Here is a 144,179-nt window from a genome sequence, read left to right as displayed (position 1 = left end):
TTTTACCTGTACAACCATTTTCTATACTACTAAGTAGAAGAATCTATAGTATTTCAACAAAGTGCATGCTCCATAAATGTTAGCATATAAATCTATTATATATCAAGGTCTGACGGTGTATTATATTAGGTTTTAGTTACAAATAGCATTTTCATTCTTACTATCATAAACAGATAGTAAACATTGCATCAATATCGCACATGTAAAAATCTTCATGGATAATTGTTTTGAAAAAGTTAAATAAAATAAAATATTGTTGACAGAGCAACCTCTGCTTTATTATTTTTATTATATCTTTCAGTCAATTTAGCCTTGAAATCATGACTAATTTGAACAGTCTCCTATGCATAAACATTCTGAATAGCCAGATTTTACTTGCAATATTGTAAATTGAAGAGATAACAATGCATTTATACTTATTGAAGAGATAATACTGAAGTGATATTAATACATTTGCTTACTTGGAAATATTTCATTAAGGAACTCTACTTCTTCCTGGAAATTCCTATGTGGGTACTCTTGGTGGGAAGGCTTCATGAAATTTTTACGTGAATAGAAGAAGCTCTGAGGGGAACCAAGAGTTAAAATAAAATAAATAGGTTTTCCTTAATTTCATCCTTATATAAAAAGAAATTATCTACTGTGTAAGGTTTTACCACTGTATACGTATACAGACATGCATCTATACTTAAATAAATTAATGCAGTAATCACTTAGAAGTGCATAAACAATATAATTTGCTACATAAAAAATTCCAAGGTGGAGTATAAATATTAAAAAGTGGCATCTTTAGAACATTTATTTTCATCTGGACCAAATTTTTCAACTATATACTGCTTTTATCTTTTAATGAACTTATGCATTAAAATTACCTGAAGTCTCACATACTACTCCCCATCCCCAATATTCCTGTTATGGCAAATGAAGAAGCTAAAGAGACAAAAACACAAGCTCTGCTTGGCACAGCAGTGTGGTTTATATTGACTTAAAACCAGAGAAGGTAGAGGACTGGGATGGATAGACATACTTGAACAGTAAATAACTCTGAAATAGCAAGTCTTTATATTTTCTTTCTTCAAATCAAGATAATCTATTTTATTATAAAACTTCAAAATGATTGCTGCATTATATTTGTACAATGAAGAACCAAACTGATATTTAAGAATATATAGTGTACACACACACACACACACACACACGAAAAAGTCCTGCACACTTTACATTTTTTGGATAGGCCATTGATTTTGGACGGAGTTGTGAATTTTCTTGCATGCTTACAATACATGCTTACAATGACTATGAAAACAGATTATCTGATGCATGCCCAGTGGCATATGTGTGGCAATTCCTAAGGCCGATGCTAGTGTTTTGTTAATATTTTTATTGTTTGTGGCCCTGAAAACATGGTTACTAATATGAAATTGGCCTGCCCTTATTGCTTATCACCAGGAGGCATCACTTCAGCATAGACTGTATAAGCCTTTGCACGTGATCTTTGGTGACAGTGTGGTGCCAGGCTGCAATAATGGATTCAATCATCTCCTGCTTGGTCTTTGGATCCTTCTTGCTTATTTCATAACCAATCTTGGCCCACAAGTTCTCAATTAGGTTCAAAGCCGGGCTCTGAGCTGGCCAATCCAGGAGTCGAACACCATGCTTCTTCATCCACTGCTGGATGGACTTGGCTCGATGACAAGGAGCGTTGTCATCCTGGAAGTAAAAGTCCTTTCCTGCAAGTTGCTGAGCTGAAGGAAGATGGTCTTTTCCAGGACTTCAACATACTGCTTGGAATTCATGATTCCCTGCATGATTTGTATCCGACCAATACCAGAAGCATCAATACAGCCCCAGATCATCACATGCAATGGATGCTTCACAGATAGATTCAGGCAGTACAGCCTAAATTCTTCAGCTGGAAATCTTCTGACATACTTATTGCACTGATTCCCAGTCAAGTAGAAATTGCTCTCGTCACTGAAGATGATCTTGGCCCAGTGTTCGTTGGTCCACTTGGTATACTTCTTGGCCCACGCACATCGACAAGAGCTGTGAGCATCTGTGAGCAAAGGTTTACTTCAAGCCATGCAGCCTTTGAGCCCTCTGGCAAGCAGTCTGCGATGCATTGTGTTTGTGTACACTTTTACATCATATGTTTCACCCCACATTCTTGTAATTTGAGGTGAGGTGAACTTCCTGTCAGCCATCGAAATGTGTTGCAGAGCCCAATTTTGCCGTTTTGTTGACTTTCTTGGTCTTCCAGAGCGGAGCCTCTCATCAACTGAACCAGTTATTTGATATTTTTCAACCACTCTGCTCACTTGGTGTGATAGTATTTCACTCTCTTGGCTATTTCTGTACAGGAGTAACCCTCTTCATGAAGCACAATGATGCGATGCCGCTGCTTAGTACTGGTGAAAACAAAGGCCTTCATCCTTGCCTGCAGCCAGAGTTAAATTAAATTTCTTGATGCTTTTCATGCCTATTTAGAGTCAGAGAGTATGACAACATTGATTGGCTCATAGATTTAGCCTCTGTGCATTTTGATTGGTCAGCCAAAGTTCGCTGCTGATTGGCTACTTTCGATCCTAACATTCTTGAAAATTCAAGTTGTGTTTGTTTTAGCACATAAACTCACTCAAAACCTTTAAAAGACTTTTGTTATATTTAATAAAAATTATGCATCTCAATCCGACCACAGAAATCTTCGTCCAAGTACTTATTTTGAGTGGTTTCTATGAGTGAAATGTTGATTAAACATGTAAATACAGCTTAAAACTGAAAGCATGCTGGACTTTTTCACACAGCTGTACATATACATATACATACATATATATAATTGGCATTTTTTCAAGTGGATTTTTTAGTCAGGAAGTACGTAAGGATACAGTTGGATATGAAAAATGTTCTTAGAAGCATTTGCATGCAGTTTCAGCAGGAATATAGAAAAGGAGAATCAGGAACTTTATTTAAAAATATGCCAATTAGCTTAAGGGAGTGCTCTTAGATCTTTCCTTCTCCTGACCATTTTGCAAACCTCATACTGAAGCCTCCAATAGCATCAGTTGAATATCTCCCACCTTAAGGTGGCATCATTTAAAGCCAGCCTATTTGAGGCAGGATCCTTATTTCATCTTTACTATGAATATGGATTATCTGATTAAGTCTGTGCTGCCATTTAGAAGTTGATATCTTATGTCTTACAGGTATGGCATTTTTATTTAACATTTTCAAGAAAATGTTATTTTCTACTCCTGCTGCCCCCAACTTAAGTCAAACAAAAAAAATCTGAATCTATCTACTCCATTTTTATGAAGATGAGCTATCTCAGAGAACTTTTGATAGCCATATTGGTCAAAAGCCATGCTGTGGAGGGATGCATTTTATAAGTCAGATGTGGGGTAAAGTAAGTTTTACTTTCAAAAAAATATTGGGCAAATTGGTAATTTGTCACCAATAAAATTATTAACAATAATAATCAATGGTTTTGTTCTGTATGTCATCCTAAAAGCAGGAATATTTGCAGGCTTTGTTTTGAGACTCTCGCCAATCCAAGATCCCAGAAGCACTGATACGTCACTGAAAAGTGTTTGTGTAAAAACTCTTTCTGCATAAACTCTTGACTACAGACAGAGGTTGCATCTTCAGCAACCTTAAGATGACCATTCATGAATGGCAGAGCACTACAAGAGTTGAGACAAGATAATATATAGTGCAAGAAAGACCGTCTCATATGAATGAGATATGAAAATCCCAGAAATATTAGGGTAATTAATTTGAAAAACATTACTTGTTCAATATTGTACAATAATAAATTACTATTAGATGCTCAGCATTTACTACTGATATATTTCATAAATATATACCAAGAAATAAGTCATTATACTATTTAATATATAATTGATAGTTAACAACTTCAAAGATCTCTCAGAATTTTCTTTTCTTTTCTTACCTGAATTGAGTCAAACCCACAGTACTCTCTAGCAAGCTCTAATAGGGGAACCAGTGCCTGCAGTAAGAGGGTGGTACCACATGTCTTCAAAATGAAACGTCTCTTGGAGACAAACATGCTACTCTCACTGAAAAATACAAAGATATAATTAATATATTTCATATATGTACGGATTTTTAAAATTCCAAATCTATTTGATAGAAATCCCTTAAAATGTCTAAGTGCTTAGGAATTAGAGACACAAAAAACTTGGCTTAGTTAATACATATCTCTGTTCCTTTAAGAATTCTGTAGGTATGAAAAGGCTCATCTCATATACTGGGCTTTAAATCAAGTAGATTTGATTTAAATCTAATAATAGAACTCTTTGTATAAAGGGTGCAACATGAAACACTCCTTTCCTTTTTTTCTAGAGTAAGAAGTTCTTGCAGGCTTTGATGCTTTCATCAAAATAACAAAAGTAGCACAGTGTTGTTCTGATACAAACTGCCTACTTTTAGATATGCAAAATGCATGCAACACATTAAAAAAGTCCAACTTGCATTATGCTACAGTGATGCTGCTTTCATCATTTGTCCCTTTTGACCCTTCCAAACCAATTGGGCAACTCTGATTAGACAGGATAAGTCTTATTTAATTCTGAGGTAAGGAAATATGTCATAGTGTATTAAAAGAGATTTCAAAATACAGGTATTGGAGTAAATATTAGAATCAGAATTGTGATTAATGGTTACAGTATTAAACCAAGTTTGAATCCTTATTTAACCATGGAACTCTTTGGATAATTTAGGCCAGCGATGACGAACCTTTTTTGGCTCGCGTGCCATAAGTGGGGGGAGCGCAGGGGTCGTGTGCAGGCATGCCACACCCATAATGCAATGCGCGACCCCCCCAGTGCACACGCGTGCACTACAGGCGCGACCCCATTTTTGCATGCTTTTTTCGCCCTCCCCAGGCTCCAGAGGCTTTATAGGAGCACGGGGAGGGTAAAAACAGCCTCCCCCGCCCCCCGGGAAGCCCTCTGGAGGCTTCCCTGAAGCCTCCGAAGCAGTCAAAACAACCCTCTGAGCAAACCAGAAGTCACTTCCGGTTTGCTCGGAGGGTCGTTTTAAGCGCTCCGAAGGCTTCAGGGACTGTCAAGAAGCTCTTTTCGCCCTCCCCAGGCTCCTACAAAGCCTCTGGAGCCTGGGGAGGGTGAAAAATGGCTTTAAAAAAGGTGAACTCAGCTGGCCAATGCGCGCAGGCCAGCTGACAGGGCAGCACCTCGCGTGCCCTGACAAATGGCTCCGCGTGCCACGCGTGCCATAGGTTCGCAATCACTGATTTAGGCTATTAATTAATTCAACTGAACCTATTTTGATAACAGTTACTGAGATAACTTTAAGGAAAACCCCATGTAATCCACCTTGAACTCTTTGGAGGAACAGCAGGTTATAACACAATAAATTCAAGGACATCCTTTCATAGATATAGCTGATTTTGAAAGATACTTCTGTAATAACGGGTATTGTGGACAAAGCACTTTATCATATTAACCAAAATAAAATTTTTAAAAGAGACATAAACATACAGGGAAAATGATTGTGACATATGGAAAAGCAGTACTCCTAATTTGTTCTTCAATTTGAAATTTCCCTAAGGTGGCACTGCCTATAGATCTTAAAACTCCTTGAAGAGAACTGAAAAGGTACTTGGATGAGAAATAAAATGTTTTCAAGGAAAAAAACCCAAAAAAGTCCAGTTGCCTTTTGAAAAGCGCATTTGGGATAACCATGACTTGAATGATTGAGAATCTCCATAGACATTTGCAATAGAAAATGTTCCCTTCCATGTTATATGAAGTAATTCTATCTCGTAGATAGAATCACTAAAAAGTCCTTCCTTAACTAGTCATTATATTGTATGCAGTACGGTAAGTACTTTTCACAATTGGAGGGAAGGGTTCCTAAAAGCACCCCATTTATAACTTGTGGACAAATACTTAATGATCATTTTTTCAAACTGCATCGGCACAGTCAAAAAACACTTTCAACATTATTTTAATAGTTTTCTATGTCAAGGCTTTATTAAAATATTAATATCTCAAATTAATATTTAAAACAGTCAGTATTAAATATTCATTTTAAAATTAAGATTAATGTTTCAAGATTAAGACATTTGTTTCTATTACAGTTTGATATTGAAAATTCATTCCCAATCCCATTTTCAAAAACAAGAACACTGATGAAGACTGAGGATTTTGAAAAATTATGGTTGTACATTGAGGAATATGTTTATACTGTTTGGGAGTCTATAAAAATGAGGTTTTACTATAGTCTGGGAGCTATGCAGAGAATCACCTTTCTTTCTGCCAAATAAGTAAGCCTCCAATAGTAGAATAGTTTCAAAAGGGCATATTCTCTAGCTCTTACTTGTCAGACAAGTTTAATTGCTTTTTTTTAAACAAAAAAGCAATTTCTGAAATAGTCCAGTCTTAAGCCATATAGAATTTGAAAACAGTGCAAATCCCTTAAAATATACTGCTAACTAGCACAGATCTTTCACTGTCACCAAACGTCTTCAGAACAGGTTGAACCTCAGTCCTCAAGGACTGAAGAATTGAATCCAATAATCAATGCTCTTTAAATTTAAGCTAATTGAATTGATCCTCATCTAGATCACTACTGAATTCATTCAGGATTTAACAGTATTGCTCCTTAGAAATGGATAATAAAGTCAAGAGTTCTACTTTAAATCTCCATGAATCCCACCTATCTCAGTTATCAGGTAGATTTTGTGGGACAAAATGAAGCTGTGGGACATTGTACACTGGTTAGTAGTTCCCCAGCACCATATTTTTTGACATTTTCTGAGCGTAAGGGTTGGGGCTCCCCAAGACACATTACAATCAAAAAGTTGAGATAAAGTCAGTGTTAAACATTACTAGAAGTTGCACAAAAATCTAGGTAAAGTACTTAGGCCATATTTCCCCAGTCCAATAACCTATATCCATTTCCACCAGGGATTATCATTTAAGGCAACAATCTTAACCTCTGTATATCCTTGCCAAAAGCTGATTAAAAATGGGTGTGAACAGTATTAACCAGATGTGTCAGAAGTTGCAGTGTTACTTTTCAGCCACTTTCTCCATAAACCAAAAAAATTAGCTTCCTTAAAACTGCACAGCATAATGATCTCTTCAATAATGTTCTTATAAACTACCTGCTTGAGGCAGAGGAACACTTCCCATCAATATGGAAATATTAACACAATGGGATTAATCATATCCTAGCCAGTTAGTCAGAAAGGCTAACTGAGCAACTAGTATTCCTCAGTGTCAGTCTCTAAATGAATGGTTGTTAAATTGAGGACTACTTGTACCTTGCACATCACTTTATATTTTTGTAGCAAGTAAATTAATATTTATGTAAAATTGTAATGCATTAAAAACAAGACCATGCATTGTGTACAGGAATTTTATTTACTTACCTGAGTACATAAGCTTCCTGCTTGTCAGTTTTTGTCACACTTATGATCAAACAATGCACATTCTCCAGAAGTTTGTCCCACTCAAACCTGCCAAAAGGAATACAATAAAGGAATTTAGTGAATTTCATCATTTTAAAAATAAGACAGCACTAAAAGGCCAATCTACATTTCAATATCAAAAAAGGAAACTTAACATAATGTGCAAACTATTGTACAATATCTGTAATTTAGCTGAAATAATATAATTATCAATCTCATTATTTTACTTATTTAAAAACGTATGTTTAAGAATAACATAAAAACAATGACAACATGGTGGAAAGTCAGAAATTACTATTTGAATTTGTAAATTTACTTGAATTTCTTATGGATTCTTGGCAATTTATATTACCAACTTCTTGGAAATCATTTCATTTTCCTGAAATTGGCATGCTGAAATACTACATATTTCCTATAAACCAAATTTAATGCCTAGTTTTGACCCTGTCCAATACCCTCTGATACTAGTACACAAGCTTTAGGCACTCGTAGTAAATCTAAACTATGTTAGAATTTGATTTCACCACCATAGTTCATGACTACAAAGGAGAAAAATGTGTAGTTTATTTAAATTTAAAACTTATATAGATGTTATATAGACTATAAAATATAAAGACATTACAGTATTCAGTTAATCGCATATTACACTCTTGAATTTTGAATATTTGTTCAAGTATATTGTGACATTGCACTAGGTAGATCATATTGCTCAAACTATCTGGACTAGTCACTCTTTCTCTGCCAACCCACCTAATAAGATTGTTGTTGTGGGGGAAATAGGAAGATAAAGGGTATTAGGTACTCCTTGAGTTATTTATAAAAATAACGTGATGCCTTGAGTTATTTATAAAATAAATAAAGGGACATAAATAAAAAATACACTCTGGAATAATTCTTATTTCCTTAGAATTAGGTGAAAAAACCCTTATATAATTCTCGTGAATACTTTCAAATCCCCAGCAACCATTCCATGCACATATGCCAAGCCTGTTCACTTCACAGCAAGCAAAATACTTCTGCCATTATCTTAAGATAGAACTGAGGATAAACTAAGTTGTCAGATAGAATACTAATCCTTTGACTGATTTTATGTGATTAAACCGTACAGAACACTTCTATACTCCCTGGTGGTTGTACACAGGAAAGCAACAGAGTTCTCTTATACCAAAGACCACAAATATATTGTTGCACAGGCCTATATATTTCCTTCCTGTATTAAGCTAGCTCACCTACTCTTCTAGAGGTATGCACAAACTAGAAAATGTATTTTGTTTAATATGCCAAACAAATACATTGTGTTTTAATGTTCATCTGACTCTTCCAGATGGGGCATAGTTTGGCTGAACTAAATTACAGAATACTTTCATTATTTGGATTTGGTCTATGCATGAAATGTTTTGCACACCCTTATAGTCCCTCCTTTAAATAAGGACCAACTCATAGGAAATGGCAGCCCTATCTATATTTTCTTGGCAGGAGCTACAGTACTGTTTAAAGGTCTACATAATTTTGGCTGACTCAATAGCTTCAGTCACTACAATCTTACAGAAGAGCTGTGTATTTTCAAAACTGACTGCTGAAGCACATTCTTGCTTCAGCAGTTGAAGCTTGCAAAACAAGAAGATATCATGCTCCTTAAGTTTCCTCAGGAAACAATAGAGATAGGGATAACATCTAATATCTCAGACTAGGCAATTTATAATCCATACCAGGCTCTTAAAAAGGGGGGGACAATGTATTATGTGGAAACTCCTGGATTAGTATCAAACTGCCCAGAAATATGAAATGATAGCCATTTCACTGCTGCCAAGTCCAACAGTATTCATCACTTGCCATCCTGGAGAGCCAAAGTCTCTAACTCTAAAATATATGGAAAAATGTATATATTATATCTAACCAAGATTGGATATATCTATCATCTATTTCTGAAAGTTAGGACATCTGTTCATAATAGTATGAGAGGGTGCTTGTTATTCTTATGTGGAAACAATAGTGGAAACAATTTTATGGTTGCAGCCTGTCTCAAAAAAGGATTGAGTAATTCAGGACTGGAGTACATAGAACATTTTTATTTTGATGTATTTCTTGTCATGCACACAACAGAAACATTTCAGGATAATTTCAGCATGCCAAGTGCTATGAACCTTGGGGTGGCTACCAATTGATTTCTGGATGTGATTTAAAATGTTGATTTTAACCTGCAAATCTTTTTATGGCTTGGCATTTGGATATCTAGAAGACTGATTACTCCAACCTGAATAGACCTGCTCTTACTCTCCACCCTCCTTAAAGAAGATAACTAAAACCAAAGGTGTTGCTGTTTAGTAATAGTGCCAGTCCTGTGGAACAATCTCCAACGGATATCAAAATGACTCCCTCCTTCATTGATTCGGGAAAATAGTGAAAGCAAAAATGTTATTCTCAATTTTATATTTACCTTAATTTTATTTTGATTTATTGGATGTCATGTTTTCCTTTCCTCAGTTTTATAAGCCCACACAAATTTGGAAGCAAATACAAATACTACAATACTTAATGTTGTAAATCAATTTATGAATATTAGCCATATTTTGTGTGATTTATACATTTTTCTTAGTTCAAGAGAGGAGTGGATGTCTAGGGAAAAGATCAGGCAATGGATGTTTTCAAAGAAAGGGTATTTCATATGGAGTCCTTTGTGATCTCTGAGCTTGCTTATTTGCTTGCAGACATTTTATTACCCAACTATTAACATGATCAGAGCTCAGCTGGGTCAAAGGAAATTTTATTTCAAGCTAGCATTATGTATAGATCAACATGTGTTTCAGGGGGCCTTCACACTAGCTGAGCTTAATATCTTACTGTCAGAAGTGTTGGAGAATAAATACTGCAAAATTCCACATGGCGGAAAGCTTTGTCCTTTTAAAGATGAGAGTACTGAATTACAGGGTCATGCTCTGCTTTACTGTAATTTTTACTAAGACATTTGTAATAAGCTATTAAGGCATCTTCTTCGCCCATTTCCAGATTGGACAAACAAATTCTATGTACAGTATCTTTTGGCATATAATAAATTCCAGGGGAACTCATGCTGTCAAAAATTGGTATACAGAATTCATGTATTGATGACAGTACTCTAAACACAAGTACAGACTTTTACTATATATGCTATAGTGTATTTTAAATTATAGAATTTCTTTTATGTAATTTGGGTCTATCACGCATCATACATTTAAGTAATTCCTATAGTAGTATTTGGGGTATTATTGAAACTATCAGAGTAGCTGTTGACATACTTCATGAATAATTGTTTATAGAGGAACACACAGTTGCCATCCATAGAAAAATAAATGGATAAATTCAGAGTAACTTTTAATAATTAAACATTTACCAGAACAATTGAATGGGCATACTGGCATTTAACATTCCATGCTGTATGGTCAAGATCATAGGTGATATGCATCAGTAATTTCTTAGCCTAATTTACCACATAAAAAAACAATTTCAAGGAAAAATTTAGACAAGGGGAAAGCTTGTTCCATGATATTAATATTGTGAGGAAAGAGAATAAAACATCCAGTCTAGGTACTTACAAACCCAATAATTACTGTTTATATTTTTGCACAGTAGGCAAATTGATTCATAATGCAACTCTTATCCAATGGGATTTGACATGGCCTTCTCAATTGACATTTTTTGTTTTCAGAAAAAAACTGAAGTTAAAGTGCACTAATTATTGAGAGAGCACTTCACAAAGGTAATTTATTGGCAGAGTAACTCCTGCAGTTCACTATTCTTTGCTAACAAAAATTATAAATGCATAAAGTTAGATAAAGCTGAGCAGAGATATCAATTTTTACAATTTTCTTCTTATCCAAACTATCATTTATTTGACGTTTTTAGCACATTAGCAGTACATTATTAGAGAATGAGAATAAACATACACAGAAAGGGTACATTATTCCATTTACCTTTAATTATCCTCTGCTAAATGCAGCTCATTCAAAAACATATAGACTAGGCATTGTAATTTTCAAATGCCTAAATTCTACTGGAGCAGATTCAAACTATTATTTTGTACGTGCAGTGCAAGTAAAATACTAGTACTATTAGCGTGTATTTAAGGCTGTAGAGAATGCAACCCTTCCCCCATGACTATTGAGGAGTTGGCGCCTCCTCCACATTCCTGAAATGCCCACTAGATGACAGTCCCAGACTCAAACCCTTAAAGTAACACTAAAAAGTAATGCTTGATCTCATTAACTGAGGACAGCCTTTTTTTATCTGGAGTTTGAGATTGAAGCCCTTTTTTTTTAAAAAAAAGGTTGGAAATTGAGTTAAACACAGGAGGGGCTTCTATCTATCCCATTGCATTGCCTGAATTCCAGAAGGACAAATAAATGCATACATAAAACCTCCCACTCCCAGCCATTGCCTACGGTCATGCTCTTGCTAACTCTCTAAGGGGGGCAAAACAAACAAACCATAAATTCTACAAAAATATCCTTGCCAGCTTCCTCAACAGCCTGCATTATTATTATTACAATTATTACAATTATTATTATTTTACTGTACTTGGAAGAGACCAGAAAAAGCAGAAGAAACTTCTCTACTTCGACACTTTGGCAAAAGGTTTGCGGTCAAGAATCAGATAACTAAGCTGGAGCCAATTTCAGAGAAAAAGCACTCAGTCTCTTTACGAGTCTGCAAGCCAAGCACCCAAGAACATGCTGGTGCAGGGATGTCCGTGGATGCCCTGCCCGCCCACTTGTGATGACCAAATTGGTTGGATTCGTCGAGTTCTTATACCAACAAGCAGTCTACCCGTTCGGTTCGTATGAAACACTGCGAGAATCCCGATGGCCCCCGGAACTTCCCACGGGATCAAACACCCCTCCTTCTGCCTAAGAACTTATGTTCATGCTGCGTTGTTAAGGAGCGCAAAGCCAAATAAATAAGGTGAAAGCTCGCCGTGCATTGCAAATGAATATATTCCGGACTTGGAGGGGGGGGGGAGGCGACAACCGGCAATCTCCGAGGCCTGCTTTAATTTAAAAGGACAGCCACGAAAAGGTCACGTCCCGCCCTAGCAAGGTCACAACTCCGCCCTTCCCGACGTGAACTACTCTTCTGTTTAAGTTTCCCTCAGAGCGCCGGCCTACGGGGGGAACTTAAAAGGCCTGCCGTCAGCCGCCGCACGCGGAGTCCGGGCCTGCATGCGTCAGGGGAACGTTAGCGGCCGTTACTTGAAGGGGCCGGCTCGCGCTCCCCCCACCCCCCCAGCAAGGCCGTCCCGGTGAAAGTCCCTCCCCTCCCCTCGGAGCAGGCGGGCCCCGACCCTCCCTCGCCTCGCGCAGCATAACACCGTCCTGAATGGAGCAGCCGCCATGCCCGCCCCCCTTCCCCGGCCATTAGCTTCGCTCGCTTCCCGCCCAGCGGCGCGGCGTGACGGCCGCTGTTCACCAGGGCATGCGCGCCACCGGCCGGGCATATTCCCGCACTCGCCCGGCTAACCCCCTATCCATGTTCTTCCATCCTCCCGGTTTCCCACCGGCTCCTGACTCACCTGGGAATGGTGCGGAGGTCGCCGGAGCCATTACTCTGGTGCGGCTCCTGCGGCGAGGGCTGTTGCCAGGCGAACCACACCTCCAGTAGCTTCTCAGTCCCTTCGAAGAAGTGTGCACCGTTCTCCTCCATCATGGTGAGACAACTCCGCAAAACCAACCACAGAAATTAAAACGACAGACACCCCCCCCCCTCGACCAAAATCTGCTGCTGTCGCCGCCGCCCTCACCTACACCAGCTACAGCTGATAGGACTGTTGCTTCTAGGCAGGGCCGCGGCGCCTTCTTGGGGTCTCAGCCCGTCCCAAGCAGGTTTTTCCTTGGAAGGGGCAGTAATCTTATATTTAAGTTATAAGATAAAATACGTGCATGTGTGTGTGCGGGCGCGCGCGCTTATATATAAAATATATATCAGCGAGCGGTTGCAGAAAGGGTGGCGGGTTGTTAAGGATCCTTTGGGGTAGGGGAAGGAGGGAAATGGAAGGCAAGAAGTGCGGAGCAGGCAAGCGTGCAGGCGATGCGGTTCGGTTCCTTGTATTCCGTGTGTTCCCGTTACAGAGAAAAGCATTGAGCGAGCGCTAGCTAATGTCGCCGGCCATACTGGGGAAGCGAAGTGAGGGAAGCCACGCAGAGTTTTTATAACCGCACAGGTACAGGGGGTCTGCTGCTATTGGATTTCCGCTCGTTAGGCCCGCCCATTCCCTTCGCTGATAGGGCATTCGAACTGTCTGACAAGCACTAGGAGCTCGTCCCAGCTTGTTGGCTGTTCCAACTCGTGCGGTCTCCACCGAGGTGCGCTGTAGATGGCCCCGGCTGGCACGTGCGAGAGCTTGAAACAAGCAAGCGAGAAAATAATCGGCAGGGAGTAGTTATGTTATTCTTTTTTTAAAAGCTAGCACAAAAAGAACAGCGAATCCATGCGCAAGGGTAACATAGTGATCAAGAGATCTGTTTCTGAACTAAGCTATGGCCCTGGTTGAGATTTACTTTGAGAATTCCCAAAATCACGATTGTTGCTGGGGGGTGGGTGGGTTTCCTGAAATTCAGTCACAGTGGATGAGTAAAGTAAGACATGTATGTTTGAGAAATAATTATTTCTAATAAAGAGCGCAGGAGAAATGTGCTAACTGATGGAAGAGTGTATTTGTGTATAAAACTTCCTAGAGACTTCTGAGTAAAGAAACATTGAATCAGGCTGAGTATGTCGCTAAAAGGACTGCACAGGGAAGCTTAAGGTTTAATAATTTCTTCTTCCCCTTTTAAACCAAAATATTTATTCCCTGTTAATTTTGCTTTTGAGGGTTTTTATTAAAAAAAAAATTACTGCTGCTTTTAGGATGTTAGTTTATGTTTATGGTGACTATAGTTTTATATTTTGTAAGACACTGAGCTGCTCTTTTACACTGTGGAATATGAAGTAATAATACAAAATAAACTGCTTAATTGAAAAGACTATTTAAGAATTATTCCGTCTTTAACCAGATTAACTAGACAATCACACCAATGGTACTATCAAAACCACTACAATTCCACTAGGCAGTAAATAAATAGTCCTGTAGTTTATAATCTTGCTAAGATTTTAAATAGTCACGTAAAATTCCATTGTGTATCCTTCGGTAATGCAATACATTTTATATTCTTGGAGAACAATCTTATAGCTGGAAATAGTGCTTCTCCCTTAATAAGTGTATTTAAGATGCCAGCCTGTATGCATTATTTGTGTCTTTAGTCATAAATATCCAATCACTGAGTCTGTACGCAATTTGTAAAGTATCATTCTAGGCAGTGGAATTCTTCAGTACCATGAGACAGAATCACACTTATGCAGCACAAGATGGAACATGAAGCTGCCAAATATGTATACACATATGAACAGTAAAGGTCTATAAAAGTAAGCATGCAATATCTTGTTAAGATTTCCATAGTAAAGCTATAAAATGAGAATATGTTGAAAATATTGTGAAATAATTGAGTAAGAAAGATCTCTGGTCAAAATTAACTGAAATTAATCCACTATCAGAGACTTTTGTATCTCCTCCCACAAAGTAGATGCATGAGTCTATGCTGGGAAAATACTCTACAGAGGCACAAATCTAAACAATTAACTTTTGTTTGTATGCTACAAATGTTATTGAACATTTTCATGTTATTAAAAAAGTGGGAAAGATAAAGAAAGAAACTTTTAACCAGAAATAAGAACTGAGGAATCTACCCTAGTTAAGTTACTGAAAATTTATTGGGATAATTCATGAAATTGAGCAGAGGAATATACTTTCATAATGTAATTATTTCAAGAATTATAAAATCAATTACAGCTTAATCCCTTAAAAACATAACGGGATATCTTCACTGGAACAAACAAAACAATATAAAATGTGAAAACGTTCGATCAGTTGCAAAACACACCTTTACTTGAAACATCTTACATCCCGCAATACCTTTAACATCATCAAACATCAACACCTGCCTATCCCAGTGATGGCTAAATTTTTTGTCCTCGCGTGCCAAAAGCACATGCACGCGTATGACAGCGTGTGTGTGCGTGCCCACACCCATAATACTATGTGTGTACAATCCCTCTTGCACGCCTACACTGTCACAGGTGTTGTGTCTGCCTTGTATGCAGCTTTATTCCTCTAGCATTCATCTCCATTGTTCAGTGATGCATTTCCTGCCTCTCTAGGATATACCTCTATCTGGTCCTGTGAGGCACTTTCTGTTCCTGTTGGATGTACAGTATATAGTTATATTCTCGATGACTTGCATAGTGTTTTAACTGCATTTTGATTAAATAACATGGTCTACAGAGACCCAAAAATCAGCTGGCTGGCAGGAGGCGCATGTGCATGCACAGTAGAGCTCAGCTGGGGTGATGGCTCGCGTGCTGGCAGAGAGGCCTTGTGCCACCTGTGGCGTGTGCCATAGGTTCACAATCACGGGCCTATCCCATGTCCTTGGGAAGGATTTCATAGGTAGATAAAAATATCAAACCCAGCCTGAACATCTGGCTGACCATGCAATGAACCATAGTAATAAATTAATAATCATTATCATTAAGGAGGTGAAATCAAATATTGGTTAACATCTGGCAAAACTTACCTGATAATAAAAGATCCAGCTCTAGGCAACTATAGGCCAATTACCTGCTTACCAACAACTTTCAAATTGCTAACTGATGTAGTTGATGCAATTAAATAGTATCTAGTTGAAAACTGTAAGAGAAGGAAGACCAATTTTAACATAGTGAGGTTTGAATACATGAAGGTGTCCGATTCCCTGTCATATAATTGGATAATCAAGTGCCTAGAAATAATGAGTCAGTAGAAACATCAGAACATTTGCGCAAAAATCAATGGCACAATGGAAGACACAGTTGCTGGTCAATGGTGATAGACCAAGAGAGGTTAATATCAAGAGAGGAATGTTTCAAGGAGATGCAGTATCACTGCTACTGTTTGTATTGTTCTTACTATTTATCATTTCCTGGTTCTTTGTCAACAATACTGAACAAATGAGGCACGGCCATGAAACATCAGAAACATTTGCCAGGTTATCTTACTTCCTTTATGGGGAAGATCTGAAGTGGTATGGAAAAATACATCTGAAATAGAATCACTGCTCAACACTGTCTATACATACAGTGAAGATATTGCAGTAGAGTTTGGACTGGATAAATATGCCATCCTCACCCTCAACAGGAGGAAAATAGTGAAAGCTATTTAGATGCCATTCTAGTGAGCCATTTTTTAATTTTCTTTTCACTATTTAGTGTGTAGGAAGTTGAAAAACCCACCCCTCTCCTAGTAAAATGAAATATCCTAGGAAATATTGAAAAGGCAGAATATTACATTTCCCTGGATGTGAAAAGGAAGAAACATGTTTTATAAAGAGAGAATAGCTCCCTGCAGCTTCCTGCCCCCACCTACTTTGTCAATGGGCCATTAAGAAGGCCAAGCCAGTCCCTTTACATAATAAAGAGTTCTCCCCTTCAGCTCCAGGTGATGGGATTAAGGCGTGATAATATTGGCCCTTTACCCAACTCGCCACATGGCATCTGAGAACTCAACCAAACTTTATTCAAAACGCAGCCTAGAGGGTTACCCCTGCATGGCCCCATGGGAGTCTGACAACCAATCAGAAGACAAGCTCAAGATCAAAGGCCAGAGAGGGCATAAAACCAGGGACTCAGCATCTCATTCCTTCCTTCTCTTCTTCCCAACATTGAAGCATGTGATCACCTTTTCTGTTCAGGACTCAGGCCATGTGGTTCTGTCCACCATTAAACCATCTTTCCAAGCAGCCTCCATGTCTCCAGTGTCTTTTTCCCCACTTGGAGCCGAACCCAGAAGGACATTTCTTCCAACACAAGGAACCAGGACGATTGACATTCAACAAAGTTTCTTGGCTAGCTAGAAAGATTGACATTCAAACCTGAGTTTATATACCCTTTCTGAGTTTTGGTCTAAAACTGGTTTTTGGTGAAGTTTAATTCTGTGCTTGGTGCTTTAATCCTGTATTTATTGATGGGATAATTTTCCCTATTCAGTTTTGGACGGAAAAAGGTTTATCTCTGTTCCTGAAAAAAGAAACTGGGTTGAGAAATCTAGCTAGTTCCTGTGTTTATTTGCTCTGATAATTGGTTTAAGAAGCAACAGCTACTGTTTGCTTTTTTGCTACATTCTAGCACTAATTGTTTTCTTTGTAGTTAGGCTTATCTCAAGTGTTTACACTTGAGCTTGCCTGGGGTGTGAGCTCTGACAATGAGGCAGACAAGGCTTGTGTTTTAGTTTTAAAATGATTTAAACTGATTTATTTGTATTGTTTTAATTTTTCCTGACTCATGGTTTCTTTTTCTATCAGGGGAGGTGGTCTTCCTTAACTGCTTTATTGGTTCCTGGCACTGTCCTTTTGGAGTGTACTTCCAAGAGGCAGGCTGCAAGCTTGGCCTGATTTTTTTACTGCCTTTCTGGGGGGCATGTGATCTTTCCTTAAATCTGGATGGTTTCCTTAGGATATCTTGTGATGAGTGAAACCATCTAGTATCTTTTAAGTGGTGCAAATTGATCTAAGGATTGCTTCTCCTAGGTATGCTCTTTCTGGAGAGCTTAAATGATCTCTCTGCTAAAAGGTTTCACTTTATGAGCAAGAGTTGGCTGCTGATAGTTATCATTGCATTATAACTATTTTAATTTCTCAAGGTGATCTGGCACCATGCCTGATTTGCAACTCTGGCTTGCAGGTCTTTTTAATCTAATGATTGGTATTTAGGGCAGCTTTTTGCATGCAAAGAAGCTTTTTGTATTTTTGTACAGGTAATCCTTGACTTAGAATAGTTCATTTAGTGACCAAAGTTAAAATGGCACTGAAAAAAGTGACTTATGACTGGTTTTCACACTTTCAATCATTGCAGCATCCCCACGGTCACGAGAGGCCAGGCAAGCAGAAGCACCCCTTGATGTGAGTGATGTCGAGTTGGCCACCCCCACCCAGTCACATGACCACCCAGCCACACCTATCCAGCTGGTCATTAGGGTAAAGAATAGTTGTTAAATTATTTGAATCCCACCACTGGGTTGCAGCAACTTTGAGACATAATATCTACAGCAATATTTTGTTGAGAGAAACAAAACTTGGTCATCTTGTACAACTTTTGTGCACTATTAAACAAAATAATAAAAACATTCTCATGAGTGATCTCCATTTAGATAATTTGGTGCAAAGTTGGCCAAAAATATTGAGGCTAGAAAAAAGGTTAAAGTTTGGCTTTTTATATCTTTGGAAGGAAAGGTATGATAAACGCGAAACTTTGTGTGTAATAACTTAGCAAGGTTTTTGAATATAAAATTTCATTCTCCTACTGTTTTCCAATAGTTTACAAATTGAGTGTTGATGTCTTTTGTAAAAACATCAAAAATAGGGTATTTTCAGCCCACTTTTACAAAAAAAGACCTTTTGGAAACTCTGTTAAATCATTCTCATTAGAAAGAACATGTTTCACACCCCCTAAAAAAGTAGGGTTAGTTTTTCATCGTTAATGTATAAAGCCCTAAAAATAGGGACAAAGCTGAGGACGTTGCTATGATAACATCACATGTATTCTATTATTATTACATCTTGTTTGTTTTATATAGACATCATTACTACTATTATATTGTGTTGTTCCATGGTGACATTGTCACTACCAGTTCAGGCACTTGAGCCATCAACCCCATCACCATAGGGGGTACCCCTGATAGCTGTGCACTAGCAGCCACAGGTGGGTTTCTTGGTTCAGGATCCCAAGCCTGTAGTTTGGTTTCTTCCTTGGGGTTCCAAAGCCTTGTGTGGGTAACTGTCTGGTTACCACAAGAAATTGTATAGCTACTTATTGGGCATAAAATTGGAAGACAAACGAATAAAGGAGACAAAGATAGCATGGGCAAAATTTTTTGGACACACAGTAGAATTAGACAAATGGGAGAAACTATAGGATAGAAACTGTAGGATGATTAACAATATCAACTGCATATAAAGAAAATCTGTATAAGATGTTTTATAGATGGCACTTTGCACCGGTGAGGTTGGGAAAGATGTTTAAAGATAAGCCAGCTAAATTTTGGAAGTGCCACCAGATACCTGGGTCTTATTATCATATGTGGTGGACCTGTGTAGAAGTAAAAAAATATTGGACAAAAATACATACATGGTTGGAAAAGATGATAAAACAGCACATTGATTTAAAACCAGAAATATTTCTGTTGGGGATTTTACCTGAAACTTATAGTAAAGAGAACACCGATTTAATTAGTCACATATTAACCACAGCTAGAATTGTATTTGCATAACATTGGAAAAGTGAAGAGTTCCTTATTGATGAGAAGGTGATTATGAAAATATTAGAATGTGGAAATGTTGCAAAGATAATTGTGTTAAAAAATGGGAAAAACTGTTTAATATTTTTTAAAAGGAAAATATTAGAATGTGCAGAAATGAACAGATTAACACTGGCAATTAAGGAGAAAGAACAAACTGAATACTGTATATGATATGGGAATTATTTTATCAGAGAAATAATAATAATAGAGAATAAAAATGGAAGCTGGAAATAAAAGAAGATTAAAGAAGAGAAGAAAATATGTTGATAGAGATATAAACAATATGATAATTGTTGGTATGATGATTATGTTTAATGTTATTAATATATTTTTATTAGAAGATACATTAAGAGGAAAACAGCGAACAGGTTCACCATGTTCAACTGTTTAATATACTATCATTCTAAGATTAGAGAATTAATATGAATGTAAATAATGTTGTAAACGTTGATGGTTATTGCACAGAGATGTTTGTACCCAGAAGACACACTGTTTTAAGGAAAGATGGAATGTTTATATTTAAAAATTAAAAATAAAAACTTTAAAAATAAACACAATGTAACACGAAAGTGTCATTTACCGATGGATTCCTACTTTCATATGTACTTACAATCATCTAGATTACACCACTTCATATTGTTTTACAATTTAGTTATTTCATTTGTAATATATGTTTAGTATCCTGAGATTCACTAATTCTACTTAGGCCACCTTTATTAAGCTATAGTACATTCTTTGCCTTCTCTTGCGTTTCCATACACAGAACACACCTTTATTTGGTTCATTTTATTCATTCATATTGCTTAGCATTTATAATATATTCCTACGTCATAATTTTCCACATATATGCTTATCACCAATGTACCCATAAATATTGCCCTCTGTTATCAATCATAATTTTGATTGGTTAATGCTTTAATGGAATGTTTTTTTTTTTAGTAAGGGTGAAAGTATAGACTAAGTTAACAGTTTTAATTCTATTATGCCATTTGCATCGTGTCCTGTAATTGTAAGGATGGTAGTGGTTACTAAACCACATTTTATTACCATGGAATTACATGCATGTAATAGGACACAGTAATTAGAAATATTACATCTTGTGCAGGTATTTGCCATTATCTGGAAACTTTAGCTTGCATAATTGGGTAGTATTTGAAATTGATAACTTTCATTTATAATTATTTTCCATTAAATATAAGAAAAGGAAAAACTCAGAAGTATTCCAGGTTTAAACCTGGAATTGTACTTATTGAAACTACAAGTCTTAGACCCATTTGTAAATTATACTTTGAACTATACTTGAAAATATGGTAAAATAAGACAAAATCCTGCCTAGTAAAGTTTAATCTTCCAATCATTTGGTTACAGTATGTAATTGATCTGAATTTTATTAAACTGAGCGCTAGGTATGAGACTATGAACATTTGAATATATTGAAAATCTGAATTGGGTCCAATATGAAATGCTGTATCTTTGTTGATTAAATTAGTATTGATAAATGCTAAGTAGATAATTCCTTTATAGCAGATAATTCAGATCATGTGAGGTATTAGTACTGCTTTAGCCTTAGTAAAACCACACTTAGAATACTGCTTTCAGTTTTGGTCACCATATTATAAAAAAAGATGCTGAGCCTCTGTAGAGTTCAGAAAACAGCAACGAACATGATTATGGGGCTGTAGGTGAAAACATGACGACCAGTTGCAGGAATTGGGTTTAGTGAAAAGGACTAGTGCTGACATGATAACAATGTTCCAATATTTGAAGGGCTAACATAAGGAACAGGGGATTAATCTATTCTCAAAAGCACCAGAAGGCAAAACAAGAAACAGGGAAATTAATCAAGGAAAGCAGCAACCTAAAATTAAGGAGAAATTTCCTAACACTGAGAACAATTAACTAGTAGTTTTCCTTGTGGGTGCTCCATTACTGGAGAGTTTTTAGAAGAGACTGGACAGCCACTTGTCTGGAATAGTATAGGGTCTCCTGCTTGAGCAGAGGGTTGGACTAGAAGACCTCAAAGGTCCCTTCCAACTTTGGTATTTGTTTTTGCGTTATCCTAACTATAAAATCATTTCTGTAGATTTACTTATAGACCTTTTTATTGTTTTGCATTGCACTTAGTTTTATTTATTTATTTATTAAATTTATATGCTTCCAATCTCACTCTGGAAAATGACTTTTGAGTGGCTTTTATTATTTGTCATGCTGAATATTTATATGTGGTGAGATTCACTTATCTTCGCTACCGATTTGCAAATGTGAGTGCGCTTGCACGTGCCAGCTTCTGCACATGCACAGAAGGTCACATATTAAGTCGGGGCGGGTGGACGGAGCCTCCAGCAGCAGCCACGACCCGTTTAAGCTGCATACCACTTCTGATGTACTGTATATATATACTAAAAAAGGAAAACTGTTCTATAGAAATCGATTAATTTAGAAATGGAAGAATCAGAAATGGTGCTTCCCAACTAAAATTTAATATAAAACTAATAATAATAATAAATAAATTTGAATTTATTAGCCGCTCCCTTTCCAGGCAGGACTCGGGGCGGCGTACAATGGGCATATAGAACATAGAAACATGTGTACAAACACATAAACATACAAAAATACAGAGACACACATGCACGGAGGAGGTAACCAATTACAACATTTAGACAGTTAAAATCCCCATTAAAATACCCCAATTGTAAAAGACCCAATGTACAATTAAAATTTAAAATTTAAAAAGACAGTCAGGAGGAGTGAGAAAAATTACGGTTGAGCCAGGCCAGATAATTGAAAGAGGTGGGTCTTCAGCTGTACACGGAAGGAGCGGAGATCGGAAGTAATCCTGATGTCACGGGGGAGGTCATTCCACAGGGCTGGGCCCATCACAGAGAAGGCTCTGCTCCTGGGTGTCGCCCCCCGACACTGTTTGGCGGACGGCACCCGGAGAAGTCCCTCTCTGTGAGCGAATTGGTCGTAGGGATGTGTGGGGCAGGATGCGATCCTGCATGTAACTAGGCCCTGTGCCATGAAGCGCTTTAAAGATCATAATCAAAACCTTGAAACGCACTCGGTAGACCACAGGAAGCCAGTGCAGCTCGCGCAGGAGAGGTGTTACAGGGGAGTATCTAGTCCTCCCCATAATCACCCGCGCGGCCGCGTTCTGGACCAACTGCAGTCTCCGAGTGCATCTCAAGGGAAGCCCCATGTAGAGAGCATTGCAGTAGTCCAGGCGAGACGTCACTAGCGCATGGGTGACTGTGCGTAGGGCATCCCGGTCCAATAAGGGGCGCAATTGGCGCATCAGGCGGACCTGATGGAACGCCCCCCTTGCCACGGCTGTTACATGGTCATCCATGGACAGCCGGGCATCTAGGAGGACGCCCAAATTGCGCACCTGTTCCATGGGGGCTAGTTGCACGCCCCCAATGGCCAGAGATGGAAGCACCTGGTTGAACCGGGAGGCCGGAAGCCACAGCCACTCCGTCTTGGAAGGGTTGAGTTTTAGTCGGTTGCCATCCATCCAGACCCGTACGGCCTCCAAACACCGGGACATCATTTCGACGGCCTCATTGGGGTGGTTCGGGGTGGAAATGTATAGCTGAGTATCATCAGCATACAGATGATATCCCACCCCAAAACCACGGATGATCTCGCCCAGCGGTTTCATGTATGTGTTGAACAGGAGAGGCGAGAGCACTGATCCCTGTGGCACTCCACATGTGAGTGGCCTCCGGGTCGATCTCTGTTCCCCTGCCAACACACGTTGCGTCCGGTCAGAGAGGTAGGAGCCAAACCACCGTAAAACGGTGCCCCTGACTCCCAACCCCTCTAGCCGGTGCAACAGGATACCATGGTCGATGGTATCGAACGCCGCCGAGAGATCTAATAGGACCAGGATAGAGGAACAACCCCTATCTCTGGCCCTCCAGAGATCATCAACCAATGCGACCAAGGCCGTCTCGGTGCTGTGCCCGGGACGGAAGCCGGACTGGCGCGGGTCTAGATAATCATTTTCCTCCAGGTGACGTGGGAACTGCTGTACCACCACACTCTCTACAACCTTCGCTAAGAAAGGAAGGTTGGAGACTGGACGATAATTGACTAGGTCCGTTGGGTCCAGGGAAGGCTTCTTGAGCAGGGGCCTCACCACCGCCTCTTTCAAGGCGGCCGGTAGAGACCCCTCACCCAACGAGGCGTTCACTAGGCCCAGGAGCCAGTCGCGCGTAACCTCCCAGGATGCCAGTACAAGCCAGGAGGGACACGGGTCCAATAAACATGTGGTGGGTCGCAGACGTCCACGCAACCTGTCCAAATCCTCGATGGCAACCGAGTCAAACTCCTCCCAAAGCGGTCCCTCAAGACTCGCCACGGGCGTCTCTACTGAACTACTGAAAGGGCCCATCCCATCCGGATTTGAGCGACTTTGTCCTGTAGATATTTCCCAAACTCCTCTGCTCTGCCCTGTAAAGGGGCTTCCCGCGGTCTCTCAAACAAGAGGGAGCGAGTCACCCGAAACAGGGCGGCAGGGCGGTTATCTGCGGACGCAATAAGAGCGGCGCAATGTTGACGTTTGGCCGCTCTTAATGCCACGAGGTACGTCCTCAAATAGGCTCGTGCCTGTGCTCGGTCGAATTCGGAACGGGAGGATCTCCAACGACTCTCTAGGCGTCTCTTGTGGCGTTTCATCACCCTTAGCTCCTCGGTAAACCAAGGGGCCAGGGTGGTTCGTCGCCGCGGGAGAGGCCGCAAAGGCGCCACCCGGTCTAGGGCCCCGGTAGTCGCACTATTCCATGCGTCTACCAGGTCCTCCACTCGGGGGCGGGTCAGGTCCACAGGAGGTGGCCCAAGCTCCGTCTGGAACCTATCTGGTTCCATCAGGCGCTTGGGGCGGAACCATCTAATACCTTCCAGTTCCGCCTCCTCGCGGCGGGGGGTAGCACCAGGGAAGTCCAGCCGGAGAAGTGAGTGATCCGACCATGACAGGGGAATAATGGTAGGATCCCCTATTCCCAGATCACTCATCCACTGGCCAGAGACAAAGACAAGGTCCAGCGTGTGGCCTCCCTCGTGAGTAGGGCCCTGAATTAACTGGGTCAGGTCCATGGCTGTCATGGAAGCCATGAACTCCCGAACCCCCTCAGACGCTTCTCCCATCGACGGCAGATTAAAATCCCCCATCACTAAAAGTTTGGGGGTCTCAACCGCCACCGATGAGATCAGCTCGAGGAGTTCAGGCAGGGCCGCTGACGTATAGCGAGGAGCCAGGTATACTATCAGCAGGCCCAACTGCCTCCCTGGGCCCCATCTCACGACAAGGGACTCACACCCGGATGTCTGTGGCACGGTGAACTCTCTCGGCTCTAAGTCTTCCCGGATAATCACTGCTACCCCGCCGCCCCTTCCCTGGGCCCGAGGCTGGTGAAATGCTCGATAACCTGGTGGGCACATTTCCACGAGGGGTAGACCTCCCTCGTGGCCCAACCAGGTCTCGGTTATTCCTGCGAGGTCCGGCTCCCCCTCCAAAATTAGATCGTGGATGAGGGGGGCCTTATTGACAACGGACCTCGCGTTGCATAACAGCAGTCTCAGGCCTTGGGTCTGTAGATCCTGACCACCTAGTATGCAGGGGTTGGTACAAACGACCGGGAATGACCAAAAACCCCGGTCTCCCAACCGACTACGCGCTCTTGATCTGTCCTCGCACCTGCCCCTCCCCACGACCGTTGGTATCAAAGAGCCCTGCACAGGAATGCTATCTTCCCTCTCCTCCCCCACTCCGCTCCCTCCTCCTTCGACCACACCTAGATGCCTGGCTCTCCCATCCCTCCTGACCTGTTCCCCCCCCCATCCCTGGAACCCCTTATAATTTTTAAAAAGCTATTAATTAAAAAACCCCTCAATGTGCGCTTCCGCCACCTCTCTGGGTTAATGAACCCGTCCTCAAGGTGGGCCCTCGAAAGGGCAGGAGGCCATACCTGCGAGAGGGGGGACTCTCGCAGTGGCAGTAGGTCAGACCTTGTGTACGTGAGAATCATACAAAAATCATACAGTTATATCACGGGGCAAGATTATTTCAAGTGCTGAAGATGGAATCATAGTTTGTCGTAAAATTGTCCTTACCCTAGATGGAAAGGGTAAGTTGGTGGGCTAGCCAACTAGCTAGATTTATCTAAGGAGGCGCTCAAGATGGTATTGGAGCCGATTAAAGCAGGATGTTAATGAGAGAGCCATAGTCATGATATAAAGAAAATTGATGGAAATCCAAGTTTTGGCAAGGGAGGCAATTGTCCATAGGGGTAGAAGGGAAAAAGTCAAGCCTTCAGCAGATGACCACCAATCCCCCCGGTGTCTCTCCTCCATGTCCAGGCCCAGGGAGAGATGGCCATCTGCCTCCTCGGGGGTCCTGGAGCTCATCTTCCCGGGGGGTGTTGTTCTCAAATCCGAGACCGCCATAGCTCCCTGAGGCTTTCCCAAGCCTCCTGGAGTTGGCAGCACTCTCTCTAGCCTCCCCGGGCCTCGTTCTTCTTCTGCAACTCCCCTGGAGAACCAGGGGTCATGGCGACCAGAGGGTGTGGCGCTCGGCGTCTCCGACTACCTCCCCCGCCGCCGCCATTGCCAAAACCTCGCCGCCTGAGCTGTGCGCACCACCCGGGCAATCCTCACCTCCGACATTGATCTACAAAGCTTGCCACTCTGGCCTGCTTCCCTCCGGTCTGCTTCGCTCAGCTCCACCCTCCACCAGCCGCTTCCTTTTGATCTACCCGACTCCATTCCACAGAACACGGCTGTTCACCAGCTCCTCGGTCAGCGCGTCTCCAAGCCTCCATGTCTCCACGCGCTTCTCCGCTCGGCGCTCGGCGCCTCTCGCCCGACCAGCCGACCACCCGATCACCCTGCCCAACCAGTCCAAGCCAGGACAGAGCCGGGGGTGGTCGCCGACAAATCCCGACCCTCAGAATAAAACCGAGGGTCGGCAGCACCCCTCCCAGCAGGGAGGCCCCTCCGCAATCATACGGAGCTCACAGATCGGCCGCCATTCCCTCCGGAAGCTCCTCCTCCTTATCATCATGGTGCAACAGAACATATAAAGCAGTTGACTTTTTTTTTTGTATTATTTGAAAAAAATCTATTGAGTGACAGTTACCATTATATGGATAGTTTTACATTAACAATAGAGATATAAAAGGCTATAGTCTTCCAGATGATGAACTCCAACTCCTATCAATTATAAATCAGTCAGTAACATCTAAATAACTGTCATTAAAATTTCTGCATGTTATTTATACATAGTGCTTATATTTATACCAGGGCTGTCAAACCATGGCCCACAGACCGAATGCGTCACGTGCTGGCCACGCCCATGCCCGGTTTAGCGAGGGGAAAAAAAGTCCCGATATGTCACGTGACACCGCGAGTTTGACACTCCTAATCTACATAGTATTAACAAGAAAAATGATTCTTAACAAATTAGTTATGATTATAACCAATATACCCAGGAATGTTGAAAAATCTAACTTGCAAAAGAAATGTGTTAAATTCACATAATTCTTAGTGCAAATTGTCTTATATATAATTTCACTCTCAATAAGATATATACTTATATTTCCTTTTTATGTTACCCTATTCCATATAAGTTGTAGCTTAGAAGCAGACTGGAATGTTTAATGCTGTCATTATTATAAAATGTTCTTTTTAAGAATCAATATATATTACAACTTTGAAGTAAATTTTAATATAGGGGTGGGTAACTTAGGATATCCAGAAACAACATTGTTTTCATTATCACTGGCTATGTTGGATGCAGCTTTTTTTTCTTCCTTAACTGGTTTAGCTGTTTTTTAAAAGTGAAATTTACTAAAGTTCTGCCAAGTTTCCTCTTTTAACACAAGTGACAGGAAGAATGATAAAGCAGTAGCGGTTTTTAAAAACTTTTCCACTGGCCCTCAAAAGACCTGACCACAAAAACAAAAGCAATCGACATTTGCTTTTTTAGAATTAGTGGAAAAGAAGCAAGGGCTGTGTTAACTGCAGTCTGGATATAACACCTGGCTATTCTCATGCACCTGGCTATTCAAAAGCAGAGGAATGGGTTGAATCAGGGAAAGGGATTTCTTAAGCAGGCTTCATTTCTATTTAGTTCACTCATGGGAGACAAGCACCTTAAAATTATAGTGCAAAAAAGCCCTCTAGCACTTTCAATCACAACATGACAGAAAAAAATCTAAAGCATACACAAATAGTAAACCAGTGTTTTATTACACAAATGATAAGATGATAGTTGGAGATTATGCTGTATTCAGTACATTTTACTCTATTCTGCCTAGATTAACATTGTGCTATCTTCCAATGTATAGAGTAAGACATAAATTTAGCTTCTTTCAGGCAGCATTGTAATGTACTGAAGGCGGATATTACCTGTGTTAGGATTTGGAAGAAAGTGATAGTAACATGGCCCAGTTGCAAAAACAGAAGTGGTACTGCCCCCAACAAAGGTTGACTTCATAAATTGTACATTTGAGTTGATGAGCTGTATCTTCTAGGTTACTGTTTCTTTTTCCCAACTAGTTTAATAGTGTCTCACCATTCCAATTGCATCTAATGGCCTCTAAGCATATTTATTTCTTTTCTCCTGTAGCTTTTTTTAAAATTTATTCTTTTCTGCTTTTGCAAATTATAGGATTGCCCTTATTTGCTTGCATATTGTTATACATATACATTCGTTTTATATAAATGGCACTATGCCTAAATATTTGAAAAAGAACAAATGTGTAAGATGTTGACATGTGATAGGTTCTTTTTACGGTTCTAACTAGTCAGTAAATGAGCCAATCACTCATTTCCAGGTTCTGCCATCATCTATACCCCCAAACTTTTTAGTAACTTTCAACTTTTATTTCACACTCCTTGGCAGCTATGAGTATTCTTTTCCTAGTTAGCCTGGAAACCTTGCTCTTCCTTTCTCAGGATTTTTTAACTTCTAAAAACAAAGATATGGATGATGAAGTTTTACTTAAATAAAAACAGCACCAAGAAAATAATTTTAAAGGAACGGCAATAACTAACGGCTCTTACATTCATGACATGATTACCCGTGGTTAACAACCATGTTCTCCATAGTGAGAGGAGGAGTATCCAGGATGGGTTGACCTTGTCCTCTCATTGATTGGGCTGAGTCAGATAAGCACTTTGGGCCATGCCCTGGTCACCAGGTACCACCCAGTTATCAACTCAGTCCCTCAACGGGCAGCTGTGATCATCCCAAGCTCCTGGAAAATTTTAAAGGATTGAACTCACTGTTTACTTGATTGCATTCGCTGCCTCCCTGCCTGAGTGAGCAACTGGCTCTTGGCTAATTCCCTGGCCGGGAAGAGAGAGAGAGCACACACAGCAAGCCCTTCAGGGCAACGCGCAGCCCAGGTCATAGAGACCTAGGGCACTAATCGAGACTGTGGGCGAGGGATGCTCCCCTGGAAGCCCCGGGAAGGCAGTCACGTCGGAGAGGCTCAGCCGGCGCCGGAGCATTCCGCTGCTCCCCCCCGGGGGTCGAGCGGCAAACCACAGCATTTTTAAATGCAGCAGAGAGCCCGCACCTGCCTGCGAGTGCCAGAGAAAGATAGCGGCCCGCAGGAGCTCGCAAAGCTCGGAAGAGAGCAGAGGAAGCGAGAGAGCTCTCCAGTGGAAGTGGAAGCAGCACGGCAGCCCCAAAGGCACAAGCCGCTTCCATGTGTTCCCAGGGAGAGGAACTTTTTGAATTTGGAGCCGGTGGCCATTTTGGAACCACGTGATCCAAGATGGCGGCGCCCAGCAGCACATAGGATGCCGGCAGGGCTCAAGCCTCCAGCCCAGCAGCCAGTAGCCCCACCGGAGGAGCAGAGGAGCAGCTAACCAGGTCAGAGACAGCTACAGAGGCTGCTAAGGGAAGAGGAGGAGGCAAAACAAAGGCAAAGAGAAAGCACGTCTCCTCCAAGGGGGGCATACCCTAGACACCCCAACTCCCGGGGTTCAGGATTCCTTCAGGGGGTCGGAGTTTGGGTACTTGGGCCCCAGGCAGTACCAGGGAGGTTTTTCATCCAGGCAGATACCCAGATAGACAGCAGAGGGATAGGCAGCAGAAGAGGCCCTTTCGAGGGGGCGGCGGGCACTCCTTCCACAAGAACTAGACCTAGACCTAGCTCACCTCCCATTGGGTCGCGCTTGGCGTACTTCACCAACTGCTGGGACTTAACCTCCTCCGACAAGTGGGTTCAGAACACCATTCGATATGGTCTCTCACTTGAGTTCTTTTCCAGCCCCCCGAGTTCCTTTTGGAGCTGCCCTGTCTCAAGCAACCCAACCCGGAGGTTGCTGATGCAGGAGGCCATCCAACACCTGTTGGACATCAGGGCCATCCAGCCAGTGCCTCTAGAGCAGCAAGGCCAGGGGTATTACTCTATTCTCTTTGTAATTCCTAAGGCCTCGGGTGGCTGGAGAACGATTCTTGTCTTGAAACGCCTGAACCATTTCATCTGCTATCGGAGGTTTAAGATACATTCACTACATTCTATCCTGGAAGGGATTAGGAGGGAGATTTTCCCACCTCCATAGACCTCACAGAGGCCTACCTGCACATACCCATAGCCCCGGAACACCGTAAACATCTCAGGTTCTGCTACCTAGGGCACCACTTCCAGTATCGAGCCCTGCCTTTCGGGTTGTCATCCGCCCCTCAAGTTTTCACGAAGGTAATGGCAGCATTGGCAGCTCACCTGAGGCAGGTTCCTGTTCGAATTCAATGTTACTTAGATGACCTGCTGTTGCAGTCGTCCTCCTTCAAGGGTGCGCTACGGGATCTAGACACTACTATAGCAGTCCTGAGAGACCATGGGTTTTCAGTAAACCTGGCCAAAAGCCACTTTCACCCCTCCACTCGTCCGGTCCACCTAGGAGCCCTGATAGATGCAGAGGCAGGCACGGTTTCTTGTCATCAGAAAGACAGCTCTCTCTTAGGCAGCTAGCCACTCAGGTAGCCAGGGGGTGTAGGGTATCCTTAGCCATACTGTCCAAGCTGCTTGGCACCATGCTGTCTGCCATTGGCATTGCCCCTTGAGCTCGGTTCCACACAAGAGATCTCCAATGGTTCCTTTTGCCTTTCCAGCAAAGGCGCATGAGCTGCTCCCAGACCAAGGTTTTTCTGCCCACAGAAGTATCCCGCTCACTGACTTGGTGGACGTCTCCAGCAATCTCCATGGGCGAGATCTTCAGAACTTCAAACAGGGTGACGGTAACAATGGACGCAAGCCTGTTCGGATGGGGCGCCCAACTGCGGGCTCAGATGGCGCAAGGACAATGGAACCAGGCGGAACTTCACAACATAAAACTGGTTGGAGCTCAGGGTGGTCTGCCGGGCCCTCTTTCAATTTCGTCACCTTGTCAGGGGCAGCCACATCTTGGTCCTCACAGACAACATCACCACCAAGGCTCATATAAACAGATGGGGGGGGGGGAGGACCAGATCAAAGGCCCTCATGAAGGAGGCCAAACGACTGGGGCAGTGGGCCGAAAGGAACTTTCTGTCATTGACTTCGGAACATATAGCGGGGGTGGACAACATCAGAGCCGACTGGCTCAGCTGGACCGAGGTGGACAATTCAGAGTGGAGGCTGTAGCTGGTGATATTCGAGGAAGTGGCAAGGCACTTCGGACGCCCGGAGGTCAACCTATTCGCCATCCCTCTCAATGCCCAGCTCCCGAGGTTTTATTCCAAGTATCAGACACGGGGGGTGGAGGGGTGGACACTCTCCAATGCCCATGGCTCCGGGGGCTCCTCTATGCCTATCTATCATTACCCCTGATTTTCAAGGTCATACAAAAAATCCTGCAGGACGGGGCAGAGGTGGTGGTGATTGCCCTACACTGGCCCCGGAGGCCTTGGTTTGCCGATCTCCAATCTCTCTCAGTGGACAGCCCTGGAGGATCTCCTTCAGTCAGGAGCACCAGGACCCTCAGTGGCTTCAGTTGACTGCTTGGCGCTTGAACGGTGCATCCTGAGGAAAGGCCATGTCTCCCCCAGGATAATACAGATTATTCAAGCGGCTCGCAGACCTTCTACGGAACATATTTACGGCGCTACATGGCGTGCCTTTTCAATATGGTGCAGCTCCAGGGGCCACGATCCAGTTCGAGCCACGATCCCGCAAGTTCTGGACTTCCTTCAGGCAGGCCTGGACAAAGGATTAGCTCCCAACACGAATAGGAGACAGATCTTGGCCATCTCATCGGTAGCTTTGTGCGGTAGGTCTCAGACCTTGACTCACCACCCTACGGTCAGGCGATTCCTCAAGGGGGCATCCAATCTTAAGCCACTTACGTTACACAGGTATCCCTCTTGGGACTTGCATAAGGTGTTGGACACTTTGACAGGCCCTCCTTGCGAACCCTTGCGAACTGTGTTTCTTAAGTTTTTGACTCTTAAAGTGGCCTTTCTGGTGGCCATCACCTCAGCCAGGCGGATATCCAAACTACAGGCTCTATCGGCCAGGGAGGATCTCTGCGTGTTCCACCAGGACAGGGTGGTACTAAGGTTGGATCCCTCCTTCATCCCTAAGGTATTCTCCTGCTTCCATCGCTCACAGGAATTGATATTGCCCAATTCCTGCCCGGACCCCTCTCACCCATTAGAGAGGAAGTGGCACACCCTAGACGTAAGGAGTGCTCTGAAGATTTACCTCAGAAGAACCCGGCCAAACAGGAAGTCTGAAGCCCTGTTTGTCTCTTTCCAGCCGGGATCCCTGGGGAACAAGGTGACATCCACCACCATAGGCAGGTGGTTACGAGCCTGTATTGTTACCGCCTACCAAGCACGGGATCTACAAACACCGAGCTCTATTAAAGCGCATTCCACACGAAGCACGGCCACCTCAACAGCCACGCCTCACTGACTGAGATCTGTAGGGCAGCTACGTGGTCTTCCCCCTCACCATTCGTGAGGAACTACAAACTGGACTCCTTTGCCTCTGCAGAGGCTTCATTTGGGCATAGGGTGTTGCAGGCTGTGCACAGGGCGGAGGTGACGCCTCACCAGGCATAAGGTTTGTGCGAGCTTTTAACATGGGTAACCCTCCCTAGGGACGTGTAAGCTTTGGTATCTCCCATCCTGGATACTCCTCCCCTCACTATGGAGAAAGGGCGTTGGTACTTATTTATTTATTTATTTTATTTATTTCGATTTATCAGTCGCCCGAGTGCATCCCGGTCCAATAGGGGGCGCAATTGGCGCACCAGGCGAACCTGGTGGAACGCCCCCCTCGCCACGGCTGCCACATGGTCATCCATAGACAGCCGGGCGTCGAGGAGGACGCCCAAATTGCGCGCCCGCTCCACGGGGGCCAGTTGCTCGCCCCCAATGGCCAGCGATGGAATGCACTGGTTGAACCGGGGGGCCGGTAGCCACAGCCACTCCGTCTTGGAGGGGTTGAGTCTGAGTCTGTTGTCTCCCATCCAGACCCGTACGGCTTCCAAACACCGGGACATCACTTCGACGGCCTCGTTGGGGTGGTAATGTACAGCTGTGTATCATCAGCGTACAGATGGTATCCCACCCCAAAACCACGGATGATCTCGCCCAGCGGCTTCATATATGTGTTGAACAGGAGAGGTGAGAGGACCGACCCCTGCGGCACCCCACAAGTGAGCGGCCTCAGGGTCGACCTCTGCTCCCCTGCCAACACACATTGCGTCCGGTCGGAGAGGTAGGAGCGGAACCACCGCGACACGGTGCCCCCTACCCCCAACCCCCCCAGCCGGCGCAGTAGGATACCATGGTCGATGGTATCAAAAGCCGCTGAGAGATCTAATAGGACCAGGATAGAGGAGCAACCCCTATCTCTGGCCCTCCAGAGATCATCCACCAACGCGACCAAGGCCGTCTCCGTGCTATGCCCGGGCCGGAAGCCGGACTGGCGCGGGTCTAGATACTCAGATTCCTCCAGGTGACGTGGGAACTGCTGAGCCACCACTCTCTCTACAACCTTCGTTAAAAAAGGAAGGTTGGAGACAGGATGATAATTTGCTAGCTCCATCGGGTCCAGGGAAGGCTTCTTGAGCAAGGGCCTCACAACCGCCTCTTTCAAGGCGGCTGGCAGGAACCCCTCACTCAATGAAGCGTTCACAAGTCCCAATAGCCAGCCTCGTGTGACCTCCCAGGATGCCAGCACAAGCCAGGAGGGACACGGGTCCAATAAACATATGGTGGCTCGCAGTCACCCACGCAACCTGTCCAAATCATCGGTGGCAACAGAGTCAAACTCCTCCCAGCATGGTCTCTCAAGACTCGCCTCGGACGTCCCCCCTGGAACACTGAAGGGGGCCCACTCCCTCCGGATTTGAGCGATTTTATCCTGCAGATATTCCCCAAATTCCTCTGCCCTGCCCTGCAAAGGGGGCTCCCGCTGCCTCTGTGACAAGAGGGAGCGGGTCATCCGAAACAGGGCGGCAGGGCGGTTATCTGCGGACGCAATAAGAGTGGCACAATATCGACGTTTGGCCGCTCTTAATGCCACAAGGTAAGTCCTTAAGTAGGTTCTTACCTGTGTTCGGTCAAATTCGGAGCGAGAGGATCTCCATCTGCTCTCTAGGCATCTCTTGTGGCGTTTCATCACCCTTAGCTCCTCGTTGAACCAAGGAGCCAGGGCGGTTCGTTGCCACCGGAGAGGCCGCAAAGGTGCAACACGGTCTAAGGCCCCGGTGGCCGCACTATTCCATGCAGCCACCAAGTCCTCCATCCGGGAGCGGGTCAGGTCCACAGGAAGTGGCCCAAGCTCCGTCTGGAACCTATCTGGTTCCATCAGGCGCCTGGGGCGGAACCATCTAGGACAATCTGGTTCCGCCTCCCCACAGCGGGGGGTAGCGCCAGGGAAATCGAGCCGGAGAAGTGAGTGATCTGACCATGACAGGGGCGTGATGGCTAGATCCCCTACTCCTAGATCACTCGTCCACTGGTTGGAGACAAAAACAAGATCCAGTGTGTGGCCTCCCTCGTGCGTGGGGCCCTGAATTACTTGAGTCAGATCCATGGCTGCCATGGAAGCCATGAACTCCCGAACTGCCTCGGATGCTTCTCCCATCGACGGCAGGTTGAAATCCCCCATAACTAAAAGTTTGGGGGTCTCAACCGCCATCTCAGTGATCCGCTCGAGGAGTTCGGGCAGGGCCGCTGATGTATAGCGAGGAGCCAAGTATACAATCAGCAGGCCCAACTGCCTCCTTGGGCCCCATCTCACGCCCAGAGACTCACACCCGGATATCTGCGGCACAGTGAATTCTCTCGGTTCCAGATTCTCCCGTATAATTACCGCTACCCCACCACCCCTGCCCTGGGCCCGTGGCTGATGGAATACATGGTAACCCGGCGGGCACATTTCCACGAGGGGCAGACCTCCCTCGTGGCCCAACCAGGTCTCCGTTATTCCTGCGAGGTCCGGCTCCCCCTCTGAAATCAGATCGTTAATGAGGGGGGCCTTGTTGACCACGGACCTCGCATTACACAGCATCAGCCTGAGGCCCTGGCTCTGTAGTATCAGGTACTTACCTGATACGCCTCTTCTCATAGTGGGGGAGGAGTATCCAGCCCCTCCCTGATATGGTTATGTAACATGAGCGTTATGTTTGATGATTCAGCTGTTCTGTTGAAGAAATAAAGAAAGGTTGAAACTAAGATAAAGTCTGGAGTGGATGACACAGTGAGTCGGATAAGGTTCTTCGTCGATAACTGGGTGATACCTGGTGACCAGGGCGTGGCCCAAAGAGCTTATCTGACTCAGTCCAATCAATGAGAGGACAAGGTCAACCCATCCTGGATACTCCTCCCCCACTATGAAAAGAGGCATATCAGGTAAATACGAACACCCTATTTATACAATCCATTTTGTTTTATAAGAATAAATTGATCACACACCAAGAAAATAATTTTAAAGGAACGGCAATAACTAACGGCTCTTACATTCATGACATGATTACCCGTGGTTAACAACCATGATTTATACAATCCATTTTGTTTTATAAGAATAAATTGATCACACAGCTTGGTTCACTTTAAAATAGATTAAAATGTAGCTGTTAAATTGAAGGACAGGAGATTATGCAAACAAAAGTGTTAACTTACATTAATCTTCTTTATGACATTAAAAAAATCAAATAATCAAACTGGCCTTTCAATGTAATTCTACATTTAAAGCAGCAGCAAATTTAGTAACTCAGGACCCATGGCAAGTCTTTACCAGGCCAGAATGGAATGGATTTAAAGCAGGAATCCAATCGGGGCCTCTATCAATGGCTCAAATAAAGTAAACAAAAATCCAGAAACAAGGTGTTTGCCAAGGTAGGGAGATCAAAGAGAAAAGAGGGTTGGTAGAACTGTGCAAGAAAGGAGTGTGTGTATGTGTATGTTCCAAAGAGTAGCTAAAGTATTGGGAATGGGAGTTGGGGGGGACAAACAACCAGCAGAAGTAATTGGGGAAAAAGTAGTTTGTTGATTTCTTCTGAATAAAGGGATACTTCATTCTAGGTCGATGTTTGATGGTCAAAGGCTCAAGGTTTTTGGTAAACAATTGATAAGTAAGGTATTCTGTTGAGCAGTGCGTCCAATAGAAAGCAGTAGAAAGGCACCTATAGAATAGCGCAATGGAAGCTGGTATTTTCCAGATATACAGCAGCCAAAATTACGGCTGGTTTGTTCCTTCTGATTTTACTTTCTATGTGACATGTGGAATTTCAATTCCCAAATAAGATATATATAAATCCCAGCTTCCCATTTTTGAGTGTACACGTTTATCTAGTCAATATTTTATCCTGCCTTTTTGCTTTATAAGTAAGCCAAGGAGTGGACATACCTAATATTTCTTCCTAGTTTCTCCACAATGACCCTGTGATTAGATACCTCTTACAGTATTTGTTCATAATGCAAAGAAAACATTTTAAAAATTAAAAAACAAGCACATTTCCAGGTCAAAATGTTGCCACAGCCCTCAATATTTTACCACAAAGGATAAAATATAAGGCTATTCTGTGGGTGAGCATTTTTAAATCTGTAAAGTAACTAGGTTTGACGCTCCCCTCCCTTTCCAGGTATTTTTTATTGAAGAATCAAGAAGCCTGTCAGAATAGGTGGAAACACGTATTAAGCGAATTTTCGGCTTTTCAACTGTTGATATTAGTATTTTGAATATTTCACGAAAATTCTTGTGGGTACATTAGGAACTGATGATAGTAAATGGGATATTTGTAAAATAATTTCTCCAAGTCCGTTTCGAAGTTTTCATTTAAGTAGGTATATACAGCCTAAAGATGTTAGACTTTATCTCCAATTCTTTTTCGAGTAGGATTAGGTGCCCTAAATTTTCATCGGAAAGTGACGGGTTTTATACGCATTACCTGTAGAACAATGCCACCCATCTAATGGCATCTCAACTGCCTTATTAATTGCGACCATTATTCTTTCGCCTAGGGTTATGCCAAGGCCGAGCAGCCATCGGTGGGAATCGCGCGACCAGAGTCATTAATAATGTATCCAGGACGGGGGAAGGGCGGGAAACCCGAAGCATTTGAGCGAGGAGGGGACGAGCCGCTCCAGCCGAGTCCTTTGCCCGCAACGTTCAGCGCAAAGCTCCGCCCTCCCAACTAAAGGATTGAGAGCAGTATTTTAATTTAGAAGAGTGGGCCGCCTCATTGGTCGGGGAAGAAAAGGCGGGGTGAATTCTGTCCAATAGAAGCGAGTGAAGGAAAGAAGGGTAGGGCTTCAACCTGAATGACAGCTCGGGAGATAAACAAGTCCCTGCGCGAGACTTCATTAGCCGAGCTCCGTAGCCCAGTTTTTCCCTCCAGAAGGCAGCAGCTGGTGGCGGGCCAAAGGAATAAACTCATATCCCGGTTTCTCTACTGAGCCATCCGCGACTCGTTCACAACGTGAAGAGTCAGCAACTTCCCAGCACCCACTCAGCAATAATCGAGGGAGCGCGCCACAACGCGCAGGCGCTTGCTAAGGTACTGCAAGAGACTCTGGGCCTTGTAGTTCCGGCATTCCCAGTCTTCCCCAAGCGCCTGCGAATTCGCGCCTCCATCACTACTACCTGACCCAGAAGCCCTTGCGACTCTAACTCTTGGAAGCCGTGGTTGAAGCGGGTGGCGGCTGAGGGGACTCCCCCCCCAACTCCCCCCCAACCCAAAACAAGGAAATGGTGCCCAGTATGGTGGCCTCGTGCCCTTGCGCTTGAACGCTGCCGGTCCCACCGCCGCTGCCTTCCCCGTTGTCCACCTCCCTCTCTTCCTTCTCTAGTCGCTCCTTCCATGGGTGAAAGACATGGACTACGAGTTCAAATCCAAGCTGGCGGCCGAGCGCGAGCGGGTGGAGGATCTGTTCGAGTACGAGGGCTGCAAAGTCGGGCGAGGCACCTACGGGCACGTTTACAAAGCGCGGCGCAAGGACGGGTAAGAAGAGACCGCCAGGCGGGGAGCGGGAAGAGCGCGGCGGCGGCCCGGGGGAGCCGAGGTTAAGAGGCGTCGGTCCCGCGGCGACTGAACTTTCAAGCCCTGCTCCCTTCCGCGGCGCCGTCCCAGCAGCGGGGCTTAATATTCCCGCACCCGTCGGGTTGGGGCGGCTGGGGGGTTGGAGGGCAGGGCAGCTAACTGCAGGGAGAGCCTTTGGTGGGCGGGTCTAAGGGTCACCGTAGGCGGGGCCAGTGGTGGGCGGAGCCAGAATCCAGAAAACTCCCGACACCGTGAGGTACCTACGGGACGGATTGATCGTGCCGGGATTTGAACCCTCGAAATAGCAAAAGCATCTTTGGTGTGTTGACACTTTTCTGTGTCACCCGAATCCCATGCAGGAAAAAAGGTCAAAGGTTGTCCCATTGAAATTGAAATTAAATCTTTGTTTGAAAAAAAGAAATCGCTTAACACAGCGATTTCTGCCGTTTAAGGAAAAGGAACCGCCGGTTGGATGAAATTGATGCAAGCGAGTCATTTCTTCTGCTTTCCTTCTTTTCTTTCAACAAGAAACTAAGATCGAGAGTCATAAGTGAGATTCCCTAGCTAGAAAGCGGACAGATCAGCTTCTAGGGAAGGAAAACACTTTTGCTTTTCCGTTTCAGTATAAGTCATGGGTACTTTTTTCTCCCTGCATTATCACAGCACCGAAGATTGGTTCCACAACACTACCTAAACTTTTTGCTTGAACAGACAGTTTGATCCAAATGCTTGCTGTGTATGAACAACACAACATAAAGAGCCGACTACCATAGTCCTAGATGCTGGGGCATTTTATCTTCTCATTTACTCTCTTTTGGCAACCCTTTAAGTGCATTCAACTTAGTTCACCAACTTATTTCTTGCTATATACTTTCTGGGGGAAAAATAAAGTGAGGAAAGATCATTTGTTTAGTGCAAGATCTGCTGCTGCCTTTATACAGTTGTTTGCCTTCTGTTTTTCTTTGTGTCAAGTTCAAGGATGGAAGGGATTGCATGGTTGCTGCTGTCTCCTCACTCTTTGCAATGAACATATGCATCCTTGCCACTGGTAGTGCAGCAGGAAGGATTAGGCATAGTGGGATCATCAAAAAGGAAGACTTGGGTATAAGCAAAAATTGCCTGTATGGTTTTTCTGTTTCATTCTGTGGTTTGAAGAAGTATGCTAATTGGATCCAGTCCCCACTCTCAGAATAGGGGTGGAATAAGATGAAGCATCTACTCCCTGAAATCTCTTACCCTATACAGTAGTGGGCTCTTAGAAGCGGGAGCAATTTACTGGGGCAGCTTGAAACCTTCCCTGCTGGCCATTGATTTTGCTTGTGGGAAGCGAGCAAATACCTATTACATGATGTGGCCATAATCATGACCCAGACACCCAAATGCCTAGATTGGGATCATTTGACAATGGGGATGCTGTGACACCCGTAACTTACAGAACTGGTTGTAAGTTATTTTTTCAGTGTCATTGTAACTTTGAACATTCAATGAATGGATGGAAGTAAGCTGAGGACTATTGGTACTGCATCATCATCTAGAAAAGACAGGAATGCTTGCTTGTATTTTTGTTGATTAATATCCCTGTGGGCAGAGAAATGCAAGAGCAAAATGGCCAAACTTAGATGCATTAAAGAAGGAGATTTCAGAGATCTTAGGGCAGGATATCTCTATTTCTACTACTATCTATTATTTTAATGGCATGCTTCGCAAATGAGCTGCCTTTGGTTCATTATAACAGGTAGCATTAATCACTCTTTTGAAAATCAGGACTGAAAAGTAGAAGAGGAAAGGAGGATGCATGTAGTAATCTTTCTGCTCCTTTAGCAATTAATTACACAGGAAAAACGTCACTCTGAAAGACACAAGTGAAAAATGTATTGAAAAATAGAAAAAGGGAAAAAAAATCAGGATTAAGGATTCCATAATAATCTTATAGCCACCTTAAAATTGCTTCTGTACCTTAGAGCAGAGGTTCCTAAACTTTTTGCTATCACATCTCCTTTTAGTGTCAACTTACACAGCTGTTCTAAAATTCCAAACACCGAAATGAATACAAATGTACAAAGAAAACAATACCATGAAAGTATGCAATGTAACAATGTTTCTCTCTCTCTCCCTCTCCCTCTCTCTCTCTCTCTCTCTCTCTCTCTCTCTCTCTCTCTCTCTCTCTCTCCCTCCCCATCTCTCTCTCTCTCTCTCTCTCTCACACACACACACACACACACACACTCTCTTAAGTGTTTGCCTGTACCTTCCCAAGGTACAAGATAATTTAAAAAAATTAAAAACATACGTTGATGGAAAGTGAAAAAAAAAGCAAGGGAAGCGGCAGACCATGGGAATATCCCCCCTTCTTCACAAGATTAGTGGTATACCCCAGACTTTACTTTTAAAAAAGGATAAATTATTTTAGGGAATACCCAGAAGCTCTAGGGAGCCAATCAGTCAGATAATGTGATTTGTTCTGCATGGGGGATGATGGAGAAAGAAAGGATTTAAAAAATCCATTGCACTTGATATTGAAGTGATTGGCTCCTGTCTTTAAAAATCATCAGATCTGATATAAGTAGTCCTCAGTTAATGATGGTATTTGGAACCAAGAATTCTGTTACCTTGCAACTTGGTAGTAAAGTTCAACATCACTTGACCATGCTGACTTATATTGGCAGTTCTAGTTGCATTCATTAGATATTCTCACACAATCATTAGGCATGCTATCATGTGATTGCCATTTGTGATCTCCTGCTGGTTTCCCTATTGACTTGCTTATTGGAAACTAGCAGTGAAGGTTGCAAATGGTGATCACAGGATTGCAGGATGCTGTGACCATCATATCTGCCACTGTTGCAATTGCAAGCTGTTTGCCAAGTATATGAATTGTGATCATGAATTGTAGAGATGCTGCAATGGCTAGAACTTTGAGGACCAGCTGTAAGTCTCCTTGTTCAGTGCCACTGTAACTTTGAACCAGTAACTTTGAACCAACAAATGGTTGTTAATCAAGGACTATCTGTACTGTGCTTGGATATGTGCAGGCCAAATAAAACTATTAATAAAACTATTTGGCAGTTTGAGGCTCAAGGTTGACTCAGCCTTCTATCCTTCCAAGGTCGGTAAAATGAGGACCCAGATTGTCGGAGGCAAAATGCTGACTCTGTAAACCACTTAGAGAGGGCTGTAAAAGCACTGTAAAGCGGTATATGAGTCTCAGTGCTATTGCTATTAATACAGAAAAAAGGATCCTTAGATACCACTCCCTTAGAGGCACCTAAAAGTAGGAAACATTTTACCCATTAATGATTTCTTGTCTTCTGAAGCCAGAGCAAAGGTGAACTAATGAGAATATGTGACTAATTAGAATTAGTCCTTTATTGTCACTAGTTTGTGTCATTGTACATAAGGTCGCAGCTGTTGCAAATAATTAAATTTGCTTTGGGGGCTCATTTTGAAATTAAACATTGAAAAAGACCACACAGCCTCAGAGCCATTGGAAATTTTTACAGCTTTTTTACTACTCAGGATGTGAGTAGTTTAAAAATGCACAAGTCGAAGAGTACCTCTTTGTTGGATTGTTGGATATCTTGTATAATGTTATGTACATACTTTGTTGACCAAAGCATTTGTGATTCTAATACTTTCACATTCAAAGTTGCAAGCTTTGCATAGATTTATTGGGGGGGGAAAGACAATGAACATAGTGGCATTTATTTTTAAGTACATATACATAACATTGGGGAGCATGTCTTGGTGTTCTCCTTCCATGTATCTCTTTCCTGCCAGCCCCATCCCTCCTGTTCTTTGGAAGGAGGTTACCCTGCCAAGGATCTGCTGGTCTTTTGTCATGAGCAGGATGCCTCAGCTGTGAGTTTTATGAAGGTTTTTTTAATAGGCTTTTTTCTTCTTTTTACATTGTTGGGCTGTTCTTTTTTGTTTTTATATTTTAATTGTTTTTAAGCTTCCTAAAGTCATATATATGAGATCGGCAGCTATATAAATTTGAATAATAAATAGATATTCCAAGCTAATAGTAAAATCACAGTCATATTGATGGATCAAAATGCCCATTTGAAACAAAATTATAGTTTCCTAGCACACTACTTTATTTTTTAACCATTTAACTAGTACTTTAAAAGGAATTCTAGAAGTGAATTATATTTGTATTTCAGAAGGTTTTGACAGTCATTGAAGTACTGCAACATGGTAGTTGAAATAATTATTGTATAATGATATTGATTAAAAGGAGAAAGAAAAGACTATAATTAGTCAGGCCTTTATGACATGGAGCATTGGGCAGGTTTGGGAGTAACCATCCTATTATACTTCGCATATATGAGGACTAATTTGTTATACTTACATTCTGCATGGTCGTCTTCATTCTTCAAATGCTTTGACTTCCAAGTAGATGATGATCATGCCCTCATCTGAAAAAGTATTTAGTCAAAGATCTGAAGGGGAACATGGTAAATTCACATGTCTGACATTTGAAGAGGGGTAATATGTAAGCTTCTATGCTAAAAGTCTTCAAGTCAAGATGAAGAAGGTATGGTTTAAATAGAAGATGTAATGGGCTAAACAGAAACCCGGGAGCATTTGTTTTTCAAGAAATTCTACATCATAAAGTGTAGGCTGCAGTAATAAAAGCATAAAAAGACACAGACTAAAAGACACATTATCTCCAAAATAATTTAATGATAGGAAATATCCTTTCCTATCAAAAACTATGTAAATAGGTGGTTAAATTGTAGGATGACAACTGAGTTAAAGGAATACGAGAGCTCAAAAGATTACAAAAAGCTCTGTGTGTATTTTGATCTGATCCAGACCAGCTCCACTTTATGTTCTTAAAACTAGGGAACTTTTCCTACTTTTCTTATAAACGGAGCAAATATGGCTAGAAATTGTCTCTTAACGTCATCATTGTGATAGTTGCCAACTGTGAATTAAAAATGTCTAAGCAAAGCCTTTCCTGTTTTGATACCTTAGATGGTAGGAAATAGCAATGGAATTTACTCATTGCAAGGTTAAGTTGGGCTGTTTTTAGTTAGCTAGTCAGGCACTTTATCTCTCTTTTTGTCATAGAGGTTGCTGTAGTATTTTCCTTGGGTGAAGACTTGAGTAAAGACATATTCAGACCAATATAGATCCCATAATTCTGTAGTAGAATTGACTTCAGCTTCTGAACAATCTGTACTGAAAAAGGAAAAAAAAAAGTTGGTAATCTTTATAAATATGAAGATATGTTGAAAATATATATTGGAAATGCCTGTTGAAATCTTATTTAGCTGTGTGTCTGGCTTTTAAATGAACTTCTTGAAAATGTAGGCTCAGAGAGTGGAATACATTTCTTATATGCCTGTTTGCTCTAAATTTTGCTCAGTTTGCATAATGTATCCCAGGTGTACAATTGGTTGCTATAAGTTGCTTCCATTTCTTATTTGTAGGCTCAAGAATCCCCCAAGGTCAAACTGCTGAAATTTGGCATCAGATCACCAAATAATAACATGAGAGTTATCTTCTTTCCGGAACAGGAAACTCAGCTTTGTAATACCTCTAACAGGTTTAATTCAGTTTTAAAATAATAATAGTAATACACTCAATCGCTCCTCACTCAGGAAGTGATGGAAAAATTCTGCTTTGATACGTTTTGATATAATCATTGTGTCATTACCTTCTATGTGTCTGAATGGCTAAACATTTTTTAAGAGTAACTCTCAACTGGTTTTCTTACCCTAATTTTGACAGTTGACAGAATGTAGATTTTTCTTAGTATGGTATTCGTTCTAAGAATATTTAAGTATACATAGTGTTCTGATTGTATATCTACAACAATATGTTTAAAATTCTGCAAAACATAGATATAACTAATGATATAATAATAAATTGGTTACTTGCTGAATTCAAAAGACAGCTTGATTGGTAATGTGACTATATGGCCAAAGGTTATTTAATTTTGGATATAAAATTAAATATAGATTTATCCTTGGACTGGAATGAACAATGTATGATATTAAGTTTAATACATCTGAGATGTTGTATCCTACAGTTAGCTTTAGGCCATTTGAAATCATACAGCAACAGATTATCCTGGAGATATTGGGAAGACATTGTGTGCAACTGAAAGCTTCCTCTATGAGCATGCCATTACTAACCCGGTCTCTGTTTTTCTGTCTGTATACATTTTCATTTCAATGTGGAGCTAAAAAATTTGGAAGAAATACCCAATTTCAGCCTTATCTACAGTATTGTGAACTCTGGACCAATCTTCCAACTTTGGAAAAGTACACTGCATCATCATTATATTGGATACTGCACTTTTAGTCTTATAGAGTCAGATAAGCATTGGAAGATTAGGTGAAGAGAAATGATGATAGTGTCTGTGCTAGTAGGGATTCAAAGAGTAAGACAAATGAAAACATGGATGGAAAATCAGCGAGACTTTCATGATTTATTTATATAGTGATAATGTTCTCTCTTTACTCTTACTGTTAAAATGTACTGTACAGTACAAATATGTGGGTAGACTTGGTTTGATGTAATTTTGATGTAATAATTATGGAGTCATTTTGTCACTTCCTGATAATTTAGATAGAGTATTGAATTTTAAATTCAGAATTTATATATACTAAAACTTGAGGAAGGCAAAGACTGCAAAGAGTTGTATTCCCATTTAATTATGCATTATTGATAGCAAACAACTGTAACATGGGTAGTGGTAGATTTTTAGGAAGGACTTTCCTAAATTATAATTATGAAAATGATATTATTACTTTGGAACTGTAAACCCTACTTCAATAGAAAATATCAAGACTTTTCTGACGTGACAGAGATTGCGACAGTTTTGATTTGTTCTTCCCGGCTTCGTTCTGTGAATATGTTGGACATTGCCCAATAAGTGCCTGGTTTTGAACTCTACCTTATTCTCAGTTTTGGACAGTTCATTTTTTTAATATGAAGGAAGTGCATGTGTGTGTCCATATGTGCATGCAGGGACATGCTTTTGAAATACTCAAGAAATAAATAGAATCAATGGGAAACCATTTTGCACATCTAACTTTTTTTACTGACATTTTAATGATAATAGTATACATAGTTATTTGGGAGAAAGTTCATTGACAGTGACTTATTTTTGAGTAGTCGTGTTTAGGATTGTACTGTTTACCAACTTGTCAATTTCTCATTACATTGAGTTGGATGCTCTTCAAAAGCAGGCTAGAGATTTAGAAAGATAATTCAGGATATGTCTTTCGTTATGATTTTTTAATGGAGAAATAAATTAATGGTTGATGCTGCTGCTTAGAAATCTACTTTGTAAACTAAAATACATATGTAATTAACTCTATTATAAATATAAAGCTTTAGTGAATATTCATTTAAAATGTTAAAATCACACAGTTGTGGGTTACATCTAGAACATCTAGAAATATGTAATGAGTGTGCCAGATCTAGTAAACTCTATGCAGTTCTGTAGAAAAGTATTGAATGGAGATAAGCTTGAAGAAATAAAGAAATAAACATCAGCTTACTCTGGGTTTAAGGGAATTCAAGATAACAGTGTTTGATTCTCTTTGTCATATTTTCAAGGTACTAATATAATGCCCTTTAACTTTAGAGTTGCCATACTGCTTGTGATATCTGTTTCCTGACCTGGCCTACCTCATTGACAAATACTAAGGAAGCACATTTAAATAAAATTAAATAATTTTTAGAAGGGAAGCCAAAAGAAAATGAAAGGGGCAGTGACCAGACGGGTGATAGAGGACTTAGTCTCTTCATTAAAGAAATATGTGCAAACTTTTGGGGTGTGTGTGTGTTTTTTTTAATGGAAGCCTGTAGCAGTGTTGTCAGTTAAAATTCCATAGAAACCCAGCAGTAATGCATATTTATAGTTTTCTAATCACCATGGTACCAAGGGACTGCTATAGTATAGCTAAAATCCATGTTAGCAGCTTACACAAATGTATGATTATTTCCTGTGCCTTTCTTCTCAGAGGGATGAAAACACTTAGTACCTGATACATTATTATAATTATGTATTTGTTGATTAATCTATTTGTATTCTAGAATCTAATTAGTCGATAAAGTTGTATAGATATTTTTATATTGCACATCATAAGTTGTGAATCTTTCTAAAATGGTTAGTTTTCAGCCAAGTTATTGATATATAGTAGTGGGACTTTTGATTTCAGTGTGCAGTAGCATAGTCAGTAAAATTTTCTTTTTTTATCTGATCAGCTATCTGTACATTTGATTTATGTAGAAATTAGCCACAATGAAATGTTAGCTTTCCATGCTTCTTGAGACACATTTAAATATACTTGCAGGGTTTACTGGGACATGCAAATGGAATATTAGCAAAGGAGCTTACTAGCAGCCTGATTAGGATGCTGTTAGGAAGGAGGAAGCGTGCTTTAAGGGGTTTTTTAGCTAATTGTTTTTTAAAATGCATAAAGGGTTTTAAGGGTGGGGGGGGGAAGGATCAGATCAGGAGCGATAGTAGAGCCAGGCAATTAGGTGTGGTTGAAAGAGGAAGGAATGGAGCGGGTGAGGAAAGGGAGGATAACATTCCATTACAGGGCTCTTTGATACCAACGGTCGTGGGGAGGGGCAGGTGCGAGGACACATTAAGAACGCGCAGTCGGTTGGGAGACCGGGGTTTTTGGTCATTCCCGGTCGTTTGTACCAACCCCTGCATACTAGGTGGTCAGGTTTCACAGGCCCAAGGCCTGAGACTGCTGTTATGCAACGCGAGGTCCGTTGTTAATAAGGCCCCCCTCATTCATGATCTTATCTTGGAGGGGGAGCCGGACCTCGCAGGAATAACCGAGACCTGGTTGGGCTCCGAGGGAGGTTTACCCCTCGTTGAATTGTGCCCACCAGGTTATCGAGCATTTCATCAGCCTCGGGCCCAGGGGAGGGGCGGCGGGGTAGCAGTGATTATTCGGGAAGACCTTGAGCCGAGAGAGTTCACCGTGCCACAGACATCCGGGTGTGAGTCCCTTGTTGTGAGATGGGGCCCAGGGAGGCAGTTGGGCCTGCTGATAGTATACCTGGCTCCTCGCTATACATCAGCGGCCCTGCCTGAACTCCTTGAGCTGATCTCATCGGTGGCGATTGAGACCCCCAACCTTATAGTGATGGGGGATTTCAATATGCCGTCGATGGGAGAAGCGTCTGAGGGGGTTCGGGAGTTCATGGCTTCCATGACAGCCATGGACCTGACCCAGTTAATTCAGGGCCCTACTCACGAGGGAGGCCACACGCTGGACCTCGTTTTTGTCTCAGGCCGGTGGATGAGTGATCAGGGAATAGGGGACTTAGTCATTACTCCCCTGTCATGGTCGGATCACTATCTTCTCCGGCTGGACTTCCCTGGTGCTACCCCACACCGCGAGGAGGCGGAACCGGAAGGTATTAGATGGTTCCGCCCCAAGCGCCTGTTGGAACCAGATAGGTTCCAGACGGAGCTTGGGCCACCTCCTGTGGATTTGACCCGCCCCCGAGTGGAGGACCTGGTAGACGCATGGAGTAGTGCGACTACCGGGGCCCTGGACCGGGTGGCGCCTTTGCGGCCTCTCCTGCGGCGACGAACCACCCTGGCTCCCTGGTTTACCGAGGAGCTAAGGGTGATGAAACGCCAAAGGAGACGCCTAGAGAGTCGTTGGAGATCCTCTCGTTCCGAATTTGACCGAGCACAGGCACGAGCCTACTTGAGGACGTACCTTGTGGCATTAAGAGCGGCCAAACGTCAACATTGCGCCGCCCTTATTGCGTCTGCAGATAACCGCCCTGCCGCCTTGTTTCGGGTGACTCGTTCCCTCTTGTTTGAGAGGCCGCGGGAAGCCCCTTTACAGGGTAGAGCAGAGGAGTTTGGGAAATATCTACATGACAAAGTCGCTCAAATCCGGATGGGATGGACCCCCTTCAGTGGTTCAGTAGAGACGCCCGTGGCGAGTCTTGAGGGTCCGCTTTGGGAGGAGTTTGATTCGGTTGCCATCGAGGATTTGGACAGGTTGCGTGGACGTCTGCGACCCACCACATGTTTATTGGACCCGTGTCCCTCCTGGCTTGTACTGGCATCCTGGGAGGTTACACGTGACTGGCTCCTGGTCCTAGTGAACACTTCGTTGGGTGAGGGGTCTCTACCAGCCGCCTTGAAAGAGGCGGTGGTGAGACCCCTGCTCAAGAAGTCTTCCCTGGACCCGACGGACCTAGTCAATTATCGTCCAGTCTCCAACCTTCCTTTTTTAGCGAAGGTTGTAGAGAGTGTGGTGGCACAGCAGTTCCCACGCCACCTGGAGGAAAATGATTATCTAGACCCGCGCCAGTCCGGCTTCCGACCCGGGCACAGCACGGAGACGGCCTTGGTCGCATTGGTGGATGATCTCTGGCGGGCCAGAGATAGGGGTTGTTCCTCTATCCTGGTCCTATTAGACCTCTCGGCGGCTTTCGATACCATCGACCATGGTATCCTGTTGCACCGGCTGGAGGGGCTGGGAGTCAGGGGCACCGTGTTACGGTGGTTTGGCTCCTACCTCACTGACCGGACGCAACGTGTGTTGGCAGGGGAGCAGAGATCGACCCGGAGGCCTCTCACATGTGGAGTGCCACAGGGTTCGGTACTCTCGCCTCTCCTGTTCAACACATACATGAAACCGCTGGGCGAGATCATCCGTGGTTTTGGGGTGGGATATCATCTGTATGCTGATGACACTCAGCTATACATCTCCACCCCAAACCACCCCAATGAGGCCATCGAGGTGATGTCCCGGTGTTTGGAGGCCGTACGGATCTGGATGGATGGCAACCGACTGAAACTCAACCCTTCCAAGACGGAGTGGCTGTGGCTTCCGGCGCCCCGGTTCAACCAGGTGTGTCCATCTCTGGCCATTGGGGGCGTGCAACTAGCCCCTATGGAACAGGTGCGCAATTTGGGCGTCCTCCTGGATGCCCGGCTGTCCATGGATGACCATGTAACAGCCGTGGCAAGGGGGGCGTTCCATCAGGTTCGCCTGATGCGCCAATTGCGCCCCTTATTGGACCGGGATGCCCTACGCACAGTCACCCATGCGCTGGTGACGTCTCGCCTGGACTACTGCAATGCTCTCTACATGGGGCTTCCTTTGAGATGCACTCGGAGACTACAGTTGGTCCAGAACGCGGCCGCGCGGGTGATCATGGGGAGGACTAGATTCTCCCCTGTAACACCTCTCCTGCGCGAGCTGCACTGGCTTCCTGTGGTCTTCCGAGTGCGTTTCAAGGTCTTGATTATGATCTTTAAAGCGCTCCATGGCACAGGGCCTAGTTACATGCAGGATCGCATCCTGCCCCACACATCCCTACGACCAATCCGCTCTCACAGAGAGGGACTTCTCCGGGTGCCGACCGCCAAACAGTGTCGGGGGGCGACACCCAGGAGCAGAGCCTTCTCTGTGATGGGCCCAGCCCTGTGGAATGACCTCCCCCGGGACATCAGGATGACTTCCGATCTCCGCTCCTTCCGTGTACAACTGAAAACCCACCTCTTCCAACTATCTGGCCTGGCTCAACCGTAATTTCCTCGTACTCCTCCTGACTGTCTGTTTTAATCATTTTGAATTGGATTGTACATGGGGTATTGTAATTAGGGTATTTTAATGGTTTTTAATGGTTTTTAACTGTCTATGTATTGTATCTGTCAACCTCCTCCGAACATGTGTGTCCTTGTACTTATGTGTGTCGTGGATTTATGTAAATGTTATATGTTTTTACTCCATTGTACGCCGCCCCGAGTCCTTTTCGGAAAGGGAGCGGCTAATAAATTTAAATTATTATTATTATTAGGATGCTATCACTGCATAAGAGTAGGAAATAATATGCTTCATAAATTTAAATATGGGTAAACGAATTTAATTCTGTTATGTATATGGTAAACTTACGAAAGCCTTTCATATGGCCTATATCTTGTAGGAATGAGGTAATCTAATGTTGGAATTGATGAGTGCCTGCAGTGCTTGGTTAGAGAGTTACTTGTCTGTAGCAACTGTAACTCTGAAGTATTCTGAGTTGCATTGATTATGTATAGTGTATTATTATTGTGCCAACCTTGAATTTTTGAACTTGATTTTCTAAAATGCTGATATAGCCGGCTAATCTGATCTTTCTAAATCAATATGCCTAATAAATCCAGAGTCTTGGAGTCTATTATCATATCGACGGGTTTTTAATTTTGTAATTTTATTTAGGGGATTTTAAATTGTGATTTTAATTGTTTCCATTCATCTATCTACCTCCTCCACGTACACGTATACGTCTATATTTTTGTGTATGTATTGTCCATTTTTGTATTTTATGTGTTTTTTATTGTACGCCGCCCCGAGTCCTTCGGGAGAGGGTGCGGCTAACAAATAATTTTTAAAAAAAATTATTATTATTATTATTATTATTATTATTATTATTATTATTATTATTATTATTATTATTATTATTATTATTATTAAGATTATAAGCTATTTAATGTGAAACTCCATAACTGGTAGTTATTCCAACAGGTATTAACACAAGGAACATTAAAAATATTCAGTAGGTTTGAGAATACGTTTACAGAAAAAGGGCGTTGGTACTTACCTGATACTCCTCTTCTAATAAGGGGGAGATAGCATCCATGTATGGGTTGACACTGTCCGTACTCTGATTGGACTGAGTCTGATTACTAATTAATTAGCAAGCCTTATAACCCCATCCTGGTGCGGCTCCACCCAGTTTTTCAACAAAGGAAATAAATACAGATTCAAAGGTTTTATCCAACAATGGTTTTAGTAAGGAACTCATAAATGGTACAAATGTCACTGAACCCTTAAGGAAGTCAAAGTTATACACAACATGGAGGCACAGCTAGAACTGGTACAACAGATGGAAGGGGTTGGATGCTATCTCCTCCTTATTAGAAGAGGTGTATCAGGTAACACCCTTTCTCAATAAGGGTGGATATAGCATCCATGTATGGGACATACCCAAGCCCAGCCGTTCTCAAGGGAGGGAAGTAGACCGTTCTAGCTGGTGACTCTCCGACCGGACCGCTTGCAAGACCCTACGACCAAAGGCTGCGTCCGCAGAAGCAAACTTATCTAATTTGTAGTGCCTGATAAAGGGCGAAGGGGACGCTCATGCTGCGGCCGTGCAAATCTCGTCCAAAGAGGCTTGAGTAGCCCATGCCGTGGTGGAGGCAGCTCTCCTCGTGGAATGAGCTGTGATGCCACTCGGTGCTGTCTCCCCTTGTGATTCATATGCCATCCCAATGCAATGCCTGACCCCCCTGCCAGTGCAAGCCACAGTTACCTTCTGCCCTGGGATGCGGAATGAAAAGAGACAAAAAGCATCTCTGTCCTACGTATTGGAGACGTACGATCTATATAAATTTGAAGGGCTCGGCGAACGTCTAGATTGTGCCAAAGCGCCTCTAACGGCTGCTCAGAAGCGGGACAGAAGTCAAGTAACACAAACTCCTGGGCTCTGTGAAACCAGGACCCCATCTTTGGAATGAATGTAGGGTCAAGGCGTAAGAGGACCCTATCCTGATAGAACTTGCACAGGTTCTCCCGAACAGATAAGGCACGTAGCTCTGAGATCCATCGGGCTGATGTTATCGCCACCAGAAAGACCACCTTCCAGGTGAGTATCTGTAGGGGGACCTCGCGTAGAGGCTTGAAAGGCGGCTTGGTAAGAGCTTCTAGGACCTTGGTAAGATCCCAAGTGGGGTACCTGTGTACTACGGGAGGTTGCAGCTATGCGGCCCCCTTCAGGAACCTCTTGACTATGGGGTGTTGCGAAAGGGTTTGTCCCCCTCCCCAAGTAAGTATGGTCCCTAAGGCTGCTACCTGTCTTCTAATGGTGTTAGGTGAGAGTCCCCCGTGCAGCCCGTCCCGCAAGAACTCTGGCACCTGGGGAATGGAGGAACTCTCTGGAATGATATGTTTACTGGAACTCCAAGTACAGAATATTTTCCACGTGGCATTGTAGATACGTGTTGGTAACATGATTCAGGCGGCCTCCTGGTTGCCTGAATCATGTTAATGACTCTGTCTGAGAACTTGCCCCCTGTCAGAGCGAGCCGCTCAACCGCCAGGGGGGCAACTGAAGCCATCGGGCCTCTGGGTGCTCCAGCGATCCCTGGGTGAGGACTGTCTGGTCCAATGGAATCCTCCAGGGCCGTTCTGATGACAATTTCTGAAGGTCGGCGAACCATGGTCGCCATGGCCAATAGGGGGCTATCAGGATGATCTCCGCCTGGAGACTGATGAGTGCGGATCACCCTGGGGAGGAAAAAGGTAGGTGGGAAGGCATAAAGTAGACCCCTTGTCCAGGGACTGCAAAGGGCGTCCACCCCTTCCACTTCTGGTGTGTGGAATCTCATGTGGAACCTGGGGAGCCGTGTGTTGGAAGGGATAGCAAACAGGTCCACGGTCGGCGTTCCAAAGCATCTCATAATCTCCTGAAAAAGAGAAGGGTGTAATCGCCATTCTGCTTGGTCTACCTTGGTTCTGCTAAGCCAGTTAGCTCTAACATTATCCACCCCCGAGATATGTTCAGCTGTGATGGACAAGAGGTTCTTTTCAGCCCAGGCTTCCAGAGTACTGGCCTCTAGCATGAGATCCTTAGACCTGGTGCCCCCCTGTCTATTCATGTGGGCTTTGGCCATGATATTATCCGTTAGGATCAGCACGTGTTGTTCGAAAATGAGGGGCTGAAATTATAACAGGGCCAATCATATAGCTCTAAGCTCTAACCAGTTAATGCTCATGGTGGCCTCCTCCCGAGACCACTGACCCTGGGTGATGTGCGAACCCATGTGGGGCCCCCAGCCATACAGGCGATGGTGACCCTGTCACCCACCCTAAAGTGACACCCCTTCAGAATGGCGGAAGACCTCCATCACCTAAGCGCCCGCCTGACCTCCCGGGGCACAGCCACCCTCACTAGGGAGTTGCTGATTCTCCTGTTCTGGAAGGGAAGTAAAAACCATTGGAGGTCTCCAGTGTGAAGTCTAGCCCAGGGGACTATGGTGATGGCTGACACCATCTTCCCTAATAGCTTAGAGAGACTGGCCAGTGTAGGTTTATGTTCCTTCTCTATGTCTGTCGCCATCTGTTTCAGACTACTAACTCATTCTTCAGACAGAAAGACCTGACCCTCCACCGAATCGATCCAGGCTCCCAGGTGTAGAATTCTGGTGGTAGGGGAGAAATGACTCTTGATCTCGTTGATGGAGAACCCATTGGTACGCAGTGTTTGTAGTGTGGTATGGAGGTTGGCCCTGGCCCTGGCCTCTGAGGCTGACTGGACCAAGATATCGTCAAGGTAAAGTTGGACTCTGACTGGCACGGTGTGTAAGTAGGCCACCAAAGCGGCCATAACCTTATTAAAAACTCTGGGGGCAGAAGTAAGGCCAAATGGCAACGCCATGTATTGGTAATGGTTAGAAGTTATAACAGAAACGTAAATACTGTTGGTGTTACTCCAGAATGGGTACATGCAAGTACGCTTCTGTAAGGTCGACCGATGTAAGAAAATCGCGAATCCCTTCTAAAATTGAATGTAAAGAATGCATCTTAAAACATCTATACCTGATGAACTTGTTTAACCGTTTTAAATCAAGGATGGCCCTCCACCCCCCAGAGGCCTTTGGGATGACAAATAACAAGGAATAAAATCCCTGGTAGACCTGGTCGGCCGGGACCTCTTGTATGGCCTCTATGTCCAGGAGGTGTTGAATCGCTGAACACATTAACAACCACCTCGGGATTACTAGAAACTGGGCACTGAAGGAAGGAACTAGGTGGGTTGGAGAAGAACTCCAAGGCCAGACCAAACCTGACCGTGGCTCTGACCCAGGCGTCAGAAGTTGTGGACTCCCATTGGTCTGCGAAAAGTCGCAGTCTTCCCCCAAGGGGAGTCTGGGCCTGGAACAGTCTAAGGTTTGCGGTATAATTGACTTTATGGGGAAATCCAACTTTGAAAATTGGGAGAAAGATAATAATATGAAAAAAGAAGTGGGAATATGACTTTGGACTGATTTTTTTCCCACTTGTGTCAGAAGCACCAAGGTCAGTGGTGGGATTAAAATAATTTAACAACTGGTTCTCTGCCCTGATGATTTCTTCCAAAAACCAGTTCACCAAACTGCTCAGAAAGTTAACAACTGGTTCTCCCGAAGTGGTGCAAACTGGGTGAATGCCACCACTGACCAAGGTGCTTCCGGGTTGAAAGGATTAGCCAGTGACATCACCAGGAGATGATTGTTCAGTGGATGTCCAGTTGCTGGGCTCTTTTCAAGTCCTGGCAGGAGCTAGAGTGTAGGATGAGAGCTCACTCCTCCCCACATGAATTTGGACATATTATGCAAAGACCTACCTCTGGAAAAGGTTCTAATCCTGGAAAGTGGAAGGAAAGGGAAGAAGAGAACAACTAATATTTTTACCTATACCTGTGATGGATGCACTGTGGGAAGACTAGAAGGACCATGTTGGGGACAGATTGTCATGAAGAAAAACCTTGTGTGTTTACTTAGAGTCAACCCTGATACGTTGGCATGTAATCAAGCAAACCAAAGATGATTTTGATGTTTGTAGTCATGGCCTGATTTATTTAATATTGTTGACAAAGGATGCTAAGGTTCTGCTCTCTTTATTTTCTATTTATTATTAAGAACATTTATATGGCTATCCAACTCACAGATGGTGACTCCAAGAGGCTTATAGAAGTAAAACATCAAATACAAAGCCCATTAATTGCACTGTATATGGCATGTCTTTCATTTCCTGGGATATTCCACTGATGTGGTATAGTGGCATATTCCCAGATGTATTGTGCCCCATTATAATATGAACAGTAAATCTAAATTGTTTGCCATTCCTCAGATATCCAGCTGATAGAGATCTAACCTAAAGATGATGCAGTGAAATCCAATCAAACCCAGTTCTTTATTTGCTTATGTCTAATAGACAGAATCTTACCAGACTAAAGCTATAACCTTCTAATCTAGCCTAATAAACATATCCTGGGAGATTCCATAGTGCGGCTACCCTGAACCTTTTCTTCCCTTCCCCATCCAGTTCAGTACTGCACAGTTCTTGCCTTGGGTCCTTCTCTGGAATGTGCTGACTCCTCCCTGGAAAGTTGCAATGCTACTGCTGACATTCTCTCCCCCCGCCCCATCAGCTGCACTTTCCATCACGCTAGCAAATGCATTGGGACTCTAACTCTCAGAGGACAAAGTGAGCAGTGCTCTATTGGTTAAGCATTCTGGGATTTGTAATTCCAGTGTACTTGAAGGATAGCCATTGAGAAAAGCTGTTCTGCAGCAACAAGGAATAATACAATTATCACTTGTTGCCATCACTTTTAACTTATCATAGACAACTGTCAATGTAATTCTTCTCTTTTTATATAGTTAAACAGGTCTTCCATCTAATACTTCAAAACATTCCAAAGTGCGCCTGTCTTTTATGCTATTAAAAATAAAGTTGATGTAATATCTTAGACATAGTGTTCAGAATTTTTACAACAGAATTCTCCCTGGGCTAGCAAGAGATTAGCAGCATTATAGCTGTAAGTAATTAAGGGTGAAATAAATATTTCAGGGTTCAAATGGCAGCTCCCTCCCAAGTAACAACCAGTGTTAAACAACTAACTATCATCTGTAGAGTAATTGGAACTGAAGAAGCTTCTTGGATGAGAAGCAAAACGTTTTCAAAGAAAAACCAAAGTCCAATTGCCTCTTGAAAAAGCACCTTTGGGAACTGTGTCTCATTAGATTAAAAAAATATAAATTTGTATGGTACCTGCATCACTGATGACAAGTTAGCTTTATCACTCTTTATTCCTTCCATACAGATAAAGTTTTAATTTTTATTTAATGCCTCTAGGATGTACATTTTTCTTAAAACGTTTTCATCATAATATTTTAGCATCATGCAATCCCCACTTTCTCTTGAAGCAACAGCTATGGAATTTTTTTCTGTCTCAAAGAGATTGATGAATCCTGTGCTGGGTGTTGTAACCTTTTCTTGTGTTGAATGGCAAAGATTTTGAAATACCCCCTTCAATGAAGATTATTTCCCTCATACTATAAAGTTAGGATATGCCCAAATATTAATGAAAAGCATTTTTTTAAAAAAAGCATTTGTGTTTACTTTCAAACCAGATTGTTCATGATGATTTTGTGCAGTGTGTGAATCAGCAATGCTAGGCTGGATAACAGATAATAGTTGTGGTTTTCCACTGAGTTGAAGGTGGTTCAAAAGAAAGGTTCTCATCCTATTTCTGCTTCTGTAAGCATTTAATTTTAAAAGTTATAGTTATAAAATGTGCGTAACCAGAATTAACTGTCAGACGAAAGAGCAGACTTAGTGTATGCCATAGAATGCAAAGTGTTTTTCAAATGGCTTTCACTTTTTGAAGATTGACTATTTCCAACTTAGGGTATATCAGAATAAGAGAACCATATTTGCTTATTTGTTCCCTTGACAACTTTTCAACTACTTAAGAGGATTCAGTTTGGCAATGATCTTGATTCCAGATAGTGTGTCTGCTTACTAAAGACTGGCTCCATGGGTATCTAGATACTAGGCACTGCTGAGTTCTGAGGTGTGAATCCTGTATATCTACATAAATTTCTGCCTTTTACTTCTGCTGTGTTCATAGATTCCAATGGGTTTCGTATATGGACTTCAAGCCTTGGAGGTAGCAAGATACTCAGCAGAAGGTAAAGAGGAGTGCTGCCTTCTGGCATCATAATGTGTGCCTGTGTGCGAGTGTGCACTGACATAGTACTGTGCAGTCCTTGAAGGTGAAAAATAAATACATGTATAACGTTGGGATCCTGGTTAATGGCCAATCACGTCATTAGACTGCCTTTTTGAGCTGTTCATACAATCCATGAAATTAAGATGGCCCTTTCGTTGGTGTCTACCTCTGCGTTCCATTCTACAAGGGTCCACTGGTAACAGTAGGAATAAAGGGGCAGAAATGAAGGGAGTAGGGGAAGACAGAAATTTCTGATGTATTTTCACATGCATATATAATTGTCTGCTGCTTATTTCTGGGTGGATATTTATCTGAGGCATTCTGGAACCATATAAAAAGTTAAACTAAAATCAAACATATGGTTTAGCACGATGCATGAAGCCAGCCTAAATAAAGGCTGAAGTTCTGCACAATAAATATATTGGTTCTTATCTTACTCCATGTGACTTAAGGTTGCATAATTTATTAGATTCTTTAATTCCTTACACTTCGTTAGCAGTTAAATCTTTTTCTTAACTCGGAAGTGAGAAAATTTGTGTAATATTTAATTTCAAACCCTCTATTTATTGCAGTGTGAGATTTGAGAATTTGGTGATAATCTCTTTTACATTATCCTTGAAGTCAGATATTTGAGACTTTTGCTTTACATAAACTCATCAGAAACAAATGGAAATAAATATTCTTTTCCTCAGTGATAATGTTTTAGTTTCAACAGCTGCTATGGGTCTGCTTCTACTGCAGTACCGTATTTTTCGGAGTATAAGATATACCTTTTTCCCTCAAAAAAGAGGGTGAAAATCTGGGTGCGTCTTATACACTGAATACAGCATTTTTGGCCTCCCAAAACCCCACCCCTTTTGCAAAAATGGTCATGCATAGCCTTTAGGATGCCTCCAGAGTGCTCCAGAGGGTTGGGGAGGGCAGAAATGAGAAAAAAATGGGCCGGGTTTTGCTTGTTTTTGCCCCCCCCCAGCCCCCAGGAGCACTCTACAAGTATCCTAAAGGCTATGCATGCCCTTTTTTGACGAAAAATGGGCCCTTTTTGCAAAACGTGGACCATTTTTTGCTCGTTTTCCCCCACCCAGGAGCACTCTACAAGCTCCTAAAAGCTATGCATGCCCTTTTTTGACACAAATGGGCCCATTTTGGTGGAAAATGGGCTGTTTTGGGGAGGTCTGCAGAGTGCAAAACCTTTTTTTTAAAATTTGCCTCTTCAAAATCTTGGTGCGTCTTATACACCGGTGCATCTTATACTCCGAAAAATACAGTAATTGCAATTAAAGATTGATACGACTTAGGCTATATAAAGAAATTTAGCAATAGCAATAGCACTTAGACTTACTATATATACCACTTTACAGTGCTTTACAGCCCTCTCTAAGCAGTTTGCAGAGTCAGCATATTGCCCCTAACAATTTGGGTCTTCATTTTACCCACTTTGAAAGGAATGAAGGCTGACTCAGCCTTGAGGCTGGTGAGATTTGAACTGCCAAATTGCAGTCAGCTGGCAGTCAGCAGAAGTAGCCTGCAGTACTCCACTCTAACCACTGTGCCACTGGCTTTTTATGAACAGTGGCTGGTCATGATAGTGTTTGAACTGGGCCATTTTAAGGCTGCTTGAAATTTGGTGTCATTATTGGATGAATACCATTCTCACGTAAGAAAAATGTTAAATAATTATGCAGGGCAGAACATAGGATAGTTGCATGTAGAATATCACTGCATATACACAGATGGTTTGTGATTGAATTTTATTTCCTGAGGTAAAGGAGAACTATAAATATAAATATGCTTTATTTCCTTCGGAGTGAGTACAGGGAACTTATCTTTTATGGTGATCCTAGGTGCTCAGATATGCATCATCTCTCTTTGTCTTGCTGCTGAATTGTACTGTATCTGTGCCTAAGTAAGTAAAGCGTATGGCAAAAAAATATTCTGCAGACTCGCAAAATAAAGATGGTTCTTATGTGGTTTCACTTCTGTTAAGAATTCTTACTGCTCCATACTGTGTAACAATTTTCAGTGCGCATTATATCTGCAAGAAGGCTGAAGTCATTGGTTTTAGGAATTCCTTTTCCTGACAAGAGTAGAATTGGCTTCAGAGGTGGCACTCTCAGCAGGAAATTATTTTAGGGTTGCAATAATAGCATGTGACTGAACAGCCTTATTAGAAGTTTAGGAGAACTGAATATAAACCAGAGGTTCTTTTAGATGAATTCTCTGCCCTTAAGACAGGCTCCCTCAGGCCCCCTTTTCCCCCTTAACTTCCCCAATCCATATTGTAATGGTCTACAGGACAGCACTTTTGAATATCATATCAAGTTACATGCACTCAGATAACCCAATTTAAGTCAGAAAAGGCAAATAAATTTTTATTACATGAGCTGAACTGGGAACTGTGTTATTTCAAATAAATGTTATCAAAATCTATTGTTTTCTAGTAAAATGGGTTGTAGGGTTGGGTGCTACAGTATAATGTGAGGGCACACCTGGATTGCAATAACCCACAGAGCTGGTTTTTTATCTCGGAATACCCTGCCTGGCATATAACTACAATATGCTAGTTTTGAAGCACCTTTGGGATATCACTTGTCCAAATTGACACAACTTGGGTAAAATGAAGATCCTAATATGTGTTCCTGACACAGATTTTGGGACTTTGTTTTCACTTAAGGTTTATTACAGGTTTAGTTTAAACTAGCTTCCTTTTGTCTCGAATCTAGATGCTCATGCTAGGATAACTTTCTGTTAATGAAGCTAATCCTCTGTTCCAACCTCTAAAAACAATATCCTTTAATTAGGTTAAAGTATGCTGGAAACTAGAGCTCTGTCAAAAGAAGCTTTCTTGGTTTGGTGGCAGATCATTTCCATTTCTAGTGTTCTACAGATGAAGAGGAGAGGTGGAGTAATTCTTTTTCAAGATTTTAATATGAGAAAATAAAATGAAACCTGAGGGATAGAAAAAAGTAGTAAAAATACAGTGTTTCCCCGAAAATAAGACATGCCCTGCTAATAAGCCCAATCGGGCTTTTCAGAGCATGCACCATAATAAGCCCTCCACTGAAAATAAGCCCGCCCCAACTATTTAAGCGCATACGCAACCGGTCCCCGCCATTAACACTGTACCACCTACCGGTACAGCTTGCGGGGCAAAAAGAGGGCTTGCCGCAAAAACAGCAGCAGGCGAAGCAAAGTGCTTCCACCCCCGCCCTTCCCTCCCGCTCAAAAAGAGCCTGCCGCAAAAACAGCGGCAGGCCAACAATGCGATCACCCCCTCCCCCCTGTTCCTTCTCACGCAAAAAAACACTGCCCACCCCAATGGTAAAGGCAGCCTGCCTGGTTCCCTTCCCCACCATACCTTTAGTGAGGGGTGGCAGGTGGGGAGTAAGAAGCGAGGCGCACTTCTTACCTTTCCAGCTCCATCGCTTTTTTCGCCCATTGAATCCCCTTGTAAAAATAACCTCATGAACTAGTGAGGTTTTTTTACAAGGGGATTCAATGGGCAAAAGGGCGAGGAACATGATGGAGCTGGAAAGGTAAGAGGCGCGCCTTGCAGCCCAACACCGCCCATCTTGCCCCAATGATAAAGGCCGCCTGCCTGGTTCCCTTCCCCGCCGTCCTTTCTGTTTAGAAAAATATTGTTCTGGTTACGAGAAAACTTCAGGAGGGAAGAGAGATTCTTTTTATTGTACTTTATAAACATCATTACATATTTCTCCAAAATATTTGGAAATAATTGGATTTAAACATTGCTTCTGGAATATTATTTTAAAAATATGCTAGTGCGTAGATATAGAGAGGTAATTTTTGTTTAGAGACCATAATTAGGACCAGCAACTGAGTTGTTAAGTGAAGCGGTTTCTAAGTGAAACCAGAACTGTGCTTATGATCCTACTTCAGCTTTAATTTCCTTTACAGATCTGTGAGGGTCATAAATACAATGCTTGATTGTAAAATTACTTTTTCATCATCTTCATTACTGCAAACAGTCATTAAACAAAGCAGTCACTAAACACGAACTACTTGTAATGACATTTTACCTTACTATCTAATAATTGGTACATTTTTGTATTTGTGCCAATGCAATTTGATTCTCTTCTTTAAAGAGTGCATGCAAACATATGGGTGGTACATTTATTTTTAATTAGACATTTGTTTGCCTCCAGCTTGTCAGCTACATAAAAACCATAGTCTTGCCTCCAGCCAAGTTCATTTCAAAACTAAAAGGGAAAAAATGTCAGCATTTGTTCTGGCAAAACTTCAACGTTTCTTAGATTCCGTGCATCATAGCTATGTTTTCAGAGGCCATGCCAAAGCAGAAGTCAACAAACTCCTTATGGATCTTGAAAGATGAATACAATTCTGCATTAGTCGCAACATCAAATTTCTGGAAAAACTGAAGATGATGTGGTTGGAAAGATTTTTTTTAAGATAAAGGCTGAACATTTTCACAAAGTTGCTTTCTTATCAAATCTAAACTTTCTTGATACATTAATGTCACAACATATATGAAAGCGCATAACATTATATTCTTAAACAATGTAAAATCTTTTAGAAATATAATAGATGTCTAGTATACTCTATTATACCAATAAATTGTTATATAGACCAACAAAACAATTTAATATGAGGCATGGGTTTTGATTGGTATTAAAACAATAAAAATATTCTGTGACCAAAATCAGTGTTCCTAATAAAGATAATATGAAATGTACATACATGCTCACTATTTGGGGTTATAGATCTTTGCAGTTAAGCCAAACGAAATAACTATTTAAGTTGCTTTATATACAGTACATTTTTTAACAGAATGGCTCAAATTTTAATAACGGTTAACAGAGAATAAAAATAGTATGCTGGTACCAAAGATGTGTGTAACATTTACGACAGTGTGTTGGAAAACCTTTGGCATAGTCAAGTTCCCAAAGTCACATGATTCAAGATAATGCAGCAGAGGAATAAAGTTTTAAAAAGTTGATGTTGAGGTTAAATAAGGTAATATTTAAACTACAGATTCAAACTATTCCTCTATGTCTACTTAATTATATTAAAAAATGTAACTCTGAGAATGTTACATATGCCAATACAGTTCTGTTAATGGCAGCTATATTATGTATTAATTAAATTTAGAAATTTAATACTAGCTTACTAGGAGCCTACCAGAAAATGGAAAAAAATATTAAATGACTGTTTTTGAACTAATGTTGAATGGAGTTTATGGAAAATCAGTAACTGAGTAGAATAATATTTTGGAATACTGTACAGAATTTGGTCATTGTGTCATCATTGTATTCTTGCATAATACATGAGCCTTTGGGGAGCAATTTAATTTCATCTATGATATCTGTATAGTTTTTTTTTTCAAGAATTGCTTGTATTATTCTTGCTCTTTGATTTTCAAATTATATTATTTTTAAAAATAAAATTTATAAGTTTTATTTGTGGAAAAAAAAGTAAATTTTAGCAAACAAGATTTTATAGTATAGATTTAAAATGTGTGTGTATATGTGTGTGTGAGAGAGAGATCCTGCATAAAATATTTTTTTTAATTAATACATGTCAGTTTGTAGAGATTTTGAATATCATTTTTGCTTAAAATTATGTCATTATGTGTACTGAATTTTTATGCACCATTAATTGAAAATAAATTCACCATTAAATTTTACCAGACTTTCTACATTCTCGCCCCTGGACCACCACAACTCCTAAAAAGCATTCATTAAAACAATAATTACACAGGAAAAAGGGATACATTTTACCTAACCCTAAGTACCGGGGGAGTGGAAACGTCTAATAAATTTACATAGAAAGTTGTGCAATATTGTATCAAGCTTTTCATCTGACTCAAGATTTTGTACTTTTCTGTTTATGCGCTATATCTTAGGTATGGATCTGTCTTAACATCTGTTTGGTACCTGATTTTTTAAAATTAATGATGCCAGTAACAGAATTTCTAGATGTAGAAGTTCTGCATTAGAGTAATTAGATATACAGTAGCTATAACTGGACTACTTTTAAAAACATTTTTTTAAAAATTGATTTCACTCTGTATCACTTTGTACCAAAGCTGATATAAAGACCAATATCAAACAACTGAAAGAACCTGTGCTTGACAGGGTAGCATAAAGAGAACTTGCCTATAAAGTTGCCAAGAGGTGGACACAGCTAAATGGATAAAACAACCTGTTATAAGCAAGCTGTTTCGTTATGTCAATGGGTACTGATAGAGTGCTAATTGTCACTTTCTTGGCAATGATGTCTTATTCAGGGCAACTATTCTTTCCTACACTTAGTTTTGCTCCACCCTTGCCAACGTTGCCATCTCACTGTGTTTTCCCACATCTTTAATTAGGAGGGTATTTTAAAAATTATCACTTGAAAATCAGGTATTCTCATTAGATCACAGTGTTCACTTTATTGTTGTTGTTGTTTTTGCCTATTGAACAGCTGCCTGTCAAAGTGATAATTGGTTATGGAAAAATAGGATGAATCATTAACCGCACTGTACCATCAATTAGTCTGTTATAAGAGAATAGAGATTAAGTGTGCAAGTCTTGTTATATGTTTCAAGTGTAAATAAGTCCTGTATAATCCACTTTTTTCTTGCAGAAAAGACGAAAAGGAATATGCACTGAAACAGATTGAAGGCACAGGAATATCCATGTCAGCATGTAGAGAAATAGCAGTAAGTGAACACAACAAAACTCTTTCTACAATTAACAGCATGGGGGAGAATCCAACTAGTTTCCATCAGGGGAAAGCTGTAGTGCAGTGCATTCTGCTTTCTCTGCAGAAAGTTCCATCTGCAATACTTGGCATTTAATTGAGAAATTGCTAGGCTAGTTGGAGCAACAATCCCAATTAATATGTAAGGCAGCTTCCTCTGTTCCTATTTCAGCAGAGAAGGGGAGGCTTGATTTCTCCATTATAAACTATGATATATACTTCAATGCCGCTCTGGACTAGTTAGGAATGTGCAGAATGGATGAAGTCAGACTGAAAAGGGAAGAAATATTGCTGAAATCAAGCCCATCCTTTATCAGCCAGTAGAACCTAACATTTCTAGAGGGAAACTAGCTGAATTGTGCCATGTTAATTTTTAATTGTTCTGCTAAATGTCAACTTTAAAAGTCTCCATAAATTTGAATATACTTGGTTCAAATGTCACATTTGACATCTATGCCTAAATAACATGGTATATTTTAAGTTCCAATTTAAAAGATACCATAGATCAGTGATGGCGAACCTATGGCACGTGTGCCACAGGCGGCACGCAGAGCCATTTGTCAGGGCACGTGAGGTGCTGCTCTGTCAGCTGGCCAGCGCGCATGAGCGCGCTGGCCAGCTGAGTTCACCATTTTTAAAAGTCATTTTTCGCCCTACTCAGGCTCCAGAGGCTTTATAGGAGCCTGGGGAGGGCGAAAAGAGCCTCCCCCGCCCCCCGGAGGCCCTCCGGAGGCTTCAGGGACCGTCCGGAGGCTTCCCTGACGCCTTCAGAATGCTCAAAACGACCCTCGCTCGGAGGGTCATTTTAAGCGCTCCGAAGACTTCAGGGAAGCCTCTGGACGGTCCCTGAAGCCTTTGGAGCGCTTAAAACGACCCTCCGAGCAAACCGGCAGTGACTTCCGGTTTGCATGGAGGGTCGTTTTAAGCATTCTAAAGGCTTCAGAGAAGCCTCCGGACAATCCCTGAAGCCTCCGGAGGGCCTCCGGGAGGGCGGGGGAGGCTCTTTGCACCCTCCCCAGGCTCCTATAAAGCCTCTGGACCCTGGGGAGGGCGAAAAAAGCATGTAAAAATGGGGGGTCACGCCTTTTGTACATGCATGCGCACTGGGGGAGGTTGCATATTGCATTATGGGTGTGGCACGCCCGCACACGACCCCCCTGTGCTCTCCCCAGTTGTGGCACGCGAGCCAAAAAAGATTCGCCATCGCTGTCATAGATACAGTAATCCACATTTAAAAGATACTTAAAAATAATTAGATTAATTTTAATTTTAAAATTCTAAAACTTCCATAACTCCTAATTAATGGAAGATGTAAGGGTCTGTTAAGGGGCTGATGTAATTTACATAATTTGCATGCCTTTTTATTGTTTGTGTAATGCTGTAATTACACAAATGTTGTAAATTGATAAATGATATAACATTCACAAAATGTCTGGATTATTCTGAATACAAACAGACATTGTTATTTTGGGATGATGTCTAGAGGTAAATTTTAAGTATTAAATCAGAAGTCTACTAAATCAAGGATTTACTGTTTAGGTGCACTGTTTTATTTGCACCACTTGATTATTTGCAGTTGAGTGTATTAATATAGTGAATTTAATGGGGTGCAAAATGCTCTGTAATATTAAATCTATGACAAATACAGTATTTTTTGCACTATAAGATGCACTCTCCACCCCCACCCCCAAAAGTGGGTGGAAATGTCTGTGTACCTTATACAGCTAATGTTGCCGAAGCCCTGCCCACTTGCTGGTCTTCAGCCTCTTCCTCCCAGCAATTTGCCTCCTTGCAACAAACAACAAACAGCCTGGTCCATTTCAGTATAGCTTGATTTAGTATGATCAGCTGATTGGCGGTCGAATCGACCTCCCGGAATACCATTGATCAGCTGTTCCAGGCTGCGGGGATCACTGCTGCCCATTGCAGCCTCCTCCTCTTGCCCTATTTTTGGCCTCCGCGTGTCCTGCTTTCAGCGGTTCGAGGCGGCGGGGATCGCCACCTATCGCCACCTGGAACAGCCCGAAAACGGGATGCGCAGAGCCCGAAAATAAGACATGTGGTAATCCCCACAACCTGGAACAGCTGATCGGCGGTATTCCGGGAGTCCGATACAACCACCAATTAGCTGCTTGTGCTAAATCAGACTGTGCTGAAGCTGACCAGGTTGTTTGCTGTTTGCTGTAAGGAGGCAAATTGCTAGGAGGCAGAGGCAGATTTTTTTTCTTATTTTTCTCCCCAAAAGCTAGATGTGTCTTATGGTGTGGAGCGTCTTATAGTGCAAAAAATATGGTATGTTATACATATATATAACTTTCTGATAAAACATTTGGTTAGTCTGTTGCATCAATCTAACAAATAGAATAGACAATGAATCTTTAATGCAATTAAAGAATAATACTGCATTAGCATTTGTGGACCTGATTTCATTCCAGCAAAATCTCATTCTGTAGGAATTAACAAGTGATGTGTTAACCAGTCCTAAGTTTTTTTTTTTTTAAAAAACCTAAAACGGTATACAAATAACTTTTTCTAGGGTTTATAGAATTGTGGGGATAGTTAGCATTCCTCCATCCTAAAGTTCTCCATATGGGTTGGGAGTTATAGTCTGGAAGGTGCCATTGAAAAAGCCATTACTGTACACAGCAAAACTATAGACTTCTGTTTCTTGACTGTTTGATTAGGAAATATGGACTTCATGAGATATCTTTTTAAGAAATAGAGAATATTATATTATATAATTATGTTACATCATCGGTTGTCTATCTTATCCAATCAATCAATCATATATGGCTGTCCAATCACCAAGTAATGCTGTCGGCTGACGATTTAAAACATCAAAAAAATTATATCCAAAATAAAAAAAGTGGCAAAGAAATGAATATAGCACTGGAAACAATCATTCACATAACCCAACTAACATGTATCGATGACTCATTTTACAGCCTCAGTGCTTGAGGAAAGAGCCAAATCTTCAGAGCCTTTATAAAGCCAGCAGAGTTGGGACCATCTAAATCTCAATTTCAATTTTTTCAATTTTATTCGATTTGTTAGCCGCTCCCTCTCCACAAGGGACTCGGGGCGGCGTACAATAAAAGCACATATATAAATATATATACACATACACATACACGGAGGAGGTAACAGTCATAAAATACATACAATAATAATAATAAAATTAGCAATTAAAAATACCCCAGTTTAAAATTACGAATTTAAAAAGACTGTCAGGAGGAGTAGAATGGAACTATGGTTGAGCCAGGCCAGATAATTGAAAAAGGTGGGTCTTGAGCTTTACATGGAAGGAGCGGAGATCGGAGGTAATCCTAATGTCGAGGGGGAGGTCATTCCAAAGGGCTGGGCCCATCACAGAGAAGGCCCTACTCCTGGGTGTCGCCCTCTGACACTGTTTAGTGGACGGCACCCGGAGAAGTCCCTCTCTGTGCGAGCGGATTGGTCTCAGGGATGTATGGGGCAGGATGCAATCCCGCAGGTAGCTAGGTCCTGTGCCATGGAGCGCTTTGAAGATCGTAATCAAAACCTTGAAACGCACCCGATAGACCACAGGAAGCCAGTGCAGCTCACGCAGGAGAGGTGTTACATGTACTCCCCATAACCACCCGCGCGGCCGCATTCTGGATCAACTGTAGTCTTCGAGTGCATCTCAAGGGAAGCCCCATGTAGAGAGCATTGCAGTAGTCTAGGCGAGACATCACCAGCGCATGGGTGACTGTGCGTAAGGCATCCCGGTCCAATAGGGGGTGCAATTGGCGCACCAGGCGGACCTGGTGGAACGCCCCCCTTGCCACAGCTGTTACATTGTCATCCATGGACAGCCGGGCATCCAGGAGGACGCCCAAATTGCGCGCCCGCTCCATGGGGGCCAGTTGCTCGCCCCCGATGGCCAGAGATGGAAGCAACTGGTTGAACCGGGGGGCCGGAAGCCACAGCCACTCCGTCTTGGAGGGGTTGAGTTTGAGTCGGTTGTCACCCATCCAGGAGTCGGTTGTCACCCATCCAGGAGGAGAATCCAGGAGGATTCTCAAGGGGAATCCTATTTTATAGGGTGATATGTGGTAACTCTGAAGTAGAATATATACATAACTATACATGCTGCTATCTGCTGAACCATCTGTAGCTTCTGATCTTCAACCACAGTCCTATGTATAGTCCTATGCAATATTTGTATATTACAAATGCAGGAGTGACTTTGAGCAGGGACTCCTGATTCAGGATCAGGCACAGAAGATTTATGCAAAGGCTCTCCTAGCCCCAGGTAAGAGCCATAAACACAAGAGGACCCACAAATTGCAAACTATTTCCAGCCGGGTAGTCCAATCCTACTCAGAACTAAAGATGAAAGCTCTCCAGCGTCAGGTAATCTCAGTATTGACAGGCACTCTGTCTTGGTAAGATTGTGCTTCAGTCTATTTCCATTCAGAATCCCACAATTTGAGTATGTATAACTAGGTGTCTTCAGCATGTTGCCATTGGATGACCTGTGACTTCATGTAAATAATAAATAGAGAGGAGAGCATTGAGTCCTACAGCACGTTTCCAAGTAAAACCTTAAAACCAGACCTCCCCGCCCCATAACCAATACTTACTGTAACCAGTCCTAAAGGATATGTAAGAATACTATGCCTGCCATTCCCAACCTTCTGAGTCAGTTCAGAAGAATACCAGGATTGATTCTTTAGAAAGCTATCAAGAGATAGCTTGATAGCTTGTCTGTCAGGATGGACAGACCGTACCCCTCTCATCCCATTTCGGTCATAATCATAAAGAATAAAGTCATCAACAATGAATGTGTACTGAGTATTCTACTGAGGCATGAAACTTGATGAGAACTCACATAATCCATTTCCTTCAAGGCCCTCTGAAGCTACAGCTTGAGTACAAAGAAACAAAAGGAGGAAACTGGAAACGGAACAAAATTTGGGACGCTCCATTACCAGCTCTACTATGGCATCTAGTAGCTGGTATAGCAGCATTCTTCAACCAGTTTCCTAGAGGGCAGCTTCACAAACTGGGTTCACATCCAGTTACTTTTAGAGCAGCCCCTCTGAAACAATAGCCACTTTACCATCACTACTTTAGGATTATAGTTGGTGCCACATTTGATACAAAGGTGGGCACATCTCCAAAAGGCTACATATCCCTCAGTGTTATCTGTGTTCTGATTATACTTACTAGGTCAGTCCTCTCATCTTTGATCTTGAATGAGAAGAGATTTATTACAGGCTAACTTACAGAGCACCCGATTAGCATTGTGGTTTAAGAGGTTGGCTTAGAAACCAAAAGATTGTGAATTCTAGGCCTCCCTTGATGTGAAAGCTAACTGGGTAACTTTGGACTAGTCACTCTCAGTCCAAAACATCTCACAGGATTGTTGATGTGAGGAAAATAGGAGGCCCAAGAATTAGGTATGTTACCACCTTCAGTTGACCAAATACATATTTTGAAAAGTTGTCACAAAAATAAAACAATAAGAACAAAGTAGTGTTAAGCAGCATTAGCAAGAGCTGGAAGCCAGGATCACCAACAATCTTACAGCCTGTGGGGCTCACTTGAGGAAGCTGGAGGATGGAATTAGTAGTAAACACCAAACTTATCCTCCCCATTAGTGGCCTGCTGCTATTTCCTATCATACTTTCTTTTGCCTACCAACATCAAAATATTCCTCTCTGTCTGTCCGTCCGTCCGTCTCCCCATTAGACCAAGTTCCCTTCTTGCTTTTCCCTCCTCCAAGACCATAGGTCCCATCCAGCATCATAATAATATACCCCTAACCAACCAGCAACCACTGCATATTCTCAAGTTTTAAGTTCCCAATCTGCTACCTTTAGTTACGTATTTCTTTTCCAATATTGTGCTAAAGCTATCCTTGCTGCCTTAAACATGTATCTTAGTGGACCGTGATATTTTTCATGGAATATTTTGGAATTATGCGTGGTAAAAAGAATTGTGGTTCAATTTCAAATTTTATTTTTAAATTTCTCTGAATTTTGCTATGCTTTTTTTTCTTGTAATTTTTCAGTTCTTCCCATTGTTGTGTGGCAACTATTTCTTTAAAGTTGTGCATCTATTTTGTCATGCAACTTTTATTGTTTCTATCTCCATGTCATATCTGAGAGAGTTTATATATATGCCCTACTAGGTGGTCTTATTTGTTTATGACCATTTCAAATCCTTTCATTAAAAAAAAAAAAGCCCTCCCTCATTTTTAAGGTCATTTTTTATTCTTCCAGCAATTTGTAAGTACATGAACCATGACTTCTACTATCCTTTCCCAAGTAGTTCTTGGTATGTGTTTAGTCTTGTCAGGGGAAAATATTTCACCCTGAACTAGATGAGGTCTTAGATCGCGGCTTTTTCCAAACAGGCATATCTTCAAGGTGCGAAAAATAAAATAAAATCCCGGAAACATATTCTAATGAGAAACAAAACTTTTAATACAAAAATAATAAAACAAATCTATCTAATTGTTACATTTTGGCAAGAGCAGTTTGTCTACCAGCTTCCTGGCAGACGGACAAAGATCAAAAGGGAAGAAGTCTCTGGAATGTGTGATGTAATAAACATGTTAAGCATGCGCAATAAATCATTGTCAGATAAGGCTTATGACCTGCGCAGTAATTCATCAGTAATTATTCAGTTCAGTTCTACTAGCAAACATTTAACGCAGTGACAAGTCTGTTCATGGAATTTAAATAGACACATCTGCATATGTACTTGAACTTTTACTTATACCTATCTCTGATATGAAAAGCATTTTAAAAGAGAATAACAATGAGATTACTGGATTTAATATTTTTCTCGTAATGTTCCATACATTTATCAAACTTTGTGTTATAATATGTTTTATGCATGGTTTGAGATAGGTAATTTTAAAAGTTCCTTAATTATGGCAGAAATAGTTTTCAAAAACAGAAAATGTCAAAATAGCAGATTATAGAACAGGGTTTTATCAGGTTTTCAGTCAGTAGCATATATCATGTGCAAACACATGACTATCATGATGTTAGTTTCTGATCTGGATAACTTTAATTTCCATATTAAAACTTTATTGTCAATTCATCCCATAACATACAAATAAGTTTTTACTATATAGTGAACATTATGAAAAAAAGTGAACCTTATACCAGATAGTATTGCCAGTGCCCAAATGGATTACAAAGATGTTAATATAAGGTTGATTAAGTGAAGATAATATTGTGGCAATATATCCCCACACGCAGTTCTCATGTGCTAAAGAATATGTGTTGAATTTCCTGAATAGAAGAGGTTTGGGAGGAGGCCCTGACTACTCCTCAGGTGGCACATGCTTTGCTAGCACACAGTTTTGTTGACCCTGGGTTCCTTTTTAATTACCATGGTAGCATAGTGGAAAGTTTTCTCCAGGGTGTTATTCTCTGTTGTCAATCGAGCCTTCCAGATTTTGTTGCCACCTTTTTTTTTATTCTGCTATATACGAGGCTTTCTGTTTTTTCTTCCATGTTCTTGGAAACACTTGATTAAAATGTTCCATCTGGCAGTACTCAGTACTTGGTCCTCAAAATCTGTTCTTGACCCACCCTGTCATTGCATTAGCCACAGACATTACATTGCTTAGCATGCTTTGATGCATATTCTAGAGGCACAGTACCTTCACTCAGCATCAAATGATACAGACTAGCCTGCATTCCTACTTCTACAAGAAATTTTGGATATTGAACTTGTTAGATGACATGCTGACAGGAATTTCATTTTTCTCTTCTGCTTTCATAACAGTGGTAACCTAATACAATACCTGAAAATTGATTTAGCTCCACTGTGCTTAATATCATTCATGGAGTTTCCAAACCCATGGAATTTGTCCATGGAAATGTCCCATTAAGAAGCTTGAATTATTATCAGTCGTCAGGGCTGTTTGAATGCTTGAGAATGGATCACATCTGGGTGAACCAGTTTATACTGATGAGCTATACAGAATTGTATAAAAATTCACCCATTTTGGTGAATCGTAGGTACTTGTGGAAGGAATAGGGAGCCTTGAAAAACAAAAGGAAATGCTAGCATGAGATAAGAAGAGCTTGAGCCAGATCAAGAAGCTAACTTAAGTAAGCTTCTCAGAAGATCCTTCCTAGTTTGTGTAGCAATAAAGTGGGGGAGGAGTAACACTGTCAGATATGCAAGATTCTGTTACTATAACTGCTACAATAAAAGTAGCCATGACCGGTATGGATTTAATTTCTCCGTCTGGTCTAGCTTGTAGGGCTGCCAATACTATAATGAAGAATTAGCTATGTGCCGATTATTATGATTGTTAAAGTGCTTTTTGAATTCAACTACCTGCTTCCTGTTCTCAGTTTGGTGTCATGTAGTGATTGGTTTGTACACTGTTGTGATTATTCTGGGAACTAAAGGGTGACTGGGTGCTCTCTCATAGGACACATGTAGAATGGATTGAGGTCCCATCAAGCTTCCCAGGCTCTGGAAGGTTCCAGGTAATTTCTGCATAAGCAAGATATCATTTATGTGAATTCATTGTCATTTGAGAAATCACAGTTACTGGTTCTAAGAGAGAGAGGCTTCTTTTACACCTTATTAATTTTTTTAAAAAAGAATTTTATTGTTTTTTAAACATTTATAGGGAAGGGTAGGTGGATATACAAATTTTTTTGGCAGCTACATCGTGCTGAAATCTCTCCAAATCTCACAACTTTTACAGAAAGGAAAACAAAAGATAAAAGATAAGCAGAAACAGCATCTTGTTATACATTGTATCAACCATATGTTCAATCATCTCTTTTACCACTTTCTAATATATCAACAATTACAATAAATACATTTATTTTTGTAACCTGTGTCTTTTCAATATTGCTCCTTCCCCCCTGTCCCCTGGCGGAGCCACAGCCCCTCCCTCCCTCATATCTTGTGTATTATCACCTTTTTCACTACCTCTTATGGTTTCGTCCTCTAGGAGGGGACTGTGTTTTTTCATGAAGGCTTCTGCCTCCATAACTGAATTGATTCTAATTCTGTTTCCCTCCCAGAAGATCAACATTCTTTCTAGCAATAACCATCTAAACCAAACTCCTTTATTATATAGTTTCTTTGATAAGGAGGAATACTTCCTCCTCTTATCTCTCTTTTTTTTGGGGGGGGGATTTGTTTAAGAATGGCAATTTCTTTATCTTTATATTTTAGTGGTCCCCCCCCTTTGGGCTCCCAAAACCTCATCCCTCGTGGTCTTCCTAAGAAATTTAACGTGGACTTCCCTTGGAACATTATGTGTTCTGGCATATTCTGAATTGATTCTATAAACTAGGTCCATATCCCACCACAACTGTTCTTTAACTCTCTTAATGTATTCCGTACACATAGTATCCTTAAGATCTTCATCTTCTGTCTCGAGTAGGTTCTGGAATCTGAGAAAAAGGGACATTCTTTCAAGTTCCATCTTTACCATGAAGTTTTCCAATTCTCTATTCCCCTTCTGAGTTGCCTTCACCTCCTCCCTCAATCCAACCACGCCCTCCTCCAGTATACCAACCCTCTGTTTATTTTCTGTTGTTTGCTGCTGTATGTCTCTGAGTTGTTCTTTAAAATCTGTCAGCTCTTTTTTCAGTTCTTCTTGTCCCTTCATAATAGCCTGGAACATTTGAGTAACTGATAAGTCCTTTGAACTCTCTCCAGCCCCTTATTGTTGTAAGAATGATGAAATTTTTGTCTGTTGGGTTGTTGGGCTGGATGTAGAGGAGGTGGGTGCCGAAGCTGCCTTACCTGGCGGTGGTTTTCTAGGCCCCATTTGTTAAATTCAGAGATAAGTGCAAGTCTTATACAAAAAAAATGGCATCTGTGGAATGCACAGCTGGGTGATGCCGAGGAGGCAGACAAGCCCAGAAGTGAATGTTAATCCTTAGTCACAGTTCCAAGCCAGAAGAAGAAAATCAAATAATCCAAATCCAGAAAGACCACAAAACAGGGGGGGCTTCAGGAGACCTTCGGGAGGTAATAGTAATATAAAGCCAGAAATTCTTTCAAAGGTAGTTTCAAAAGGCTAGTTTCATTTATAAGAGCGAAGAAGAAGACGGAAGTGGGCCATCTTAGCTCCCCCTTTCACAGGGAACCAGGGAGCAAAGCATCCAAAGTTTCCATAAGGCTTTTAAAACAGCTCAGGAATCACTTCTTGCAATTGTGATGTAAATCTTTCTCATAGTTAGTACAAGTGGGTAATTCAACGTTTTACTCTCTCACTCCATTCCGAGATCGAGAGATAGTCCAAATGCCGCTTTAACCGAGGGGGGTAAAAAAAACAACCCTCCAATCTTGCAACTTCAAATAAATTGAATCCACAACTTGCAAAAAGCTGTTGCTCATCAATTAAATGGTGTTAAAAGAGATTAGGGCAAACTTCTCACCTCCAGCACTTCTACTGCAATTTCTGATTGATTATTTCCTTCCGGAATCCATTCGGTGAAGGCGCAGGCAGCCGACAGCTGCGCTATGCGCCCCCCTTTGCTCCCCGGCTCCTGGGGCAAGACTGGAGACCCCCCGACGGCTGCTGCCACTTCTGGGGGCTCCAGCAAGCCGCCCTACGGCAGGTGGCCCCTCCAAGACCCCCTGTGCTCCCTAAAGGAGCCCACCGGAGAGACGAGCAGCGGACGGCCTTATTAATTTTTGAATTCTAAGTATAACAAACAAGTAGTTTGGAGACTAAGTAAAGAGACTCTTTCATTTGTGTCAATATAATGAAGATGGAATCCTAAAATAGTTTTTGTATATATGTGCATGTGTGTATTCAGGCTACTGTTGATTCCTGATGATTGCGTAGACTAGTCAGTGCAGTTTTCTTGGCAAGATTTCAGAAGTGGTTTGCCATTGTTTTCTTCCTAAGGCAGAGAGAGTGACTGACTCAATATTACCCAGCAGGCTTCAAGCCTAATACAGGACCAGAATTCTTATATTTCCTGGTTTTTATGGTGTTAGCTTAACCACTACACCACGATGACTGACTCTTCTGCTTCAATGTTCTTCAAATATTTAAAAAGCTGGTTATTTTAACTTTTAGAGAGAATTGTAACATATGCTGAGGCTGGTAGAAGATTTTTATTAGAGTCCCTGACCTGAATTCTGAAAGATAAGAAAGTAAGTAAACAATTTCTGTTTCAGACAAAATAAAATGAAAACATAATATCAAGATGTCGTCAAGATGATCGGGGAGTCTTGAGTTTTGTAAATACTGTAACAATTTTTTTCCATATTCAAAGAAATGCATTATATTGTCTTGAAATAACTGTCAAATACCTCAAATCAAAATTGCCTGAGTACTTCACTAATTTGGGATTTTGAAATGCGCCTTATAGCCTAATAGAAGCACAGTATAACACAGCATGGTTTCTGGATTCAGTGGGACCTTCTCCACTAGTGGATAATCTTTGGTCAGAAAGAATTTATGGGTAAAGAATTAAAACCTAAAGTTAGTGCTCATTGGTGTTTCGGTATGGTTGGTTATTTTATTTTGTCAAATGGGGGCAAGTCCCCCTGAAATGCCTTCCTAGATAGGGCATATTATGTGGTAGTTCCATATCAGGTAAAATAACTCATCTCTTGTTGAGAAAGCATAACTTCTGGCCATTAACTTTTGTAGAGTAGAGTTTCAACTAGTGCAGAAAAATGTATGAATGTGAAATGTTGCTTATAATTCTTACTCCCTTAAACTTTCACACAAGTTCACTATTATTTTACCTAGTATGTGCATTCAAATACATGGATTTAATTTAGCAACAAGTAAATGGTTGATTTTATTTATTTATTACCACAAATGTTTACATTGCCTACCTCCACTACAACTGTTAATCTAAGACTACATGATGTATTTAATCATTGGACTAGAAATGTATCAGTTGGGGATATGATATATAACTGCCATCCATCTATCAGTAGAAGTTGTTAGAAACTTGTTTCTAATCTTTCTGAGACTCCATAGAACAAAAGACACAATGCTAATTGTTTCGTTTCCTTTATTTTAGGCATAGTATAATCCTTTTTAAAAAATCACTTGCAATGCTTTTGTTTAAGAAGAATGCTGTTTAGCAGTGCCAGAACGTTTTCCCAAAGTGAATTTTTTTATAGAACAATTGCTTTTCAAAATGCTTATTACCAAATGAGGGTGTTACGTGACATGAGCAATTGTGGCCAAAGGAGACTTCTCTCAAAAACAATACACAAAAAACAAGAACCAAATTTTTATTACCGGTATATAGTCCATGAGTTTCAAAGGAGACTTCTCTCAAAAACAATACACAAAAAACAAGGACCAAATTTTTATTATCGGGATATAGTCCATGAGTTTCAAAGGAGACTTCTCTCAAAAACAATACACAAAAAACAAGGACCAAATTTTTATTACCGGTATATAGTCCATGAGTTTCAAAGGAGACTTCTCTCAAAAACAATACACAAAAAACAAGGACCAAATTTTTATTACCGGTATATAGTCCATGAGTTTCAAAGGAGACTTCTCTCAAAAACAATACACAAAAAACAAGGACCAAATTTTTATTACCGGTATATAGTCCATGAGTTTCAAAGGAGACTTCTCTCAAAAACAATACACAAAAAAGAAGAACCAAATTTTTATTACTGGTATATAGTCCATGAGTTTCAAATCCTAAATATTGTTTGCTCTTCTTGGCAGTGGATAGCTATTCTTAATCAGTAGGACAATTTGTCTTATTAATTCTGATACTCATTGAGATTTGATTTGAGCTAGATATGCAACTGCATAACTTAGCATCCTTAACATCCAAGTTTTTTTTTTAAAAGGATGGTGATAATTAGTGGTTTTACAAAATAATCTTGTACCTCCAATAATCTCAAAAACAAAGCTGTAAAAAAGAATATGATTTTGGGATGAATCTCTTAGAAACCTGCAAATTAGACACCTACAAATTAGGTTTTTAACTACATTTTTACAAATTTTATAAGCTGTGTATTGTATTTCTATCTTCCAAGGGAGTAAATTAGCAAAGTTGCTTCCCAGATTATCTCTCTCCAAGTTTTGCTGCTGTTAAAATTGTGCAAAACCATTCTCCTTCTCTGTGTCATTAAGTTGACTCGGCAGGTGGCCCAGGCCTTTCCTCCCCAGACACTGTAATATCATCTAGATTTTGCTTCTAAGAGTTGCTTAGGTGAAGTGGGTGGAGACTGGCTTGCAGCAGTTCATTTTCTTTTGCACTATGTTACGTGACTTGGCAAATAGCATAGTAAAATAGAAGCCAACAAGAGATTCCCACAAGCAGATGTTGTAGAGGAAGGGTTACTGGGTTTAAACAAGGCTATAAAGTAAAAGCAATAGGTGATCAATATACTAGTCTACTTAATATGCAGACATTTCTGTATTTTAATTTTATAGGTAATGAAAGAAATAAAATAATTGTTATAATTGATATATTCAAAGAGGATCTATCTTTAATCTTTGTTTTTTACTCCTTTTTAATACCCCAGCAAAATCAATGAACTAAAAAGCAAAATGTATTGACAGTTTCTCTGATTTAAAAATAGCTTCTGCCTATTAATCCACTACAAATTTATGTCAAATAGATAAAACTCTGGGCTTTTTAATACTTCTATGACAAAGATTTATTCTCTCTCTGTCGTTTTCTCTTATATGAGAATCTGCTGCTTCACTGCTGTATTTTTCTGTTATTGCAAATTATTCATGAACTTTCAGAGCAATATATTTAAATTTCTATTATGTGTAGATTCTGTTACAAAGATACTCTCAAAGATTTACATCCAAAGATTATGGAAATACTCATAATGGCATACCCAATATATAAGATATTAATTTTGCAGTTTGTTTAGCATTTGATAATTTTAGAAGATTCATGTATTGAAGTGATTCAAAATCCTTTTAGTGCATCAATGAAAAGGATAGTTTTTCACCAAGGGTTGCATTTCAAAATGTTGGATCCAATTACATGTTTTAATTAGTAACTGAATAAAAGAAACAGCAAATTATTGTGAAATGACTAGTTAAAAAGTAACCTTTTTGAAGTTCATGCTTGACTTCTTGTGAAGTACAGAATACAATATATTGTAAGACTAATTTTCATTATTTTAATGACATATATGCTTTATCAAATGTTTATAATACTGTGTTCTTAATAATCAGTGGAGCAAAAAACAGGCTGCTTATTTAATTTGTTCATTTGGCATTCCAAATATTTAAAGCTTGGTTATAGTGATATAGTCTGAAACCTGAAACAAACATTATGGAGACAGTTTTACGTTTCATGTTGATATATTACTTCAATCTTTATGCTCATTTCTACTGAAGGGAAGAAAATACAAAATATAAACCAGCACAGGATATTTCTTGAATAATACAATATCTGAATGATTTATGAAAGTTGTACATATAAAAAAAATCTTTCACATTTCAGTTAAGAAACCTAGATTGACTCACTAATAAAATTATATACAGATAGTCCTCGACCTTCATTTGTTTAGCGACTGTTTCAAATGACAATGGCACTAAAAAAGTGACTTATGACTGGTTTCCATGCTTCCAAGCATTATAACATCCCCAGGATCATGTGATCAAAATTTTCACACTTGACAACTGGCATATATTTAGTTTAGTTGCACTATCACGGGATAATGTGATCACCATTTGTAATTTTCCCAGCTGACTTCTGACAAGCAAACTCAATGGGAGAAGCCAGATTCACTTAAAACTGCAATGATTCACTTAACTGTAATTTTGGTTTATAACCCCTCCCTACATACATTTTATTCCCCCTCCCCAATCAAATCTCAAGGCTTGGGGAAAGCAACACAGCAGGAATAATATGTTGCCTATCTCACAATTTATGCCAGGGGGTGTCAAACTCGCGTCATCACGTGACGTATCACGACTTCCCCCCCCCTTTGCTAAACTGGCTGTGGGTGTGGCAAGCGTGTGACACACCCAGCCCATGGGCTGTGAGTTTGACACCACTGATTTAGGCTATAACCACTTTCTCATGCTTCTATCCATAGAATACACAGAGACCACCTCATATAACTCAGTCTGAACTGAGAGCTATTGAAAAGTCTATCCTATCTCTTGCCCTAGCCACTTGAATCTCATCATAACTTTGGATAGAGCGTAGCTTGTTGCCCCAAGCAGTATATTTTTGATACAACATATTTTAAGTATTAGATACATGTAAATGTTAAAGCAGTACAATTTTCATAACTACTTTATATCAACTTGTGTGAAAACGAACAAGTGATGAGTGAGAGAGTTTTTATAATCTTACACTACTGAACATACATTTAGAAAGGAAATAAGAATGGGAGAATAGAGCAACAAAAATTCCATATTTCTCTTATTCCCATAGGTAATAGAGGTAAATTTTGATGGATCTCGGCATGTTGTTCTGTTTAATTAGATATTAAACAGTTCTTCCATAGAAGGCTTTTGATAAACCAAGGACCCTAATTTTCCTTATATCAATGGGAGCATTTCCTGAATAAAATTGGTCTGAATGTTTCTTGCACAAGGAGCAAAACTTCCAAGTAAGCAATTGACTTTTTTTTTTAAATATTGTTTTCTATTAAATGGAAAAACAAGCTTTTTTACTTTCCCCCTTTTGTGCACAGATTATTCCAGAGTTATTGGAATGAAAAAGAATGATTTTATGGACATCTCTTTCACTAATTAAAGTGTTTTGTTTATTGGTACTGTATAGAAAGATTTATGTTATTTGTTTCTTTACTTGCAGCTTTTGAGAGAACTGAAGCACCCTAATGTGATTGCATTACAGAAGGTTTTCCTTTCTCATAGTGATAGAAAGGTGTGGCTGCTGTTTGATTATGCTGAACATGATTTGTGGGTAAGTTTTGAAGTTTCTTTTTTTCTTTTTACTATAATTATGTTATGTTTTAAAAGAAGTAACTGCAGTCAGAATGGATTTGAAACCTTTGCACAATCTAAGGTGGTATCTTAACCTATGTAGCTACACAAAGCATGTTAGGAAAGAAGAACCATGATGAAATCCATGTATCTGTATGGAAAAGTTTCATTATAAGATATGGTCAGGTAGTCTTTGAAGACGCAGAATGTTTTCAGGATTTTTTTTTAAATAACATAAGCTGAAAAACTCCCTGCTAGCCTTTCCTGAGAAGTTGAGATTGCTCTGCATTTATTTAAGTAATTCAAATCTTTAGAGACTTAATTGTGTGCTCTGTGTATGATGTGATTTGGAGTTCATTTATTGAAAGCCTTACACTATCTTAAAACCATGATTGGCTACAAAAAACAAGGAGAAACAGGCAAAGGCATTTTGGAGGAGGCCCTAATGCCATTTTGGGAAACGTAACAATTCAGAAGTTATAGCAGTGTGGCACAATAACTGTTCTCAATGTCATTTTCCCACAGGATTTAAAAGTGAAAAAAGCTTAAGTGTTTTATGTTCTCCTTGCCAAAGATCAATGTCATTTTTTTCTAAAAATATATTTTGGAAATTAAACATGTCATTTCTTTCCATAACTCAATTGTTAAGAGTTGTGGGCCAATTGTATCATTATATCATTGAGCTTGTAGGTTTCCACAGTTATAAATAAGAGCTAATTAATGAAAGGTAATATTGTATATGCTCAGAGACTAGAACACTGCAAGGTTCTGTGGGTGTCTAGAACAGGAGTAGAAAGTTTTCTTTTGTCTGATGAGGAGAAATACACACATACATTCAGATTTTAAGTACAGTGATATCAGGAATTTATTTTACCTATCAGAACTAAATGAAGTTCACAGACCTTTCATAAAGAAATATACATTTAGTAATTCCTCCTCTAATTTTCTTCATTTGAACTGGTCTACACATTCAAGACTCCAACAAGTATATCCTTTAGATCTCTTGTAAAATTTGAACTTTTGGTGCTAGCCTTTCCCAGGCACCTTCTCCCAATCACTGACATTTCTTTTCCAGTGGATTATTTGTAGTGGACTTGTAAACTATGTCAGGACTTTTTGCCACAGAAAGCGATATTGAGATCTTTTAGATAGCAATTATAAATAATTAATTTTCCTTCTATTTAAAAGATTCCCTGTATTTTTCCTCAGAGGAGCAAATTTTCAGCTGAGAGAGAAACTGACATTGTCTCTCACTCCAGTACCTCTGATCAGCAATCCAGTTTGAGAAGCCCAGTGGCTACTTTTATGAAGAAACCAAAATGTTAGGCAGATTTCCCATTTATCTTCCAGTTTGGTCTCAGAAAGTGCTTTAGAAGTAAAGGTTTTGAAAGCTCTGCACTACATGCTGGCAGCTGCAGTATAACTTAAAGATGGACTTGAAGATCAATATAAGAAAAAACTCATTCAAATCTTGACTGTAAGCTAGGATTTTATATGTGCAATTAGTGTTAATGTTTATGAAGTATTACATTTAATATGAAATGAAATATTTGCCTTTTGCAGCATGTTGTGATGGGTTTCATAGGGAAATATTCCTCTTCTCTTTTTGCCGGATCAGTTCAAGCTATACTTAATGAATATGAAATTAACATGAAAGTTAGATTTGCTATAGACAAATTACTGTATTGCTTAAATGGTATGATGAAAATTCAATATGAAACCCATGAGTAATAGTTTACTGTCAAGAAAATTACGTGTATAAACTGTTCCAACCAAAGAGAAACTTGGATCACAATAATATAAAGTCATGAGATTTCATGCTATTGCATGCGCCATATAATTTAATTGGAGAGTCTTGTTCTTGTAGTTTTACTAACGTGCACCCACACTGGAAGCTTTCTCCATCAAAGTTAATTACACCAAGAGTAAATGTACACTTCATAGCTCAAAAGTGCCATGGTCTCATTATGAACAGCTTCATTTGATGTGCACAAAACTTTATCTCTGTGTTTCAGTTGTTTGCTTTTAAAAGCAACTGCACAAGGATATATTGCTGCTATAATAGGAAGCATGTTTAATAATCTAGTTTGCAGTTCTTGCCACCTGAATACTGCATGCTTTGTTTGAAAAAGAGCCATCTAACAATAGTTTTGAAGGGGTACCCTTTCTTGTTGATTGTCTGTTGTAAAGTCATAATGCAAAGTGTACATTCTTCCTAATGCTCTCCCTAGCTTCCAGTGTCTCGATATATGCAATACATCATTATCATAAATTCCTAGGCTATATCATTTCATATAAATGCTACCAGTATTTGCATGTGTTTGTACTGTGAATGTTCTTTTTCCCCGTTCACTTTCTAGTGTTCTTGAAATAAAGCATGCAACTCATTAAAAAGTTATATATATATTTTCCCCTCCAATTGTTAGATTAATGACCACTTCACATTTACCTGCATTGTTCAGGGAGCCACTTCCTGCATGGTATGTTCCCATGCAATTTTAATTGTTATATGGCACAAACCAGATGAACAGGACATATGCTGTTCCCACTCAAATGTTTTTCTCCCACTTGGCTGAGAAGTAGACACATGATTGACCTTGCCTATTTGATTCTTGGAATGTTCTATATTAAGTGCTCTCATTCAATGGAGTAAATATAAATTGGTCATTTCCACAACCCTTCACTTTCTCTAGTGCAACTTTTCTTGTTGTTTTGTTTTTGCACAGGAACAATTAATCATCTCTTGAAACCTAGAAGTCAGCAACATTATTACCCTCCAAACAGATTTCTTTCTCTCTCTCTCCCTCTCTCTCTCCCTCCCTCTCTTTCAATAAAATGTAGAAAGCAGTCGTACTGGTTTAACATTGAGTAATCATGCACCTCTGAGCAAGAGATTTTTTTTTTAAATGATAACTTGGGGCTAGTGAAGAACTTTAAGCAAAATGAAATATGAAGAAAATGTTGTCCTGGAGATGACTGCCAGATTTTGAACCCGTGAACTTTTTTTCTCTCTTGCTGTACAGAGTTGAAACTGTTTAATATTGTTTTCTGGCATTTGGTTATGATGGCCCAAAGTAATATCCCTCATGGTCTGAATAACTCCTCTCAGTTATCCTAAGCATCACTCCATATTCCCCCATTGTCTTTTTTGCTCACTCCCAACTTTATCTCTTTCCATGCTGCCTCTTACACTTGGAACAGCTTCCCCGTCAACGTATGTAAAGCTCTCCTCCTTCAAAAAACAAAACCAGTGTTGAAATCCACATGCTCAGGAGCATATTTCTTTTATTAACACCATAACATTCTCTGTGTTCTACTAGTTTATATGCTTCATTCTAATTTTTTTTAATATAGCATTTAAACTTTATAGGACAGAGAAGATGTCCTTTAGGTGATTTTTTTTTTATATTTGATACTGAGAGCCAGCATGGTATAGCTGGTAAAGAGTGGGGCAGGGGGAGGAGGCAGTAGACCCCAATTTAAATCTTGAACAAGTCATCAGAAGTCATTAATTTGCCTTGGAACAGGCATAATTCTCATTTCATATTTTTCCTCTTATACAGATTAAAATGTTAACTAATTTATTGTCAGGATTAACCTAACCCAGAATTTGCACGACCAAATTCTGTGTTCAAAGATAATTTCCCTATGTGGCCATTAATATTGATGGATTGATATTCATCATTCTCCAGAAAACTCTTTTCTGTATGAGAGTTGGGAATTTAATTAGTTATGTACTGAGAAATCAGTCGGAGCATCTTCGTATCGTTCACATATTAACTCTGCCATCCCCAGTTTCCCTTCCCAATTTGGAACTGAGAAGAGAGTTATAATGTTGCATAAACTTTGGGCTGATTGCCTATCACTATTCTGTCTCCTAGATTGGGAGCAAGTCTAATGACAAAACAGCAAAGGCATATTTGGTGGGTGAAGATATTGAATAAAAACATAGCAGTCTTTAACATTTGATAATTGATGTTATACCATTTGTAACATCCATCAATTTTATTATACTGAATTTGTTTTAGGGACAACCATTCTCTTCATTTCTTGATAATCTATATCAATATTTTAAGGATTTTTTGCTAAGTAAATATTCATTTGTTGAAAGATTGTTGTTATGCATTGACTTTTCCTATTTTTATTATGGTTACATACCAATTTAATTGGAGAAAAAAGTAAGCAAGAGCAATGAGCATTTGCAGTACTGCCGTATGTTTTTCTGTTGATCTGTCAACAAGACAAACAATACTTTTTTTGGCTTTAATTCATTATTAATGCACAGGGCTCTTTTCTATGTATTTAATTAGCAACATGTGGTAAGCAATAATTGAAATAATTTTATTTTTCAACATTACTTTTATGGAAGTTATAGGTTGGAGTCCTTCGGATTCCTTTTCTATAAAGACTCTATTTTGTGGATAACTTGTGCTTCTTACTTCAGTCCTTAAAAATGATATTTAGTACTTGAAATCTCAATGGTATATGAAAGCCACACTTTTCCCCTGGTTTTATTTAGATCTGGTGCAAATGTAATTCAGAAATTTTGCTAACCATAATTTGCAAATTAGCCCCAAATTGACATTTTTCTTCTCATTACCCATTCATACTTTCATATACATTTTTCCCATCCCTTTCCTTGACAGTTTTAATAAAGTTCGGCATTACATTTGTCATGAATAGTAACCATCTAGTTGTGGTGTCCTTGATGTTCTTTCAGTTTGGTTGTTTGCCTGCAAATGTTCCACTACCTAACTAGGTAACACCATCAGTGCAACTGGGTGCAGGGTTTGCTTCTTGTTTATATACAGCGCTTGCCCTGCCAGTTTTGGTAGGGATGTGGTTTTCTACTTGATAATTCCCTGATTATTGTTTGATTGTTTCCCTGGTGTTAATCCTTGCTTATCTGGGTGGTGGGTCCTGTAGAAAATGTATTCTTTTTTCTTCTTCATTTTTTTGTCTCTTTTGAGTGGTGAATAAACATGATTTACTACTTTTCTATGTGTCTGTTCATTGCAAAGTTGTTTGAATACCAAACTTCCATGAATTTCCTTGTGTTTTTGAATTTAGTTTGGTCTAGGATGCTCATAGTTTCCCAGTTGAAATTATGGTTGACTCTCTTCCATGTGAGATTATGGGATTGCATCTTCTGATTGCTAGTTGGTACTCATGGATACTTTCTGCTAAGCTTCTACCTATATGACCTACATAATGACTGTTACAGTCTTTACACTCTACGTCAGGGGTGGCGAACACGCGGCTCTCGAGCCGCATGCGGCTCCCGGCCAAAATGAATGAGGCTCTTTGCCTCTTATCATTATTTTGTATACTGTGGCTCGGATCGCGCACTCCCTTTCGGAAGCTGGGGAGGTCCTTTGCAGGCAGCTAGAACGGGCCGCCTGCAAAGGACTTCCCCAGACTTGCTTTGAGGAGCACGGGGCGACTGAGGCTAGTTGTGAAGCCCCAAAGCCCCCACCGCCACCGGAAGAACTGCTGCCACCTCCTCCTCCTCTAACAGGCAGCACTGCCGGATTTGCCGCCCGGCGCTGCGGCTGAGATGAAGCCGCCAAAGCTCCAGCTGGCATCTCCGCGCGTGGCAGCGGCGCCTCCCCTCCGCTCGGAGCAGCTGAGCTCAGTCAGTGCTGGGTTACCCCTGCCCCCTCCTCCTCCTCCGCCGTGCTTTTGAGGAGCCATGAGGCTGCAGGAGCCAGTAGGAAGGCGGGGGGGGGAGCAGGGGAAAAAAAGCCTCATGGCTCCTCAAAAGCACGGAGGAGGGGGGGCAGAGGTAACCCAGCGCTGAGCTCAGGAGCAAATCTGGTGATTCTGTTGGAGGAGGAGGAGGAGGAGGAGGTAGCAGCAGTTATTCTGGTGGCAACTCGTACTCGTCGGCATCTTCAGCAGAAGCCCTGCCCACAATGAAGAAAGCAAAGATGGAGCAGATCCACGCAGATGACGTCGCTGCAACATGACTGGAGGAGGAATTCTGGGAGTTGAAGTCCACAAGTGTTAAAGCTGTCAGGTTTGAAGACCTCTGCATTTTTTTTCTAGGGGTGGAAGGGTCTTGTAACTTGACAGCTTTAAGACTTCCATGCTTCAAATGCCAGAGTTCCTGAGCCAACAGGACTGGAGGAGAAATTCTGGGAGTTGAAGTCCACAAATCTTAAAGCTGTCAGGTTTGAAGACCCCTGGGGGTTTTTTCCCCTAAAGGGTTAGGGGTGCAAGGGTCTTGTAACTTGACAGCTTTAAGAGTTGCGTGCTTCAAATGCCAGAGTTTCTGAGCCAACATTTTGGTTGCTAAGCAGGAGCGTTGTTAAGTGATACTGATATTATATAACACTTTGAATTAAGCGGGTACCTTGAAGAAACATAACTTTGAGTTTCAAATAATACTGATTTCGTTGTTGTCTTGGGTGACATCTGTGAAAAAAATTCGGGTGCTCAGGCATGAAAATGTGCCGCTCAAACACTATACTTTTCTGCTCACATCGAAAAAAAATTAGAGGGAACATTGCTTCCGGGTCTGTTTTGGCAGGTCACTGCGTGGTGTGGCTCTCTGACTCTCACAGTTTAAAATTTTGGCTCTTTTTGTCGAACTTGTTCGCCACCCCTGCTCTACGTTATAGACGACTTTTTAATCTCATGTTACTGGGTCTTTTTGTTTACTTAAAAAGTTTTGCAAAGCTTTGGTTGTTTTGTGTGCTATAATAATGTTGTGTAGTTGTAATAGTATGTTGCTTATTTCTGAAATTTTTGTTATATATGTTAGCTTTATCTTTTTCATGGTTTGTGTTGGTTGTACAGTAGTGGGTTGAGTGGTGAAGCACATTTCTATAAAGTTATCTATATATATAAAAGCAAAATACCACTCATGCATCATCATGAAATCTCTAGAACCGTAAAGCCTACAAATTTGAAATTTGGCACATATGTTCCTCTTGGCTTCTAGGTGCTTGCTAATGACCATCAGATCATCAGTATTCCTTAACATGCCTTGATGCTAAAGAGTTAGACGTTCTACTCCCCCTCCCTCTTGCTAGACCGGGCGTGGGCATGGCCAGCATGTGACTCATCCAGCCTGTGGGCTTTATGTGTCAATTTATCAAGACGATCACATAGTTTTGTAGTGAAGCAGAGGTATCCAGCTAGTGTGGATATAAAATTGTCTGGAATAGATTATATAGGTGGTCTGTTTTACTTCTTTGGTGCTCTGGATTGCTACAGTGGATTTGTACTTATTTGACTAATATTTTTACATAGGTTCTCTTGTGGGAGGTTGAGCTGTTACTTTAGTAATGCAACACTTGGTTAGTGGTGTTGGTTTTTGGAAGTAGCATTTCCAACGTGCTACTTATTTTCTCTGCTGATATGAATATGCAAGATGGGTAGTGTATTGTTGTTTTCTTCTTCCCTTGTGAATTTTATTCCTTTGAATATGTTGATGAATTCATGTCTTTTCTAATTGTTTCTTTTTTATTATGAAGAAGATTCTATACTTTTGGTATATCTGGGAGTGCCATAGTGTTTAGACACTGAATTGTGGTCTCTGCTATAAGTCTTGACAGTGGTGATCCTATGGGTGTTCCTCAGATTTCCTGGCAGATCAGTTTATCAAACTGAAAGTAGATAGTAAGCAAAGGTTGATGAGGTCCATGATTCTGGTATTTCAATCTTAGTATATTTGGCTAGGTTAGGTATGTTGAGTTATACTTCTGCCATGGATTCTTTCACTGATTCTGGATTTATGGATGTAAAGAATGCTGGGACATGGAATGAAACCATAATTTCATCATCTATTTTAGGTGTTTCATTTTCTGAAGGCACTGTAGTGGGGGAGTTGATGAAATATTTGCTCCCCTCTGGGAGATGTAAACTCTTTTGTATATTCTTTGGGCTGTGTTTCTTGTTAGGATTTACACAGTTGGACCAAGTGATGTCGGAGTTATAAATTTTGGGGCATTCTGCCACAATGCAAGCAAACAACCAAGCTCAGAGAGCACCAGAACTACATCATTCAACCTTGAGCTACATATATTTTCTTCTAATGGAACCATCTAATCCAACCATCTATTGGAATTTGAAATAAATGTATAGAATCTTATCTGAGCCTCATCCATAGATGATTAAGTCGTAGCAGCACCTATTCAGATATAAAACTGAATTTAATTTTAAAATGACCTATTCAATGGGATTTTATGCTGGAGGTAGAGTGAAGAATGGGTGTTGCTGGGTTTGTTTCCAGTTTGAAAACTTCATTTTGGAAAAAGCTCCAGATATTTCTACATTGGAGTTCACAAGTAAAGGAGAGATATTCTACAGAAGAGTGAAGAGACTGTATCTTGTTATCCAATGTTTCCTAGTTCAGTTTTTTGCACAGGAAAAATTGTTCTAGTTTACTACATTATAATGTATGGATCATCTTAAATTCAAATTTTCTGTTAGTATTGATGAGTTGCCAACGTTTTTTCTAAATATCTAGAAAAAATATGCATTACTGTTTTCATACCTTGGAGAGCCCATTTCTGGTCTGAAAAGGGTACCCTGTGTTTGAAATGGATTTTGAATGCAAGATCAGTCAAAAGCCTAGAAGCTTTCTCAAACTTTCAGATCATACTGAATGGGAATCCTGGAAATAGTAATCTAACATGCCTAGTGAGCAGTAGCTTGAGAAGTTTGAACCAAAAGAAAGTTTAGGTATTTAGGGCCCCATGGACTTCATTGCTCCTGTTTTCATTTTGCTTTACTGTCAATTTCCTTTCTTATTCCAATTACTGACAAATGTTTAAAAAAATCCTAATCTGTATTGCTTTATCATCAACCTGTAAGGTAAGCAAAGGCAATAGGCAAATTTGTTGTATTTCTGAAATTTGTTCCAGATGTGGTCCAGAAAATATTTCACAGCTTTTAAGTCTTTAGTTTTTTTTTTAAGGTATTGGGGGGCATTATCCTAAACTGATTTTAGATCTATAAAATAATTTCGTGAATATGTCAGTGAAGAGCAAGGAAAAAACCCTGTTACAGTCCACGTACTTTTAAAGCTGAGGAAACAATGTGAAGTTTCATTGTTACATTTTCTTTAATGTTAGATATAAAAAGTTCATACTTAATTCCAATTTTAGATTTCAAAATTTAAAGGCTTTCATCTTTTGCAATTATTTTGTGGGATTTCTTTTTTTACATGATGCTTTCATGTTTGTGTTCTTTTTTGTTTCCAGCATATTATCAAGTTTCACCGTGCCTCAAAAGCAAACAAAAAACCCATGCAACTGCCAAGATCTATGGTCAAATCACTACTTTATCAGATTCTTGATGGAATCCATTATCTCCATGCAAACTGGGTGCTTCACAGAGACTTAGTAAGTGCTGTGACTTTAATTGCCTACAAATAGACAGTTATATTTGTATTTCTTGAAAAGTAGATAAACATGAAAAATATTAATCTCATGGATTACTACACTTCTTCCTGAAAATTTTACCATATAACAATAACAGAATGAGCCAGATTGTAAAGGTGCTCATTTCAAAGATAATGCAGAATATATAGAGAAATCCCATGGAGTTCCAAGCTTGTCATCCTAGGTTTGCCAGCTTCAGTTGAAACCAGTCCTAGAGCATTTCTTCCAGTATTTGTAAGCAGCTGATAGGCAGGCAGTTATTGGCCAGAAGCCACACTCAAAAATAGCAGAGAGGAACAACAACAATAATAAAACATACAACAAAACAACAACTTTTAAAAATCTATGCAAAGGTTAAATATTTCATTTATCAAATTAACTGATCCCCTCTCCCCACATATCAACTATTATGTCCCAAACATAGCAGAAATAGCAAAAAAAGAAAACAGAATGGAATGAGGTGAGGGAGAAAATAGATATAAATGGGAAAGGACAGGAAGGACAAAGCTAGAGATGAGGTAGTAATTTCAGAAATGGGCTAATCTTCAGAGTCGCCCATACTTTTCAGCAGTGATGCCTGCAACCATTTCAATCCCTTGCCATGTTTGTTTTTAGCAGCCTGTATATCTGGAGTAAAATATTGTCTCTCTGTCAGTAAAAAATGGTAAATAACTTGTAGAAATTTCAAAGGAAAAAATAATTTTAACAATAGCATTTAGAGTTGCAGTCTTCACAGTGCTTTACAGTCCTCTTCAAATAATTTATAGAGTCAGCATATTGCCCCCAACAATGTGGGTCCTCATTTTACCAACCTTGAAAGGATTGAAGGCTGAGTCAACCTTGAGCCAGTGAGAATCGAACTGCTGAACTGCTGGCAATCTACAGTCAGCAAAATTAGCCTGCAATGCTACATTCTAATCACTGCACTCCAAGGCACATTTTAATGACATCTTAGGATATTTTTACTTATAGTATATTCTACAGGACAGTTTTAAAACGCTTAAAAACAGCTATAGAGTCTGCTACATTTTACATTGGAAGATACTGTATTAAAATATAATAGAGCTATTGTATTTTTCTACTATTATAAAAACTGTAGTTATCATTTTGTTGAAATTCTCCCAACTTTTCACAAAGTTTATAGTTTATTTCTATTGGTGGCATAATTCTACGTCAGATTAAATGATTCCTTAATAATATTGAAAATATTGTCTAAAAAGAAACTTAAAATAGTCCTACATTGATTCTGCATGAGAACAAGGGGAAATTCTGGCAGCTTTCAAGATTCTGTTATTGTATCCTATAATGATAAAGTAAAATATCATTAGTTCTTGTAGAGACTATTTCTTGATCTGAGCTACCTTGAAGGATTCGTAGGGTTGTAGTGTTTTGGGTATAGAAACAAATACAATTCCATTCAAAACAGAAAAGACCGTTAAAAGAAAATTAGTTAAATTTAATTATTAAAAAGTATTAGATTTTTAAATTAAAATTGTTAAATTATTTAATTTTAATGCTTAAAAAAGATGAGACTTTTCTTGAGTTTTCTGTTCTTTAAAGAACTACTAGAATAATTAACATTATTATAAGGCAGGGGTGTCCAAACTTGGGAACTTTAAGACTTGTGGACTTCAACTCCCAGAATTCCCCAGCCAGCATGGCTGGCTGGGGAATTCTGGGAGTTGAAGTCCACAAGTCTTAAAGTTCCCAAGTTTGGACACCCCTGTTATAAGGCCTTGTGTCTTTGAGCTGCTTTCTCAATCCGATGTTAAATGATGTCCAGTTGTATACCCTGAAACAGTTACACTGATGTCTAGGAATATTATAGTATTGGTAGAACAAGTAAATAGGGAGTGGGCAAATGGGAGTTGCCTTTGAGTTCAGTAGGAAGAACTTTAACAATTTTCCTTCTAATTCAGCCTGTTTTAGCTACCATATTTTTCAGAGTATAAGACGCACTGGAGTATAAGACGCAGCAAGGTTTTGAAGAGAATTTTTTTTTAAAAAAAAGGTTTTGCACTCTGCAAACCTCCCCAAAACGGCCCGTTTTTTGTGAAAATTGGCCCATTTTTTTTTCAAATAGCCTTTAGGAGGCTTATAGAGTGCTGGGGGGGGGGAAGCAAAAAATGGCCTGTTTTTTGTAAAAAAAAAAAAAGGCATGGATAGCTTTTAGGAAGCTTATAGAGTGCTTCCGGGGGCTGGGGGGGGGAAACGGGCTGTTTTTTGCTCATTTCTGCCCTCCCCAGCCCCTAGGAGCTCTCTGAAAACCTTATAAAAGCTATGCACGGCCAATTTGGTGAAGGGGACCGAGTTTTGGAAGGCAAAAAATGCTGTATTCAGTGTATAAGACGCACCCAGATTTTCAGCCTCTTTTTTGAGAGAAAAAGGTGTGTCTTATACTCCGAAAAATAAGGTAACTTAAAGTCTGCAAAAGAAACAAGAGAAAATATAAGCAATGACTATTACTGCTTTAAGAAGCAGGGAGGCTTAAGTTGTGACCTGTAGTGTTTGTGGCAAGTTTGTTCTCCTGCTTGAGAACAACTTGCAATCCTTGAAAAAAAAGCACAGAACTATTAGAAAGCAAAAGTCCTGTAGAATATCAAGACCTTGAGGCTGAAACATTCCTTAAGTTCTGATAAATGAGGTTGTGTTTGGAAGAGACTTAGGCAGACGCTTCCCATGATGCTTGTAAGATTTTGGTGCTATACTCTTTCTCAATAAAGTATAGCTCTACTCTTCCTATGGAGTTGGCTTTCTGATCTGATCTATCTTGTAGGGCTGACATGGCCATCCTTCAGTTCATAAAAGAGGTACAATGCTTTTTAAGAAAATCAAGAAAAGTGCTATAACAAGGATTGATGGGGGGGGGGGAACCCTTCATTTCTTTAAAGGAAGACAAAGAAACAAGCCAGCTCAAATAATTGAAACAAGAGTCACAGAAGGTACTTTGGAACTTTGGAGCTCAGAAATAGATTTTAGGCCTTTGGAGGATAAATTGGTTTAGGGTAGGGTGTCAAACTGATGGCCAGTGGGCAGGATGCGTCACATGCAGGCCACGCCCACCCCATTTCTGCAAATGGGGAAAACGTTACAAAATGTCACATGACGGCAACATGACACCGCGGGTTTGACACCTGTGGTTTAGAGCCCTTGGGAGAAGAAAAAAGGCTGGGATTAGGAGAGATGCTTGTAGAATCTTAAAGAACAGGGGGGGATACAAATAAACCCTTCAAGAAGAGCCTCCTTGTTTTGGTAAATCATGAGTCACTACTAGGAAGAACGAAAACAGAAGTGTGTTCCCTGAAACTAATAAAACTTTTCATACTAGTTCTTAATACTGAAATTGTACCAGTTACCTGGTATCTGTTTCTTCAAGTCCATGGTCATTGCTCTCTATGAGAAATAATAACTTAAGTTTTAATCTGAGATAGGTGCTGCTGATTGTAGTAGCAGTTTCTGTATGTCTACTCAGTATAAATTAATACAATATTTTTTCCTTTGAAATAGCTTTGATTTATTTAATGTAAATGTTATTTTGACCCTTTAGAAAGGTTATGGTGGAAATAAAAATAGTAGCATAGGAGAAACTTATTAGACAGTCTTTTACAAATACTACATCTTATAAGGCAGCGATGGCGAACCTTTTTTGGCTCGCGTGCCATAAGTGGGGGGGAGCACAGGGGGATCGTGCATGGATGTGCCGCACCCATAATGCAATGCATGATCCCCCCAGTGCGCAAGTGCACATGACAGGCGCTCCCCCCCATTTTTTGCATGCTTTGTTCGCCCTCCCCAGGCTGCAGAGGCTTTATGGGGCCCTGGGGAGGGCAAAAACAGCCTCTCCCGCCCCCTGGGAGGCCCTCCGGAGCCTTCAGGGACCTTTAGGAGCTTCCCTGAAGCCTCCGGAGGACTAAAAATGACCCTACGAGCAAACCAGATGTCCATTCCCAAACTTCCGGTTTGCCCACAGGGCCATTTTTTTGTGCTCCGGAGGCTTCAGGGAAGCTTTTGAAGCCTTTGGAGGGCCTCCGGGGGTGGGTAGGGGGAGGCTGTTTTTACCCTCCCCAGGCTCCTATAAAGCCTCTGGGATCTGGGGAGGGCAAAAAATGGCTTTTTAAAAGGCTGAACTCAGCTGGTATGCGCGCTGGCCAGCTGACAGGGCAACGCCTTGCGTGTCCTGACAAATGGCTCCGCGTGCCACCTGTGGCATCCGTGCCATAGGTTCGCCATCCCGGTTATGGGGGCTCCATCTATTATCTCAGCATAACATATCTATATAAAGATGGATGATGGAATGTATGCAGTAGGCAGTTCATTCATTAGGAACCTAGATGAATTGTGATGAGCATTTTTTAAAAAATTATGGTTAGCTTATCTCATATCATGACTTAATAGCAGGGAGGAAGGTCTTCTAGTTGTGGCCTACACTGACACCAACAGTATTTGAAAATATAATCTTGAAGTTGTAAACAATTGCTTTTTGAAAAGCATCGGCTTACATTACTTAATGTCTAGGAACACCATGAGCCACGGTGGCGCAGTGGTCAGAGTGCAGTACTGCAGGCTACTTCTGCTGACTGCCAGCTGACTGCAATTTGGCAGTTCAAATCTCACCAGGCTCAAGGTTGACTCAGCTTTCCATCCTTCCCAGGTGGGTAAAATGAAGACCCAGATTGTTGGGGGCAATATGCTGACTCTGTAAACCGCTTAGAGAGGGCTGTAAAGCATTGTAAAGCTGTATATAAGTCTAAGTGCTATTGCTAAACAGTATTCCAAGATGATAAAGAGTACTGAAGTCAAGGATTTTTTTTGAATTCAAAGTCCTAGGCTGACTGCATACCCAGATTAGAAATTAGATCCTCACAGGGAAAAATGTTGTTCTTGTTCAGCCCTGTCTGAGCAACAAAGTCTTCCTGTATCTTTCGCTGGCGTTCCTTTCGTACTCTCTTTGGTTCTGCCTCCCGGTTTGTCCTTTTGTCCTGAGTTGTTCTTTGGTCCTAGCTTTCTGCTTCATCTCTTCCCATCTTTCCACACATTTCTGAGCTGAAATTGAAAAATCTGAAACAAGTGATAAGTGGAAGGGCTACCTAATTGTACTTTAAAGTTGTTCCCTTCATAAGCTCATGGCTATGTATTATTTCTGAAGTGAAATCTCATGACAGCTTTTGTTCTGGATAGCAACCTTATCAGAACCTTTTATTTAAAGTAGGTGTTCTGTGAGTGCAGCTAATTTTTAGCTTTCTGCCTCATGACCATTCCAACTCGACTGATAGCACAGAGCTGTTTTCCTTGCCTTCTCAATCCAATGGCAAAACATCATTTCACACTTGAACAGTAGGACAGCAAAAACCATGCTAATCTCTTGGTTTATCCTTCCTACTGTGCTGAGATTCCGTTTGCAATCATTTTATGAACATTGTTTATATCTTCTGGATAAAATATGTCCTTCAGGGGACATTTCTAAGAGCATATTTAGAGTTCTGCTATGACACAATGTTGCTGACTGCATTTTAACAATTGTCAGAATAGCAGGCACAGATTGTGAACAAATCCCACTGTTTTTACTAGAGTATAGTGGTACTATTGTTACAATTTTTTTTAAAGTTCTGAAATATGCAATTTCCATGAGAATACCTTAATTTCTTAACATTTCTTTTTTTTCATCAAACAATTGCCACATAAAAGATTTCTCTCTTGCTTACCATTTTAAGTTACAAAGAAGTTTCCTGTGAGACACCCCCCCCCCAAAGTCCAGGCAGAAATAAAAAGACACAAATTCTATAGGCTATCCCCGATAAATAATGAGGTCACATTCTTGCCCTTCTCCTTTCTTTTATCCCCCCTCAAATCCTATTTTAGTTAGTTTAAAGTCGTCAAGTTCAATCAGATGGTCAACTCATATATGTCACATATTTCACGTATTATTTGTTAGAAAATATTTTTATTCTTTCTCAGAATTTGGACCTAGTTGAAATAAGATAATTTTTCTAAGTACTTCTCTTATTTAGACAAGCCTGACAAAACACCACATGGGCAGAATCACCACACATTATAAAATTGGGTTTTCACATTTCAAGCCTTGAAGTGCTAGACTTAATCTTCAAATTTCACATTTACATATTCTATTATACTTTTCTTTTACAAGGATCATTCCCAAATAATTACATCAAGACTGCTGTGTTGCTGGCTGAGTCTAACTTTTATTTTTTCCCCATGCTGCTGTTTGTCATGCGCAGATAAACAGGTTAATGGTTTTCAAAAAGAGCCAAGATGCAGATAAGTCTCCCCCTTTTAAAGAAATAATACACATCTTTTCTGATTAACTCTTTCTTGATTTAATCACACAGGTTATCCTAGCCAACCATGTAAAGACAAATTCAGCCTAATTAAGGGATCTGAACTATAGCAGTTCCTAGAATGAACTGAAAAAGAATGCTACTCTGGAAATATTCCTATTTTCTTTGACATTGAGACTGCTGAAACTTTTTATGCCATTAATAAAGATGTTGATGTACCCAGCTCATCATATGATCAATATTTGTTTACTTTTATATTGTCTCCCTTATAAATTTATATTTCAGGTATGTGCAGTGATTCATTCTAACTAAGTAGTTCAGAAGACATGATACCCAGGTGACAAGCCTTCCAGTATTTTACTAATCTTCTTCCTGTTAGTTAAAACTGTGCCCCAAGGCTTTTCATTAAAGTTAACTACAGGATCAAAATTGCAATGGATGCAAAAGTACAAAGCACATGAATGTCCTAATAAAAGCTCTCATTCGTTGTATAAAATGCAAAACAATGCAAAGTGATAACAAAAAAAGAGAAAGAGTGCAGAGAAGATCAGCAAAGATAATAAGGGGTCTGGAGGCCAAACCATGCAATGAATGATTGAAGGAACTAGATATGTCTAATACACAGTCCCAGTGTATTCTGTCAGCATGCACATTTGCACAGTAATAATCACACAAGGGCTTATGTACAAGAGATCTTGAAATACAGTGCATTAATTCCATGATATATTGACCATGTTAAAGCCAGTGGCTTAATTTATCAAGTAATATCTGTGCCATGTTAAATAATCATATAACCATTATTGTTCATTCATTTTCATTGGCTAAGATTATGTTATCAGGATCTCTATTTTCAGGGATCTCTGTTACCCTGGTGTGAATTACTGAATGTTTAAAACCTTTGTTTTTATTAGATTTTCTCTTTAGGAAAGGGTGTTTTCCTAATTTCAGTTCTAGTTTTTTGCAAGAATCTCAGCAATGTTTATACTTTTCAGCGTTAATTTACCATATAAATATTTTCATGTACGATAACAAATCCTTGCAATATAGTTCCATATAATGCATTTTTAAAATAAAAACATGCATGGACAACAGCACTATGCTAAAGAGAATGTTTTTCTCATGGGAATGTCAAGTTTCAAAAGAATTATATTCTAGATAAGCCTGGGAACAGTAAGAGTTACTAAATGCTAGAATTCTGTTGTCCATTGTTTCTCTTATCACTTAATCGGGCGTGTTCCTCTCATTCAAAACTGCAGACAGTTTTACTTCTGTTTATTTTTACTGGCTCCCTTTTGACCTTCTCCATACTAAAAGAATTGATCACACTGAGTTGATGCAGTAGCAATGTTCATATGGATTGATTTCTTTTTTATGTTAAATGAGTTTTATTCAACAGCATGTCATATTGCCTTTGCCCTCTCTTTCTCCTTGAGATGTTTATATTGTTTATGTCCACTAATCTGAATGGAATGATAACACAATCAATTCAGTGTTTACAACTCTAAGGATTTTGCTTTAAATTGCAGCATGCATATATTTTCTCCATGGCAAATATTGTGTTATTTTTGATCTTGTTCATTCTGCATTATATCTTTACTGGATAGTCAAACCCTATGTTTTAGTCTCAGTTGGGATCTCTTTGTTCAATTTTTATTCCTGATAATTTAAACATGAAATTCCAAAACTTTGTTTCTATAGCAACTAATGTGGCTTACTCCAGGGCCAACATTTTCTTTTAAGTAAGGGTGAAAACCAGCAAGATCCATCAGTAAGCAGAATGTTTACGGCTAGCAGAATAAATTCCATCACTCTCTGTTATACCCAAATGCCCGCAAATCTGCTTTCTGTACATTTAGGAGGACAGAAATAGAGGTCTCTCATGCAAAACTGAATATGTCCCAATTTTGGTCATGACTTTCATAAAAGAATAGCTATTTTGAATGAATTTAAATCTTCAGAATCAGATGAATTGCACAAACATATACCAGATTTGAATATTTGAAGGGTTCACTGAGAGCAGACAATATTAGAAGTCACACAGGATCTGATTCCTTCTAGGTCAGGGGTCTCCAGCCTTGGCAACATTAAGCCTTGTAGACTTCAACTCCCAGAATTCCTGGCTGAGGAATTCTGAGAATTGAAGTCCACAAGTCTTAAAGTTGCCAAGGTTGGAGAACCCTATTCATCTTAGGTCATCTTAGTATCTGCATTTCAATCTTCTTTCAATCTATATAATTATTTGTATATGTTTCTATATATCTTTTGAGAACATTTACGTAGAGTTAGTCCTTGACTTGTAACCATTCATTTAATGATCATTCAAAGTTACAACATCACTGGAAAAAGTGACTTATGACCGATTTTCCCATTTATGACCATTGCAGCACTCCATGGTCATGTGGTCTAAATTCACGTGTTTGGCCCCGAGGGTTTATTTATGACAGTTGCGCTGTCCCAGGGTCATGTGATCACCATTTGTAGCCTTTCCAGCTGGCGTCTAACAAGCAGTCAGTGGGGAAAGCCAGATTTGCTTAATGACCAAATGATTCATTTAACAACTGCAGTTATTCACTTAACAACTATGGCAAGAAAGATTGTAAAATGGGGCAAAACTCCCTTAACAATTCCCTTGCTTAGCAATGGAAATTTTGGGCTTAATTGTGGTTGTTAGTTGAGGACGACCTGTAGATGATAGTATCTTAGAAATGTGGTCTCAAAAAACTATGTTTTCTCTAACAGTTTTGTCATACCAATTGATCAGCCTATTCTTCTTGTTTGGAGCACAAGCCCTGCAAGACTGAATATACAAGGAAGCATTCTCTGTCATTGCCCCCTTTTCTGAAATGCTGTCCTTTGGAATTGTGATGTTCCCCCTGCACACCAGAGATCCAATAAAGCAGGATTGTCAAACTCGATTTCACTGAGGGCTGCATCAAGGCTGTGTTTGACCTCAAGGGGGGAAGTGCAGGGAATAGGTGTGGCCAGGGAGTTGGCCAAGGTGGGCATGGCCAGGTTGACATCACTCGTTGAGGCTCCGTGTTTGGCCACAATGGCCTCCTGCAGCCCTCTGCCAGCAAAAATGGAGCCCGGAGAAGCCACACGTGGCCTGCCCGGGCTCTGTTTTGGCCATGATGTGTTCCTGCAGCCCTCTGCTTCATGAGCCCCCCCCCCGAACTCCCTTTTCGTTGTCAGAGGCACCGCAGGCTGTGTCAGGGGAAAAAACACCCTGTTGGAGATCAATGGACCGTGGCTGATTCCCTTCCGCATATCTTTTGAGATATTGAGAAAAATAAGTCTTTTAAAATATTCTAATTAATAAACAAACTTTAATAATAAAATAATAAAAGTAAATGAAAACAGAAGTAACTAATTGGTTACATTTTGATAATGAAAGCTACGTTTGCCAAAGTTGGCTGCCGAACAAAGAAGAGAGGAATTTTGGAATGTGTAACGCGTGCGCAATAAATCACTTTCAGATAAGAACTTTTTGTTTTATGACCTGCGCAATAAAGCTTTCTTAGTTTAACTCTTGAGTGTCAGTTTAGGCAGTTCAGGCCTAGCAAACTTTTTAACATCGTGACACCCCTTCTTTTGCTAGTCTGGGCTGACGTCATCAAATCATCAATTAAGGCACATCTTCTTTCGCAGATACTCGTGTTGATTTGCGGCAAGTGGTTTGTTAAGCATGTCTGCAATCTGATCATGTGTAGAAACATATTGCAATTTAACAAAACCTTGCTTAACTAATTGCTTTGTGTTTTGATAACGAATGTCAATGTGTCTGGACCTAGAACCTGTAAAATGTGACTCAGAAATATAAACAACAGATACATTATCTTCCATCACGGTGATTGGTCGAATCGGACGTGTCCAGATATCTGTGATCAAAGCATCAAACCACGTTAGAGAATTACAAGCATCTGAAACACAAGCATATTCAGCTTCAGTAGATGAACATGAAACAAAACTCTGTTTTCTCACTTGCCAGTAAACAGGACAACCATTTAGGAACATCATGTAACCAGAAGTGCTTTTGCGTGACTTCTTGTCGCTCGCCCAGTCGGCGTCGGCAAAACAAATCAGCTTTGGTTGATCAGTGTGTGTTGGTTCTAGCAATAACTTCATGTGCTTAGTGTGTTTTAGGTATTTCAACAACTTCTTAATGCATGACCAATGAAATTGTGTTGCCTTACCTACGTGTCGTGATAAAAGATTAACACTAAGTGCGATGTCAGGTCTGGTCCAACTACTAATGTATAATAGTGAACCAATGACTGAACGATAGAGTGTTTGATCCTCGAACTCAGGACTTGGTTCATGTGTTAAGTTGTGAAAATCTGTTTGCATGGGTGTCTTTGTTGTGCTAGCATCTTTCATGTTGCAATGATGTAGAATGTGGTCAATTTTCTCCTCTTGTGAAAGACTAAACCCCTTCTGTGTCTTTTCAATTTGAACACCTAAATAAGTGCTAATGTGTCCTAAAGATTTTAGTGTGAAGTATCTCTGCAAACTTTTGGCAAAAATCTCACTCATTTTCTTATTTGGACCAATATAAACAATATCATCAACATAAACAAGAATTATCTCATATGCATTGTTAGATCTTTTTGTGAACACGCATTCATCAGTTTCGGACTTAATAAAGCCCATTGAATTTAGTTTGTCAGTAAGACATAAATACCACATTAAACCTGACTGTTTCAGACCATAAAGACTTTTGTTCAGGAACCAGGTATCCCCTTCTTGCTTTCGGAATCCTGGAGGGCTTCTCACGTAGATCTCTTCATCTAGGTCTGCATGTAGATAAGCTGTGTCCACATCAAATTGGAAAACTTCTAAACCAAGAATAGTTGCAGTGGTTAAGGCAATTTTTACACTTTCAGTTCTGACTGTTGGTGAGTAAGTGTTTGTGTAGTCCTCAGGATAACGTTGAGCGAAACCCTGAGCTACAAGTCTGGCTTTGTATAAAGACTCACCATTCGGTTTCTTCTTGATTCTGTAGACCCATCGGGTGCCAATGACTTTCTTGTTTGCTGGAGGTTTTGCAGGTGTGAATACATTAAGTTTCTTCAAACTGTCCATTTCATCCTGCATTGCATCATACCATTTGTCTTGTTCTGAATCAGGAAGCTGTTTGATTTGTGTGAATGTCTCTGGAGGAAGAGTAACGTTGCAAATCAAAGGTACTGGTGTTTTTGTCAGTTGCCATGAATAACGTTGTGGAGGGATTCCTTTTGTGGCCCTCTTGGAGCGTCTAGGAGCAACAGACCAGTCTTCTTCTTCTTCATCATCATCATCCTCGTCCTCACGTTCGTCGCTAGCATCAGCATCCGCGGCTTGAGAAGACGGAACATCAGGTTGTGAAGAACTGGTAGAAGGAATATCTGCCTGCAAATTGTCATCAGGCTGCGTGGCATCTGGAACACCATCTCTAGGAAAATAAACTTCAGGATCATTGGAATGAATCCTGGACCAGTCAATGTCTTCCTCAAAATTAGCAGATTGTGAAATGACAATCACATGTTTAGTATCAATGAATTTGTACCATTTTGAATTATCATCAATACCCATAAATCTCAGTCTCTTTGCTACTGCACCTCCCTTTCTTCTTTGACTTAAGGGAGTGTTCACCATAGCATATGAACCAAAAATATGGAGGTTCTTGAGATCAGGCTTGTAGCCATACAGCATGTAGAAAGGAGTTTGATTGATTACACTGCTCCAAGTACGGTTGACAATGTAATTTGCATATTTGATTGCTTCACCCCAGTATGCGTTACTGAGATTGGCATCTTCTAGAAGACAACGCATCATGGTTTGTAGAACCCCTTGTCTTCTTTCTACGACTCCGTTATGAGCCGGTGTATATGGAGCAGATGTCTGATGAAGAATTCCATTCTTACGCATCCAGTCCTGGAAACGCTGAGACATGAATTCTGCACCACGGTCACTCTGGATTCTGGCGATGCGAACTTGGTATTGTGTAGAAACAAACGCTGCAAAGTCTTTAAAGATCTGAAAGGTCTCAGATTTCTCTCTCATAGGATATACAAATCCATATCTAGAATGATTATCTACAATTGTTAAAAAATACTTTCTGCCACCAAGTGTTGGTGGGAAAGGACCCACTATGTCAGTGTGTACCAAATCAAAAATGCGTGTTGACCGGCGTGTAGCGTGTTTGGGAATTGCAGCCGCCTTGGATTTAGCCTTTTTGCAAACCGCACAATCCAAAAACACCTTACACCCCTTTAGATCCAAACCTTTTGCGAACTCCGGCATCTTTCTAAGAACACGGAAACTGGCATGCCCCAATCTTCTGTGCCACTTGTGAATACACCTGGAATGCAAAGGTTTACCAGTTAGTGAATTCTCAACATTAACAGTTTCATGAGGACCCTCAGGCTTGCTTTGAGCAACCTGTTTCTGTTTTCTCTGTTTGTTGGCTTTAGGAGCCTTTGGCACAGTAACGCTTTCTCTCTCTGGGACAACTCTCTCTGGGTCTGCGTTGTGCCTTTTTGGAGTTTGCATACTTGCCTGTGCTTGCCCTTTAGGCTTTGGCTTTAAGTAATAAACACCACCAATCAGCATGGTTTCAGCAACAATATCACCATCTTTAACTAAGTAACTTGCTTTTTCGAGGTGGTGAACCTGGAACTTTAAATCTCTAGACAAGTGACTTTGACTAAGCAAATTACTGGTTGCTGAAGGTATGTAATAAACATCAGGGATGTATGTATCGAGCTCTTCAATGTAAACAGTTCCTTTTCCCATAACCTTGCAAGTGTGGTTGGTGAAGGAATACAGTTCTCGATACTCGGGCTCTGGTTCGCCCATCTCTGTGAAAAGTTCCCTTCTGTGGGTAATGTGCACAGCTGCTCCACTATCTAAAGTCCACAAAAGACGTCTGTCGAACTTTGGATCAGGTTGTGGAACGTTGGTTATGGCCAGTGTTGCAAGTGGAGCTTGTGAATCACGCCTTGGACCACGACGACCTTGTCTTCCGCCTCTACCTCTGCCTCTGGAATCTGTTCCTCTGGGCTGGTACGTGACGGGAGCTGGAACTCGTTGGGGACAATCCCTGGTGTCATGTCCCACACGGTTGCAGGTGTAGCATTTTGGCATCCTTGGAGCGTAGCCTCTTCCTCGGAAGGGACGTCTGGCTGGAGCCTTTGGTGCTGGAGGCCGTTGCAGATGTGGGGTAGCTAACCTGATAGCTTCGTCTTCCACTAAAAGTCTGCAAACGTGGTTAACTGTGCGTTGAGCAATAGGCACGTAGTTAATCTTTGCAACAGCATCTTTCCATTCATAATTCAATGAGTTAATGATGATGCTAATCATTTGGATATCATCGATTACATGGCCATTTTGTCTCAATTCACTTCTCATTCTTTTCAGTTTGGTCAAATGTCCACCAATTCGTTCACCAGGTTTCAACTTCGAACCATGGAACTCAGACATGAGCAAACATGAGGATTCAATTGAAACGGGCCTGTAGCAATCTTCCAAAATAGCTCATATTTCTTGGGCAGTTGCATCAGGTGGAAAGATACCTTGGATCTCAATTTCCATTGACATGAGTAAAGTCGTGATTGCTCTGTTTTCGAGGTTTCTTATTGCAGGCGTCCACGGTGGAGGAGGAGGATTAAAAACCATGGAATATGTGCCTTCTCTTCGAAGCAAGAGCGCAATTTCACTGACCCAGGCTTTATAATTCTCTCCTGACTCCTTTAATTTGGACTCACCAGTCAAGGGGGTGACTGTGAATACCTGCTGAGGAACAATTTGTTGCTCTGGTTGCAAAGCTGGTTGTTGAACCAGGGGATGCTGGGGTTGCATCATTGGCCTTTGCGTGGCAACATCAAATTGGCTTCCTCGAATTCGCCTTTGGCTTTGCCTTTTTCCATCTAGGGAGAATTCCACACCGCCAGGGGGTGTTGAAGACTTAACCTTTGGAGACAAAGTTTTGGCTTCTAAAGGACTCATAGCTAATTCTTTAAAACTCATCACCTTTTGCTGTAATGATTTTTCTCTGCCAGCAGATGGCAGTGCAGCTTCACTTCTTGACTGCAGCCCTCTATACATGGCCTGAAGTTCAATTGACTCAAAGGGACCACGTGACCTCGGTGACGTGTACATGTCTCTTTGTTCTAATTGACCAGTGAACTCTGTGGGGTGTGTCTTAGGCTGTTGTTTTGAAGAAGACAAGATGGCGTCCTCAGACATTTTGGGAGTGGGGGAGCTTCTCCTACTTCGCTTTATTTCGTTAAAACACACTCTCGCCTCCCTAACATATTTTTCAAAACGTTCTAATCGATCAAGATAGCTTTGCATTTCTTGCTCACCATCTGGGGGAATTTCATAAACTTTGCTTTCTGCGTGGGAGGATTTTTCCTCTGCCGGCAGTTGCCGTTTAGACTTTTGCCGTTCATTAATTGTATCTTGATAATGAGGGACATTTACTGACCTCAGTCCGTAGATCTTGCCTTCTGTAACTCCTTCCCCCATTTCTGGCTCGGCACCTGAAGAATCTTGCTCCTCTGTGTCTGAGGGAATGGATTCTTTCAAGTGCTTTCCATGTCCGTGTTTTTTTCTTTTCTTTCTCTTCGACATTGCTAATTAGGCTTAGTCGGTTATCTTTAGATAGCATGAAGGGAAAATACAGCCATAAATTGTAGCCATCTCAGCTTGTATCATCAAAAACCATCCTCTGCTACCAAGTTGTCAGGGGAAAAAACACCCTGTTGGAGATCAATGGACCGTGGCTGATTCCCTTCCGCATATCTTTTGAGATATTGAGAAAAATAAGTCTTTTAAAATATTCTAATTAATAAACAAACTTTAATAATAAAATAATAAAAGTAAATGAAAACAGAAGTAACTAATTGGTTACATTTTGATAATGAAAGCTACGTTTGCCAAAGTTGGCTGCCGAACAAAGAAGAGAGGAATTTTGGAATGTGTAACGCGTGCGCAATAAATCACTTTCAGATAAGAACTTTTTGTTTTATGACCTGCGCAATAAAGCTTTCTTAGTTTAACTCTTGAGTGTCAGTTTAGGCAGTTCAGGCCTAGCAAACTTTTTAACATCGTGACAGGCTGGTCCTTCACTGTTTCCAGGGTGCCCCTGTCAGCCAGATCTAAGCATCCTGCAGGCTGGATCCAGCCCACAGGCCTTGAGTTTGACATTCCTGCAATAAAGCCATTAAGATTTGGCTCTTTCAGCAAGCTTGAAAGATAGCATGGTTCTTTCCTGTAGGGAAATATTTGTACGTCTCCTGATACTTCCTCCCCCCCTCCCTGATTGTAATTGTTGCTTTGTTATTATTATAATTTCATATTTTTAATTGGGTTACTGTATGAAGTACGTGAGCCTCTCAGAATCAAATTTTGATTGGGGAGGGACATTAATGTGGCAGATAAATAAACAATGAAGAGCTCAGTTCTTCCTAACTTTTGCTTCTCTTTGTATCCCTTGCTCTGTTCTGACAAATGAAGGGTTGTATTGGTCCCTTCAGGACGGGAATGTTTCATAAATATTAAGTAGAGGTCAAGAAACATTAGGAATTTTGACTTGTTTCATGGAATACCTTTGGAAAGTATCTGAAAGGGAGAAATAAGGATGGGAACAGAGACTTTTCAGGAGGGGGAGGATTTTTAAATGGTGAGAGAAAAGCCAAATTACAAAATGAATCAGAAGAAGCTGCTCAATGAGAGTTTAGAGTTGGAGTGGGGATGAAAAAAGGAGAAATTACACAATATACACTGGAAAACTTGCCTGGGAAAGGAATTTCTCAGTGGCATAGTGAGAAAGGTTTAGACCAGTATTTTTCAACCTCAGTAACTTTAAAATGTGAGCATTTAAACTCCTCTCGGTAGAGAATTTTGGGAGTTAAAGTCCACATATCTTAAAGTTGCTAATACGGAATAAAACTGATTTAGATGCAGATGAGTTATGGATGGTGTCTTTACAGGTAGTCCTCAACTTGCGACCACAATTAAACCCAAAATTTCTGTTGCTAAGTGAGACATTGATTAAGTGAATTTGCCCCTTTTAATGATCTTTCTTGCCACAATTGTTAAGTGAATTACTGCAGTTGTTAAATTAGTGACATGGTTGTTAATCTGGTTTCCCTATTGACTTTTCTTATCAGAAGGTCACAAAAGCTGATCCCATGATCCCGATATACTGCAGTCGTCATAAATATGAGTCAGTTGCCAAGTTTGAATTTTGAACATGTGACCATGGGGATGCTGCAACCATCATAAGTGTGGGAAATGGTCATAAGTCACTTTTTTCAGTGCCATTGTACCTTTGAACAGTCATTAAACGAAAATCAAAGTAAATCAAAGACCACCTCTATTTGAAAAAAAATGAGAATTGTGGACAATTGGGAGTCTGACGGTATCTTCCATATAAAGAAAAATGTGCAGATTATAGTCAAAACAATTAAAGCTATTTTCCAGAATCAGCTACAGGCCAGGAAAATAAAAATAAATTGATTTTTTCCAGTTGAAGGAAAAATAGGCTGGCTATACTTTCCTCGACAGAGAAACACGGTTCATAGATCACATATTTCAGTTGTCAGTCAAACAGTGACAATGGGTTGTCCTGAATTCAAGAGACTAGAGCAGGGATCTGCAACCTTAAACGCTCAAAGAGCCATTTGGACCATTTACCACAGAAAAGAAAACACCAGGAGCCACAAAACCTGTGTGGACATGGCCAACTCATCACTCCCATCCAGTCACATGGCTCCCCATGTGTGTGTCTGTCTCCCTCCCTCCCTCCCTCCCTCCCTCCCTCCCTCCCTCCCTCCTAGTCTGGTAATGAAATGTTTAGAAACTAAATTGAAATAAGCTTGGAGAGCAAACCACTGCCAAAAAAAAAAAAAGAATAATTCTATTTCTATACTGAAAGAAATATACAGTATATCCAATTTTAAATTAATATTTCAAGGGAGGAAAGTGTATGATCTGTGCATTCTAAATCTTTTATATATAAATTTGTACCATTAAAGTAATGCGTGATACGTGAGATATATGGATATTTTACTTTATTTTCCCAGAAACCAGCAAATATTCTAGTAATGGGAGAAGGTCCTGAAAGAGGAAGAGTTAAAATAGGTAAGTTTTATAATTACCTGTATTTATAAATGTAAGTACAATAGAAATTAATAGAAATCCAAAGCAAAACATAAATATCTCAACCACACTGAGTTACAGGTGGTATTGATAATTGGGTCCAAAGAAAAGCTTATAGGAGAATATGAGAAAGGAAAATGAATTTCCTGTCTCCATTCAGGAGCCTCCAGAATTCAGCTGAATGTGATTAGAGGTGGGTAAGTAAGGAGCCAAATAATATGGGACAAAGTCCCGTGTTCTCCAGTGATCAGTAGTAACTTGTACTTAATTTAATTAGAGACGATACCATAAAAAGAATGTGCTCCACTGGTATACAAGATAAGTGCAAAAACAAACATTTAAAATTACCGTATTCAATGATTATAAAATATATAGCGAGTGGCTAGGGTAGGTTGTTATTACCTCTAAAATTTCTAGGCTACTTCCAAAACTCCCAGAAACAGCTAATGGAAACTGCCATGGGTGAAATGCAGATGAGAAATTTCTGTGTATATTAATAGGAAGAAACTGTTTAGAGTGATTGATGTGATGTATGAACCAGTTTTAAGGATATGGATAGGAGTAGATCTCTACTGAAGCACTAATAACAATGCATGTTTAAGACTGGTGTTACCAGTTTCTCTCGCTCTTGGAGCCACTGAAAGGGAGCAATTAAAATTGAGTATACTTCTTCAGCTATGACTGAATGTTTAAAAGCTTGAAGCTCTTAACTCTGTGGGTAAACTTTACTTTTTCTGTGGATCAGAACCAAAACCTGCCAAATTTCAAAATTTGTTATTTATCTATCTCTACAGAGCAATTTATAGCAGAATTGTACAAGCTGTTTACTTGAGTTCATTCCAGACACCACAATAGATCATTACTCCAGATAATGAACTGCATATTCATGAACTTGCTTATTGTGAAAATTCATAGACATTACATGACTACATTAGCTATTTTATTAGTTTTAATGAAGTCTTATTTGCACAGAAGAAATGTTTACTTCAATACACAGAAACTGAAGTCTGTTTCTATGTCTTTATTTGGGATTTAAATTTAAAACTTTCCTCCCATATTTTTTGGAGTCAATGGAAATTTGGCCATTTGCTTCATGCTTTTGAGATCAACAATGATAAAATGGTTCACTCTGACCAAGACTCAAATGTATACTTTTATATTTATCATGCTTTAATTGATTATATCAATAGCAAAAAAAAAAAAAAAGACTTTCCTATTTCAAAAATTCCCAGTAAAATGTTTTGTGGCATAGACACTACTTTTTTTCTGCAAAAATGTTGTTGTAATTTATATATATATATGTGTGTGTGTGTGTGTGTGTGTGTGTGTGTGTGTGTATAATGTATGCAAAAAATCTCAATATAATAATGTACTATATTCCATAATGATAAGTATGTAGTACCTATGTTGAGACTCATGTTTACTATAGAATATGGGTATCAAACTCACAGCATCACGTTGCTGTTACGTGACATTTTGCAACGTTTTTCCCTTCGCAGATCTGGGGTGGATGTGGCCTGCGCATGACGCATCCGGCCTGTGGGCCGCCAGTTTGACCCCTCTTCTATAGAACATAAATGCATGTGTCTTTTAATATCCCTTCTAACCAAATGTTTCCATTTTGAAGCCTAAAAGCAATACAAACGAAGGTGTAAACTGCAATTTATGCTTAACATCTGCTTACAGCAGTCCTTTCCTTAGTACTTCTCATTTACCTTGCTTTATTCAAAACTGCTTTTGTAAATTGTTCAGAAAATTCATTTAATGTAAAATAGGGAAGCTTGATTTTTTTCCTGGCAGATGCTTTTCAAATTGTACAAAACTACTCATATTGTGATTAAATTGGTTTCCAGTGTGTTGCTCAGATCATTTCATGGTACTGGTTATTATCTATAAAGCTCCAGAGCTTTGTGGATAAAAAATATCCGGTAACCAACAATTTTGCTACTTACAGAATTTATCGGTCTCATCTAGCATTTGATATATCACTGTTTTACTGGTCTAAGTATATGATAATTAGGCAGAAGTTAGGAAAGCTTTGTAGCCTAGCTCAAATTAACAGGGATCTAAAGTTACTTATTTTAAAAAATGGTACAAAGAAATAAAAGGCATATTTATATCACAAGTTTTATAGTAGACATTTATTTCATATTAATTTTAATTGTTAAAAAAAGACTAAAAGTCTGATAGAGGAAGTGGGAGATAGGCACAGCGTCCTTTGAATCAGTTGATTGTTTAGAGATGCCCCTCCCCCCAAACGTGTCCTTTCATTTTGACAAAGAAATCTCATGAGTGTTATTGAGTATTATTGCCTAATATGATCTATATAATGCTAGTATGAATAGAGTCAGACTACTGCTTCCAAAAAAAAACCCCTTGTTCTGCCAAACCTTTAATGTTAAGCTTTCTAGTGCTTTAGATGCAATTGCAGAAAAGTGGTTTGAAGTTTGTGGGGATACATACACTCCACTCCTGCCTCAGGAGTGGGTTCCTGTACCAGTTGGTACTGGTTCGCTTCGCATGCACTTTGCTCACGTACACACATGCCGCACATTGCTTGAGCATGCACAGTTGACTGTAAATTGTTCTGCGCATGCACAGAAACATGCCGGCAATGGCAGAAGAGACCGGGGAACTGGTTTGGGGGCGTGGCCAGCCTGGGTTGCTGCTGGTTCTGCGACCCAGGCTAAATCACCACTACCAGTTTGGCCAAACCAGGAGCAACACACCTCTGTCCTGCCTACTATAAAGCAGCTTTGTTTTTTTAGATTGCACAGCATTTCAGAAAGCAGTTGTGATAAAGAACAGCTATTTTATAGAACCACATATCGCAATAGACTTATACACCGTTCCACAGTGCTTACAGCACTCTCTAAGTCAGTGACTCCTCAACCTTTTTGACACCAGGGACCCATTCTGTGAAGAGAGGTTTTTCCGTGGACCGGAAGGGCCGTGGTTTCATGTGCTGCCTGCATCCCACAAATGGGGCTTCACTTGTTTGCGCAGCCCAGTTGCTGGTCCATGGACCGGGGGTTGGGGGGCCCTGCTCTAAGCAGTTTACAGAGTCAGCATATTGCACCCAATATTTTGGGTCCTCGTTTTACTGACCTCGGAAGGATGGAATGATGAGTGAACCTTGAGCTGGTGAGAATTGAACTCATGGCAGTCAGCGGAATTAGCCTGCAGTATACAGTGCATTCAGAAAGTATTCAGACCCCCTTCACTTTGTCATTATGGGGTACTGAGTGTAGATTAATGAGAAAGAAATGAATTTCAACAACTGTGGAATCAGGCTGCAGCACAACAAAATTGACAATAATGCAGGGGGTCTGAATATTTTCTGAATGCACTGCAGGTGGTTCATTTGTGCTCTGCATGCCACGAACCATATTTTTTGTCCTGAATGTCATGAATAATCAGCCTTATATGTACTTTATGCTGGATATTAAAATATTTGACTGTACAAGTTTTATATCATGTCTATTAATCTTAACAAGAATATACATTGTTTTAATAATAGCAAAGTGTTTGGAATTGCATAAGGCAGTTACATTTCTAATGGTTACTCAGAACATTTCTTTTAGCCTAAGTTATGACATATTTGATATAATATAGTAAACAAATAGTGTTCACTGATGAAGTCAATTCAAATCAACACACATGTTCAAAACCACTCATAGTTTATACTGTTAAGGGAGTGGCAATAGGGAATGTTTGTAGCTGCTAGCATGGATGAAATGCATTTCTAATGTAAAGTTTTGAGTAATATTGTCCATGCAAATACATTGTTTGGGATGGGGGGGGGGAGGATAATAATATCCTCAAACAGGTCTTATAGGAAAGTTCTAGATAGGGCAGCAATGTAAGATTGTGTACTTGGCTTAGAGTTGAGATAAATGAGGCATTGATAATATCAGGAATAGCGGTATAGAAGAATTTATTTTAGAAAAGTTTTGTTTGGTGTAATACAAAAAGTGATTATTTTGCAGCTGATATGGGTTTTGCAAGGCTATTCAATTCTCCTCTGAAGCCCCTGGCAGACCTTGACCCAGTTGTGGTGACATTTTGGTATAGAGCTCCAGAATTGTTACTTGGGGCACGGCACTACACTAAGGCAATTGGTAAGTGTTTTGATTTTTTAAAAATATAGCTCAATAACTATCAGAATTATCACTGTGCATAATAAATGTAAGAGTTATGAAGTTCTTAAGTAGTTCAATACATTAAATATCTACTCCATTTCAGAAATAAAATACAGTTCTATTAATTCCTACAAAGCATGCCCACATTAAAAAGTACCGTTATAGGAGAATATTTCACAAATATTTTGAATGTGTTTCTATCAAACTTAATAGCTTTTTATTCCAAAAATATCCAACAGCCATTTCCTTTTCTGGTCTCCTGGTGTAAAAGATCCTGTGTTTTAGGTCATCTCTGTCCAGAAACCATCTGTATCTGCAGGAAAAAGAGCAAAGTGTTCTTATCAAATCATTTCCTCTGTCTACCTTCACCAATCTGGGTTGTTCAAGTATATACGGACTGCAACTTCCAGGTTCTCCAGCCAGCATAAGCCATTGAGAATTTTGGGGTTGCAGTTCTGACAAATTTTGGTGGTGCCTGGTTGAAGAAGATTTTGTTTTTGCCGATAATTTTAAAACCTACTGGAGTTGAAGAGTTGAAGAATATACTATGCTAATGCAGCCATATAAGGTCATGCTCCTCTAATGGCCACTTAGTAATCATCTTCTAGTAGTTTATCTATCAATTTTATTTGATTGACTGAACTGCCTGATACTACTACAGAACCATTATCTACATTCATTACTTCACTGCTTTCAGAGATCATCCTCCTTTGTTGTTAGCTATCTCATATATTTAATTTATTTGACTTATTATTACTCATTCCTTTTCCACACTCAACATTGCATTGTTTATCCTGGGAAAGAATAGCCCATGTGTATGATTCTCTAAGAGAATAATGGGGGGGGGGGGGAGATGTCCAGGAATGACAGAGACAGCTAAACAGTAAGGTAACCTGTGGAACAGGTAGGCTCCCTTACTTGAGTTGTGAAAATGTAGAATTCTGAATATCTTTCAGGTAGTCCTATTTCTATGATTTATTCAGGTTCTTCTATTTCTATGATATATTAATGAAGTCATTATACATGCTTTGGAGATACTGCCATTGGACTCTATTGCCTAGTGTATTAGTAATTCTTATTTGAAAAAGCAGAAATATGTATGTGGCAGAAGAAGGACCAAGAAGATTTTTTTTTTCAATTTCCATTTCCATTCTGTCATGCTCCTTTTCTCGTTGTCCATGCCCTTTTCAAAGTAATATTATTATAAATGTGATCCTGTGTACATGTACAGAATGTTGAACTTAAGCATGAGACATGGATTTTAAAAAGTAATTTTCCTCTATTCCGATTCCTGAATCCTAGTGGTTAAGAAATATTCTGGGTGTAAAATAATCTTGCTTCATTAATCTTGTACTTTTAAGAAATATTTAAATGTTCTTTGGGATGGGAGAGAATCATCTTTCAGTTTCTCTGCTTGCCTTTCTTTTCTTATTGGATCTAAGTCTCTAATCTTCCAAGATCAGGAAAAAAATCATTTATAAGTCTACTCTGAACATTCTTCTTATACTTGCTGACCCAAAATGAATGCCCCAGAGCCATGTCCATTACTGAAAAATATCCAAAATTTGTCTGAAAAAAATACTACTACTACTACTACTACTACTACTACTACTACTACTACTACTACTCATCTTTATTGTCATTGTACATATATACAACAAAATTGATTTAGCCTCTACTGGTGCAATCCATAACAAAAATACAAGACAACATGAATAATAGAAAATGGTCCTTATACAAGTAATTAGGGAGAAACCAGTCACGTTTCCATGTATGCAGGGAGTGATTGTAGTTGTATTTAGGAGTCTCCCAGCCCATGGATAAAAGCTGTTTTTAAACCTGTTTGTCTGACTGGCTATACTTCTGTGTTCTCACACACGCCCTCCACGCCTGTGAATAAACCAGAACACAGGCTTGGCTATTTGCCACTGTTTAATTACTGAGATAACAAATCCTTTGTCTGAGGACCCAGACAACTCACGTTCAATAGAGTAGCTCTGCAGCAGCCCAGATAATTCAAATGAAGCAACGCAGATAGTCAAAACGAACAGACACGGCTAGAATACACAGATGGATTTTCTTAACTACTAATTTGAACAGTTGTTTCCGGCAAATGCTCCCTCCCAATGCCTCACCTATAAATCTCTTTTGGGAGGGGCCTATCCACAACCACCTGTGCTTAATCATCTTCTGTGAGTCTGCCTACGGAGTTGCTGCTTCCGTTTCTCAGCCCTTCTCAATCTAGCATCAGGGACAAACTGCCTTTGATCCTCCCCACTGCTCCATGCCTCAGGCGCCTCCTGGTGGCCAACCAGCCTCTCTGGTCCCTGCTCTGAGTCTGAACCCTGCAAAGGGTCCTTCATCCACATCGTCCAGGGCAGACTCATATGGTTCCTCGCTATCCGAGTCCATCAGCAGCTCAACCGGATCCTGCTGGGCCACAACACTTCTGTGTCTTCTGTCTGATGGCAAAAGTGAGAAAGGACACTGACCAGGATGTGAATCATCTCTAAGCATCTTCTTTACTCTGCTGAAACAACGAGACCTGGCTATATCATCCAGTGATGTTAGGGGGCAACCAATGGTTTCTTGTGCCGAATTAATCATTCTCTGTAATGCCTTCCTGTCCGCAGCTGTTGAACCAGCATACCATACTGTTATATAGTATGTAAGGACACTTTATATTGTAGACCAATAGAAAGAGGTCATCAGCCATTGTTCTACCTGATTTTTCCTCAGGACTCTAAGAAAATGAAGTCTCTGTTGAGCCTTACTTACTACCAGGGACGTGTTGTTTTTCTAGGTGAAAATTTGGGGACTTTCTTTAAAGGGTAAGGGGAATCGGAACCGTTTAACTTCGGGAGGCCTCATGTTCCTATTCTCAGTCATTAGAGATGAGTCTAGCTTGTTTTTTTTTGTAGAAGACTTAATATTTCTTCCTTGCCTGTAGAGGAACTTACTTCCCTTCAGTGTTTTGAATTCAGCTGTATGTTGAATTCAGCTATATATTTCTCTTGCATTGCATATTCCACTCTTGCAATTGATAAAACATATGAGAATGGAAGAATAAGGTGTAAACATTTGATCTTACATATGTGAGGCATAGGCAAGCAAATCCACTTGTGAAAAGTCAAGAACTTTATTGTGTTCTATCTATATTGCAAGATTCTCCCTAGACTGCTTGCCTTCCCTTGGGAACAACTAGAGAAGGTTCCATGGAACTTGGAACTTGCCTCTTGTGGCTATGCAACAATTCAAGGCTAGTTCCCTGTTTGATCTCTTCTCCCTGCCTGACTGGGAATTTCCCAACAGTATGGTAATATATCTCACATGTCAGCCCTTCGGTCGCTTGGATATACTGAATACAGTATTTATTCTCCTAAATAGAATGGGAACATTGGGCCTGTCTTCTGATGCCCAGAGAAATACTTCATAATAAGTTAAACTACTATTCTTGATCAATGCATTCTCCAACACTGTCAGTTTATATTGGAATAGGAAATTTATATCTTCTGATTTGATGTTGTAGAAGGCAATCAAACATAGAGGAATTGAAGGACAGGAGGAAGAGCGGTTACCAAGGAAAAATAAGATAAGTAGTCTCGAGCCTAGACCAAGAAAATAGTTTGAGAAAATTTCTCAAGCAAGCCCTAGATAAGGGGGAGACAGGACAGACACACTGATATGGAGATAACAAGGTTGCTATTGGCCCCACAATGTTAAAGCAGACTTAGGAACCAATGCCATATAGCTCAACACTATTTTTACTGTGACTACTATAATAACAGAATCTTGCAAGTCTGAATATGTTTTTGCCAGCACTTAATTTTATTTTCTGAAGGTAGGAGTGGCTTGAGACATTTTCTCAAGTTATTTTGTTGGCCCAGGCTCATATGCTGCTCTTTTTGTTTACTTATTTAAAAGATACACCCATTACTCTTTGGGTGAGGCTTCAGAATTACATGCAGAAACAAGATAATACTTTCAATATATAAAATGTAGTCATTGGTGAGGAGAATGAAACAAAGATATAGAATGCAGATGAACAGAAGACTTGGACTGAATTGGACGAAAACACGTTAAAGCTAATTATCAAGCTTATTTTGAGATGGTGAAGGTAACAAAGAATAATTTTTCACTAACATTGAATTCTTCACAGTTTTGTCCTGCAGGGATTTTTCAAATTCTTTTTATAGACTAATTAAAGGGGGAAAATCCTGGCTAAAGTCTTCCTTACTTGTTGAATATAGATAATATTGCTCAGGATGCCATGAACTGGACTTCATGATTCATGCAAGTCATTATTGCTGAAAAGTTTGTGAAGCAGCCACATGAACCTAATAAATGATGCGACTGTTTCAACAGTTCAAAGAGAGATGCTTCATGTATACTCCAAAAGCACCTCTTTACAACAAATTGTACAACCATAGTATCTTTATTTCTCTTCAGAAGGCTCATGATCAAATTTCTTCTGCAACCCTATGAAGGTTTCCTTCTTAATATACCTTCATTGTCAAGTTCTACCCAATTTGGTGAATTCAGAAATATTGCACAATTGTTTTACTTCTTAGGTTTTGGGCTTGATCTGCAGATATTAATATTTAATCTGTCCTTGACCATAGAGCTCACTGGTGATTTTTGGATCAGTCAATCAACCTATCTCAACCCAACCTATCTTATCAGGTTACTCTTGTTATTGTTAGAGAGAAGTGACATTTAATAATAATAATAATAATTTATTAAATTTCTAGACCGCCCCCTCTCCCCGGAGGGACTCGGGGCGGTGTACAGGAATAAATTTAAAACATACATACAATCATACACATAGGTAAAAATCAATTTAATCAACCCCTGTACAATTTATAAAAATTAAAAAACAGACCCTAAAACCAATCCTAAAAATTTAAAAAATAGAACTGAGGTGGGATAGGTGGAATTAAGCCAAGCCGGCTAGCTGGAATAGGTGGGTTTTAAGTTTCTGATGGAAGGAGCGGAGATCCGTAGTCATTCTAATGTCAGGGGGGAGGGGGTTCATTGAGTTCCTTTTACTTGTACTTAGTTGATCTGGCACATAGAAAATGTAGCATTTCAGAAAACATAGTCTTCCAGTATCCAATTTAGCAACTTAATTTGCCCTTCCAGAGTTTTAAAATTATGGTAGATTTCCCACCACCACCACCACCAATGATGCTGGTATGCAGTCTGATTTCTCCTACATCCCCACCCCACGTGTATTAGCTGTAATGAATGTGCAGAAATTCTGTTTCATGAGATCCAGACATAGAAAGATTAAAAAGACATGTTAGTAGACCTGTCCATCTAGATTGAAACAATTGAGGCCCAGAAAAATCAAAGGCCAAGAAACCAATCAAGAGGGTCAATATCCCCTCTGGGTTTAAAAATGGAAAAGGCAACCTCCATTTTGTCTTTGCTTTCTGCTTCAGTATTTTCACCCCCATTAAGGCTGGCTGAAGACAAATTCAGAGCAAAGCCTCCAGCCAGCAATTACCAAGCTGGAAATTAGTGAAATTGGACAGAAAACTAGCACTAGTGAAGCTAGTTGTAATATAGCTCCTGTTCTTGTGAGAAGCAGGTCGAGGAGGAAGAATTCAATTTATGTGCAAAAGGCAGGTGTTTTTACCATTAGATAGCATTAAACCTCCTGAACTACACATGGTTTTTGCACCTTTAGCCTCAACAACTATATGGGATTTTGTTTTATGGACTGAGATCTAAGTTATGTGAGTCTGATTTGAAGTAAGTGCATTTGTTGAGATCCTGAATCTGATGGAGCACTTTCTAGCTCATTCCTTTCAAAAAGTAACTCTTTCTTTTTTTTCTTTCAAACTTTCTTCTAAGTCTTGAATCTAGATATAAGAAAAATGGAAACTTCTTAATGAGCCAGAGAGTCTCATTCTGGGAAAGGACTCTAACTGTTAGCACAGATCTCCAGGCATATTAAACGAACAGGGTTATCACTTGCATCTTGAAAAATCAGCAATAGAAGGGGATTTTCCTAGAGTAACATGACTGGTAGCATTCATAGTTGACTGTGCCAAAGAGTTGTAGGGAGAATTGGCAGAATCATCTGAGATGGTTTTGGAGACCCATTGTGGGAATGCATGGGATTTCAAAGTATCATATTCTTAATCCATTATTCCAATCGATTTATATAAACCTACTTCATAGGAAATCTTCAAACTGTTCATCACCCAGGAGATAGATACCGTGTAAGGACTTTTTTCTTCAAATTGTGACTATCATATTTTTTGGAGTATAAAACGCACCGAAGTATAAGATGCACCTAGATTTTAGAGGAGGAAAACAGGGAAAAAAGTATTCTGAACCAAATAGTGTAGTAATATATTATTTAATAAAATGCCAATATAGTAGAATTTTTACAGCCATGTATACTTTTTAAAACAATGTATACTTTTTAAAACAATGTATACTTTTTACAACAATGTATACTTTTTACAATTCTGTAAAGTCAACAGCCATATTAAGAACCATCATCATTGTCATTAACAAAAGAGGAGAGACTTGAAGGTTCAAGCACTCCTCTAATTTTCTGGAAACCTCAAGAACGCTTCATCGTCGCTGGGGTCAGAATTTAGGAAGCTCAGTTGATCACAATCACTTTCTTCCGTACTTTCATAAATGAGATCATCTTCAGTTCCATCTAAGGCATTGCTAATGCCACATTTTTTGAAAGATTGTGCAACAGTTTCATCCTTCACTGAGTTCCATGATGTTTTCACCCATTCACAAACTTGAGTGATAGTGGGCCTCCTTATTAATCCAGAGGGTATCAGAGCATGATTACCAACAGCCAACCATTTGTTCCACTCTTCTCGCATGCAGACTTTGAATGGCTTGTTGATGGAAACATCAAGAGGTTGCAACTGGCTGGTAAGACCCCCAGGAATTACAGCTAGACAGGTCTTCACTTCTTTGAATCTTTTCTTAGTGTTGTCAGTAATATGTGCTCTAAACTGGTCAAGCACTAATAAAGCTGGTTTTTTTCAGAAGTCCTCCAGGACGTTTGGACCACACTTTTTCAATCCATACTTTCATGCCATGCTCATCCATCCATCCGTTTTCATGGACATGCACAACAACCTCTTGGAATCACTTCTTTTGGGAAGGTTTTCCTTTTAAATATTAACATTGGTGCCAATTTGGTGCCATCTTCACAGCAGGACAACACAACTGTGTAATGTGTCTTCTCATGTCCTGTAGTTTTTCACAGTTATGCTTTTGGCACCATTGACATCAACAGTCCTGTTTGATGGCACATCAAAAGTTAGAGGGACTTCATCCATATTCCCAATCTGGCCAATCTCAAAATTATTTCTCCTCTTGGAATCTATCACAAAAGTATGAAAAGACTGAATCTTAGCCTCATACTCTTTTGGCATTCTTTGCGCAAATCTAGTTTTGGTGCGCATAGCAAGGCCTCATAAATCTGAAGCACCACGATGGTGTTCCACTTAAATCCTGAATGCCTTTCCATGTAGCAATGCGTTTGGCTTCATACCTCACTATTTTTGTGGTGACTGCGAAGCCATTGTTTCGGTGACCTGTGATCCAGTCTCTCATTTCCTCCTCTAACTGTGGCCACTTTGCAGGAAGCCCACAAAAGTTGTGCTTGCTTTTATCTTTTACCTTTTGCAGCATATCCACCTGTTTCTTCCACTCTCTTATCATCTTTTCAGTTGGAGAGGGTCCAAAATGTTTCTCTGCTGCTCTGTTTCCATGTTTCTCAGTATATTTCAAGACTTCCAGCTTGAAGGAGATTGTACATGCCTGCCTTTTTGGCTTTGACATTTTTCTGCAAGAAAGAACAATAATGTGTCATTTATAACAATACAGTGCACTGTAGCTGAAACCACATTCATACACACACATTAGATCATTACACCCTCCCCCTAAATACAATATGCCTTAACCTTAACCCTAACCCCAACCTGCAAACAGGCAATAAGCCTTAAACCTTAAAACAATAAGCCAAACCCATTGCAAAAGTGCTGACAGCTTTACGACCTGTGGACTTCAACTCCCAGAAGTCCTCCTCCAGTCATGTTACCTCAGGATTGCTGGAACTTACCGGTAAAGTCCACAAGTCTTACAGCTGCTACGTTTGAAGACCCTTGCCACCCCTAACCAGTGCTTACCTGTGTGGTGTCTCAGGAGCAGGTGGCAGGCTTCTCCAGGCAGCGTTGTCTCAGGCAGGAAGCAGGTGAGGCAGGCAGCTTATCCAGGCAGCAATGAGGCAGTGGCTTTGATTTTGCTCGGGAGCAGGTCAGGCTCCTCAGGCAGCAGCGAGGTGGCGGCGGGGCTCCTGGGGCAGCAGAGGGGTGGCTGTAATTTTAAATTTTGCCCAGGAGCAGGTCAGGCTCCTCGGGCAGTAGTGAGGCAGCGGCAGCGGTGGCTTTAATATTGCCCAGGAGCGGCAGGGCAGCTCGGGTGGTAGGTCATCCTACCTGCTTTTGCCATCGATTGCCGCCGTTGCCGCCATTGTTGCCATTGCCACCACCATACCGCCACCATACCTCTCGCTCCCCCCTCCCATCAGGTATGGCTCATGCTACATTTGGAGTATAAGATGCACCCAGATTTTCAGCCTCTTTTTGTGGGCAAAAAGGTGCATCTTATACTCCGAAAAATATGGTAGTTGGGAACAGTCCTAGATTTTGTAAAAAAAAAAAAAAAAACGTATTAGATTTTCCTAGTAAAATAAATACATTTTATTTTTCCAGTATGCTTTTCTGGCTAGATGTCCTGACTAATCCCTAACATGATTCTCATAGATTGCAACCTTAAATTGAAGCTTAGGAAGTCCTTTCTCTTAGTTCCTGTTGACTCCCTAGAGATTTCTATTCACAGTTTGACACCATCTGTCATCTCTAGCTAAAAGATGCTTAGCTCTGTCTTACCACAGATTCCAGATAATAAGCTGGCTATGTTTGTGGATGATAGCAAACAATTCAGAGTAGCAAATTGAAAATGTGATTGTGAAAGGATTCTGAAGGATCTCTTTAAACTGGGGTGAATGGTCACCCACATAACAAATAGAGTCAATTTAAGTAAATGTAAGGCAATGCACAATGCCAAAACTCTTGTCTGAACATACAGTCCACTGATGTGGTCTGAACTTGCTATAACTAAGAAAAGTATTTTGAGGCCACTACTCAGTAAAGATGTTGGACAACAGCTATGAAAAAGGCAAATTCTGTACTAAGGATCATTAGGAAAGAGATTGCAAGTAAAACTCATAACTTGGTAATCTCTTTGTATACATCTTTATTTGCTTATTTATTTGTTAGATTAGTTTGCCATCCATCTCACTTAGAGGTGACTTGAGGCAGTTTACAATATTAAAAACCAGTAAATCCATTAAAAATAAATGTTTCTAATAACAGTAAAAATTACGAGGAATGTTGTGCTCACATCTGGAATATTATGCAGAAAAAACTGCTGGAAAATGTGCAGAAAAAGCCAATTAAAATGATCAAGGCATGTAAACACTTTCTCTGGGATAAAAAAACTAGAATTTTGTATATTTGTGCATAATATGCACGACATGGAGAAAACAATTGGGGGAATTTTTTTCTCTTAAAATATTGGTACCACGAATCCTGTGCTGCAGCTAACTGGAAGGAGAAGAGATAAAAGAGGTAGGAATAGCAATAGCACTTAGACTTCTATACAAACGCTTCATAGTGCTTTTACGGCCCTCTCTAAGCAGTTTACAGAGTCAGCATATTGCCCCCAACAATCTGGGTCCTCATTTTACCCACCTCAGAAGAATGGAAGGCTGAGTCAACCTTGAGCCGGTGAAATTTGAACTGCCGAACTGCAGCTAGCAGTCAGCTGAAGTAGCCTGCAGTTCTGCATTCTAACCACTGTGCCACCTCAGTGCATAACTAACCTTTGGAATTCATTACTGCAAGATCATGAATAGGGTAGGGTAGGATAGACAACACAACATAATTCAATTCTTTATTGGCCAAGTGTGATTGGACACACAAGGAATTTGTCTCCAGTGCATATAAGGTCACAGTGTAGCTATAAATAGCAAGTAATAGGTCATGGATCCTAAATCATTAGAAACAAATAGGGGAAGATAGTAGGAAAGATGGGAAAAGATGAGAAATGATATAGCCCTCAGTTTACACAACTCACACCTGACCCATCACAAGATCCATCAAAAAGACCTATCACAAGACCTACTGACCACACAAAGCCCTTATAAGTAGAAGAACACCGAACACTAATATCCCCTAAATTCCACTGAAGATATTACCTAGCCTGGTAATGAAATGTTAAGAAACCAACCCACAAGCTCAGAGAATGAACCTCCACCCTCAACTATCTTTGTGTCTAGCTGCTTTGGCATGCAATGCTCTATAGTGGCATCCTGAGGAGAGAAATGGAAATAGATTATGTCCAGGATGTGAGAGGTCTGTAGATATTTTCTCAGCCCTCTTTCTAGTTCTGCAGTATACAGATCTTCAATGGAAGGCAGGCTGGTGGTGATTTTTCTCCCCTGTCCTAACTATCCTTCGAAGTCTCTACCTGTCCTGTTTGGTTGCTATGCCAAAGCAGATGGTTATTGAGGTACTAATGACAGACTCAGTAAATCCTCCGTAGAACTGTATCAGCAGATCCTTGGGCAGGATGTGCAAAATTTATTGAGGCAGGAGTAGAACTTACTGTTTCCTTCTGAGCTATGAACCTTTCCTAGACTTATGCCATTCTGGAAAAATTGGAGACAGTTTGTGATGTTCTTGAGATGGTCCAGTCCCTAAACAGGATTGTTTCATCCAAATGATGTAGGAGGTTGATGATTCTAGGTGAAATAGGATGGGCACTGAATAGCATTTTTGTCTGTTTTATTTTATTCTGTCTACTATTTCATTCCAAGGGAGCTGTTAAAAATATAAACTTTTAAATAAAAATATGGTAATACCTTACTCAATTGAAGTAGGTTCTCAAGTGAAATTTATGCACAATTTGTTCGTCTTGTTATAATATCACTACTTCATTTTTTTTGTCTGACTGTTATACACCTACTGTGACAAATAGTTAAATGTAATATTTTATTTTCTAAAAAACTCTTTCGATTTTAAATCTTGTTTCCTAGATATATGGGCTATTGGCTGTATATTTGCTGAGTTATTGACTTCAGAACCTATATTTCACTGTCGTCAGGAAGACATCAAAACAAGCAATCCTTTTCATCATGATCAGCTTGATCGCATATTTAGCGTCATGGGATTTCCTGCAGGTAATTCAGTGACCCTTAAAACATTATAAGAAATCTTTGGTCTGGATTGTTTTCAATGAATTGTTTTTTTCTTCATACGCATGTATTCCATTCAAATACAATTTTATCATGGCTTTTAGTCAGCAAATTCATATGCTTGAACAGGTAGCTCTCGACCTAGCCCACAACTTAGCCCAAAATTTCCATTGCTAAACAAGACAGTTGTTAAATGAGTTTTGTCCCATTTTATGACCTTTCTTGTCACAGTTATTAAGTGAATCACTGCAGTTGTTGAGTTAGTAACGCAGTTGCTAAGTGCATTTGACTTCCCCATTGACTTTGCTTGTCACATGACTCAAGGGCACTGCATCCATCATAAATACATGCCAGATGCCAAGCATTTGAATTTTTCAGATAATCATGGGGATGCAGTTGTAAGTGAAAAACTGTCATAAGTCACTTTTTTTCAGTGCCGTGGTAACTTTGAACAGTCATTAATTAATGTTCTAAGTCAAGTTACTGTAGAATACTGAGTAGAATACTACTCTATAGAATATAAAGTAGACTGTTTCCAGTAGCTTATCTTGGGCTTCTTTAACATTTTCCAAATTTTTACTTTACAAAGATAAAGACTGGGAAGACATTAGGAAAATGCCAGAATATCCTACACTTCAAAAAGATTTTAGAAGAACAACGTAAGTTATACATTTCTGGTCATTATATTTTAAATATATAATTATCGGTAGTTTTTATTATTTTTATTTGGGAGGTTTGGTAGTAAGAAGAAGCATGATGTTTGGACATAAAGTTTCATCCTTCTCTATATAATGGGATAAATTCAGTACGACCAAGAAAGTAATTTAATTTAGACAGTATGTTAAATCTCAATTATCGTTTCCTTATAGAAAGAGGGAGTACGTCATATTGAGACTTTTATTACAATACATAATTTTAAACCATGAGTTGTGGCTATTATACATGCACTTACCAACTGCAATTGAAACTGGCAACTAAGCAACACAGTCATATGAAGTAAAACATCACATTGCCATGCCCAGCTTATGTCAATTAAGCTTGTGTACCGTAACCATGACTTTCACTTCCTGCAAACGTTCCCATTGACTGCTTGTTTAATGCCAGCTTTGAAAATTGGAAATAGCAATCACCTGTCTGTAGGATGCTGCAACCATCATATGTGTGCCCCAGCTACCAAGCACCCAAATCGTTATCACGCAATTGCAGGGTTGCTGCAGGCCACATGTTCAAGGACCACTTATACCAATGTTGGTGAATCTTTTTGGCACCAAGTGCTGAAATGGGAGCATGTGTATGCACGCGTGAAACTGGAAGACCAGCCGTCCGGTGTGCATGTGGGTGCCACGAAGATGATCTTCCGGTTTCCAGCACATGCATGGGCACCAGCCACCTGGTCTTCCAGTTTCTGGCGTGCATGCGCATGTGAAGTCCAGCTGGCCAGTGCACATGTGCGTGCCAGAAACCGGAAGATCATCTTCCTGGCACGCGCGCGTACACTGGGCAGCTGTTCTTCCATTTTCCCATGCTCCCGCACGTGTGAAGACCAGCACACCGGCTTGCCGGAACCCAGAAGACCAACGGGCGATGGCTCAGATGCCTGGAGAGATGGCTCTGCGTGCCACTTCTGGCTCGCGTGCTATAGGTTCACCATCACGGACTTATACATTTCCTTTTTAATGCTGTTGTAACTTCAAATGTTTGCTGAGCAAGGCATCAGTAAGAAATGATTATATTTTAAAATTCCTTCTTGAGGCTTAAAATACAAATGCTTTCTATGTCCCAGTTAGATTATTATCATTTGATGTACAGGTTGTCCTTCAGCTACTTTAGAAGAGCCTTCTGTCATATGACACCAATTTTTTTCCTGGAATTTAAGGATCACCAGCCAGAGTCCAGTTGCAAATTAGTGGCTTATTAAGGCAGATATGTGCTATTAACTGCCTGTGTCCCTATGAATAAACGATCAACCAAAGAATTTATGATCAGTATCAAAATGAACCCTAGGTCAAATTTAAAGATTCTTTTTTCAGTAATCTAGTTTAATGGATAATTGTTTTTTAGTTGCTCTGTTTAGAAGTTGAGAATCAGGTCCTAACAGGGACAGTAAATCAGTATTGAGAGAGTTGCATTGTTTCCAGACTCACATCAACATGTAGCAACTTGTGCCCTTCACACAAGTTGTTCAGTTTCAGTTCCCATCATCTTTAACACTTTAAGAGTCGTAGATGCTGATTATTGGGCTATGTGCCTGGCAAATAAAATCTTTATTGGAGGCCCTTCTCCAGATATTCTACTACCTCTTGGAATTTGTGTTGATGAATAGAACAACGGTTCAGATTATCACATTTCATTCCTGAGCATGGTCGACCCTATTTTCTTATGTAGTACTGCCATATCTGGTTTCTAAACTCTACACTGCTTTCTGTATCTCCTTGCTGCTGTTCCGGTGGAATTTTGCAAGCCATATATGATAGTCCAGATGTTATCTTACTTTCCTTAAGCATTGGATAAGATTTCATCTGCATTTTTAGAATATTTGCTTCTATTTAAATTTTTATTTCTGATTTTATTAACTTTGGTGAGGGGAGAAGATATGCATTACTCAATGGACACAAGGTAGTTATGGAATATAATGGCTCCTTCAAGACTACCAGTAATTGATTTTATTGGGCATTAGCATTCTTGCAGTTCACATCCACAGATCTATAGTGTGGGCTTGCATTCTGTGAATCTGATGAAGTGAGTTGCTATTCACAAAAGATTATCGTATGTCCCAATGAAGCTGATTAGTCTTGAAGGTGCTATCAGACTCCATATCTACCTGCATTTTATTACTTTGGCTTCTGCTGCCTATTGCTTTATGCTTTAATTGTTATTTTCACATTAGTCATTTCAGATTTTGTTTAAAATGAGTATTAATTGAAGTACATACATGCACATTACGATACATGAGAGAAACCTAACTTAGTGTATCTTTATAACTCCTTTAATTATTCCACAGTAGAGCCTATTTCAAGGTTAGTTTTATCAGATAAAATGGGATTGGCGCCTGTATATTAATAAAAGGTGCCCCTGCTATCTGTATGTGGTTCATTGTATGCACCAGGAAATAAAAGCTTGTGACATGTAATTAACATGTAGTAAAACTTTTTTTAAAAAAATTGGATGCTACATTATTCTTTTGATTTCGTTCATTGTTTCTTTTTTCAGATATGCCAATAGTAGCCTCCTCAAATACATGGAAAAACACAAAGTCAAGCCTGATAGCAAAGTATTCCTTTTGGTAAGTGACATAGAAGCTTTATTTTTCTTTTTAAGTAAGTTAAACTCTTAGTATCAAATACTGTAGCTGTAGAAGAAAACTTTGTTGCTGCTGAAGTAATTTTTTGTTTTGTAAAGTTAACAGCGTGAACCTTTACATTTCTCCTTAGAAGTAAGCCCCATTCAGAGACGCTTGGTCTCAGGGAAAGGATATATAACTTGTCACCTTTACTATATTCTGGGAGAAAATGAGGTTTAAAATGTACAGATCTAAAATATAATGCATAAAAGAACTTAAATTCTTTCCGGTGGCCAGAATATCCTAGTATTTTTCATATTATTTAAAGTTTTACCTACACTGACAATAATAATACTTAATAATTCATGTATTAACTAATGTTTTAAGGTTATATCTCTTCTTTTAAAATGAAAAAAACAACAACAACTAAAATGGCATGCCTTGCTTTCCGTTTCTCCCTAAAACACCATGTGGCATAGGCTGAGCTGAAAATACTGGCTGGAGCAGCTTCCTTGTCTGAGCTAGATGCTCCATACGGTTCTGTCATATATTGCCAAATTCATCCAAACAACTTACTTTCCATTTCTGAATATCAATTATGGCAGGAGAACAAGTATAATAGGAGCCTTCTGTTAGCTCCATGTTTAGATGGAGGGCGAACCTGTGTGATGATGGAATGAATGAAGCTTAGATCAGATCAGATTATATTGCGTGCCAGAATTGTTTCCCATTTTCGTGCTGGCCTATGATCAATGTAAGGAAGACGTCTGCATTTTAGGTTTTCTAGTTTATGTTTTCTGATTTTTTAAACTATATGATACATATTTTCTGTATATAAAATCCCGTAAGTTTATTTGTATTTGTTTTATTTTAGTATTATTGGTCATAAAACTAAATATATAATGCATGCCATTGAGTTTTACTGAGAAATTCATACAAGCTGACTTCTTTGCAGCTTCAAAAACTTCTGACTATGGATCCGACTAAAAGAATTACCTCAGAGCAAGCTTTGCAGGATCCTTACTTCCAGGAAGACCCTTTGCCTACATCAGAGTATGTTTTTCCCTGTTCTTTGTAGCCCTTCCTCCACTGCTGTATAACATAATTTACTTTTCAAATAACTCTCTAAACTTATATACAAATGAAATAATGGCCGTAACGTGTGCTTGATTATATCTCTGAAATATTCATTTTATAATATAAAATATTTCTCTTTTATAATAATAGATCCATACTCGGATTTAAAATGGCATATCCAGGGTTCCATTCTTAAAGTAGTATGCACAGTAGGGACACTTATATTTAAACAGAATTGAATGTAGAAATAGATGGAATATTCTCCAGTCATTTATAAACATTTCTTAATGCTAGTGAAATATTTCATTACAATTTGCAGCTTCTGAGGAAATGTTGCAGAGGTGATAGATGCAGTACATGATATTATTATCAGCTTTTTCTCTGGTGCTCCCCCCCCCCCCAAGTTTGCTTCAATCTCTATGCTCTTTTACTGGGTATTAAATCCATTTAATATATGAAACTTCATTTTGAGTAGACATGGATAGGACTGCATAGTAAATTACTTGAATTTTACCCTAAAGGATGAGTACACTGGATCTGTTTTGCTCAGTGAGGTAACAAAGGCTTATTGATGGGGAAAAATATTATTTGCTAAATCCTTTTTAAGCATCAGTAATGCTAAAATTATGTTAGAAACACTTTTTGAAATGAATGCTAAATTAGATAGAAACTTCAAACCAATAATTCTTCTTATGCTACACATACTTAGTGTTTTTCAACTGATTTGAAAGGAAGACTGATATGGAGTGATATTCTCAAAAATAATCATATACTTTCTATATTATTTTGGGAGGATTATAAAGAAAATGGTATGTGCTACCATCTTGGTACCAATACCTAATTATTAGTGCTTTTGGCTGATGTTTTTTGAAGAAAATAGGAAAAAACACCCTTTTTCATAATGAATTTACTGATGCACATAAATTGATGCAACAAAACAATTCAGTTAAATTCTTTTTTTTATTTTGCTATCGTGTGTTGCTGTAAAATATTAGAAAAGTACAGGTAGTCCACAAGTTACAATCGGTCACTTAATGACTGTCAAAGTTACAACAGATTTCAAAAAAGCTGTACTTATAACCTGTACTCCAAGTTATAATTGCTGTGGCCCCACACTCCCATAGTCAAGTAATCACATTTGAAGTGCTTGGCAACTGGATCCCATTTACAACTGGTTGCAATGTCTTGCCATCACATGGCTGTGATTTGAGAATTCTTTTGCTGTTTTCTAGCAAAAAATGCCTTCCAGATATGCTGGATTTGCTTAACAACCACATGGCTGCTTATGACCACATGATTTGCTTAAGTACTATGGTGCCTTGTTTTATGACCATTGTAAAAATGGTTGTAAAATTAAGTTCAATCCATGTGATTGTGACCAAAATGAATTCTGGAGTCCACTATGATCATAATTCAAGGACTCCCTATAGATAGTGAACAGCATGGAGAACAATATGGAACCTTTTGGGCTTCAATAGCCTAGAGTTTGAACAGTTCCCCAGGATCACTTACTGGACACAGCACAACAGAAAGGACAGAAGCTACTGCACAAAAGCCCCTGAGGCTCAGTTCTCGGTTCTACCAGATTGTTCACATGGTGAAAGGTATTGAAAGGTATCAAGAGATCCAGGGGAACCTGCAGGAATTACTGTAATCTCATCCAATTTCTGATCTAGACCATACATCAAAGCAACCAATTTCAATATCACATTCTAATCAAAAGCAGAGGTATAAAATTAAGCATTTTTCATTGTCTTTTGTGCTGTAGCACAGAATGTAGGTCTAGATTCTCAGATTGATAAGAGATTTATTAGCTATTTTCAAAATAATCAACAGACTCAGTCCGACCCTTCTTCCGGGTCACATGGAAAAGAAGCAGAACCTTCCCATCTTAATTTGTCTGTTTGTTTCCAATCTAGGCTGGTGTTATAAATCTGACATAAAAATTGAAATGGTCTTCACTCTGTTCTAGCTCTTATATGTTTTAAAATTTCCTCCTCTTGCATATCAGTACTCTACAACTATACATTTATTGTTAAATTGGGGGCCTGATTCAGCATTGTGAGAGGGGAGAAGTATTTAAGAGGAATAATGACAAACACATGGACTACGTTACGCATCACTGCCATGGCATTAACAATATTGTCACAGTCAACATCTTTGTAAAGGATCTATCAAGCACTTATAGGAACATTCAAAAAGATCTTCCATCACTGCGGATTTATGGCAGACATCAGTTTAATACTGATGAGAGAGTGATTTGTCCATGACAATAGAATCACATGGGATTCCTCACCATCAGTTCCACCTATCAAATTCTCTGTGTGTAACATGTTGTAAATGTGGAGTCAAATTCTAATTGGAAGAGATCCATAGTTGTCATAGAGGGCATGAAACTCTGAGCTGCTTTTAACATGTACAATGAAACAGCTTAAGATAAGGAGACTAAAATAATCAAACATCAACCTGAAATCACCATGATTAGTTCAGGAAGAAAGACATTAGTCATTTCTAGCCATAGTTTGTGTGAATATGTCCAGTGTGTTGCAACATATTGACCATATTAAAATGAATGCAAATATTTTTCATTTCATCACATTTCTGCTAAAGATGTCCAAAAATTTATCTGATCTCTAATAAGTTTTTTTTTATGAATGTTAGATTGCAGCTAACATATACTGGTGCAATTCCACTGTATTCTTCTGTTCCAGTGTTTTTGCTGGTTGCCAGATTCCATACCCCAAACGAGAATTTCTTAATGAAGATGAACCCGAGGAAAAGGGTGATAAGGTATAGTTCATAGACCATGTTACCATCAATAAAAAATAATGATGTTTATAGAATATCAAAGATTACTGACCAGGATTTCTGGTCAATATGATTGTAATGCAATATTATGGGACATACTCAAAAAGGACTGCATGTTGATATGTGATAATTATAAGAAATTAGATTGTTTAAATCTGAATAATCTTTAGTAAGTTTAGATAATGGAAATGACATACAGCTGGAATAAAAAAGGGAAAGGTCTTAAACCTATATATACTAATAATGTATTTAAAAAGTCATCAATTGGCAATAAATATTCTGATGGTTTTTTTTGTAGTGATGCTGTGTGAGTAGGAGGATGATATAGGAAGGGCATTGCTCAGTGACAAAAAATCACTCATTCTGAAGGGTCCAGGTGCAGACCTTGATATTTCTCATTAAAAAGGCTCAGGTACCAACCTTGAAGACCCTGAAGAACTACTGCTATTCAGTATAGGTAATTTAGATGGAAAGTCCCTGTTGATGTACAACAATGCCCCATGTTCCTATGGCAACAGAGAAAAAATAAAATAAATTAGAAACGTCAAGAAGAGCTTCATACTATCAAAGATCAAAATTGTGGGAGCAAGCCAAAAGTCTGTTAAGAATGAGTATAAAAGTTTCAGGACATGAAATATTCTAGTAAATGTGCTGTATTTATTTTTGTTCCCATGAAATAATATTTCAGACATATGTTTGTATTCGTTTATATATTCAGTTCATATGGTTTCCCATCTCAACAAGTGACCCTGGGTAGCAAACAGAATTAAAATAAAATTAAAACAATCATAAGAATTAAAATATAAAACAGCCAAGAACAGTATCACTAGTACATGGGTGTCAAACCTGTGGTGCCACATTGCTGCCTTGAGATATCACAATGTTTTTTCTCTTCATGGAGCTGTGGGCGTGGCTGCGTGTGACACATCCGGCCCATGGGCCGCCAGTTTGACACCCCTGCGACTAGTACAACCAAGAAGCCTCCTGTTTTGATTCTGAGATTTAAGAAAAAGAAATTGCCACTTTCTGTGACATTAAGTCTGCTGAATTCTAAAATAGATTGTAAATAGGTTTAGTTACTGCAGATGTTAACAAATGGCTCCAGCTGGTTAAATTTCAACCAATTACATTCCATCGGCTATTTTGGCCTGGGGCAACATCACAATCATATTCTTTGACTAATGCACAAATGCAGATTATAGTTCTAGCTCGCTTTTCCCATAGGACAGTATCGTTCCTGAGTATTATGTCATCTATTATAGTAAAAGTATAAATATGGCTTTAATTGTAATTCTTGGCAGTGATAACAGAGTTGCATAATTAATGAGAGGAATTTTATTTGGTTTGTGTTCTCCTTTTTTCATCTCACAGTGAAAGTTCTTTATTGCATTGAGACATATGGAAAAAGACATATTGACTTCAAAGCCTTTTGTTTAAAAGGGTTGTTTGGCCATTACTGTACCTCAACATTTAATTGCCCTTACTTTGCTGAAAGTTTATACTCAAAAGTCTACAAACATTGGGACCAAATGTTAAAAGAATAATCATCTAGTTTGACTCTTTAGATTTGCTTAAGGTTTGTTGTTACGTTGCCTTCTTTTCTTGTCCTCAGACTATTCCAAACTTTCTGCTGCTCCTTTGTCCTCTTTTTAGTTATATCAGTTATATATTTACAAATAACTCAAGGTGGCAAACATATCCAACACACCTTTCTCTTCCTGTTTCCATACAACAACACTCCTATTAGATGAGTTGGGCTAAGAGAAAATGACTGGCTCAAGATCAGCCAGGTAGATTTCATGGCTAAGGCAGGATTTGAACTCACCATGTCCAGCTTTCTAGCCTACTGCTTTAACCACTGGACCAGACTGGCTCTTTTTTTAAAGAATTGATGGAAGAAGATATGAAAGTAGAAAGCAAAGCAACATGCATCTTTAAAAAGCCATTATTTGCAGTCTTTGCTCTAAAAATGAATATGTTCAACCATAACATTGTTTCAAAAATGGAAGGAACAAGCAAAGCCTGTTATCGTGTGTAAAGGGTAGTCAGAAGAAATTGGTGAAGCAATGAAAGAGCTATATTCATTTAAGAGGCACATAATGTGTCACATATACCTTAACTCATTTTTTAAAAAGATGGACACTGTAATATGTTTAAAAGACATTCAAACAATGGCTGAATAAATGGAAAGCACCTACCAAAAGAGGGAATCCAATATAGAATTTAAACTATAAGCTTGCTTATCGTTATACCATGCATTTTCCTAAGGAGTCTACACAGTCCCCCTTGACTCAATTAGCAATCTGATATCAGAGGAGCAAGAGAAGGTCAGCCAGTTATATAAAAGATTTATGGCTCAGTGAAGTTTAGCCTTTCTCATCCTAGTACAGATGTTCCTATCTCCTTAGGGTCTCTAAACATTATATCAACCTTACTGAGCCAGTGTATTGCTTGTGTACATTTCTAGGAATGCTCTGTGGAATAAGAACTACCCTAAGATTAAACCCCATGATAATCCCAGCTCTCTCTCCTTCCCTTGGATTTGATCTAGAATCAACAGCAGCAGAACCAACATCAGCAACAAACAGGACCTCAGCAGCAACAGCAAGCAGCACCTCAGCAGCCACAGCAACCACAGCCACAAGCAGCACCTCAACAGCAAAACAGCACCCAAACCAATGGAACTGCGGGGGGTGGCGGGACAGGAGGTGGCGGGACTGGGGCAGGTCTCCAGCACAGCCAGGACTCCGGCCTCAACCAGGTGCCTCCAAACAAGAAACCACGCCTTGGGCCTTCAGGCACGAATTCAGGCGGGCCTGTCATGCCTTCAGATTATCAAGTATGTTCCTTTTTTCCTCTCTTTATATCTTCCTTGGTTGCTTTTCAAGGATTGAGGGGAAATGGGTTAGGAAACGCCACCATAGAATGGCTTATTGTAGAACTGGAATGTTTTTATGGGCCCTGCTTAACTTATGAATGTGTGTATGGATGAAAGCATGTATTCCTGAATAAGAAATAATTTATTGCCACTTTTCAAGGTAAATCTTGCTCAAGAGAGTTTTCAAAGTTTGAGATACAGGTGTTACAGTTAATTAAAACAATACCCTTTGTTTTATTATAAGGTCCAGTTCAGTGAGATGAAGCTTTTTGCATTTCTTTTGCTGATAGTACTATAAAGTGTCACAAGTAAAGTTTATTATAAAGTGCTGCTAATATTCACAGGTAGTTACAGGTATCAAAGAGACAGTAATTCTATATCCTTCCTTGCCCAGCCATTTGATTGGTAAAGCTATTGGCCCATTTTCAATAATTCTTAACTATCATGGAGCATAATGACTGGAAATGCTTTGTATTGTTATTGTCAAATAAATTCAAATATAATGCTTATGGAAAGTAATTCATAATATTGCGTGCAGGAGTCTGGTCATTACATGTTGATGGTAATCATCTCCGTAGTTACCTGGAGTAATATTCTCTTGTGACTCTTTAGTGCCTGTTCCACTGGGCTCAGTGTATTATCTCTAGCATGTTTATGACTTCATCTGGCCATGGTAACTGCAACAACAGTCATATGATACATTCATTTTCACAAAATTAAAATATATTAGCTGTCACAAATAATAGTATGTGTGTATATGTGCATGTATTTTTCATTAAATGGTTTTTAGAAAGTTAATACAGAAGTATCAATACATATATTCAGGCCTATCAAGTTCTGGCATCAAGCTGTTTCTTTAGATCAGGGGTGTCCAAACTTGGGAACTTTAAGACTTGTAGACTTCAACTCCCAGAATTCCCCAGCCAGCATAGTTGAAGTCCACAAGTCTTAAAGTTCCCAAGTTTGGACACCCCTGCTTTAGATTATGCATTGAATTTTATGAGTCCCGTTCTTCATTCCCCTTTTCTAGGTTTTCTAAATTAGTAATGGCTGTTTTCATTATATTTATCTAGGTACTTTCCTCTTTGGGTGGCTTTAAGAGAAAGACGAACCATCTTTATTTTATTTGTTCAATATAAATTGTTACATGGACAATTTGTTTTCTATATTTAAGCATGCTAATATCAAACACGCTTTCCAATTGGCATTTTATGGAATGGAAAACTTTCCCCATAACCAACATGCTTGAAACATGGGTAGGCTTGCTTGTTCATTGATGCTGCAAACACACATCATATATGATGTCACTAAACTTTGAACACATTTTGGATGGTAATCTGGGGGCCATTCCTCGACTTTGTGGGAATGTAGGCAGCACATGGACATGCATCTCTGCCTTATACAATGATTTTGCTTCAGAGAGTTTGCTGTTTAAAAGTGCACCTTAGAATGTAAGTCCCACCTTAATCTAGAATGATTTGGTTAGCTGGTTTGCATGGGAACAGTAACAGTATGGTTAAAATATTAGAGACTCTGTGCAAGAAGATGTGCATCTGAGGCTCTAGTTATACATAGATTTCAAGGAGAAGTTCACTAGTGTCTTGTTTGTCCTCACTGTCAAATCCAGTTTTATGAACTCAGCTTCAAAGATTAATAATAATAATAATAAACTTTAATTTATAGACCGCACCCTTTCCTAAACAGGACTTGGGGCGGTGTACAGACATATTAAAACAATGTAAATACAAAAATATAGGTAGATATACATAAATAGACAGAGGAGGTAGGTTATACACTGTACAATAGATTAAAATTCAAATATAAATTAAAATTATCCTTAAAAATTACCCCAAAATAAGGTGTTTGCCAGGAGGTTGAAAGTGGGACTATAAATCAGCCAGGCCAGCTAATTGGAACAGGTGGGTCTTAAGTTTCTGTCGGAAGGAGCAGAGGTCGGTAGTAATTCTAATATCGGGGGGAAGGTCATTCCAGAGGGTTGGGCCCATCACAGAGAAGGCTCTACTGGGCGCCGCCCGTTGACACTGCTTAGTGGACGGCACCCGGAGGAGTCCCTCCCTGTGGGAGCGGATTGGTCACAGGGATATATGAGGTGAGATGCGATCCCGCAGGTAACTAGGTCCCATGAAGCGCTTTGAAGATGGTAACCAATACCTTGAAACACACCCGAAATTAAAGATATGATAGATTGATATTAGCATAATATTAGCATCTGACTTTTAATTATTCAGCCTAAGTTTTCTCTATTACCAATAGCTAAATATTCCATGGACAAAGCAGAAGTTAGGAAGACAGGGAAAGACGGACATGACAGTCTCATTTCTGTACTTAAACCCATCCAAAGAAAATGAGAGGGAGTTTGCTGCAATAATTCTTTATGGCCATCCTCCACCCTCTCTTTTATGAAAACAGTTCTGCTTCATAAAAACATTTATTTATTTATTTATTTGCTTTTTTTTGTAGCACTCCAGTTCACGCCTGAGTTACCAAAGCAACATTCAGGGATCTTCTCAGTCCCAGAATACAATGGGCTATTCAACATCATCTCAGCAGAGTTCTCAGTACCATCCGTCCCACCAATCTCACCGGTACTAAAGAGACTTCATAAAGGGTGTTAGAAAGGAATGAACTAACAATGAGTGGACTCCAGCAATATGAAGTTCATAACCATGAGAAGAACCAAAAAAAAAAAATGCAAATTGTGATGCAGATTTTAGAATTACAAACTTTTTATTTACTAATTATTTTAAGACAAGAGACGGTTTTTATCCTTTTTTGCCATAAAGGAGATTCTTGTGAAGTTTTCCTTCAGCTTGCTTTCGCATGTGTTCCATTGTGGTTACTCGATCTGATCTGAACCAAGCACTTAAACTTCTTTAACCTATGGAATTGTTGAAGGATTCCTGGTGCACCTTTCTCGTGTTGTAGTAATTGCCATAAATCTAACCTTTTCCAAATCCTTTTACCAGGATTTTAAATTTTTGGAATCTTGAACTCCTGGGCTTTTCAAGCGTGTATATAGTTAATTTTTTTTACTAGGCAGACCAGTTTAGCTATACAGGTATAATGCACCTTTTAAAAGCACTATGTTATTTTCACAGGATATTACTCTTTTGCTCATGGATGTCAAGAACAGCAGATTTTACTATTCCAGAGTATTTTATTATCTTTTTAGTAGTCTAGTTTTCAGATGAGATATTTAAAAAAAAAAGAAGAAAAGAAAAATATACAACCCAAGTCTCTGCAGCAGCTATTACATGTTATGTGTTTGGATTGAACACCAGACAGAAGATTATGAATGTTTCTTTTATCATTCAGATGAGCATCCCATAGATGATTGGTCATTTTCTTCCAAGTGAATTGACTGAAGCTTTGCTTTATATTAAGGTATGGAAACAAAGCAGAAGACATCAACCTTTGTGGCTCCAGTAGAACAAATTTGTCTATAGTGTCTTCTTTAGTGGTTATCTGTTACCTGCAGTGGTGTCTTTGCTCTGTGTTGAATCTCTACAATTGGGGTTCAGCATCAATGGGATAAAGGGCAAAGGAGGCTTTGCCACTCCTTTGGGGAGGCCGGGTAGAGGGACAAAGTGTATTCTAATATATATGTGCATCTTTCATTTGTTTCTTACCTAGACTTTGAGTGAATTTTGATTTTTGAAACTTGCAGCAAAAACAAACAAAATGTGCTGTGGCACCTTAAAAGACTAATAATTTTGTTCTTGCATTGGTATCTGCCTAGTTGCAGAAGACTTGCAATCATGAACCTTGAGAAGCCATTATTGATGTTGCTGTTATTCCTTCATTATCCAGTTGAAGCAGATCAAATACTGAAAAAGGAGTAGTTGAACAATGTATTGAAGTTGCTTGGCCTTCTCATGTACAATACGCATCTGGTGTTGTTGTGTCACTGCAATGATTGATCCAGATTAGATGTGATAGATAAGATATGCTATACTGAAATGTTTTTTAATCCTAAAACAGGAATAGACTCCATGCTATTCTTCCAGTGTTTTGGACTATAATCCTTGCCATTGGCTGTGCTAGCTAAGATGATTAAGAATGAAGGTTCAGGACACCTGAAGGAGGGCACTAGGTTGCCTGTCTCTGCCCTAAGATCTGACTTGAAGTGTCCTGAAGTAATATTGTGATCCTGGACAAGCACTTCACATGAAAAATAACAAAGCTTATGAACAGATCCTATATACTGGAGACTTGCTGTCTAATTACTAGTTATAGTATCTGTGAACAGAAGCAACATAGACTATGAAGCAACTCCTCCCCCATCTATTTTTTTTAAACTACATAAATAAGGTAGTATGCTTTATTCAGACATTTAGAATTCATCGTTGAATTCACCATATTCTGACTTTTTTTCTTTTTTAAACTAGATTTTCTTTTTTTCTATATATGAATATAACGTAAACTAAGCATTTCCTAGTTAACATTTTAGAATGTGAAGGAATGCAACTGAATAGGGTTTTCCAGGGGTAATCACTATTACTTCCCCACAACTACTTAACGTGGAATAATTAGATATCAATGCAAATTTGTGTTGTTTGTACAAATTGTAGAATTCAATTTCCTTGTGTGGAATTTGGCTCATCATGGTGCGGAAGCTTTTTAAGCATACAAGGCCCTAACTTTATTGCACTAAATGTAAAAGGATATATACTTTAGAGTATATACAATAAGCAGCACTCAGTATTTTAAAAATAATTATTAAAAAAGAGAGATGGAGGAAGAAACCAGGTTATATAGGCATTTTATGGGCATTTACACTATACAGCATAAGCTTATGCCTCATGGTTTTTCTTCTTCTTATATATAAGAACCTTCTAACAAAAGTTAAAACTTTATACTAAGACTGCAATATAAATTTGTGTTGGGTGTGTTTGCCGCTTTGAGATACTCGTAAAAATAATAAAGGTGGGATATAAATAAACAAATAGTAATAAAAAAAATTAGATAGTGTATCCAGTTGCTTGGACGGGAAAATTTGATTTTAAGTGTAATAGAGGTGTCGGATTCATGAAATAACAAGGAATTTATTTTAGAAGAAATATAACTGGATCTTTCTCCTCGGAAATTTTTTAAATTTTTTTTGTAATATTTTGCATATCATGTGTCTAAATTAGTTTTGTTGGATGGAGTTTGTGTCTTCCATACAAACCTTCAGTGAAAACATTCCTTTTCTTTCATACGTCTCCAATTTTATCTGTCTTACTTCATTCAAGCTAATATCTGGTCAGCAGCTGAGAAGGTTATTAAATTTCATTTTGACCAGCTTATGAGCAACCACTTTTCTTTTTGCTACTCCAGCCTTTTTCTTGTTGCAATTGCAACTATTGTGAGCTCTGTCAAAATATAGCTTCCTCTGTGCATGCAGTGTGATAACCTGTGTTGAATGTGCTTTATTTCCATGAGCTTCCGATCCCCTTGAATATGGCCATGTTTATACTCTGTATTCATATATTTGCATATTTGCTGGAAAATAATGGCTTGCTGTGCTCCATTTCCCTGCAGCGTCTGTGCATACATATGTAGCTGTGCTCAATACTTCATGGCCTTCCAAATAAGCATTGACAGGGGAATAGATGAAAGTATAGGTTTACACTTTTGAAATGTTTACTGCACTCATTCTCTATTTGTATCTTGGCTTTGCGGCATACTTGGCCTATAGGAGTGAACTATTTGTGTATAATATGATGAGTGTCTCATGTATTGCAGGGCTAAAGTGAGATAGCTTTGTTTCAGGGGAATTTAACAAATCAAAATACATTGTATACTAAATATGTGTTGTATGTTATGGAAACAGGACACAGAAATGTTCATAACTGTGCAGCTTTGTTTTAAACCTAACATTTTCATGTCGCTATCTCATTGGCTCTTGGAAGTGGACATCAAGCAATTGACCAGTTTTGCTACAACATTCTGCAGTGCTTCTCTTCTCTGGTTTTCAAAGAAAAGGGCCAAGAAAATTGGATTAGCAAAGCAGGGATGACATGAACGGTAACACAGACTGTGTAATGAAGGAAGAATCATGTGAAACCTGCAAGTCCTGCACTGTATCTGTGACACTGTATCTGGTCGGGGGGGGGGGGAGGGAGCCGGGGGGGGGAGTTTGGGCAAACATCTTGTTGTTAGGGAAGTGGAAGCTTGAAGTATTTGATTATGTATAATATTTTATATAAACGTAATAAGCTTAGTTCCCCTTCATAATCTTCATTGATGGTACTTAAGCAACATTAAGTAAAGATAACTGTTTTAAGACAAAAATAAACATACTGTATATAAGATCATGTGTAATCTTTGTTTTGCCATCAGAGTAATATGTATTGCTTTATTGGGCGGGGGAAAGTCTTTTAATGCACTGTTATCTCCTACATATTTAGTAATAAATTAATTATATTTAATTTGTTTTTTCAAAAAATATCTGTCTTCAGTAGACACTAAAAAGTATTACATAATGTGGACTGAAAGTGTCCCTTTTGAACAGCAGTTTAATAATTTTTATATCTGTAAGTAGTTTGTCTTTTTGTTTGTTTTATTTGCTCATGTATTACTATTTGTGGAAGATCGCCTGCCTTCAATTTTATGCATTACTTCACATATTCATCTTTAGTTCTTGCATTTGTTTTTGTTATATCCTTTTGTGTCCTCTTTAATGTCTCTTCAGTTCAGTAATAACCCATGATTACCAATGTAGTTTTTGCCTGTTGAAGATGTGGATGGATGGATAGACAGACAATTAGACAGTTGCAGTAGATATTTCAATGTCCCCAGTGGAGAATTGTATTTTCACTTGTTAATATTCCATGGCATATTCACACTTAAGTAGAAATGATTACATCACTATATTTTTCATCAGTAAAGTGTTATTGAGGCAAACCCTTTTTTCTTTAATCTTTGTGACCCCCCAGTCTTTTGAGGATTCCTCAATCACTCCACAGGGAGAGAAAATTAGTGCTGTTGGTGGGAAAAATTTCATCAGAGGACAGATGTAGAGGGATATAACTGTATGAGTCTATGTCTTAACTTCTTAAAAAGCATCTCCAGGCTCACTGTTTAATGTACACAAAAACCTCCCTGCTCCTAACTTTAATCATTGGAGGGTTTTTTTTACCCACTATCAGCAATATTGATCTCAATTGACTTTCTTATTGATAAGTAAGAAGAATAGTAAGCTAGTTACTTAGGAACTGTCCAACATAATTTCCAAACTTGGCCTTGCTCAAGTAGTGCAGATGAAAGGTGAGTAGAGATATGTATATGGGGAATGTAGTTCCTAACATCCCCCAGCAAAGTTTACCTTCCCTGGCTCTGTTTAATAATTGGCTTAAAATTTAGAACTGTTGTACTGGGCATTCGCAACTAAAAGAATCCAACAAACTTTGCCCTCATTAAATATTTGTGCTTTTTAAAATGTCCTTACATTGCTCTCGATAGATTGTCAAAAACTATGTTTTCATTCATTGCATCTGCAGTATTTTAATTTTTGTAATTATTTTGAATTGTTTCTGTGTGGATTTTTAAAAATAAAATAATATACATTTGTAATAATAAAAAGTTTGAAGTCAAGCAGGTGTTTGATGGGAAATCTGTAAACTTTGGACTGCAGGAGGAATATGGCATGCACTTTTATTTACAACCTTCCTCTTCTACTCACAGATCTCTCAAAACTTTTGCACATCCCTTGTCCCCCCAAATGGCATGATTCATAGTCTTGGAGGTGTGAAGGTTCAATTGAACTGGTTTATTGCTAAAAGCCTATGCAAAGGAATCTCAATTAATGGTTGACACTTGCTTAGAGTTAGATAAGGGTCAACGGCATTCAAGGGGAGTTGGACTTAGTACTCTTGTGGCTACATAGGGATTTGTTGATCCCCTTTTAACTCTGCCCCTAAGTTCTGCCATCCTTTTTCCTTTATCAATAAACTATACTTATTGGAAACAATATTATTCTTAAACTATGAGCTGATTAGAATGTTTCACCATCAGAGAACAATTGATAGACTTGCAATATCCTTATGGCAGCAGCTCTGTTATTGTGAAGGGGGAACCTAGGTAAATTGAGTGTGGCATCTCAGTTTAAAAGTTTGTGAAACTTTTTGAAATTTCAATATTTATGCATAAATATAACCTGAAACATCTAAAACTTGATAAAGAGGACCCAGTTAAATGAGTTAAAATATATACTACTTCAATTACTAACTTAGGGGTATGTCATGGTATTGTTATGTGACATATCGCAACTTCCTCCCCCCTTCGCTAAACTGGTTGTGGGCATAGCCAGCGCAATACACATCCGTCCTGCAGGCCGCAGGTTTGACAGCCCTGTTCTAGGAGTATCAGTTCACTTGAAGGAGAAATTAGAATCAGATGTTAGTCAATTGGATGATAATCAGGTGGGAATGTGGGAGGTGCTGCCTTATTTAAAGAATAGAATTCTGGGTATTCAGTATCTAAAGTCTGATCTTCAGAACACGACTGTGTCATAGTTTAAAGAAAGGAGATTTCTTTAAAAGGAGACCTCCCCAAAAAACAGGTGTTTTTATGATCAGGCTAGAAAAAGTTACAAAACCACTTCCAAAGAGTTTAGACTTTGCGAGTCCACTATGAGACTGATTGGGTATAAATGCCAATTCAACATCATTGCAATCTTCACCAAGACTGTTTGAACAATAAAGATCACTTCAAAAACAAGGTACGTAATATACCTTGAGAGATCTCAACCTCAGGATAACATCTAAGGAGCTAAAGGCCCCTTTTGCATTAGCAAGCGTCGGTATTCATGAGACCACCATCAGGAAAATAATGAACAACAATGCTGAGCATGGTAGAGTTGCAAAGAGAAAGTTGCTACTTTGCAAGAATAATATCGCTGCCCACTTAACAATTTGCAAAACCACAGAAGGCTATTGGAAGAATGTTCTGTGGATGGATGAGACCAAAATAGAATTTTTCAGCTTCAGCTAAAAATATTACGCTTGGCAAAAGGCAAAAACTGCATTCCAGCGCAACAATCTTATCCCATCTATGGTGGTGGCAGAATCCTGTTTCGGGCCTGCGGACCTCTGGACTAAAATGGTTTTCTCATCATTGAATTCTGAACTGTACCAGCAAATTGTACAGAAAAACGTCAAGAGTATTTCTCTGTGAGCGAAGCTCGAGAGAAAGTGGATCATGGAGCAAGCCCATGACCCAAAACACGTAAGTCATACAACCAAAGAGTGATTAATAGACTAGAAAGTTAATGTTTCCGAATGGCCAAGTCAAAGCCCAGACCTTAACCTTATAGAAATATGGTGGAAGGACTTGAAAGCAGCCAATTCATGTGAGGAATCCCATCGACATCTCTCTGTTAAAGCTGTTCCGTAAGGTGGAATGGGCTAAAAATCCTGATGTGCAGGATTGATCAACTGATATTGAAAATATTTTGTTGCAGTTATTGCTACTGAAGGTGGGTACACAACTTTTGCCACACCAATATGTAGCTTTGGATAATTTCCCTCAATAAATACATGAACGTGGTTTTGACTGACTTGTTGAATTTGGTTCTCTTTATTTAGTTTGCCAGATCACATTTTAGGTTATATTTATGCAGAAACAGAAACATTCAAAAGGTTTCACAAATTTTTAAGCACCACAGTGGGTAAGTTCCTACACTTACGAGAAGAATCCGCTTCTTTTATAAGAATTGCATTATATTTTATCAGCAGACTAGACAGTAGGTACTTCTTTATTCCTAAGTAAGTGGAAGTTTTTTCCCCAGCTTCAGCTCCCTTTGCTTGTAACAACAATGAAGGAAAGAAATCTAGAAAATAATGAGCAAATGTGGAGAAAATTGCTGTTTCTTTGATGTTATTGTCAAAGCTATAAGGGGGGAGTCAGAGTGACCATCCTTTTTTTCCATTGTTTCAAGGAGATTGTGATTGGGAAGCAAATACACAGATCACAATTAAATTAAGACTTGAAAACAGTGTGCTGGTGGGAGAAGAGATTATTGTAGTTATTTGTTTGCAATATTTGGATATGTCCCCAGGCATCAGATTCTAGCAATGTAGTAAGTGTGTTAGATTTATTTACCCAGGAAAACGTGGTTATCCTGAACTTCTGATTACATATCTAGAGTTATTCCACTTTATTAACAGAAATTGTAAATTATTTCAGGCTGACACACACAAACACATACACATGCACACACACATTTGGTGTATGTATCAGTGGGGATAATGACTTATAGCAACACACACACACACACACACAGGTTGTGATCAACCTACCATCAAGTGCACCTCTTCTGGATGTTACCAATTATAGACAAAAGACAATTCCAAAATCATAGCCGTCAGACCACTTCACTGATGCCATTATGTTCTGAATCGATAAAAGAAGCATACTTACTTTAGCTATAACTCTCAGTACTGTTTGTTATGCAGCTGCAATGGGGGATATATATTGTTTTGCATTGTTTAACTGGTTATCAGTTGTTTCAATAACAGCTCATCATTGAGAAGAAAATGCACAGCTTCCAATCGAGCTTAGATTTCTGTTGTGTGTGTGAAATCAGTAAGGTTGTGGGAGGGAGGGAGTAATGTTATTTCATTTGCATAGGTGTGTACAGATGTTAGTCTGTTTGGTTTGCTCCATAATTGCACTGGCGTGTGCTGTATGTTTATCTTTACTTTACCTGTGTAGCTTTTTACTTAGTAATTTTGCAACACCCAGTTTGTTACCTGAACATGCAATAAAAAAAAGGGTGGTACGGTATATTCTCCCTGCCACCATCTGATCCAAATATAGCTTTTCTCAGTGCTCAGCATATATCAGGATGGGTTTCAGATATACACGAAGCGGCAACTAGAGACATTGGTTGAGTTACTGCCAATGCCTGTAATGCCTTTTACTTAAAGCTGTGATGCTGAATCTGTTGTGTCAAAATTGCTCTCAGCCTTGCACTGCTAAGCAATATCCTGAATCACTTGCAGCCTTAGAAACATTTCTTTCCGCTCTTATTTTTTCCCCTTCTCCACCCGCCTTCAAAAATGGGGGAATAGCTTAGCAAAGTGTTTACAGGCATTTGTTATCTGCTGTACAAAAAACTTGAGGATGAATGAAGGTGAATGTACGTGTCCCAGGATCATGTTGCAGGATCCAATCTGGGTCAGTCACTACTATCAGAGGTTTTGTCATCTGAGCTTTCAGACTCATGCTAGAGACCATCCTCAGGAAACTTCTTTCTAGCAGAGTGTGGCCCTGAGGATGGGCTCCAGCACGAGTCCGAAAGCTCGGAAAACAAAACTTCACGTCCCGGTGACCCACCCAGAATGGATCCTGCATAGTTATTTTTCTTCAGCTGCTGTGCTGAACAACAGAATATTAAAAAAAAATGTATCCACACATTTAACCATCTGAAAAAGAAAGGGACTGGCTTTCAGGTTGTTAAGTGGAGCATATTTTTGCTACTACTGAAGTTGGGTTCTTCGCCAGTATTTTTGGTGCACTGAAGTTTCACATGCATAACAGATGGGATGAATTGTTTTCGCCTGATATCCAAATATCGGAGTCTTCTTGATATATCCTTTGCATACATTGATCACTTTTTATTTTGATAGACATTTTAATCCATTATATACACACACACACACGCACAAACACACATAGTAAAATAAGCCACACCTTATACTTCTTTTTGGAAGTACCCCTATCCTCCAAATCTGAGTTTCTTGATGCAGACTGTGTTATCCCCATTCCTTATTTTCTTTTGCTGATTTTTCCAAAGTAGCTAAAGATTCAGAGCCCTGAGTCGTCGGTTCTCTGAGGTAGGCCAGGCCTGGAAGTAAAGTAGAATAAAAGAATCCTGAAAATTTGTCTCAACATTCTTTCTGACCCAACATCAATGATGGGTTAATTTGATTTTTTTTCTCACACTTCTCTCATTCTCATGGCTGCCTAATTTTTTTCTGATAGTACCTCTTAACTGCATACTGCATCCTTCTCTATTTTCAAAGTCAATTCTACATTCCTTCGTATACAATTTACTTGAGTAAACAGTTCTCAATTCATGACCACAATCGAGCCCAAAATTTATG

The 144,179-nt window shown here is 39.9% G+C and overlaps 2 protein-coding genes across 3 annotated transcripts in view; one reads left to right on the top strand and one right to left on the bottom strand.

Annotated features, from left to right (window-relative positions):
* Nucleotides 1-13,627, bottom strand: part of AMD1 (adenosylmethionine decarboxylase 1) — a 22,699-nt gene extending 9,072 nt beyond the window's left edge. The window contains exons 1-4 of one of the 2 annotated variants that reach the window (XM_081943600.1): nt 13,002-13,627; nt 7,418-7,504; nt 3,950-4,076; nt 462-564 (exon numbers count right to left, since the gene is read on the bottom strand). In XM_081943600.1, the coding sequence (XP_081799726.1) occupies nt 462-564; nt 3,950-4,076; nt 7,418-7,504; nt 13,002-13,135 (451 nt within the window). In that variant the 5' untranslated portion in view covers nt 13,136-13,627. Of the gene's footprint in view, nt 1-461; nt 565-3,949; nt 4,077-7,417; nt 7,505-11,406; nt 12,354-13,001 lie in introns of those variants that run through there. The other variant, XM_081943601.1, reaches the window with a different exon arrangement.
* A 24,000-nt stretch (nt 13,628-37,627) lies between these two features.
* CDK19 (cyclin dependent kinase 19) lies at nt 37,628-139,659 on the top strand. The gene is given in 15 exon segments (XM_081941499.1): nt 37,628-38,306; nt 57,021-57,033; nt 57,035-57,081; nt 63,732-63,807; nt 79,610-79,720; nt 88,953-89,093; nt 106,498-106,555; nt 110,563-110,694; nt 121,865-122,008; nt 122,613-122,682; nt 125,234-125,306; nt 126,259-126,356; nt 129,092-129,170; nt 131,740-132,027; nt 134,548-139,659. Coding segments are annotated over 15 exon segments (1,590 nt in total). The 5' UTR covers nt 37,628-38,178; the 3' UTR covers nt 134,680-139,659.
* The last annotated feature ends 4,520 nt before the right edge of the window (nt 139,660-144,179 follow it).

The sequence above is a fragment of the Natrix helvetica genome (assembly GCF_964273705.1).
Source record: "Natrix helvetica genome assembly, chromosome: 2".
In the NCBI taxonomy this organism is placed as follows: domain Eukaryota; kingdom Metazoa; phylum Chordata; class Lepidosauria; order Squamata; family Natricidae; genus Natrix; species Natrix helvetica.
This window is presented reverse-complemented; position numbering and strand designations above follow the sequence as displayed.